This window comes from Papio anubis, chromosome 6, assembly GCF_008728515.1.
Source record: "Papio anubis isolate 15944 chromosome 6, Panubis1.0, whole genome shotgun sequence".
In the NCBI taxonomy this organism is placed as follows: domain Eukaryota; kingdom Metazoa; phylum Chordata; class Mammalia; order Primates; family Cercopithecidae; genus Papio; species Papio anubis.
The window spans coordinates 135,520,201-135,664,379 of NC_044981.1; the positions used below are offsets into that span (position 1 = coordinate 135,520,201).

General features: G+C 37.7%; 2 protein-coding genes and 3 pseudogenes across 22 annotated transcripts; 2 read left to right on the plus strand and 3 right to left on the minus strand.

The window, feature by feature from the left end:
- The first annotated feature begins 341 nt into the window (after positions 1-341).
- On the plus strand, positions 342-1,372 carry LOC101015808 (annotated as a pseudogene). The gene has a single exon (XR_646492.4). The product of XR_646492.4 is annotated as a charged multivesicular body protein 3 pseudogene (transcript).
- Positions 1,373-27,596: 26,224 nt separating this feature from the next.
- LOC103884044 lies at positions 27,597-29,313 on the minus strand (annotated as a pseudogene).
- Positions 29,314-31,651: 2,338 nt separating this feature from the next.
- On the minus strand, positions 31,652-32,928 carry LOC103884046 (annotated as a pseudogene).
- Positions 32,929-39,545: 6,617 nt separating this feature from the next.
- On the plus strand, positions 39,546-93,968 carry ECHDC1 (ethylmalonyl-CoA decarboxylase 1). Of its 10 annotated transcripts, none has more exons than XM_009206143.4 (7): positions 39,915-40,335; positions 41,245-41,320; positions 51,179-51,400; positions 55,050-55,192; positions 66,113-66,165; positions 67,718-67,798; positions 92,528-93,968. In XM_009206143.4, the coding sequence occupies exons 3-7, from the start codon at positions 51,181-51,183 to the stop codon at positions 92,934-92,936; spliced, it is 906 nt and encodes a 301-aa protein (XP_009204407.1). In that variant the 5' UTR covers positions 39,915-40,335; positions 41,245-41,320; positions 51,179-51,180; the 3' UTR covers positions 92,937-93,968. The 10 variants fall into 10 exon arrangements, with proteins under 10 accessions (XP_009204413.1, XP_003898260.1, XP_009204407.1 ...); XM_009206144.3 differs by lacking the exon at positions 39,915-40,335 and adding an exon at positions 40,410-40,522; XM_003898211.4 differs by lacking the exons at positions 39,915-40,335; positions 41,245-41,320 and adding an exon at positions 39,548-39,908.
- On the minus strand, positions 93,584-115,753 carry RNF146 (ring finger protein 146). 11 transcript variants are annotated; one of them, XM_009206142.4, is made up of 6 exons: positions 115,452-115,566; positions 102,312-102,421; positions 102,044-102,137; positions 100,263-100,375; positions 96,488-96,615; positions 93,584-96,058 (listed from the first exon to the last, which is right to left on the minus strand). In XM_009206142.4, the coding sequence occupies exon 6, from the start codon at positions 96,055-96,057 to the stop codon at positions 94,978-94,980; it is 1,080 nt and encodes a 359-aa protein (XP_009204406.1). In that variant the 5' UTR covers position 96,058; positions 96,488-96,615; positions 100,263-100,375; positions 102,044-102,137; positions 102,312-102,421; positions 115,452-115,566; the 3' UTR covers positions 93,584-94,977. The 11 variants fall into 11 exon arrangements, with proteins under 11 accessions (XP_009204406.1, XP_017813837.1, XP_003898266.1 ...); XM_017958348.3 differs by having other exon boundaries at positions 115,401-115,515; XM_003898217.4 differs by lacking the exon at positions 100,263-100,375 and having other exon boundaries at positions 115,401-115,753.
- Between the last annotated feature and the right edge of the window lie 28,426 nt (positions 115,754-144,179).

Genomic DNA, 144,179 nt, shown 5'->3' on the forward strand with positions numbered 1-144,179 from the left:
ACAGTGAAACCTCATCTCCACAAAAAATAAAAAATTAGCCAAGCATTTTGACACGCGCCTGTACTCCTTGCTACTCAGGAGGCTGAGGTGGGAGGGTCGTTTGAGCCTGGAAGGTCGAGGCTGCAGTGAGCTGTTCCATTCTGGTGACAGAGTGAGATCTTGTCACACACACACACACACACACACACAAATGTAATTCAACTTGATTTGTGTTTATAGAAGGGAATAAATGTTTTGTGCATTGGATTTGTTAATTAAGAAAAAGAGCACAAAGGTAGTATTGAGAGGTGACAACATGCTAGCAGTCCTCACCAGAAGGGGCAAGACGGGTTCAATTCGTCATGGGACTGTTTGGAAAAACCCGGGAGAAGCCTCCCAAAGAACCAGTCAATGAGTGGTCATTGAAGATAAGAAAGGAAATGAGAGTTGTGGACAGGCAAATAAGCGATATCCAAAGAGAAAAAGAAAAAGTGAAATGGTCTGTGAAAGATGCTGCCAAGAAGGGCCAGAAGGATATCTGTGTAGTTCTGGCCAAGGAGGTGATCAGGTCAAGGAAGGCTGTGAGCAAGCTGTATGCATTCAAAGCACACATGAACTCAGTGCTGATGGGGATGAAGAACCAGCTCGCCGTCTTGTGAGTGGCTGGTTCCCTGCAGAAGAGCACAGAAGTGATGAAGGCCATGCAACGTCTTGTGAAGATTCCAGAAATTCAGGCCACCATGAGGGAGTTGTCCAAAGAAATGATGAAGGCTGGGATCATAGAGGAGATGTTAGAGGACACTTTTGAAAGCATGGACGATCAGGAAGAAATGGAGGAAGAAGCAGAAATGGGAATTGACAGAATTCTGTTTGAAATTACAGAAGGGGCCTTGGGCAAAGCACCCAGTAAAGTGACCGATGCCCTTCCAGAGGCAGAACCTTCAGGAGTGATGGCTGCCTCAGAGGATGAGAAGGAGGAAGAGGCTCTGGAAGCCATGCAGTCCCAGCTGGCCACACTCCGCAGTTAGGGGCTGCCTAGCCCACTGGGTGTGCTCACACTCTGCTCAAGAACTGCCATTTTATGTATCTCTTGCACTACATCTCTGTTGTGAGGACTACCATTTTGGAGAAGGTTCTGTTTGTCTCTTTTCACTCCCTGCCCAGGTTTTGGGATCACAAAGGGATTGTTCTTGTAAAGGTGGCATAAATAAATGCATCACTTTTAGGAGTATAGACAGAAATATCTTATTGTGGGGAGGGGAAAGAAATCCATCTGCTCATGAAGCACTTCTGAAAATACAGGTGATTGCTTGAATGTCCAAAACTCTACTTTCGTCTATAAAACACTATATAAATGAATTTTAATAAATTTTTGCTTTAGCACTTGGCCCCACTGTAGATTGCCCTGTGCAGTAAACTTTCCAGGTGTTGGCTTCCCCAGATTACTTCATTTGTTGGGCGTGGAAAGAGTTGCTATGGCCAGGCATATGGGATTTGGAAGCTCAGCAGAAAGGACTTCTGCTCTGCAGATGCTGCTCCCCAGCTTTCACAGACATGGTGTGGCAGCCGTTCTTCTATCTATTTAACCAAGAGGATGCTTGGGAATTGTGCTGTTTTTCCCGTTGGCTGGTGGCTGTAGTATGTCCTAGGGTGTGTATGTGGGTCTATTTAGAGCTTCTGTCCCTTCCTTCCCATTGCAAGTTGCACCCAGATCAGAAGCTGTAAGACTAGGTCTCCTTCACCTCTCAGTGCCTGTCCCTGCTTTGAGCTGGTTGTCTTGTGCATGGGACATGGGCCTTCCTATCCTTGTTTTCTCAAAGTCAGGAGCTGACCAGGAGCACACGAAGATGTGATCATGCATCCTAACCAACATTCACTCATCCGGGACATTCTTGAGATACATTTATAAATCATTTCAGCAGTAGCACTTTGTATGTGTTGAGAGGTTACAGAGCTTTTCAACATATGCGATCTCATTTAGTCTTTACAAATAAGGAAAACAGCTCAGTTTGGGAAGTATCAGAGCTGGGATTCAAACCCAGATCCTCTGGTCCAAGTTGTATGTGCACTGAACTAATCAGGCAGGAAAAAAGCCCAGTCACTGTCTTACAGATTGGTTTTCATATATTATAGCAAAATCCTGAAACAATAGGGTCCTTCCAGTCTTATCATACAAAATGGCAATCTTGGCTGGGTGCAGTGGTTCATGCATATAATCCCAGCGCTTTACAAGAGTGACACAGGAGGCTCTCTTGAGAATAGGAGTTCAAGACCAGCCTGGGCAACATAGCAAGATCCTGTCTCTACCAAAAAAAAAAAAAAAAAAAAAAGAAGTCATTCTTGAGTCCAGAGGACCCTCCTATTACTCTTGATTTCATCTTTAGAGTATAGTTTTAAAAATTTTTTTTAAATCGTTTGTAGGTTCACAGCAAAATTGAACAAAAAGAAATTTCTCATATATCTCCTGCCCTCACACATGCATAGCCTCCCACTACTATCAATATCCCACATCAGACACATCATTATTGCCCAAAGTCCATAATTTACATGAGGATTCACTCTTGGTATTGTACATTGTATGGGCTTGCCAATGTATAATGATATCTACAATTATGGAATCATACAGAATAGTTTCACTGCCCTAAAACTTCTCTGTGCTTCACCTATTCATCCCTTTCTTTCCTAATCCCCTGGCAACCACTTTAAAAAAATTATTTTAGGTTCAGGGGGTACATGTGCAGGTAAACTCGTGACAAGGGGGTTTGTTATACAGATTATTTAGTGACCCAGGTACTAAGCCTAGTCCTCAATAGTAATTTTTCTGGTCCTGTCCCTTTTCCCACCTTCCACCTTCAGGTAGGCCCCAGTATGTTATTCCTTTGTGTCCATGTTATTTCACTCCCACTTATAAGTGAGAACATGCAATATTTGGTTTCCTGTTCCTGTGATAGTTGTTAAGGATAATGGCCTCCAGCTCCATCCTTGTTCCTGCAAAGGACATGATCTCATTCTTTGGCAACCACTTTTTACTGTCTCCCTAGTTTTCCCTTTTCTAGAATGTCTTATTGGAATCATACACTATGTAGCCTTTTCAGACTGTCTTCTTTCACTTAGTAATATGCAATTAAGGTTCCTCAGGGATAGTACGAGATGCCACCCGGCATTTACAGGAAAAGACTTCTAAAATCAGACGCCTTTCAAACTCTTATACCAACCTCTGGAATTGGCAGCGTGGCTTTTCCCCTTTCTAGGTCCCATGGCAGCCATTTTGCTGTTACTCACCTTTGGGCCCTATATCTTTAACCTTCTTGTCAAATTTGTTTCCTCTAGAATCGAGGCCATCAAGCTACAGATGGTCTTACAAATGAAACCCCAAATGAGCTCAACTAACAACTTCTACCAAGGACCCCTGGACCAACCCACTGGCATTTTCACTGGCCTAGAGAGCTCCCCTCTGGAGGACACTACAACTGCAGGGCCCCTTCATTGCCCCTATCCAGCAGGAAGCAGCTAGAGCGGTCATCGGCCAAGTTCCCAACAGCAGTTGGGGTGTCTTGTTTAGAGGGGGGATTGAGAGGTGACAACATGCTAGCAGCCCTCACTCTGGGTGCCTCCTCTGCCTTGGTGTCCACTCTGGTGGCGCTTGAGGAGCCCTTCAGCCCACCACGGTACTGTGGGAGCCCTCTCTGGGCTGGCCAAGGACAGAGCCGGCTCCCTCTGCTTGCGGGGATGTGTGGAGGGAGAGGTGCCGGCGAGAACCGAGGCGGCGCTCAGGGCTCACCGGCCAGCGCACTCGGAGCACCAGTGGGCGCCGCCAGCCCCAGACAGTGAGGGGCTTAGCTCCTGGGCCAGCAGCTGCAGAGGGTGCGCTGGGTCTGCCAGCAGTGCCAGCCTGCCAGGCACTCAAATTCTCGCTGGGCCTCAGCTGCCTCCCGGTGGGGCAGGGCTCAGGACCTGCAGCCCGCCATGCCCGAGACTCCCCCTGACACTCTGGGGTCCTGCACAGACGGAGCCTCCCCAACGAGTGCCACCCCCTGTGCCACAGTGCCCGGTCCCATGGACCGCCCAAGGGCTGAGGAGTGCGGGCTCACTGCACAGGACTGGTGGGCAGCTCCGTCTGCAACCCCAGTGTGGGATCCACTAGGTGAAGTCAGGTGGGCTCCTGGGTCTAGTGGGGACTGGGAGAACTTTTATGTCTAGCTAAGGGATCCTAACGGCACCAATCAGCACTCTGTGTCTAGCTCAGGGTTTGTAAATATACCAGTTGGTACTCTGTATCTAGCTAAGCTAGTGGGGACTTGGAGAACTTTTCTGTCTAGCACTCTGTGTCTAGCTCAGGGATTGTAAACACACCAATCATCACCCTGTCAAAACAGTCCAGTCAGCTCTCTGTAAAATGGACCAATCAGCTCTCTGTAAAATGGACCAATCAGCAGGATGTGGGTGGGGCCAGATAACGCAATAAAAGCAGGTTGCCGAAGCCAGCCAAGGGCAATCCACTTGGGTCTCCTTCCACACTGTGGGAGCTTTATTCTTTCACTCTTTACAATAAATCTTGCTGCTACTCACTTTTCGGGTCCACACTGCCTTTAAGATCTGTAACACTCACTGCGAAGGTCTGCAGCTTCACTCCTGAAGCCAGTGAGACCATGAACTCACCAGGAAGAACAAATAACTTCAGACCTGCTGCGGTTAAGAACTGTAATACTCACCAGGAGGGTCCACAGCTTCATTCTTGAAGTCAGCAAGACCAAGAACCCACCAATTCCGGACACAGTAGAATAGAACACAGTATATAGTACCATTAATTTAGAGTTGAATTAGAAAGATGGAGGAATAGGAAGAAAATTAAAAAGAAGATAAAAGGAAAAAATAATATATAAACAAAGACACAAAACAGACACAGGATAGGGTAGGGAAAGAATGAGAAGAATAATTTATGTTGAACACAGTCAATATCAGGCACTATATTCGTGCTTTGTTTATAGACTTAATTAAACCCATATAGAACTCTGAAAAGTAGGCATTACTTTGTTTAATAGATGGATATTATTAGCTAAGAGTGGAAAGAGGATATACGTATCTCCCCACTTCTCATAGCTTTGCCTTTGGGATCAGCTTATTAATACAGCCATTCTGCTCTCCTCCTGTTTCAAGGGAACAGGCTCAGCCCCTGTGTGACAAATCTGCTGCAAGTGACTCAAGAGAGCTGTGTGATTTCAGGGGTGAATATTACGAAACCAGTGAACAAATATACTTAAGTCTCATTCTCCAAAATACTGTTGCAAAAACACTGCATAACAAAGAAACACAAAATTTCAGTGGCATCTGGTAATAAGTATTTATTTCACTTCTAGATGTGTGGGTCAGATGGTGAGGCTCTCCTCCCTTGTGTGTTGTTTGTTCATTTGTTTGTTTTGAGACAGAGTCTCGCTCTGTCGCCCAGGCTGGAATGCAGTGGTGCCATCTTGGCTCACTGTTGCCTCCGTTTTACAGATTCGAGTGAGTCTTGTGCCTCAGCCTCCCTGCCAAGTGCCACCAGGCCAGCTAATGTTTGCTGTTTAGTAGCGATGGTTGCACCATGGTGGCCAGGCTGGTCTCACTCCTGACCTCAAGTGATCCACCCACCTTAGCCTTACAAAGTGCTGGGATTACAGGCAAAAGCCACAGTGTCCAGCCTGCATGTGTTCACTCGGAGGTCTCAGCAAAAGAAACAGCAGCTACCAAGGGAAGCTTTCTGCATAAGAAGAGCAGAAGAGCAGAGGTACAAGAGGGCAAGCTCTCCTCCTCGAATACATTTCAAGTATTTGAAATGCCTCAAATATGTTTACATCCCATTGACCAAAGTAAAGCCACTGGGATAGACACTTTGCTTTAGAGTGAGTGGCAAAGGGCAAAGCAGCAGATACAGGGAGAGAGAAAGAATGCGGTCAATAATTTAATTTACCACACTCTAAAATCCCCAACAATTATAATCAAGAAAAATAGAAACATGCAGGCAGCTTAGTAGGCATTTGAGGTGTTCGTGTTTTTCCCCCCACTTCCACTAGCCAGCTATACTTTCAGTTCTCTGAATGAACCATGCTGTTGCATACTTCTGTGTCTGAAATTGGTGGGTTCTTGGTCTCCCCGACTTCAAGAATGAAGCCACAGATCCTCGCAGTGAGTGTTACAGTTCTTAAAGATGGTAGTCCGGAGTTTGTTCCTTCAGATGTTCAGATGTGTCTGCAGTTTCTTCCTTCTGGTGGGTTCATGGTCTTGCTGTCAGGAGTGAAGCTGCAGACCTTCATGGTGAGTGTTACAGCTCTTAAAGGCAGTGTGTAGCCAAAGAGTGAGCAGCAGCAAGATTTACTGTAAAGAGTGTAAGAATAAAACTTCCATAGTGTGGAAGGGGACCCAAGCGGGTTGCCACTGGGTAGCTCAGGCAGCCTGCTTTTATTCCGTTATCTGGCCCCACCCACATCCTGCTGATTGGTCCATTCTACAAAGAGTTGATTGGTCCATTTTATAGAGAGCTGATTGGTCTGTTTTGACAGAGTGCTGATTGGTGCGTTTACAATCCCTGAGCTAGACACAGAGTGCTAGACAGAAAAGTTCTCCAAGTCCCCACTAGGTTAGCTACATACAGAGTACTGATTGGTGTATTTACAAACCTTGAGCTAGACACAGGGTGCTGATTGGTGTATTTACAATCCCTGTATTTACTATCCCTTAGCTAGACATAAAAGTTCTCCAAGTCCCCACTAGACTTTGGAGCCCAGTTGGCTTCACCTAGTGGATACTGCACCAGGGCTGAAGGTGGAACTGCACTCCTCAGCCCCTTGATGGTTGATGGGACCCGGCACCGAGGTGCAAGGGGCCACACTCATTGGGGAAGCTCCAGGCACATGGGGGCCCACCGCCGGGGCGGGGGCCAGGAGGGAGCGGTTCTGGCATTTAAGGGGTGGCCTGCCCCTTCACACCTGTGGGCGTTTCTCGTTAGGTGGAACTAGAGACTTGAGAAAAGAAATGAGACACAGAGACAAAGTATAGAGAAAGAAAAAGGGGGCCCAGGGGACCGGCACTCAGCATACAGAGGACCCACGCTGGCACCAGTCTCTGAGTTCCCTCAGTATTTATTGATCATTTTCTTTACCATCTTAGAAAAAGGGAAGTGGCAGGATAATAGGATCATCCTAGGGAGAAGGTCAGCAGTAAGACATATGAATAAAGATTTCTGTGACATGAATAAGTTTAAGGAAAAGTGCTGTGCCTTGATATGCATATGCAAACATCTCCGTAAACCTTTTTAGTGCATAAAGAGCAGTATTGCCACTAGCACGTCCCACCTTCAGCCCTAAGGCAGTTTTCTCCTTTCTCAGTAAACAGAACAATCGTGTTTTACACCAAGATGTTCCATTGCCCAGGGACGGGCAGGAGACAGATGCTTTTCTCTATCTCAACTGCCAAGAGACCTTCTTTCCTCTTATACTAGTCCTCCTCAGCACAGACCCTTCACGGGTGTCAGGCTGGGGGATGATCCGATCTTTCCCTTCCCAGGAGGCCATGTTTCAGACTATCACATGGGGAGAAACCTTGGACAATATCTAGCTTTCCTAGGCAGAGGTCCCTGCAAACTTTGGCAGTGTACGTGTCCCTGGGTACTTGAGATTAAGAGAATGGTGATGACTTTTCACAAGCATACTGCCTTCAGTCACTTGTTTAACAAAGCACACCCTGCACAGCACAAAATCTGTTAAACCTTGAGTCACCAGAGCACACGTCTCTTGCAAGGACAAGGTTGGGGGTAGGGTCACAGATTAACAGCATCTCAAATACAGAACAAAATAGAGTCTCTTATGTCTACTTCTTTCTATATAGACACAGTAACAGTCTGATCTCTCTTTTCCCCACAGGGCATGGTGATGGTGGGCTGCAGGTCCCGAGCCCTGCCCTGCAGGGAGGCAGCTGAGGCCCGGCAAGAACTCGAGCACAGTGCTGGTGGGTCGGCACTGCTGGGGGACCCAGCGCACCCTCTGCAGCTGCTGGCCCAGGTGCTAAGCCCCTCACTGCCCTGGGCTGGTGGTACCGCCCGGCCATTCCAAGTGCTGGCCCCCGAGCCCGTGCCTACCGGAACTCATGCTGGCCTGTGTTGCCATGTTGCCCAACTCCAGAGGTTGGTATAAGAATTTGAAAGGCGTTGTCTGATTTCAGAAGAAACCTTTTCCTGTAAACGCCAAGTGGCATCTTGTACTATCCCTGACTGGTTAGTGTAAAAACAACACTTCTCCTAAGAAGATGCAGAGTCCTCCTTTCTCAGCAGTGAGGAGATCTAGGCCTTGACGGTTTTGGAGAGTCACTGCTGCTAAAGAGTATATTTGGGATTGAAAAGTAAGGATAGATTTCATTATTTCTTGCAAACTGTCTGAGAAATCCTTTGAGAGCATGTGGTAGTAGGATAATGAAGTAGATAAACCAGCTATTCTGGTTCCTGTAGCAGTAGCCATTCCTAACCCTACAAATAGGGGTATTAGTTGTACGACTCTGCGCTGATGGACTTAAGCTGTGATGGGTACTGATAAGGTCTGATTTCCTGGGGCAATATTAATGTTGGGACTTAGAAAGACTAAGGTGCAGGTGCCTGTCCAGTTAGTGGGGAGGCAGATAGAGGTCGACATTCCACATAAGAATATGCCTTGACTGGGTAGACAGAACTTTACCCTGGCTTTTAAAGGAATAGGGTACACACTGTTTTTTCTTTACTGCTTCTTTCTTTACTCTTCTACTTCTTCTTTGTCTCTCTTTTTCTGAATCTCTTTCTGTCTTTCCTTCTTTGACTGTCTGTCTCTTCCTCTCTCTCTCTCTCTGACTTCCTGTCTCTCTCTCTCTCTCTCTCGTTCTCTCTTTTCTGCTGGTCTTTCCTTGCCTCTGCCAGCTGCTTAGGCTGCTGTTCTCCCTCTCTTTCCCATTTTGATGGCTTTGGCAGTGTAAGACTGCCACTTCCTTGTGTTTTTGCATGGCGTGCTGTAACTCCATGATTTCCTTGTGGTATCTAATGGGGGTTCCCGCAGAGGTTAGGAACTCTATTTCTTTCCATATTTCAGCATGGGCATGTAGTAGTAGATAAGCATACTTGCTATCTGTATACACATTTATTCTTTTTCCCTTTCCCAGTTCTAAGGCTTGGGTAAGTGCCACTAGTTCTGCTAACTGGGCACTGGTCTCTGGGAGAAGAGGCTCACTTTCAAGTACAGTTACATCACTAACTGTGGCGTAACCTGCCCTTTGTATCCCATTCTCCACAAATGAACTTCCATCAGTATATAGGTTAAGGTCAGGATTAGTTAAGGGGACTTCTAAGAGATCATCTCGGGTGGCATAAGTGTGGACTATAATTTGGTGGCAGTCATGCTCAACTGGTTACATTACTTTGAATCTGTTCATGTCTGTCTGGTTGAGTGATAACATGATAAATATGTAGTAAACACTTTTTTAAAAAATGGCAACTTAACAAAATATAGTGCTAAACAGTTTATTTTTTTATAACCTTTCAATCACCTCCTCCTTCATGGTATAAATGGAACCACTGTAGCTATACACCAAGGATATGCTATTCTCCGGGCTGTATGTAGCTCATCTATTTTAATTTCTTGTGAATATTTTAAATCAAGGCAACAACTGGAAGTTCTCTGTCCTTTATCCTAAATTGATCATAAGAACACCCCAGAGTGGCATTTCAGAATATGTTACTGACATAGAAGAATTTGGATTCCTGAGCACTATTTACTGTTGTGCAATTTCATCACACAAAGAGATTGTTTGTTCAGTTCATTATATTTGCTTGCTGACCACATGACCTTTGCCTACCTTGCATAATGCTTCATTTTCTTCCACTTCCTTTTTGTAGTAACTGAGTTACCTTCTTTTAATCATGGCAAAGGACTGACATTAACACATCCCTCCTTTACCCCACCAAGGGGCCTTCCTGCTGACCTCTTGAAGAAGGACAAAATGTCAGCGAGATTCATCGTGAGATCTGATGTGATGAAAACAGATGTGAAAAATCCAGACACTGCCCACATTGTGACTCCTGGAGAGAGCATGTGTGCCTTTGCACTCTTAAAATTAATATAAGCCAGGTACAATGGCATGTGTCTGTAATCCAGCTACCTGTGAGGCTGAGGCAGGATGATTGCTTGAGGCCAGGAGTTTGAGGCCACCCTGGTCAACATAGAGAGATCCAGTCTCTAAAACAATATTGAAAAAATTTTAAATTTAATACATCTTGAAGGATTTCTAAAATTTCAAAATAAATTCTTCCCTCTTTCCTACTGAAGTAGATAAATAATATTGAATTTCAAAATGTCTGAGTCACTGGTAAGAGTCATTCAAGTTCAAATTATTTGACACAGAAAAAAATACAGGAAACAATATGTTTCACATTGAAAGAGAACTAGTTCAGGGTTCACGTGGTTTTCTTCTGATTCTATACATCCACATCAGGCTTAGCATCCCCACTGTGGGCTTTTCAAGTTAGTTTCATAAAGTTCCTTTTTTTGCCTTTGGTGTATTCAAATATTCCACCTTTATTTTAATTATTTTAGCAGTTATTACTAGTTTTATGTGTGTGAATTGACTTTTCCTGGCACTTAGATGACATAAGTATGTGTCAATAAATGTAGAACCAAGACAGCTCTGCTCTCTCTGTTGCAATTTTACCTCATTACGTCCAGTAGCAATAAAAGTGAGGTGGTGACTGAGACGCCTGCAAGAGAGAAAGACTTTATCCATCCATTCATTTGTTCAACAAGTAATTACCAAGCTCCTACCATCTTCCAATCACTATGCCATAAAAAGGTGAAGAAGATAAATATGGTCTCTCCTCTCATGGAACTTAGAGTGCACCAAAGAAGACATTTATTTAATATATAAACATGAGTTTTATACTTACACATAAAGTATTATGCATCTGTGTCAAGATCTAATCACAAAACAAAAACCACTTGTGTAACTAGAACAGAGGGAATTGAGAACTGGCTACACAAGTGATAAACAATTAAGAAACCCAGTGGAGGATGGTGAGGCCAGGCAGAGGCTAGCAACAGTGGGAAACCACCATTTTCCTTTTCACAGCCCAAAGGGATATAAGGAAGAGGCAATGTTATCAGAGCACAAGGGTCACATCACCTGGCAGGAGCTGGAGCCACATTAGGAAACACAACTACTGTCAATTACCACACCAGTGAAAAGAAGATTGAGGAAAGCCTTGACTTCCATTTTTCTCCACCCTCCAGTTTCTCTTCAATAGTTGTCATTGGCTGTAAAGCAACTTGCATGGGAGTTCATTCTTTTTGCAAAATAGAGCAGAGCAGGACAGGGATTGGAGGGTAAATTGGCCCAGAATACACAACGTGACAATCTAACCTAATATTGGGAATATCAGGGACAAAACCACTATTTATTCCTGACCATCATGTCAGCCTGGCTATGTAGCTACATAGTTAGAAATAGTTGCTGACAGTCTTAAGATATTCTTTCTTCTTTTCATTCAGACATAAACCTGAGTAATGGGAGGAAAAGAGAGAGGAAGTTCTAAAAATGGTATAGGCAACCAAATGGAGGGTGGGCTTATTTTTTCTTTATAGCCAGGAGCTTAGTATAGACGCGAATCAGAAACACAACAAGTATTGAACTACTATTTTCAAAACCTCACAAGGTTTGTGTTCAAATTTTATCTTTTGCATTTATAAGCTTTGGGACCTTTGGCAAGTTCTTTAACCAAACTGAATTTAGTCTCCTCATCTGTAAAATGAGGTTAATAGTATCTACCTTGAGATGTATTATGAGGATTTCCATATAGCAGAGACATAGGGATGTCAAGCTGGATGGGATTAGGGGGTAGGGGCTTCAAGTCACATTTGCACAGAAAACCAAATGCCCACTTTGTACTGCCACCAACTAGAGTTAATATATGTTAATTACTTGGATACATAGTAGGTGCTCAATAGTTACTTGTGTTACATTTCTAAGTCTGCCTAGAATATGGTTTTCTAGGATGCAGAACTTCCTAAAATAGTTGTTAAAATGCAGGCTATACTTCATTAATCCTCTCTCTGTCGCCCAGGCTGGAGTGCAGTGGCACCATCTCGGCTCACTGCAAGCTCTGCCTCCTGGGTTCACGCCATTTTCCTGCATCAGCCTCCCAAACAGCTGGGACTACAGGCGCCCGCCACCATGCCCGGATAATTTTTTTGTATTTTTTTAGTAGAGATGGGGTTTCACCATGTTAGCCAGGATGGTCTCGATCTCCTGACCTCATGATCCACCCGCCTCGGCCTCTCAGAGTGCTGGGATTACAAGTGTGAGCCCCTGCACTCGGCCCATTAATTGATTGTTTAACTGGTAATTCTGAAATAATTAAGTTGCTGAGAGCTACAATTACAAAAGATTGCTTCCTTCCTAACACACCTTCTTAGACTGGATATTAAAACTACTGTTTCCACAGTGGAACAAATAATTCATGGAAATAGAATGAGTTGTGCAGTCAACTCAGCTGAATTCGTCAAGTGCCAGTTTAACTTTATAAATAGGAGCTTACTATAAGATTTTAAAAGTTATTCAGATAAGCAAATTTTAGAATAATGGTTGAAACAAAAGGACTGATTTAGTTAAGTTCTTCTCTGTGAGTCAGAAAGACTAAAGCTGTGAATAACACTAAATAAGACAGATGGACCAGGTGCGGTGGCTCATGCCTGTAATCCCAGCACTTTGAGAGGCTGAGGCGGGCAGATCACGAGGTCAAGAGATTGAGACTATCGTGGCCAGCATGGTGAAACCCCGTCTCTACCAAAAATACAAAAATTAGCTGGGAGTGGTGGCACACACCTGTAGTCCCAGCTACTTGGGAGAATGAACCAGGAGAATCGCTTGAACCTGGGAGGCAGAGGTTGCAGTGAGCTGAGATCACACCACTGCACTTTAGCTTGGGTGACAGAGTGAGACTACATCTCAAAAAAATAAAATAATAAAATAAAATAAAAAGCTGGGTCTGGTGGTGTGCACCTGTAATCTCAGCTATTTGGTAGGCTGAGGCAGCAGGATGCCACTGCAATGCAGCCTGGACAACAGAGTGAGACCCTGTCTCAAAAAAAAAAAAAAAAAAAAAAGAGAAAATCTACTAAAACTCAGTGAGAACACTAAGAATCTGGGAATCTAGACCATTTGAATCACAACCTGCTCCCTCTCTTCCTTCTTCCAACTCAGTATGAGAGAAATTTCACTTCAGACAAGCAGCCAAGGACAAGGGTTCCCTCCTGTCATAGCTGTCAGGCAAGGGGTAGATTTCCAGCATTTTTCAAATGCACCAGCTATGTTTTGCAGAGGCAAAATTTATCTGCTCATGAGAGGTCAGAGGCTCCCTTCTTCCATCCAGCCCCTACTTAGTGCAGAATCTCTACCATAGGTGGTGTGGCTGGCTGAGAAGACTGAGAGCCTAATTGCTTTCGCCAGAGTTCATTTATAGGGTGAAGGTTCCACTTTCGTGAGGAAAGCCGGGAGGACCAGAAGGTGCTGCCTCCATCTTGAATTCTCCTCTTAAAGGAAGGGTGTCATTCATAGCAAAGTCCCTACCTTAAGCCCCATGGCTCGGAGATTTTTCTCTCAGGAAAAGAAGTAGGCCTTCAGAAAAGAGTTTCCCATTTCTCCACAAAGAACTAGCTTTAATCTGAACCAAGTGTAAGAAGGTTCAAGCTTAAGGGTGTTCTTTAAAACTGAGGTGTTGAAAGATGGTGAATGCAACAAATTAAAAAGTTGGCCAGCAAGTTTGCTAAAGAGAATAAATGATGAAAACAATACAGAAACTACCTCTAAAATGAGGCCAATAGTTTAACTGTGTCAAACTACGGAAAATTTATGCCCAAGGGCGTCTTAAATATAAAAAGGCAATCAGCCACCAATTAAAGAAGGCTAACATCTGGGTGTGATGAAGGAAAGAAAGTCAAAGAGAGCACTGCTAAAGCTGCTCTCATCTCAGCTGAATGTTCCCATGCCCAAGGTTGTGCCCTCTAAGGAGCCACATCAAAGGCTTCCCACTAAAATAGTACCATCAGAAACTAAAGGAAAAAACAGGCAAATAATAACAAGCACCATGAAATGAGGGACAATTATATCCACAATTGCTACAATATATTATTTAAGTGTCTAGTTTTCAGAAAGAAAAAAAAAAAAAGACACATGAAAAGCAACAAAAATGTGTGACCCATACATACACACACACACTTTCACACTCACACTCACACACACACAGGGCTGGGTGTGGTGGCTCACGCCTGTAATCCCAGCACTTTGGAAGGCGAGGAGGGCAGATCACGAGGTCAGGAGATCCAGACCATCCTGGCTAACATGATGAAACCTCGTCTCTACTAAAAATACAAAAAAATTAGCTGGACATAGTGGCGGGAGCCTGTAGTCCCAGCTACTTGGGATGCCGAGGCAGGAGAATGGCCTGAACCCGGGAGGCGAAGCTTGCAGTGAGCCGAGATCTCACCACAGCACTCCAGCCTGGGCGACAGAGCAGGACTTTAAAAAAAAAAAAAAAAAAAAAGCAGGCAATAGAAACTTCCTTTGAGGAGGCCCAGACTTTGACCACTTCTGACAAAGACTTTAAAGTAGCTATTATAAATATGTTTGAAGAACTGAAAAATAAAAATCAAAAACAAAAAACAGACTTAAAGGCTTAAAGAATTGTATGATGGGTCTGGCATGGGGGCTTACGCCTCTAATCCCAGCACTTTGGGAGGCCGAGGCGGGCGGATCACAAAGTTAGGAGATTGAGACCATCCTGGCTAACACAGTATGAAACCCCATCTCTACTAAAAAATACAAACAAAAACAAAAACAAAAAAAACTAGCTGGGCGAGGTGGCGGGCGCCTGTAGTCCCAGCTACTCGGGAGGCTGAGGCAGGAGAATGGCATGAACCCGGGTGGCAGAGCTTGCAGTGAGCCGAGATCGCGCCACTGCCCTCCAGCCTGGGCGACAGAGTGAGACTCCATCTCAGAAAACAACAAACAAACAAACAAACAAAAATCAAAAACAAACAAAAAAAAGATTGTATGATGGTAATATCTCATTAAAGAGAGAATATATTAAAAAGAAATTATTTAAAAAAAAAAAAAAAAAAAGGACCAGGCCAGGCACAGTGGCTCACGCCTGTAATCTCAGCATTTTGGAAGGCGGAGGAGGGCAGATCACCTGAAGTCAAGAGTTGGAGACCAGCCTGACCAACCTAGAGAAATCCTGTCTCTACTGAAAATACAAAATTAGCTGGGCATGGTGATGCATGCCTATAATCCCAACTACTTGGGAGGCTGGGGCAGGGAATTGTTTGAACCTGGGAGGCAGAGGTTTCAGTGAGTTGAGATCACACCATTGCACTCCAGCCTGGGCAACAAGAGCAAAACTCCATCTCAAGAAAAAAAAAAAAAGACTAAATAGAAATCCTGAAGTTGAAAGTACTGGAATCAAACTTTAAAAATCACTATAGGGCTCAACCACAGATTTGAACTGGCAGAAGAAGAAATGAGCAAACATGAAGCATGAAGATAGGCTAATAGAGAATAATATCCAAAAAGCAGATAGAAAAAAAGAATAAATAAAAATAAAAAATGTCCCAGAGGAATGTGTGACACTAAGAAACTCACCAACACACATATAATAGGATTACCAGAAGAGTAGAACAAAAGTATTCAAAGAAATAACTAAAATTTTCCCAAATTTGAGGAAAAACAATATAGATATATCCAAGAGGGTTAACAATCTCCAAGTAGGAAAAACAGAGCGCTATACATAGAAACATCATAGTCAAAGTGTTGAAAGTCAAAGACAAAAATAACTTTTTTTTTTTTTTGAGATGGAGTCTTGCACTGTCACCTGGGCTGGAGTGCAATGGCACAATCTTGGTTCATTCTGACCACTACCTCCAGGGTTCAAGGGATTCTCCTGCCTCAGCCTCCCAAGTAGCTGGGATTACAGGTGCCTACCACCACGCCCAGCTAATTTTTTGTATTTTTAGTAGAAATGAGGTTTCACTATGCTGGCCAGGCTGGTATTGTACTTCTGACCTCGGGATCCACCCGCCTCATCCTCCCAAAGTGCTGGGATTACAGGCGTGAGCCACTACACCTGGCCCAAAAAGAACATCTTAAAAGCAGCACAATGGCCGGGCGCGGTGGCTCACGCCTGTAATCCCAGCACTTTGGGAGGCCGAGGCGGGCGGATCACAAGGTCAGGAGATAGAGACCACGGTGAAACCCCGTCTCTACTAAAAATACAAAAAATTAGCCGGGCGCGGTAGTGGGCGCCTGTAGTCCCAGCTACTCAGGAGGCTGAGGCAGGAGAATGGCGGGAACCCGGGAGGCGGAGCTTGCAGTGAGCCGAGGTCACGCCACTGCACTCCAGCCTGGGGGACACAGCGAGACTCCGTCTCCAAAAAAAAAAAAAAAAAAGCATCACAATGAAGCTGAAACAAGGACAATTGCAGACAAACAAAAACTGACAGAATTGTTAGCGAGCCTATCTCATAAGAAATACTAATATAACTGCCCAAGGGGTTCCTCCTGCCTCTTGCACAAAGACAGACCATGGCATTGCAGTAAAAGAGTTTAATTAGACATGAGGCCAGCCACACCACATGGAAGATGGAGTTAGTACTGCAATAATTCTCCTCTAAAGCTTCTAAATTACGGATTTTTCACAGGCAGTTTGGGGGAAGGGGTGGAGGTTGCTAGGCTTGGTGCTGATTGGTTGGGGTGGAGATGAAATCAAAGGGGGTCAAAGCTGTCTTCTTGCACTGAATCACTTCTGGGTAGGGCCACAGGAGCAGGGTTGGAGGGTCCAACTGGTGTCAGACGTGAAAAAAAACCTGAAAAGATATCTCAAAAGGCCAATCTGCAATAGTAGTATTATCTGCAGGAATGGTTGGCAATCTATGTCTACACCTCAGCAGAATCAGTCTTCTCTCTGCCCCCTAGCCTGATAGCCTCTCATTAACTTTATGAAAACAGATGAGTTTGGGGGAAGGTCTATTATTTAAACAATCATCTGGCCAGGCCTGGAGGCTCACACATGTAATCTTAGCAGTTTGGGAGGCCAAGGTGGGTGGATCATGAGGTCAGGAGTTCAAGACCACCAAGATAGTGAAACCCCGTCTCTACTGAAAATACAAAAATTAGCTGGGCATGGTCTCAAAAACAAAACAAAACAAAACAAAAAAACAAACAACCTTCCAGAGTTAGCTCAGCCTAAGCCCAGGAATAATTGAGGCAGCTTGAAGCTAAAGGCAAGAGGAGGGGTGGGCTAGATCAGATCTTTTTCACTGTCTAATTTTGCTGCTGATATAATTTTTATAAAGGAGGTTCACTAGGGGAACTTCCTCAGGATGAAAGCAAGTGGCCTCAAAACATATTTTAAAAGAAGCAAAATAGAGGACAGGCGCAGTAGCTTACACCTGTAATCTCAGGACTTGGGAGGCTGAGGCGGGCAAATCACGAGGTTGGTAGTTCAAGACCACCCTGGCCAATATGGTGAAACCCCGTCTCTACTAAAAATACAAAATTTAAGCAGGGATGATGGCACATGCCTGTAGTCCCAGCTACTCGGGAGGCTGAGGCAGGATAATCGCTTGAACCCAGGAGGCGGAGGTTGCAGTGAGCCAAGATCATACCACTAACTTCAGCCTGGGCGACAGAGCAAGACTCCGTCTCAAAAAAAAAAAAAAAAAAAAAGAGGCAAAATAGAAAAAGAGCATGCTTAAAGGTAATTATGTAGTTGTAAAGGTAGTATAAATGCATATTAATTCTTCTCCTAATTGATCTACAAAACAAATGAATAAAACATCATGCTTATAATTTCATTGTTAGGCGTATAACACATATAAAACCAATAATATTACAAAGAATATGGGTGTGAGCAAAGCAGTATTGGAGTAAGGATGTGATACCAGATGATAACCCAAATCTACAAGGTAAACAGAAGAAGAAATGCTAAATGAGATGGTTAATATGACAAAAACTATAAGCATTTGATCTCTTTTGTTCTCTCAGGTTCTTTAAAAGACATACAATTATATAAATTAATACTTATAACAATGTATTGCTGCATTTGGAACATGCTTAGATGTAATATATGTAACGATAACTGCAGCAAAAGGCAGAAAAAGAAAAACTATGCAGGGGTAAATTTCCATATCTTACTGGAATTGTCAGTAAAACTCTGTAGTAGGTTCTGACAAGTTAAGATGCATGTGACAACTCTTAGAGCAACCACTCAAAAAAAAAAATACTTAAAAAAATTGTTAAAGAAATAAAAACTACACAATATTTATTAATACAAAAGTAAGCAACAAAGGAACTAAAAGACATGAGGCATAGAAAAAAAAAAGTGGCAGAATTAAATCCATTTTACCAATAGTAACACTAAATATAAGTGAATTAAATAACTCAATAAGGCCGGGCACGGTGGCTCATGCCTATAATCCCAGCACTTTGAGAGGCCGAGGTGGGCGGATCACAAGGCCAAGAGATAGAGACCATCCTGGCCAACATGGTGAAACCCCATCTCTACTAAAAATACAAAAATTAGCCAGGTGTCGTGGCATGTGCCTGTAGTCCCACCTACTCAGGACACTGAGGCAGGAGAATCGCTTGAACCCAAAGGCAGAGATTGCAGTGAGCTGAGATAGCGCCACTGCACTCCAGCCTGGGTGACAAAGCGAGACTCCATTAAAAAAAAAAACAAAAAACAAAAAAAAACACCTCAGTAAAATGGCAGAGATGATCAAACTGGATGAAAAAACAAGAACCAACTATATGCTGTCTAGAGTTGACACACTTTAGATTTACAGATACAAATAGATTGAAAGTAAAAGGATGGAAACAATATATCATGCAAATGGCAACCATAAGTTTGCTGAAATGCCTATATTAATGTTAGACATATAGAACTTTTAAAAATGTTACAAGAGAGAAAGAGGGACATCTTTAATAATAAAAAGATCATCCTTAGGAAGATATAACATTTATAACCACATAACCACATATTCACCTAAAAACGGTGTATATTATGAAGAAAAGTTAACAAAATTGAAGGGAGAAACAGACATAAAGAAATAGATATTCAACAATAATATTCAGAGACTTCATGGTCCACTTTCGACCAATGGAGAAACTATGAGGAAGATCAACAAGGAAACAGAAGACTTGACCAACATTGTAAACCAGTTATACCTAATAGATACCCATAGAACACTCTATACCTAGATGAGACATATTATTCTCAAATGGAAATGAAACATTCTCCAAGATAGACTACATGGTAGGTAACAAGAAAAGCCTCAACACATTTAAAATAATTGAAGTCATACAAAGTTCATTATCTGGTCACATTGGAATGAAGAAATCAATAACAGAATGAGAAAATAAGAAATTTGGGGGATGCACAAATAGTGGACATTAAACCACACACTTCAAAATAATCAATTGATCAAAAAAATCATGAGGAAAATTCAAAAACACTTTGAAATGAATAAAAATGAAAACATAAAATATCAAAACTTATTACCTTAGAGCAGGTAAAACAGTGTTTGGAGGCAAATTTATGCCTATAAATATCTATATTTAAAAATTAAGAAAGATTTGAAATTTATAAAATCACCTTCAGATATTAAAAAGGAATAAATTTAAAGTAAGCAGAAAAAAGAAAAAAATGATTGAAGCAGAAACTAGTAAAACAAGAGACAATTAATGAAAATTAATGAAGCCCAAATGTAGCTTTTTGAAAAGATCAACAAAATTGACAAAGCTTTATTTAAACTGACAAAAAGAAAAAGAGAGAAAACTCAAGTTATCAAAATTCAGAATTGTCTTTGTTTGGGTTGCTCTAAAAAGCTACCATAGACTGCATATCTTAAAAACAACAGAAATGTATTCCTCACAGTTTTGGAGACAAGGAAACCTAATACCAAGACAGGCAGATTTGGTGTTTGGTGAGGACCTATTTTCTGGTTCATGGATAGTAGTTTCTTGCTGTGCCCTTATATGGTGAAAATGGGAAACCAGCTCTCTGGAACTTTTCTTATAAGGGCACTAAACCCAGCCTGACCTCATGATCTAATCATCTCCCTAAGTCCTTACATCCTAACACTATTATGTTTGTGATCAGGTTTTCAACATATGAATTTTGGAAAGACACAAGCATTCAGACCACAGCAAGAATAAAAGAGATAATATTGCTAGCAACATTACAGAACTAAAAAGGATTATAAGAAAATACTATTGCAACTGACTTCATGTTTATGTTCCCCATGATTTATATATTGAAATCCTATCTCCCAAAGTCATGGCATATACATTATTCTCAACTTTACATGGAACATTCTCCAGGGTAGGTCATATGGTAGGCCACAAAACATGTCTTAACAAATTTAGGAAGCTATAGATAATATGGAGTATCTTTTCTGGTAAAAATAGTGTAAAACTAGAAATCAATAATAGGAGGAACTGTGGAAACTTTACAAATACATGGATATCAAACAAAGTATCTTTGAATAACCAATGAGTCAATAAAGAAATTAAAAGTGAAATTAAAAAATTTTATGAGACAAACAAAAATAGAAACACAACATACATGCCAAAATCTATGGGGTACAGCAAAAGCAGTTCCAAGATAGAAGTTTACAGCAATAAACACCTACATCAAAAATGAAGAATTATCTCAAATAAATGACCTAACATTGCACAGGTGGAACAAGAAAAACTAAAACCAAAAAAAGCAGAAGAAAATGATAATAAAGATTAGAGTAGAAATAAATGGAGACTAAAGAAACAAACTTCAACATCCTTCATGATAAAAAAAAACCTTCTCAACAAATTATGTGTATAGAAGGTCCATAGCTCAATGCAATAAAGACCATATATGACAAACCCATAGCTAACATCATACTGAATAGAGAAAAGATGAAAACTTTTTCTCTAAGATCTGGAGAAAGACATGAATGCACACTTCCATCACTTCTATTCAACATAATATTGGAAGTCATAGCCACAGAAATTACACAAAAGAAAATAAAAGTCTTCCAAATAGGAAGGGAGGAAGTCAAATTGTCTGTTTGCAGACAATATGATCTTATGTAGAGGTAAACCAAAAGGCTCTACCAAAAAACTGTTAAAACTAATAAGTGAATTCACTAACGTTGCAGGGTAAAAGTAAATATGCAAAAATAAATAGCATTTTTATACCTTAATAGTGAACAATCTGAAAAAGAAATAAAAAACAATTCCATTTATAATAACTACAAAAATCTATAAGATACCTAGGAATAAAGTTAACCAGAGAGGTAAAAACTGTAGAATACTGATGAAAGAAATTGAAGAGGACACAAATAAACAGAAAGATATCCATGTTCATAGATTGGAAGAATTAATATTGTTAAAATGTCCATATTATACCAAAGTATGTAGAGATTCTCTGTAATCTCTGTCAAATTTCCAATGACATCCTTCACAGAAATAGAAATGCAGTCCTAAAATTCACATAGAATGACAAAAAACTCTGAATAAACAAACCAATCTTGAGCAAAAACATCCCCACAACAACAAAGCTGGAGGCATCATACCAGCGAACTTCAAAATATATCACAAGCCTACAGTAACCAAAACAGCATGTATTGGCAGAAAAACAGGCATAAAAAACAATGGAACAGAATACAGAGCCCAGAAATAAATCCACACATCTACAGCCAACTGATTTTGGACAAAGGAGCCAAGAACACACATTGGGGAAAGGACAATTTCTTTAATAAATGGTGCTGAGGAAATTGGATATCCATATGCAGAAGAATACTGGATCCCTATCTTTCACCATACAAAAATCAACTCAAAATGACTTAAAAAACTTAAATATAAGACCCAAGACTATGAAACTACAGAAGAAAACACAGAGAAAATGCTTCATAAAATTGGACTAGGCAAGGATTTTTTTTGACAAGACCTCAAAACACAGGCAACAAAACCAAACAGAAATTGAGATACACCAAACTAAAAAGTTTCTACACAGCAAAGAAAACAACAGAGTGAAGAGGCAACCTACAGGATGGGATAAAATATTCAAAACTATACATTGACAAGGCATTACTATTCAGAATATATAATGACCTTGAATCAACACACAAAAAATAAACAACCTCATTTTAAAAATGGTCAAAAGACTTTAACGGGCATTTTCCAAAAGAAGACATACAAATGGCCAACAGGCATATTAAAAAATACTAAATATCACTTATCATCAGGGATAATGACCCTGGTCACTAATAACCATGTAAATGCAAATCAAAACAATGAGACATGCCCTCACTCCAGTTAGAATAGCTGTTATTAAAAAAGACAACAGATAACAAGTGTTAGCAATTATGTAGAGAAAAGGGAAACCTTAATACACTGTTGGTGGGAATGTAAATTAGTACAGTCATTATGGGAAACAGTATGGAGGTTCCTGAAAAATTAAAAATAGAACTATCATATGATCCAACAATCCCACTATTGGCTATATATCTGAAGGAAATGAAATCAGTATATCGAAGAGACATCTGCACTCTCATGTTTATTGCATTACTATTCACAATAGCCAAGATATGGAATCAATCTAAGTGTCCAACAATGGGTGAATGGATAAAGAAAATGTGATATAATATAATGGAATATTATTCAGCCATAAAAAGGAAGGAAATCTTGCCATTTGTTACAACATGGATAAACTTGGAGACATTATATTTAGTGAAATAAGCCAGGCACAGAAAGACAAATACCACATGTTCTTACTCATATGCATAATCTAAACACATTAATCTCACAGAAGTAGTGAACAGAATAATGGTCACCAGAAACTGGGGAAAGTAGAAGTAAGGAGGAAAGGGGAGAGGATGGTCAACAAGTACAAAGTTACAATTAGAAAGGAAGAAAAGGTTCTGGTGTCCTATAGTACAGTAGGGTGACTATAATCAACAAAAAAGTATTGTATATCTCAAAAGAGCAGGAAGAGAGGATTTTGTATGTTCCTACCACAAATAAATGATAAATATTTGAGGTGATGAGTATGCTAGTTACCTTTATTTGATCACTGTACAATGTATACAGGTATCAAAACATCACATTTTACCATATAAATAGGTACTATCATTATGTGTCAATTAAAATAATTTTTTTAAAAGTGGTTCTGGGACGGTGAGATATCTACATGCAAAAGAGTAAATGTGGGCCCCTACATCATACCACTTACAAACATGTACTCAAAATGAATCGAAGTCCTAAATGTAAGAGCTAAAGGTATAAAACTGTTAGAAGAAAATATAAGGATAAATCTTCACAACCCTGTAGTAGGTAACAGTTTCTTAAATGTGACACTAAAAGCTCAAGCGACAAAAGAAAAATAGATAAATTGGATTTAATCATCATGTAAAACATTTGTGTTTCAAAAGACACCAGCAAGAAAGTAAAAAACAACCATGTAATGTGAAAAAAATATTTACCAGTCATATATCTGAGAAGAGATTCATATGTAGAATATAAAAATAACCTTCACAAGTCAATAATTAAAATATAAATTACATAATTTAAAAGATAGGTGAAAGATATAAAGGCAAAAGATATAAGTAAACATTTTTCCAAATAAGATATGCGAATGGCCAATAAATATATCAAGATATGCCAAAATCAATTAACTATAAGGAAAACACAAATGAAAACCACAATGAGATACCTCTTCACACTCCTAACATGGCTATAGTTAAAAACGCTGAAATATCAAGTGTTGGAGAAGTTGTGGACAAATTGAAACACTGTTGGCAGAAATGTAAAATGGTACAGCCACTTTGCAAAACTGTTTGGTAGTCCCTCGAAAGGTTAAATATAGAGTTACCATATGACTCAGCAATTCCACTCTTAGGTGTGTACCCAGAAGATATGAAAACTTACGTCGACACAAAAACTTACCCACAAATGCTGATAGGAGCATTTTATTTGGAATAGCTAAAAAGCATAAAAATGCAAATATCTATCAGTTGATAAATGGACAAATAAAATACGATTTAGCCACAAATGGGAATATTATTTGCCAATTAGAAGGAATGAAGTACTGACACATGCTATGGCATAGATGAACCTTAAAAATGAGATAGGAGGCAGGACTCAACACGGGGCTCAGACACTGGACCAAATTGAGTACTAGTTAAAACAGATCTGATGCAGAAGCACCTGCCCATAAGACATGCCCACTAATGTGCCATGTCAGTTTACCATCGCCATGGCAACAACATACCATCCCTTTCCATAGCAATGACCCAACAACCCAGAAGTTACCACTCTCATCGTATAAATTTTTGCACAAACCACCCCTTAATTTTCATATAATTAACAGTGGGAATAAATATGACTGCAAAACTGCCTCTGGGCTGTTATTCTGGGAGTATGGAGTAGCCTTGCTCTGCAAGGAGCAGTACTTCTGCTGCTGCTGTTGTATGCTGCCACTTCAATGAAAGTTGCTGTTTAATGACACTGACTCGCCCTTGAATTATTTCCTGGGCTAAGCCAAGAACCCGCCCGGGCTAGGACTCAATTTTGGGGCTTGCCTGTCTTGCATCATCTGGTGACCAGGGAAGGGAGGAAGACAGTGGAGACGGCAGTGATTGGTGGAGATGGCAGTTATTGATTGGTGGAGACGGTGAGACCTGGATGCTGAGACAGTACAGAGAGGTAGTGATTGGAGAGAGACAATGAAAGACGGCAGTCAGAGAGGCAGTGAGATAACAACAAGAGACAGAAGTTGGTGACAGTGAAAGATGCAATCTGCAATACCACAAGGAGAGAGACAGCAAAAACATCTGTGATCTTGAGGCTGCAAGAGCTGTAACACTGAGGCTGTAACAATAAATAGCTTCTAACACTACAGAGCTATAACAATAACCAAAGACTTTTTTAAGAGCCATCATCTTTCCCTGGCAGGCAGCAGAGCAAAGTGGAGGAGCAAGTAGCCATGGTGCTGCTGCCTCATGGGACCCACTGCTCCAACCAGCAGGTCAGTGGATTACAGGTCCCTGTGCTGCCCCTCTCACAATATGGCAGCTGAGCCCACCCAAGCTGGGGGAACCTGGAGAGACCTATACCCAAGTCATGCATGGGAGATCACTTGGTGCAATGGGTGAATGTCTCCTCTCTTCTCCACCCCAACCATAATATTAGGTAAGGTAGGAAATAAAGGCCTTTGGCTAAGTGGTCAGTTAAAAGTTACCTGCAGTAACTTTTACCTGAAGCACATCCTTGTCAGCACTTTTCCTTTTTTTTTTTTTTTTTTTTTCCCCTCTCACTTCATTTTATTGCTCCCCATTTGTTTTATTTTTAGTTCTAAAAATGTATGTTTTGATTGCAATCATTTGTTTGTGGTCATGTTTGCTTTCACTTTCTGTTAACTGTATTTGGCAATTGTTTAAGGTGGGATACTTGGTTGTGAGAGGTCCCCATTGTGTGGACTCGAGAACACCAGAGTCAAATTGTTCTGCGATCCCAACTTGGTCTGGGGTTCAGTCTTGGCCACCTCTGGGGTGCCTCAAGGTTTTTGGCATTTGGTGAGAGAACACTCATTGGCTGAACTTCGGACACTCTAGGTTTTCAGCATAGATATTTTTGGTCACTCCACTAAATGCTCTGGGGTTGCCGGCATTGACATTCCCTCTAGGACTCTGGGTTATAGTCCCTCCCTCTAGGGGACTATTGGTCTTGCCATTTTCTACCCTAAAGTTGGAAGTATTATTTTCCTAATAGTCAGCTGCAAGCCCCTTCCTATGTGCTGTCATATAACTGCCTTGCTCAAGCCCTTCTTGTTCAAAGAAACTGAGAGTTCCCAGACTCCTGGCCTGATGAACAGCACCTACAGTAATAGGCAAGTGGCCACCTGAATATTTTTTGGTGTCTCCACTTCTGGGTAGGTTCTCCAGCAAGTCAGGGCCTCTGAAGTCCCCCCTTGGGCAATGCAGTTTACCCTTCCTTTCCTCCTTTCTACAATCACTATTTGTTAGTCCCCCCTTGTATATCGCTCACTCTCTGTGGAATTTAGGTTCAACATCCAACTGCCATTTGTAGTTTGTAATCTACTTTTGTAACACCTTGCTATCTGTAGAAAGTGTGAATTTAAAAAGGGAAAAGTAACTAGGCATTTGCTAAACTTAGGCTAACTAAAACCCCCTGTAGAGATTCTTAGTGTACATGGGGACAACAGTGAGCATCCCAGAGGATTCACAATTAGGGTATCTTTTAGACAACTGAAGTAAGTTTAAATTAGTGCAAAGAAAACCGGCACGAGTAAAGTATGGGGAAAAATGTCCCCCATGATCCAATCACCTCCTACCAGGTCCCTCCCTCAACACATGGGGATTATAATTTGAGATGACATTTGGGTGGGGACACAGAGCCAAACCATATTATTCTGACCCTGGACCCTCCCAAATTTTGTGTCATTCTCATACTTCAAATCACAATCATGCCTTCCCAACAGTCCCCCAAAGTCTTAACTGATGATGGTATTAAACCAAAAGTCCAAATCCAAAGTCTCTTCTAAGACAAGTCAAGTCCCTTCCACCTATCAGCCTGTAAAATCAAAAGTAAGTTAGTTACTTCCAAGATACAATGGGGGTACTGGCATTGGGTAAATGTTCCTATTCCAAATGGGAGAAATTGGTCAAAACAATGGGGCCACAGGCCCCATGCAAGTCCAAAACCTGTCAGGGCACTCATTAAATCTTAAAACTCCAAAATGATTTCTTTTGACTCCATCTCTAACATCCCAAACATGCTGATGGAAGGGGTGACCTCCCACAGCCCTGGGTAGCTCTGCCCCTGTGACTCTGAGGGTACAGCCCCTGTGGCTGTTTTCACAGGCTGGTGTTGAGTGCCTGCAGCTTTTCCAGGTGTATGGTGCAAGCTGTCAGTGGATCTACTTTTCTGTAGCCTGGAGGACAGTGGTCTTCTTCTCACAGCTCCACTAGGCAGTGTCCCAGTGGAGACTCTGTGTGGGAGCTCCAACCCCACATTTCCCTTCTACGCTGCTCTAGCAGAAATTCTCCATGAGGGCTCTGACCCTGCAGCAGACTTCTGCCTGGACATCCAGATGTTTCCATACATCCTCTGAAATCTAGGTGGAGGCTTCCAAACCTCCGCTCTTGTCTTCTGTGCACCTGCAGGCCCAACACCACATAGAAGCCACCAAGGCTTGGGGCTAGCATCCTCTGAAGCAATGACCCCGAACTGTTCCTTCACTCCTTTTAGCCACAGCTGGAGTTGGAGTGGCTGAGACACAGTGTGCTGGATCCTGAGGCTGCGCAGAGCAGCAGGGCCCTGGGCCTAGCCCAGGAAACTATTTTTCCTTCCTAGGCCTCTGGGCCTGTGATGGAAGGGGCTGCTGTGAAGATCTCTGACATGCCCTGGAGACAATTCCTCATTGTCTTGGCTATTAACATTCAGCTCCTCATTACTTATACAAATTTCTGTAGCTGGCTAAAATTCCTCTCAGAAAATGGGTTTTTCTTTTCTACCATATAGTTAGGCTGCAAGTTTTCCAAACTTTTATGTTCTGTTTCCCCCTTTTTTTTTCTGTCCATAAGTTTATTGTCTTTATTTGAAAACCCTTACAGAAAATTGGTTTAGCTCTCAGCAGTCTGCTCCTGAGCTCTGAGGAAGCCTGTCTTCTTTTGAGCTACCTAATCTTTCTTCTGAGGAAGGGACATTTTGGAATGGTTCCACTTCTTTTTTCTAATTTCTTTTTTGGGCTTCTTTTTGTAGACTGGATTCTCTCATATAGCAGCACGAGCTTTCTTATACATTTCCATCATGTCTAGAGTTATACTCTTCTTTATGTATTGAGATAACTGTTTCTTGTAAGCATCTTCATCTTCTTCTATTAAGTAGCATATGTAATCTGCAACATTCTGGCCCATGATGTGCTTCTGGTGTACTGCTGAATTAAATTCTTTGCTTTCAGAATCATAACCAGGGAATCATTTGGTACTGTGAGGGATACAGAAGCCTCCATCCACAGCTCCCTTCAGGGCACCAAAAACTTTATTGCCAGTGGTAGTTCTGGCAAGGCCTGTATCCAAACAGCAGGTAAAGGTACTCGGATGACCATCAATGCTTTCCACATTGTATTCATTGCCAGTCATCTTCACTTGGCCTTCATAGATCTTGTCCACATCAAACCTTTTGAGAAGCCTGTGGGTCAGCAGCAGGCCAGTATAATATGCTGCAGCATAATTTGTCAGGTCAACCTTCACACCATATTTTGGCAGTTCAAGTGCATATGCTGCACAGACTATCATATCCCCCTCTATACAGGCATAAGCAATCTGAAAAAGATACCTCTTTTTGTTACATGAACAATCATCCTATATTTGGGTGTGTTGTATTTATTTTTATCCTGTATCACCAAGCATTTCTGAGCATAGTAATCATTTTTACCCTCTCATCATCTTCTAAATTTCACTTGGTATCTCTCAAAGTAGGCCTTATTCTTAACAACTTTAACAAACCCCATCCTGTGGAACAGAGACCTCTGCTTCCCTTTTAAACATAAGTTCCAATTTTGAACCATCTCTTTGTGAGTGCATATAGCTGAATGCTTTCAGAATCAGCCAGGCCACATCTTGAATGCTTGGCTGCTTAGAAATTTCTTCTGCCAGATACCCTCAAGTTCAAAGTTCCACAGATCTCTAGGGCAGAGACAAAATGCTGCCTGTATATTTGCTAAAGCATAGCATAAGTGACCTTTGCTCTATTTCCCAAAAAGTTCCTCATCTACATCTAAAACTGCCAGAGGCTTTCAAGCAAAGCGACTCCATTTTGAGTGAGGGCTAGGAAAATGAGGGTGAGACTTGCTGGGCTACATTTCCAAAAAATTAGGTAGCCTCTAGATGTTTTTGGTTAAGGGAACAAATTTATGATGTTTATTGAAACAGACCCAGACTTGGGATTGTCCAGATATCCTGATATCTGGAGAACAAGGACATTCCTAATTTTGCTTTAAAGATAATAATATTGATTCTTATAAAATATAGTAATTAAGAAAATTAACCGTTTATCACAAACCCTTGTAGCAGAGCACATCTCCCCAAGAGCTATTTTTATCCTATAAATATACAAGCATTGTACCTAGGGTGGAAGGGTTCCTCTTCTTACTTTCAGGAACATCCTACTCTGTCTATGGAGTAGCTGTCCTTTCACTGCTTTACTTTCTTAATAAACGTGCTTTTACTTTGCACTGTGGACTAACCCTGAATTATTTCTTGTGTGACATCCAAGAACCCTCTCTTGGGGTCTGGATCAGGACCCCTTTTCAGTTAACAAAACCACCTCAGCCTGGACTTCATTGTCTATGTCACTGTCAGCATTTTGGTCGAAACCATTTAACAAGTCTCTAAGAAGTTCCAAATTTTCCCGCATCTTTCTGTCTTCTTCTGAGTTCTCCAAACTATTCCAACCTCTGCCTGTTGCCCAGTTCTAAAGTCACTTCAACATTTTCAGGTTATCTTCATAGCATGACCACACTCCCAGTAACAATTCTCTGTATTAGTCAATTTTCACACTGCTATAAAGATACTTACCTGAGACTGGGTAATTTATAAGCAAAGAGGTTTAACTGACTCACAGTTCTGCATGACTTTGGAGGCCTCAGGAAGTTTATGATCATAGATAAAGGTGAAGGGGAAGCAGACACCTTCTTCACAAGGTGGCAGGAGAGACCTGGTGAGTGCAGAAAAAACTCCCACTTTTAAAACCATCAGATCTTGTGGGAACTTCCTAACTATCACAAGAACAGCATGGGAGAAACCACCTCCATGATCCAATCACCTCCCACCAGGTCCCTCTCTTGACATGTAGAGATTACAGTTTAAGGTGAGATTTGGGTGGGGACATGGACCCAAACCCATATCACATCCCAATCTTGCTTATTTCCTTCCTTCTGCTTGTTTTAGATTTAGTTTACTGTTTTGTTTTCAGTGTCTTAAAATTGGAGGTCCTATTATTGATTGGAGATTTTCTTGTATAGGTATTTACAGTTATAAATTCCCCCTTTAACCATTGTTTTAGCCATATCCCATACTTTTTTTGTTGTGCTGGGTTTTTGTTTTCATTCATTTCACAGATTGTCTTTTTTTTCCCCGCTGTCTTCTTAAGCTATAATTGACAAAAATTGTTTATATTTATGGTATACAATGTGATGTTTAAACATATGTATACATTGTGAAATGTTTAAGCCAAAGTAATCAACACATTTAGCACTGCATATATTTATCTTTTTTGTGTGTGTGGCGACAGCATTTAAAATATACTCTCTTAGCAATTTTCAAGTACACAATACATTATTAACTATGGTCACCATGCTGTACAATACATCTCCATAACTTATTCATCCTAATTGAAATATTATACCTTTAGACCAACATCTCTACATTTTCTTCCACCTCACCCCCACCCTAGCCCCTGGTAACTACTATTTTACTGTCTGCTTCTATGAGTTGAACTTCTTTGGATTCCACATGTAAGTAATATCATACAGTATTGTCTTTCTCTGCCAGGATTATTTCAGTTAGCATAATGTTGCCAAGTTCCCTCATGTTGTTGAAAATAACAGGAATTTTTTATTACTTAAGCCTAACTAGTATTCTATTGTACATATATACCACATCTTCTTTATCCATTCATCCCTCAATGGACACTTAGGTTGATTCCATATCTTAGTTATTGTGAATGATGCTACAATGCACATGAAGGTGCAGATATCTCTTTGACATACTGATTCTACTTCCTTTGAATAAAGAAAATATGGCCCAGCCTGGTGGCTCATGCCTGTAATCCCAGCACTTTGGGAGGCTGAGGCGGGTGGCTCGCTGGAGGTCAGGAGCTTGAGACCAGCTTGAAGAACATGGCAAAATCCCGTCTCTACTAAAAGTACAAAAATTAGCCAGGCATGGTGGTGGGCAGCTGTAGTCCCAGCTACTTGGGAGGCTGAGGCAAGAGAATCGCTTGAACCCGGGAGGCGGAGGTTGCAGTGAGCCGAGATCATGCCACTGCACTCCAGCCTGGATGACAAGAGTGAGACTCAGTAAAAAAAATAAAAAAAAAAAATACATTTTTTTTTTCTTTGTGTATATGCTATAGGTTTTTAAAACTCAGAAGTAAAAATGCTGGCTCATATGATCATTCTATTTTTTATTTTTTCATGAACTTCCGTATATTGTTTTTCATATGGCTGTTCTAATTTACATTCCCACCAACAGTGTGTTAGGGTTTCCTTTTCTCCACATCTTTGCCAACACTCATTATTTTTTGTGTTTTTGATGATAGCCGTTCTAACAGGTGTGGGGTGATAGGTTCTTGGGGTTTTGATTTTCATTTCACTGATGATTAGTGATGCTGAGCATTTTTTCATATACATATTGCCATTTGTATGTTTTCTTTAGAGAAAAGTCTTTTCAAGAGCTTAGCTCGTTTTAAAATCAGGTTACTTGCTTTCTTGCTATTATTTGATTTCCTTATATACTAGAATGTTTTTATGGGGGGGTATTTCAGTTTCTTACCCTTATCATCAAGACTCACTGCCTCCCATCATCAATATTTATTGAGCATTTACTGTGTACTAGGCACAACAGAACATACAGAAAACATTGTCCCTGCTCTTGAGAAGCTTACATTCTAAAAAGGTGTAGAAAAGAAGCTTACGTTTTAAAGAGGTGTAGAAAAAATCCACCTCTTTTAAAATGGCATTTTTGTTTGATGTTTTCTGCAAAGTACTGAGGAAATATTTTGAAAAGTGTCTTTAGGTATAACTTAGCCCCATCATTATTTAGAGAATAGAGGAAGAGAAAGAGGAAGGATTTGAAAGACAGACAATGACAGGTCATTTAGGATAGGTAGGGTTTTAAAGGGAGATAAACACAATCTCATCAATTAAGGAGAGATGAGCTGCAGTAAATAGGATGAGGGAAATAGTTCATGGGATGCAAGCAAAGGAAGCAGGGTGTCTTAGACATTGAGTGGAGCCAGAAAGATCATGCGGCCTTTTTCCAAGTACATGGCCAGCAAGTAGGAATTTTTTTTTAGTAGAGACGGGGTTTCACCATGTTGGCCAGGCTGGTCTCGAACTCCTGACCTCGTGATCCACCTGCCTCAGCTTCCCAAAGTGCTGGGATTACAGATGTTAGCACTGCACCTGGCCGAGATCAGGCTTTCTCTGGGGAGTTCAGAATCTCATAATAGAACACAGAGAAGTTAAGGGCCAGACCCAATCTGATAGGATGTGTTGGTTGCATTTCCTTTTTGCTGATTTCAAAAGCTTCTTGGTAGGATTGTTGTGCCTGATTCACAATCCCTTTCCTGTCATCACCAGCAGCAACCTCAGCCAAGTAACGGTAGTAATCTCCTTTCATTTTGAAATAGAAGACTTTGCTCTCTGCATGTGAAGCATTGGGGATCAAGACCTTTTCCAAAAGAGACAGTACATCATTGCAGATATCTATTAGCTCTGTCTCAATTTTCTTTGTATTGTCAGGCCATCTGCTGTTTTTTCTAAGCACCTTCCATCTTTTGTTCAATAACTGAAACGACCTTCAAGATGACCTATGGGCTCCTACAACATTTTTGCAAGCAACTGAGAGAAGGTTCCTCTCCTCACTGGATAATTGGGCTTCTCGCTCTGTTACAGATTTCATGCAGGCTACCATGTCATCATATCGCTCAGCCTACTCGGCCAGTTTGGCCTTCTGAACCAGCTCATTTTTATCCATGATTAGATGTTCTGTTTCTGGATTGGGTGGTGGCGGCAGACCAATGGGGGCTCAGCACTCTCTGGGGGGCAGCAGTGGTGGCAGTGGGAGGCTCGATTTCCTTATAAACTAGAATATTCACCCCTTTTAAGAAGTATGGTTTGCAAATATTGTCTCCCATTCCACAGCTGGTCTATTTACTCTACTGAGCCTTTTGTGTGCAGATAGATGCTTTTTATTTTGATGTAGTCCCATTTGTCTACTTCTGCTTTTGTTGTCTATGCTTTGGGGTCATATTTTTTAAAAACCACACCCAGATCCATATCAAGAAGCCTTTTTACCTTTTTCTGTTTTTCTCCTCTTAGTTTTACATTTTCATGTGTTACATTTAAGTATTTAATCCATTTTAATTTGATTTTTGGATATAGTATGAGATAAGGATCCAATTTTATTTTCTGTATGTGGTTATCTAGTTGTCCTAACACCATTTATTAATGACCTTTAAAGATACCAAGAAGACCTTTCCCATTGTGTCTTCTTGGTATCTTTGTCAAAGATGAATTGACCAAAAATGTGTAGATTCATTTCTGGCTCTCAATTCTGTTGTATTGGTTTACACATGCATTTTTATATCAGCACCATGCTGTTTTTTGTTAACTTTGTAGTACATTTTGAAATAAAGTAGTGTGATGCCTCTTGCTTTATTCCTTTTTGCTTATGATTGCTTTGGCTATTTGAGGCTTTTGTGGTTCCATACAAATTTTAGGATTGCTTTTCCTATTTCTGTGAAAAAATGTCATTGGAATTTTCATACGAATTGTATTGAAGCTCCACATTTCTCTGGGTAGTATGAACATTTTAACAATATTAATATCTTTAATCCATGAAAGTGAAATACGTTTCCATTTATCTGTGTCTTGTTCATCATCATCTATCAATGTTTTATAGTTTTCAGTGTGTAGGTATTTCATCTCTTTGGTCAAATTTATTCTTATTTTATTCTTTCTAATGCAATTGCAAATGAGATTGTGTTGTTAACTTCTTTTTATTGATAGCTCATTGTTAGTGTATAAAAATGCAACTGATTTTTACTTGTTGATTTTTATTCTGTAACTTTATTGAATTTGTGGGTTAGTTCTAAGAGTTATTTGGTGGAGTTTCTACATACAAGATTATGTTATCTGCAAACAGATAATTTCACTCCTTCCTTTCCAATCTGCTTGTCTTTTTTTTTTTTTTCCTGCAATTGCTGTGGCTAGGACTTCCTGCATTATATTGAATAGAAAGGGCAAGAGTGGGCACCCTTATCTTGTTCCTGATCTTAGAAGAAAAACTATCAGTTTTTCACTATCTAATATGACATATTAGCTGTGAACTTATCACATACGGTCTTTATTATGTTGAGATACACTCCTTCTGCTATGGTTTGAATATTTTTTCCCTCCAAAACTCATGGTGAAATTTAATCCTCACAGTGGCAGTACTGAGAGGTGGGGCTGAGCCCTCATGAATAGACTAATCCATTTATGAATTAATGGGTTAATAGATGATCATGGGAGTAGTACTGGTGGCTTCACAAAAAAGGAAGAGAGATCTGAGCTAGCATCTTCAGCTCCTCCCCATGTGATGACCTGAGTTGGTTAATGACTCTGTACAGAGTTCCTATCAGCAAGAAGGCACTCACCAGATACAACCCCTGCCCTTGGACTTCTCAGTCTCTATAACTGTGAAAAATAAATTTCTTTTCTTCACAAATTACCCAGTTTCAGTTTGTTATAAGCCAGAGAAAACAAACCAAGAAACCTTCCATACCTAATTTGTTGAGACAATATGAGGGATATTGGCTTGTACTTTTCTTCCCTCCCTGGCGTTTGTAACAAAGTAATGCTGGCTTCATAAAATTACTTTGGAAGTCTTGTCTTCTCTTTACTTTTTTGAAAGAGTAAGAGCAATTAGCGTTAATTCTTCTTGAGGTGTTTGGTAAAATTAACCAGTGAAGCCATCTTGTCCCGGGTTTTTTTTTTTTTTTTTTTTTTGCTGTTGTTGGTAGTTTTTTTATTATAAATTTAACCTCTCACTCATTACTGGTCTGTTCAAATGTTCTCTTTCTTCATTATTTAATCTTGGTAGATTGTATATTTCTAGAAATTTATCTATTTCTTCTAGGTTACCGAATATATTGTTGTGTAATTGTTTATAATAGGCTCTTAGGATCCTTTATATTTCTGTATCCGTTATGATGCTTTCTCTTTCATTTATAATTTTTAGTCTTCTCTTTTTTCACAGTTTAGCTAAAAGTTTGTCAATTTTTGTTTATGCTTTCAAAAAACCAACTGTTTCTTTGATTTCTGTTATTTTTATTATCTCCATTTCCTTTATTTCTGCTCTGATCTTTATTATTTCCTTTCTTCTGTAACTTTAGGATTAGCTTCTTCTTTTTCTAGTTCCCTGTGGCATCAAGAAAGGTTGTTCAAGATCTTCCTCTTCTCTTATAGGCATTCATTTGTCTCTATAAACTCCCCTCTTAGAGCTATGTTTGTTATATCCCATAAATTTTGATATTTTTTTCATTTTCCTTTGTCTCAACATTTTTTTTTTATTGTAAAATTTCTTTTGTAACACATTGGTTGTCAGTAGCGTGTTGTTTAAGTTTCATATATTTGCAAATTTTCCAATTTGCCTCGTTATTAATTTCTAGTTTTATATCACTGTGTTTGAAAAAGTTACTTGACATGGCTGGGCGTGGTGGCTTATACCTGTAATCCCAGCACTTTGGGAGGCCGAGGTGGGTGGATCACCTGAGGTCAGGAGTTCGAGACCAGCCTGGTCAACATGGCGAAACCCCGTATCTACTAAAAATACAAAAATTAGCTAGGTGTGGCGGTAGGCATCTGTAATCCCAAATATTTAGTTGAGGCAGGAGAATCAATGGTACCTGAGGGGCAAAGGTTGCAGTGAGCCAAGATCATGCCGCTTCACTCCAGCCTGGGTGAAAGGGTGAAACTCCATCTCAAAAGAGTTACATGACACGACTTCAGGCTTCTTAAATGTGCTAAAACTTGTTTTATGGCCTAACACAGGATCTATCCTGAATAATGTTATGTGCACATAAGAAGAATGTGTATTCCACTAGTGTTGGATGGAATAATCTGTATGGTTCTTAGTTCTATTTGGTCTACCATGTTATTCAACTCTGCTGTTTCTTTATTTTCTGTCTAGATGATCTATCCATTGTTGCAAATAAGATGTTGAAGTCCCCTACTATTATTATATTGCTGTCCATTTCTTCCTTCAGTTCTGGTAATATTTATCTATTTAAGTGCTTTGATATTGGGCACATATTAATCTATGATTAATACATCCTCTTGGTGAATTGACCCCTAGATCATTTTATAATGACCTTTTCTCTTGTGAAACTTTTTGACATAAAATATATTTTGTCTGATAGAAATTTAGCATCCCTGTTTTCTTTTGGCTACTGATTACACAGAATATTTTTTCCATCTCTTTATTTTCAGACTGTATGTGTCCTTAAAGCTAAAACGAGACTCTTAGAGAGAGTGTATAGTTGAATTTTATTTGTTTTTGCATCCATTCAACCACTCTATTTTTGATTGGAGGATTTAATTTACATTTAATGTAATTATTGATAGGTAAGGAATTACGATTGTCTTTTTGACTGTTTTGTAATTTCTTTATTCCATTCTTCCTCCTTTGATGTCTTCCTATGTGTTTTTTTTTTTTGTGGGGGGAGGGCGACAGAGTCTCACTCTGTTGCCCAGGCTGGAGTGCAGTGGTGCAATCTCAGCTCACTGCAATCTCCACCTCCCGGGTTCAAGTGATTCTCCTGCCCCAGCCTCCAGAGTAGCTAGGACTACCGGCACCCACCACTGCGCCCGGCTAATTTTTGTATTTTTAGTAGAGACGGGGTTTCGCCATGTTGGCCATGCTGGCCTTGAACTCCTGACCTCAGGTGGTCCACCTACCTCAGCCTCCCTAAGTGCTGGGATTACAGGCGTGAGCCACCGTGTCTGGCCAAGTCTTGTAGCTTTCTAATTCCACACTTCAGCTAAGGCATAGGAATTTTTCTGTAAATTTTCTGAGTGCCCATGGCCTAAATTCACAGCCATCAGAGATACTATAGCTCTTCTCAGTGGCTCTGCAATGAAGCACTAGAGTACATTAACTTCTAGTTTGCAGTTTAGCTCAATGTTTATTGCAGTGAAAGGTATTTTCATACTAAGTGGTATGTGCAGGTAAACCAAAATGCTATACATATAAATGAGCCCTGAGAATATTATTGGAGGAAAATTTTTTAAATGAGGAAGACTAAATCTTGGGTTAGAAAACTTTCCCTCTTTCTCCATGGTATGCAGAGTAAGTACCAGATATTTTGGTCTCAGCCCTCCTAGATCCCATCTGCCTGTCTTCTCAGGATGCTTAAATATCTTTTCTGTTTAGTCTCAAAGTCTATTCCAATTTATAAGAGTTAATTACTAATGCACATATGGGTATTGAGGGAAATTGCATGAAATACAAACCAATATTAACAGAAGTTATTATTTTGGTGTATTGCCTAACACCACTGAACATATACCTCCCTGCGGATCCCCATCTGCCTCCAATTATACTCCCACAGCTGTGGGTGAATAGGCATTACTTAAGTGGGAGTAAAAAAAATATGCTATTTTATCTGTTAGCCTATTAAATAGTTACACTACTGAAAATATGTCTTTTGTGCCACCCTCCTGGAATTTTCACCAGCTGCCAAGCTTTTTCCCACCTCCAAATTCTTATTGGGCTTTGGTCCTCTTTTAATAGCTTTCATGTAATTTTTTTTACACATTTTATCTCAACTTGTTGTCAGTACTTATTGAGGAGATATAATTGAGAACTGGCAAGTAACCAAATCCTTGGAAAAAAGACAAAGCACGAGATAGTATCAACAAACAAATTTCACCCTTTTTTTCTATTTACTTAAGCTACTACCAGGGAGGTTCCCAAACATGTCCAACAGTTAAGCCGTCGTATCTACAGCTTCCACCCTGGAAGGCTGTAGTATCACATAACCATATACATACTTACAGCATAAATCATATATCTAATCATCCCCACTCACTCTGCAAAATGATAAATTCTCCCAAATTATCATTTAATCAAGCGACTTTCCTGTTCAAGAGTGTAATGGCTTAAGGTGCTCATTATATAACAAACTGGAATTAAATATGGTACTTCTAATAATGACTTCTTCCAATCAGTCCAAACTGGGTTCCCACTTATTCCCTATGATATACATCTCCGTACCGTAAAACTTTATCCTTTCTGCTCGGCGTGTTGGCACATTCTGCTCCTCCCACTAGAATATTTCCTGCACTTATTCAAATCATACCTATGACCACTGCAGAACTCCAGGCACATGATCATTCCATCCAAACCCCTGTGCTCAGAGACTTGACCAAACTCTAGCACAGCTTTAGCAGCATAAGGTCCTGTGCCCAGGACGACTGCCTCAGTAAGCTGAACTACGTGATGTAACCAGCACAGAACTGATGATAGGTCTCTGACATCCCTTTCTTAGAACATTTACTAAAGGGCCTACAATTGTAAATACTTATTTCTTGCTACTCAGAAGTTCTCGCTCAAGGACCAGAGAGCCATTCCCTGGAAATGTAATCAAGAAGGATAAAATCCTCCGTAGGAGGATACAATCCTGCGGTAACTGTGGAAACACACACACACAGCTGGCCTAATCACATTTACACTAACAACTCTGTAGGTTCACTTTCTCTACTGAGCGCCCGCATATCCCCTTTCTCCTTTTAAAAGGCCCCTTTAAAAATGCCCAGGTCACCTCTGCACAAATCGAAATAGTGCTCAGCTCTTTCCTGTCAGTAGTTAACTGAACAAATGTCTTCACCGCTTTAACGTCCAGCTGCGCTTATCTTTGACATCGACTACCTAAGGTCTACCCTTAGTCCCACGACTCTGACAAAACGATCTCAATATTGGCGTAAAATGACCTCCCCTTTCAAGGATCTTCCAAAGCACTTCCTGTCTGAGGCATACAAAATGTATTGGCACGGAATTTTATACTTACTGAGCTTTATAAACACCTCGTCACATCCACACATTCAGGACACACACTAGGTATTCGGGTAAAAACAAAAAACAAACAAACAAAAACACAAAAAAACTGGCTAAATACCCATTCCCCTCAATAACTCGGATGAGATATCTAAAAAGGGTCGACCTTCGGTACCTTTCTGTCCTCTGCCCTCTCGCTGTTTGCCTACACTGGCTTCCTTGCCTCCCCTTTTTCCCACGTTTATCGCAGCCAAAACAAGCACGGTTCAGCAGCCTCCTTTCCCAGCCCTAACCCTGTGCTGCAAAAGCGAAAATTCCAAGCCAAGAACAATAGGAGACCGCCCACACGGGCTCACTCGCGACACTAGGGGGAGCAATACGGCTGCAGGAAAGGGGGAGCCTCGCGGCAGAGGCGGGATTTCCGGGGTCACGGGAACCGGCAGGGGAACAGGATAGAGTCCTCGGAGAAAGGAAAAGGAGCGTGGGATAGTAAAGGCGGCGACGCGAAGAGGAGGGGACATACAGGAACGGAGGACAGGCGCGGAGGAGGTTCCCGGGGGGAGCAGAAACAAAGGCACGCAAAGCGGAAGAGCGTGTGTAAGGTAGCGGAAAAGGAAGTCACCGCCGCGGCCTGCGGGGCTACGAGGTCGTAAGGGTTGGCTTTAGCGCTTCAGTTTAGTGTTGTTAGTGGGAGAATCCTAAAATGTCGCCGTGGAATGGACTGTAGCGCTCGCTTCTCCAAACGTGTCCCAGACGGCGAGCCTCGCCGGCTCTGCGGCTTGTCCCTTGTAAGCGCCGCGCAGGCCTGCCACCTGCTGGACGTGGAGACGCGGTGCTAAGCGCCACGGGCCGACTGTACACCGGGTGGGGAAGAAGGGCTCGGGGAAGAGATGAATCGGTCTTCGCAGAGCGCGCCGGGAGATCGCGAGATTACACTTTCAAAAGCATAAGGAGGCTTGCTTTCTACACACTTTAATTTCGGAGTACGTTCGAGGCCCTGTGCTAAGTTAGGTAATGTTCCCTGTGACTTCTGTAATTGTCTTTTATGTATTAAATTGTCTTGCTTAACTAAAACTTTTCCTGTATCGTGCCGCCAACTTTTCAAGAACGAAAGATGAGCAACTCCATTCTGGTAGAGGTTTTTTCATTGGAGAATTTTTGAGCTGCAGTAATCCTTTTAACGCTGCACACACATACAGGGGTTACACGTGTAGGGGATTAAAACCACAGTTAAGTTATAGGTTGAAGGGGCTGTTAAGGACTTCAGGCAACATCTAAATAAACACTCCGTTCTTTTCTCTGTTCCACATCTGGGAGCCTCCTGTATAGCACCTGTTGCTCTAGGTGCTAGAGGTACGCAGAGGAACTGGACAAAGGCAAGAAAAACAAAGGACCCCTTTCGAAGAACTAGCGTTCTCTTGGGAGAGACAAGCTTGTGGTGAGAAGTGTATTTGTGAAATCTACGAGGGCGGGGGAGGAGCGCAGTAATAAAACGGGTGATCCTTTCTTGATTTCTTATTGGGTTCTGGCCTGAAAGGCGACCGTATAATCAGTTGAGATTACTGCAGTGATTAACATTCCAGGAAGGGAAGCCGGCCTGTGAAGGAGCATGGCGTTGAGACAGGGTGAGTGGTGAGATTAAAAAACAGGATAGTTGGAGAGTTGATTTGTGGCCAAATTCTTAAGTCCCTGTATGGAATTTACGCTTAAGAAAATTATCCTTGGGCACTGCAAATACCCTCTTGCAGCTAAGACTAATGGGAAGAACTGGTTAAAAAACTAATTACAGCAGAGTGAGAGAGTGGTGATGAGAGATACAGATGTTGTGAGAGCAGACAATAAGGGGACTTTATGTAGTCCTGTGTTAGAGGAGATGATTTGAAGTTACTCTGAGGAAGACAAAAATGTAACGGGAAGAGAGATCGCATATGCAAAAGCTTGAAATGGCGAAAAAATCAGAAGGATTTCAGGAACTGAAAGTTGTGCATTTTGCCTGTGTGAGGGAGAGTGTTGTGGGTGGCATGTAATGAACCTTGAAAGGTAGTTTATATTATGACAGCCTACAACCGAATCAGAACTTTTAAAAACAGGCGATATACAGACAGTCTGAAATCAAATGCTTCTGATTTCTATTGCGTGCTCTAGGCTAATTGTTTTCTAAGTATGAGTTTGCGTTAATCTTCTGGATTTAGTGATTACAATATAAGGTGAAATAGGTAAGGGCTTTTAAGAGAAAATCTCACTTATTTCCTGTGCACTAAGGGGGAACAGATCACCTTTGCAGAACTTGAAAAAAAATGGAAAGTGCGACCTTTGATCTCAGATGGGCTTTCTTTCCTCTTTTCAGTGGCTTGGTAGTGAGCTGCTCAGCTGCATCGAATCTTCTTTGTGGTGGGGCTGCGGGCTGCAAGACATCCTGCTTGGCAAGTTTTAAACATAAGTTTTACCCCGAAGAAAGCTTATAAAATTGTAAATGCCTCAGAATCTTTTCATCTTCCTGTGATTCTGGAAGAAATCCAAAATACCAATCGTTTAACTACATGCTTCTACAGAACCTGAATCTTAAGCTCTGTTCACTTTGTACTATTAGATTCTATAGTAGATTAATAATGACTAACACCTTGTCATCTCATCGCTGAGCTTTTGTCTAAGATAGTCTCTGAATTTAGAACTGGGATGAAAGTATACATAATAGGCTATTATAAAATTTTTAGAATTGGATTTCTAAACTTGGGGTCAGTGAATCTAGCAGGCTCAAGCAGTGTTCTCAGGTTTTTTGGCACAGACAAGGAATGTAAGAGGAGGAGAGAAAAGGAGAGACGGTAGTGGGAGAGAATAGAATGAGAGAAGAGAGAAAATATGGAATTAATAGTGAAAGGAAACGTGAAGTATTATAAGATTTTCTTGGAAAAATTGGCATTTCAGTGATAGATCAAAGATGACTAATGAGACAAAATACTACTATTACATAAATATTTAATGTTTTAATGATTTGAGGATAGAAGGATATCTGATGGCATTCATACGAAATGCTGTAGTGTTGATGTTGGTGAGAGGGATAATGCATCAAGACAGAGCAGACAGACCCCTTTACAATGAGAGCAGAAGATATGTTGTTTACTGATTCTACTTTCCCACAAAATGCTAATGCTTTTGTAAGTCCCTACTCTTTATTTTTTAGATTAACTCCTTGTTTCTTCCCCTAAACAGGATTATGGAAGACAGGCAAAAAGAAAAAAAAAAAACGGGTTTTTTTTAAAGCAACCATCTATGTCCTTATCAGGTTTCTTTAGCACTTTCATTCTGAAGATATTATCAAGGTGGAAATCAGGGCCTCTGCCCCACGTGGATCTCCTTCATTGAATTGTGTTTTCATACCTGATTAATGGCATATTTTAGGCAAAAGCACCCAGGCATACTATATTTGACTCTGAATATGTAGGCCTTCCAGGTTTATTAACTGAACTGGTACGTGACTTTGACAGCTTCCCTAGACTAGAAGCATTCCTAAGGAACCCTGAGCTCTAGTCTATTTGGCCTTCTTAGAATGGGACACTTCCCAAATTGAAGTCAGCCGTAGGTTGCAGAGAGGAGAGAGGAGGGAGAAAGGGAGAGAAGGAGAAAGCAAGTTCCCTTTATTGCCTCAGTAAATAGAATGCAGAAGGGAGGGACACATTAAGTCAAGTCTTACCTCAATATGTACTGGGTAAATTGCCTCTCATTCTGAGAAAGTTGTAGAAAGTGTGTCAGGTTATCCTTAACTCATAATACCTAATAGCCTTGTGAGAAAAATCTGTTCAAATAGTTAAAGTAGGAAGAATACCACTAACCAGACCCTTATAAAATATGTATTATATATAGCTATGTAGAATGACTTTGTATTGTCTATTAACCTCTTTTTTTTTTTTTTTTTTTGAGACGGAGTCTCGCTCTGTCACCCAGGCTGGAGTGCAGTGGCGCGACCTCGGCTCACTGCAAGCTCTGCCTCCTGGGTTCACACCATTCTCCTGCCTCAGCCTCCTGAATAGCTGGGACTACAGGCGCCCGCCACCACGCCCAGCTAATTTTTTGTATTTTTAGTAGAGACGGGGTTTCACCGTGTTAGCCAGAATGGTCTCGATCTCCTGACCTCTTGATCCGCCCGCCCCGGCCTCCCAAAGTGCTGGGATTACAGGCGTGAGCCACCGTGCCCGGCTATTAACCTCATTTCTTAAAAAGTGTTAATATTTTTATTAGTGATGCAGTAGAGATTATGTTGCATACAAACCCGTTTTGTAAATATGAATAAAACCAGACAAGGAACTCTTGCCCTTCTTTACTGAAGAGGAGCAGAGATTCCTCAGCTAGGAGCGATGGAGAAGTTGCGGCTCTTTGGCAAGCTGACCAGAGGCCAGTGAAAGATTATTTGGCTATGATACCCTCACTTGTAGCTATACCCCTGGGTTTGCATTTTTAAAGAACCCAAGAGTAAAATAGTTCTTCTTTCTCTTTCTTTGAGACAAATCTCTCACTCTGTCACTGTGGGTGGAATGCAGCAATACGATCTCAGCTCACTGCAATTTCTATCTCTTGGGTTCAAGCTATTCTCCTGCCTTAGCCTCCTGAGTAGCTAGGATTACAGATGTGTGCCACTACACCTGGCTAATTTTTGTATTTTTAGTAGAGATAGGGTTTCGCCATGTTGGCCAGGCTGGTCTCGAACTCCTGACCTCAAGTGATCTGCCTACTTTGGTCTCCCAGAGTGCTGGCATTACAGGCGTGAGCCACCACACCTGGCCTGAAATAGTTCTCTTTTCTTATTTTGTAAATATAGATTTTATCTTTAGTTTAGAAAATGATGACTAGGTACCGTATTACCTATATAGTAATAACCACAATATGTGTCATTAAGTTCCACAAAAATTTAATGTAAAATTCTGTGTTAAGAGCTGTGAGTAAGATGCAGTCCCTGTCCTGACCACCCCTAAAATTCTACAGCTTATCTCATATGTACCTTTCTGTTATGTTTTCTGGTTGTGCATGATTTTTTAAGAAATATCATTACCTTTAATAAGGACCCTTGCTTAGCTGCCAGACTTGTCAACAAAGAAATTTCAGACATCTATAGGTTGTAATTATTGTCAGTGGCTACTGATGCAATATATAAAGCAGAGTTCTTAAGAAACTAGTTTTGCAACTGGCAGTTTAGGAGACTGGAAGGAATTCCTGGACAGGAAGAAAATATTTCCCGAGAAGTAAATGTAATGTAGCACACATATATAGAGAGTAAAATGTATCAGATGAGTTTAAAGAACAACAAAGTAAATAACTGTGGATGACATTATCTAGGTTAAGAAATAGAATATACCCGTCTTCTGAAACTTAACTTTTTCAGCACTGGTTAGGTGACTTAACTGATATTTTTCTTCATTCTTCACATCTGTGTTTCTTTTTTTCTGGTGAAATGCAATGTAACGTAAATTTCAACTCAGTGAACAAAAGTCATTTGTTATAGAAGTAATATATAGCTGTGAAACACTAGTATTGCACTGTTTCATAACCATAAAAATTCTGGTTACACATATGTAGGATAATTCTGGTTTTATATATGTGTATATGAGTATATACATTTGATATTTACTTTACTCCCTAGCAGAGCTGGTATGTTGCTTGATTTTGGTTGTACTTCTGCTTAGAATTTTAAAAATTAGAATGAAAGCCAATAAAGCATCATAATTCCATGCACTGATTTAATGTTATTGTATCCATTTGTACCTAAAGAAAATCCTTAGACTACATGATAAAAGTTTACTGGTGGAGAAAAAAAAGATATCCTTTTATGAAGTTAAGATTATACATTAAGTTTAATGGAACTCTCTAGTAGAGCTCAATAAAAGGAGAGACTTTGCTCTATTTTCAATTAGATATTTGAGTTATTTTTGCTTTATGTGTGAATATTTTGTTTCTCTGACAAAACTGCAAACTTTTAAAGATGTTTTGTTTCTCTCTGAAATAGCTAACAATGGGGTGATCACTAATAGGAATTCAGTAAATAGCTGTTGAATTGCTACAGAACTACCTCTCACCAAATGTTCTTAACATATGCATATGTGTCTATACACTTGGATCCCATTTCTTGACCAGAAAAGTCTACATATAAATGTAAATTTAATGGTCCGTATGCCAAGAAACTAATAACTGTTTTTATTTCTGAGAATGCAGCTAAATGTCTACTTATCTACTTTAAATAATCCAATAAAGAATACTATCCTGTTTTAAAATATTTGTCTTAAGTGCTAATCTAGTTACTATGTTTTTAAAATTTTGCCTTTAAAAAAGTAAAGGGAGCTTCAGAACTCATTTTGAATGACATATTTTGGTATATTTTCCTATTTTTCTCACAGACTTTGACCACTGAACTTCGGTCTAAGGGTAGTGAAAGGGGAGGTGAAACAGAAAGAATAGTGGTTGAGTATGGGAGAGTTATGGTTATGAATGGAGATTACAAACATAAACTTAATAATAAATACATCCTACCATGAGAATATAGGTGTTGCTGATGAAAAGAGTCAAACTCTGTAAAATATTTTAAGAGATTTATTCTGAGCCAAATATGAGTGACCATGGCCTGTAACACAGCCCTCAGGTGCTGAGAACATGTGCCCAAGGTGGCTGGGGTACAACTTGGTTTTACATATTTTAGGAAGGCATGAAACATCAATCAAATACATTTAAGAAATATATTGGTTTGGTTCAGAAAGGAGGGACAACTTAAAGTGGGGGTGCTTCCAGGCTATAGGTAAATTTAAACTTTCTGGTTGACAGTTGGTTGAATTTGTCTAAAGACAGGGATCCATAGAAAGGAATGTTCAGGTTAAAGATAAAGGGTTGTGGAGACCAAGTTTTTTTGGGGAGAGGAATCTCAGCAGACTTCAGAGAGAGAGAGCAAGTTGTAAAATGTTTCTTATCAGACCTAGAAGGGTGCTTGGCTCTTAGTTGATTATCTCCTGGATCTGGAAAGAAAGCAAGGAAAACAGGGGGAAGGAGATGCTCTATAGAATGTGGATTTTTCCCATAAGAAACTTTGCAGGGCAATTTCAAGGTATGGCAAGGAAATATATTTAGGAGTTAAATATCTTCTTGTTGTCTCATAATGCTACGCCAGAGTCAGATTGAAAAGTAAGTCACAATATATAGGGTCAAATAAAACCCATCTGATGAGAATTTATCGTTTGTAGGGCATGAGTCCCCAGACCCCCCTTAGGTGGGAATTTGGGCAAGATTAAAAAATCAGAGCTTAGTCCTCAGTGTGATTAACCAATTTGTTTCAAGCCACGTTGCTTGGCATTTCTCAATAATGTCTGAAATTTTTAGTTTAGGTTTCTTCCACTAGCTAAGAGATTTTGAGGTAACTTGATATTTACATTTGAGTGATAACTTAGTGTCTAAAATCCCTGGTGTTTTTTTCATAACCACTTCGTACTTTGTAATTGGTAACAACATTTTATTTATAAAACTTTTCCCTGCTTCTGTTTTCCATAGACCTGAATTTTCTGTGCTTATCACTTTATTTCTCCTTCAGGGTAAAATATTTAAAAATACAGTTCTGTGTGCCTTAGAGCAAGAAAACTCTCAACAAAAGAATTTGTCCTTGCCCAGGAAAGTTTTGCTTTCCAGTTAAAGAGAGAGAGTTTATTTGACCAGGATAGCTCATTTTCTAATAATGGTAGATAACTAATGGTAATAATTTCAGAAATACTTCCTTTCCATAGACAGAACTTTTATTTCCCTCTAGGAAAGCAGGGAAATAGGTCTTTGAACCAGACTGCAGTTTTGGGTAATGGAGCTATATAAAGGAAAGAGATAAGTTAAATATGGGGAATAATATTCAGTGAATTAAAATCATAGTTGCAGGAACATTATTCAAATGAATCATTTGTTTAAAATTAAATAATTTAGTATTTAAGTATATGGCAGTAATTTTTGGCATTTAAAAATTTTGTTTAGTTTCACAGTATCCTCTCATTCTTCTACATGCCCAGTAATTTTATATAGTACTGGTAAAGTACCTATTATTGCACTAAATTAGGTGGTGAGAACATCTGTGATGTAAGCTTTCATTCTGCCATTATTGTGTCAGTAAACATTTCCATGTTCTAATTAGATTCTTTTATTTTGAAGTTTATTTTAAAAATCTTGCAAGGTCCCTTGAGTTAACTGAAAATATCCTGGAATGTTGCAAAATCATGTTTGATCATTGTTCCCACTAGCTTTCTAGTTCTTCAGGAGGCCTTAGATACCTTAAAATCTGTTAATACCATAGAATCAGTTAATATCCTTTTCTAATTTGACAGGAAAGGTGATGGGATGGAAGGATGTCACATAAGTTACACTATATGAGTTTTGGAAAAGGAGTATGGAATTGCCATAGATGAAGACATTAAAGTATTGAAAATACTAAATATTTAGATATTTTGCAGCTTGTAACATTTGACTTTCCTTATTAGTTGCTTATTAGTTTTGTATATCACATTGACCCAAACCTTATTAATCACAATTCATTAAGTAGGTCACCCAGTGCTTTCATTATTCTTTATTCGGTAGCCATAGCTGTTGGCAACTGGTGACTTTCGGTGGGAGGGAGGATACAAAGAAAGATGATAAGAAATTTGAAATTAAGGGATAGAATAAAATTATGACAGTTAAAAGCAGGTCCCATCAAAGACATGATGGCAAGTTAGAACACCTTTCTTTTCTTGGAAAAACAACATCCAGTTTTTATTCTTACATATCATTTTTTAAGATGACAAGCATCTCGCTACTTTTTTTGGTCAACCTAAAATATAGTGTATTAGGTCACGATTTCTCTGAGTTACACTTCAGTCTCCTTGAGGAGATTTAAGAAATGTCTTGGTATCTTCAATATTGTAGTTACAAGCCACCTTAGTTGGTAAAGTTTTGAAATACTGTTCTCAAGTTTTTGAAATATATCTGTTTGAGGAGATTGCATCCCACTGTGTGTTCAGATAAGTATTCATTGGAAACACTTTGGTAAAAATGTCACTTGAAGGCCACGTGACTTAAAGTGGAAAGGGGATATTGTAACCTTTATGAGGCATGTTCTCTGACAGTTTTTGATACCATTTTATAACTCACATAGGAGTCTGGCGCTGTGTCACCCAGGCTGGAGTGCAGTGGCGCAATCTCGGCTCACTGCAAGCTCCGCCTCCCAGGTTCACGCCATTCTCCTGCCTCAGCCTCCCAAGTAGCTGGGACTACAGGCGCCCGCCACCACGCCCGGCTAGTTTTTTGTATTTTTAGTAGAAACAGGGTTTCACCATGTTAGCCAGGATGGTCTCGATCTCCTGACCTCGTGATCCACCCGCCTCGACCTCCCAAAGTGCTGGGATTACAGGCTTGAGCCACCGCGCCCGGCCTAGTAGATACATTTTTAAAGCTATAAAACAAGTTTGTGGCATTCCTTTTGACTGCCTGATGAGTTATTTTTTTTTGCTTGCCTACATTCTCCCTCATTATCTACTAAGTACCTTTTATGTATTCAGTACTGTAGCCACTAGTGACACAAAGTATGTACCTCAGAATAACTACTCTATAGTCATGCCAAAAGCTAGAAATAATTCAAATGTCTATTAAGATTAGAATAGATAAACAGTGGTATATTTATATACTATGTGAAAGGAAAATAGACCTCAGGACCCCAAAATCACTAAGCCAAGGGAAAAGTCAAGCTGGGAACTACATCAGGCAAACCTTACTCCTATATTATTCCTAAATAAGATGGCTGAAAAGATAACAGCTACATACCTCCTTCACAATTTGCCCACAAGGAAATTCCTTGTGATCCTCACAATCTTTACCCTAAAACTAACTTCTGTTAAATTTCACTCTGACATTTAAACAGATAGCTTATGTTCATAGGCGCTGGACAGAAAGCCATCCCTCTGGGCTGGGCGTGGTGGCTCACACCTGTAATTCCAGCACTTTGGGAGGCCAGGAACTGGAGATCAGCCTGTCCAACATGGCGAAACTCTGTCTCTACAAAAAATAGAAAAATTAGCTGGGCATATTGCCACATGCCTGTAGTCCAAGCTACTCGGGAGGCTGAGGCATGAGAATCGCTTCAACCTGGGAAGCTGAGGTTTCAGTAAGTGGAGATGCTGCCACTGCAATACAGCCTGGGCGACAAAGGAGAGACTGGCTCAAACACCCCTCCCCTGCCCGCAAAAAGGAAGTCATCCCTCTGCTAACCTCAGACAAATGCACATCTGATTACTTCCTCTGCCCTATTGTTTATGTGAAAATGCAGATTCACTGAGCCAGACTAAACTGTGTATTCAGTAGAAGGCTGATCAGGTACTCAAAAGAATGCAACCTTTTGTCTGTTATCTACCTATGACCTGGAAGACCTCGCCTACATCCACCTCCTTTCCCCTCCCCACCACCACCCTGCCCCCTAGAAGTTTAGAGTTGTCCTGTCTTACCTCCGTCAGAACCAGTGTACATCTTACACATATTGATTGATGTCCCGTGTCTCCTCAAAATGTATAAAAGTAAGTCATACCCCGACCACCTTGGGCATGTATGGTGAGAACCTCCTGAGTCTGTGTCATGGGCGCATTCTTAACCTCGGCAAAATAAACTTTCTGAATTGGTTGCGATGAGACCTGTCTCAGATATTTTGGGTTCACAAATAGAATACATCAATGAGAATAATGGGCTATTTAGATTCTGATTACACATAACACTAATGGATGTTAATAAAATTGAAACCAGACACACAATATATAATATTCAATTTATATAAAGTTCAAAAGTAATCTTGTGTATTAGAAGTCAAGAAGTTACTTTTACTTGAGGGTTTTTTTGTTTTTGTTTTTGTTTTTTTGAGAAGGAGTCTTGCTCTGTCGCCCAGGCTGTAGTGCAGTGGTGCGATCTCGGCTCACTGCAAGCTCCACCTCCCGGGTTCACGCCATTCTCCTGCCTCAGCCTCCAAGTAGCTGGGACTACAGGTGCCCGCCACCACGCCCAGCTATTTTTTTTGTATTTTTAGTAGAGACGGGGTTTCACCGTGTTAGTCAGGATGAGCTTGATCTCTTGACCTCGTGATCCACCAGCCTCGGACTCCCAAAGTGCTGGGATTACAGGCGTGAGCCACCGCGCCCGGCCTACTTGAGGGGTTTTGACTGAAAGGCGACAGAGAATCTTGTGAAGTTCAGGTTATGTTCTGTTTCTTGATTTGGGTGCTATTTACTAGAATGCATTCACCTTGTGAAAATTCATTGAACTGTAACTTATATTTTGTATCCTTTTCTGAATGTAGTCTTGTATCAACAATAATGTTTAAGTAGGGCAAGAAAAGCTTATGGGCAGAGAGAGATTACTCAGGAGGTGAAAGAATAAGAGGAGAAGAGTGACAGAACCTTGGGGAACAGAAAAACCACACAGACATTCGTATTTCCCTCCCCATTTTTCTTAGGACTCTTTCCAGCCTTTTGCCTGAAAGCTTTGCAGAAAGTAAGAATAATGTTAAGAATAAAATTTCTGTTAGAGAGTGGGATTGCTCTTGTAGCATTTCTGCATAGAGGCTGTTTCCAAAGGGACACTTGGACTATATTTATTCTTAGATTTTGAAAAAGTTAAGAGTTGGAGAATGAAGAAGCATGTGATGCAAAAGACTACCTGGAGGCAGGAGATGGTGCAAAATACAGAGCAGCATTTTTTCTAAGCTTTCCTATTGTATTAGAACACAGTAAATATACGGAAATTATGCCATTGTCTCTCAGTGATATATACTGAAATGATATGCTTTGTGAATTATTTGGTTTGAGAAGGTGGGAAAAATGAAAGGAATTCCATACTGATCATTTCCTGAAAGAGTGCTTTTAGAAATGGGAAAGTGGCCAGGCGGGGCGGCTGACGGGAGGCCAAGGTGGGTGGATCATTTGAGGTCAGGAGTTCGAGACTGGCCTGGCCAGCATGGTGAAATCCTGCCTCTACTAAAAATACAAACATTAGCCTGGCATGGTCGTGGGCACCTGTAGTCTCAGGTAATTAGGAGGCTGAGATATGATAATCATTTGAAGCCAGGGGGCAGTGGTTGCAGTGAGCTGACACTATACTCCAGCCTGGGCAACAGGGTGAAACTCTGTCTCAAAAAAAAAAAGAAAGAAAGAAATGGGGAAGTATTCCCAGTTCCACAGAAGGGTCCATTACTACAGCCTATTAACACATAATGAGTGCCTATTCATCTGTACTACTGCATACTTATTTCTCTTTTCCAGAAATGGCAAAAAGTCTTTTGAAGACATCCTCTCTGCCTGGAAGGACAAAATTGCTACATCAAACAGGATTGTCACTTTATAGTACATCCCATGGATTTTATGAGGAAGAAGTGAAAAAAAAACTTCAGCAGTTTCCTGGTGGATCCATTGACCTTCAGAAAGAAGACAGTGGCATTGGCATTCTTACTCTGAACAATCCAAGTAAAATGAATGCCTTCTCAGGTATTGGGGATCTTTTTATTCCTGAAGAATGACACTAAATCTAACCTGTTATCACATATTTTTTTATCCTTGCTCTGGTGACAGAATGTTTTAAAGTCCTGGTACTCTTGGTAGAACATGAAAAAAATAACAAAAACAACAACTCTGTAATATGAACCAGAAACACTTTAAGTAATTTTTAATAATTATGGATATTTGAATGCTTTCAGAAAATTCATTAATACAGATAATAATAAAAAGGAAACCTAAATTAATCTTGATTATATTTTCCATTGAAATTCATTAACTGTTTAATAACTTCTTTGTTTTCAGCTAATTCTTGTAGGAAACAAGGAGGAAGAAGTTTCAAAGAGTTCCTGAAACTAAAGAGAAAAGCCTGTTAATGAAAAGAATTATTTAGCTTAATTTTTTTCTATGAATTGAGATAAAATCAGTGTTAGTTTTTAACCTTTTAATTCAATGGTTACAGAAGAAAAACGGCACTTGTCTAGCTGTGGACTCTTCCCTAACTCTTAGATACTAGTGAATGCCTTCTATTTTCTAGTCAACACTCTTAGCATATAAGAATTTTATATTTAAGAGAACTGAAGATGCAGGACATGTGGTACTTTGTAATTTTTGCTGAAGCTCAAATTTGAATTATGCTACAACTATGTTATGCAAGAGCTAATGAGTAGCCTTGTTGAATATTCACCACTCCTATTTTCAAGTTGATTTTACTAATCTCCCCTTTTCAGTTATGCACTTCATGATTATAATCTTTAGTAGCATTTGAAATTTGGGGCTCAGAAAATCTCACAAAATTTTCATATATCTACTTTATATATAGTCGTACTATAGACATAATTCAGTACTATGTAAACTTTTTGTAAATTACCAGTGGTGAGTCTTTAAACCCAAGATGACTTTTCTCTCCACTTATCAGAATTCAGAGAGATTTCTCTGTACCATTGCTGACAATGGAAACATAAGAAACAAAGGTGAGCCACATGCACAATTTTAAATATTCTAGTTGCCATAGTTTAAAAAAATAAAAAAAGGTAAAATTAATTTTAACAATTCACTTATAACTCAGTATATCCAAAATATTTTTTTCAATATGTCACTAATCTAATAATTATGAGGTATTTTTCTTTTTATTTTCACACTAAGTCTCTGAAATCTGATATTTATTTTATACTTATGACACATCTCAATTTGGACTAGCCACATATCAAGTGCTCAATATATACAGGTGACTAGTGACTACCTTATGAGACTCTGTAGTTCTATATGTTCTGTTGGTTTAGGGAGTAAAAACCAATTTAATATTAGTCCAGGAAAAATAGAAATTGAAAGGTAAAATTTCTCTAGAAAGTTAAATTTGGATCAATAGTGATGATTTGTTTCTGAAAAGTTACAAATAATTTTTCATTCAATTAGAAACAAATATTATTTTGATGCATAATATATAAAACTAATAAAAGGAGTCGTGCTTTGATTTGGGTAATGATACTTGGTGAAGTTGGATTGAGACAGGATGAATGAGCACTCAGGGGCCTTGTTTAAAAATCATTCAGTTAGATATTCTTTAAGGTCTCTTCCATCTTTTGAGGTTTACTTTGCGAAGTTGAAAAGATTAGTTTAATAGTAAACTACTGGTATGGATTTTTCTTATTCTCATAGCCAGCGTTTCAGCATCGTAGGAAAGGGTTAAAAAAATCAGCACCATAGGAAAGGTTTTAAAACAAAGGCCAGCATTGTTTATTTATTTAACTATTTTTATTTTATTTATTTATTTATTTTTGAGACGGAGTCTGGCTCTGTCACCCAGCCTGGAGTGCAGTGGTGCGATCTCAGCTCACTGTTAGCTCTGCCTCCCAGGTTCATGCCATTCTTCTGCCTCAGCCTCCCAAGTAGCTGGGACTACAGGTGCCTGCCACCACGCCTGGCTAGTTTTTTAATATTTTTGGTAGAGATGGGGTTTCACCATGTTAGCCAGGATGGTCTCGATCTCCTGACCTCGTGATCCGCCTGCCTCCACCTCCAAAGTGCTGTGATTACAGGTGTGAGCCACCGCACCTGATCTGTTTTTAAGAAGCTTAAATATTATGAATGATTAAAGGCGCATATTAACCTATACAGATTTATTCTTATACTAAAAGTGTGGGTTTCTTCTTTCCCTTACTAGACTGTAAATCACTTGAAACAAAAGAATGATATTTCTGAAGCATCTAGGACATCCTTGGAAAGGGTTACAGTTTTAAATGCAGTCATTTGTTGCTTTGTGATGGGGATACATTCTAAGAAATACGTTAGGTGATTTTGTCATTGTGTGAACATTATAGGGTGTACTTACACCCATAACCTATTACATACCTATACCATATGAAATAGCTTGCTGCTCCTAGGCTACAAACCTATTCAGTGTGTTACTTCCTGAATACTATAGGCAGCTGTAATACAAACATGTGAATAATGCGTTGTACTACATTACAATGACTATGATGGTTACTAGGTGATAGGAATTTTTTAGCTCTGTTTTAATCTTGGAACCACCATAGTATATGTGATATATTGTTGATGCATGACTGTAGGTCATAATTAGCCATAAGAAAGAATAGCTACGTTAGTCATTTGTGAGTTAGTACCATTAATATAACATTTATTGTGGAACCACCTTACTCCTGGTTACTTCAGAAAATGGCAAAGAAAATAAGTTTTTGACATTGTGGGATTTATATTCCAAAGAAGTGTACATAATTTAATGGGGCCATGTTTTGGAACCTTGTGGTACTAATTTTTTGCCAGTTTTTAACCCTCTGTTATGATCTTTATACACTGGCTTCTAAAAGCATTGCCTAGGCAGAGGAAAATAAAACTAGTCATGTTGAAAACCGTGAACTGTATGAACTTGGAAGATCACCAGAGATAAGCATATCTAAAAGTTATTGATTAGATCTTAAAATGCCAGTCCCAGCTGTTTCTGTTTAAATTTGTCTATTATAAAGAAGCTCCAGTAGAACTTTGGAGTGATATCAAGGTAACAATCTATAAATCATAGAATTAATGGTTGGTAGGCCTGTGAAGAACTTCCATCGTATGACTCAAGCCCCTCAGAGGACAGTTTGTTAACCATAGAGAAAGATGGTATTTATTACTCATTTCTTCAACTAACATCCTATTCTGATGTCAGTAGTATAGGAATTGCACTTTGTTCTGTATACCGTGTGTCCAATGTATCATAAGTCTCACAGTCATGTTATACCCATAAAGCTTTATTGACTGAGACATGCATTGCTGAGAAGTCAGGTCTATGTCTTATCTCTACCCTAAGAAATAATTTTTTCTTATTACTGTATCATTTTCTTATTCTTAGGACAGCATGGTATATTCTTATTCTTCTACATCATCATATATTTGTGTGATTTCTTAAGATAGATGGAGAGATAGACACATAATAAATTTACACTTACAATGCAGGGCCTGCCATATGTATCTCTCCTGTATACTCCATAGTGCCAGTGCAGTAGGCATTCGATAGACATTCAGTAAATATTTATAAAATATAGGACCTAAGGGTATGCTTGACACCTTATGATTTATAAATTATTTCTATTTTTGCAGTCACCTTCATATATTTGTGATTTCCCCCTCCCATCTCTGGCAGGTGTTATGATGCTACAACTTCTGGAAAAAGTAATTGAATTGGAAAATTGGACAGAGGGGAAAGGCCTCATTGTCCGTGGGGCAAAAAATACTTTCTCTTCAGGATCTGATCTGAATGCTGTGAAATCACTAGGAACTCCAGAGGCAAGTGTTACATGAATTATGCATTAGATTCTACATGTTTATTAGACATGTATGACTGTGACATTTATATTTTACTAATGGTTATTATGATGACTTTAATAACTTCCAAAGGATTATAGGATATTTTGGTTTGTTTTCTTTTTTAGAATTATAGGAGGAACAATATAACAAGCAAATGATTCTGAGGTTTTATTAGTAGTATATCTGCAAAGGGCTCTTGTTAAAAGCTTTGAAATTACTATAATTTCTAGTTTAGCAGAACACTCTCAGTTGTGTTAGATATTTTGGAGGGATTCTCTCTCTCTCTTGCTGTTAATGTTGCTCCAGCCCCCTCAAATGCCCCACTTTGTCTCTTTATTTTTAAGGTGAATTGATTTCTTTTTTAAAAATATTTTTAAGTTTAGAATAATTTTAAATTTACAGAAAAGTTGCAGATGGAATACAGAGTTCCTATGCACCCTGCATCCGGTTTCCCCTTTTGTTAACGTCTCATATTCCTGTGGTACATAGATTTGTTGCTACTAATGAACCAATGTAGTAGTCTGTTCTCACACTGCTATGAAGATCTACCTAAGACTGGGTAATTTTTGAAGAAAAGACATTTCATTGACTTACAGTTCTGCACGCTATACAGGAAGCATGCCTGGTAGGCCTCAGGAAACTTACAGTTACGGTGCAAAGGAAAGGTGAAGCAAGCACATCTTACCATGGTGGAGCCGGAGGGCGGGGGGAGGTGCCACACATTTTTAAACAACAAGGTCTCATGAGAACTCATTCACTATCACAAGAACAGCAAGGGGGAAATCCACCCCCACAATCCAGTCACCTCCCACCAGGCCCCTCCTTCATCCTTCAACACTGGAAATTACAATTTGACATGAGATTTGGTTGGGGGACACAGAGCCAAACCATATCATCCAACATTGGTACTTTACTATTAATGAAACTCTGCTGTATGATTTCATTTATATATGGAATCTAAAATAGTGAAACTCTGCCTAGCATGGTGGCTCACACCTATAAAATGAGTGCTTTGGTAGGCTGAAATGGGAGGATTGCCTGAGACCAGGAGTTCAACACTAGCCTGGACAACATAGCCAGTCCTTGTCTCTACAAAAAAATAAAAAAATTAGCTGGGTTTGCTGGCACATACCTGTAGTCCCAGCTACTTGGGAGGCTGAGGTGGGAAGGCTGCTTGAGTCCAGGAGCTTAAGGCTTCATTGAGCCATGTTGGTGTCACTGCACTCCAGCCTGGGTGACAGAGTGAGACCCTGTCAAAAAAAAAAAAAAAAAAGCAAAATTCAGAGAAGCCAAGACTGGAATGGTGATTGTCAGGGGCTTGGTGGTGGGGATGGGCAGGGATTGATGTTGAGTGTTCTTGTTACACATACACACAAAATTAATATTAATAATAATAAAAGGGGTGGGAGGAAACTTTGGGAGGTAGTGTATATGTCTAGGGCCTTGATGGTGGTGATGGTTTAATGGGTGTATACTTGTCCACAGACTCATCAAGTTGTATACACTAAATACGTACAGCTTTTTACCTGATAATGATAATTCAACAAAGTAGTTAAAAAAAGAAAAAAGAAACTCCACACTTCATTCATATTTCAGTACTTTTTCTACTGGTGCCCCTTTTCTGCTTCAGGATCAAATCCGGGATACCACAGTACCTTTAGCTGTCATGTTTCAGATTCCTCTTATCTATGACAGTTTCTCAGGCTTACCTTGTTTTTCATGACCTTGGCAGTTTTGAAGAGTACTAGTTAGATATTCTGCAGAATATCCTTCAAATGGAATTTGGTGTTTTTCTCATATTAGACTGGGGTTGTGGGATTCTGAGAGAAAGACCAGAGGTAAGCTTCTGTTTTCATCACATCACATCAAGGGAATATGCTGTCAAGGTGACTTACCACTAATGATGTTAACCTTGGTCACCTGGCCAAGGTAGTGTTTGCCTGGTTACTCTATTTTAAATTTACTTTCCATACTCCACTCCTTGGAAGCAAGTCACTAAGTTTAGTCTACACTCAAGGGGGAAGGGAAAATAAATTCCATCTCCTGGAGGGGGGACATATATGTCCATTATTCTTATGTAAGGGGGATTTGGGTCTTCTCCCCCATTTATTCATATACTTATTTATTCAGTTATTTATATCAATATGCACTCATGGATATTTATTTTATATTCATTATTCATTTTGTTGCTCAAATTGTTCCAGCTTTGGCCATTGGGAGCCCAAAGACCAAAGGCCCAAAGTCCTGTCTTCCTTTGACACATCCTTTTGTTTTTTGAGTATTCCCTTACTTTCTAGTATTATAAGATACTCCACGTTAATCTTGAATTTTCCCTGCTCCAATTATGTAATGAGTGATTTCTTCAAGGAGTCCTGGTTATGGAAAATGGTAGAGGATGGTGTTAGAAACTAAGATCTAGGTGTTAGGTGTTTCTTTTTTTCAAGTACATTGATATAGTACATTCCTGGGTTAGTTGAGCCTACCTGTGACTATAATAGGATCAAGAAAAGCTCTTAATGCAGAGTGAGACGTCTTGGGTTTAGACATAGGTCTGCTACTCAGCGCCACTCAACTAAATGAGAAAGTTGCTCAGCTTCCTCTTAGCCTTAGCTCCATGGGATATATAAAATCTATCTCACTAAAATCTATTGAGGATTGAGTTAGCTATTCTAAAGTGCTTTGTAAGCTAGAGGGAGCTACTATAACATTTTAAATAGGTAATATAAATTAATAATATTAAGATGATAGATCAGCCAGGTGCCATGGCTCATGCCTGTAATCCCAGCACTTTGGGAGGCCGAGGTGGGCGAATCACGAGGTCAGGAGATCAAGACCATCCTGGCCTACACAGTGAAACCCCGTCTCTGCAAAAATACAAAAACAAAAAATTAGCTGGGCGTGGTATCAGGCGCCTGTAGTCCCAGCTACTCGGGAGGCTGAGGCAGGAGAATGATGTGAACCCAGGAGGCAGAGCTTGTAGTGAGCCGAGATTGCGCCACTGCACTCCAGCCTGGGCGACAGAGTAAGACTCCGTCTCAAAAAAAAAAAAAAAACCAAACAAAAAAAGATGATAGATCAAATTCAATATCATCACTTTTCCTTTAGCAGTCATATGAAGTCAGTACTTTTGTTATTGTTGTTTATTTGTTTCGCTTTTTAAAGATGAGGGTGCAGTAGTGTGAAGGGCTGAAAAAAATGAAGGACAGGAAGATTAGCACTGAACAAAGATGGTCATCATTAAAATCAGCAAGAATTTGAATGCTTTTAAGTGGAAGCTCTGTAGCATCTCATGATAAGAAGTTTTACATGAGGTATGTACATAAAGCACCTAGTTCTGGCACATAGTAAAGTTCAAGAAGTAGTAACAACTTTAAAAATATGCTTTTGAATTACTCTGATAGAGTAAAAATGCTGTCATCTTCCTTTATCAATCTTACAAGGAACCTGTTTTTCATGAATTCAGTGCTCCTTCCCCCTCTACCACATCTTCTAGGAGAAAAAAAGGAAGGAAATGAAATTAGAAAGGGAAAAAAGTAAGTAATATTTGTTTCCATTTAATTATAGATGTGGGCTGTAGGTGGGTAATAAAGTTTTCATGATATTATACAAGTCTCATACCACTGTATGTAGTATATGATTATTATTTGCATATGTGAGAAAGAATCTTTCAGATAATCAGAACACTGGCTTTGATAAACTTGGATTTGAAAGCTGGTTTCAATACTTTCTGGCTAAGTGATTAGGCAAGTCACTTAATCTTTCTAAATCTTATTTTCCTAATCTATAAATGAGGATTATTGTAGATATTTCGCTGAGCTATTGTGAGGATTCAAGATAATATATATAAAGTGCCTACTAGCGCTGTATCTGAAAAAGGTAGCTATTATTTTTATTTCAAAGATCTTGAGATTAATAAACATTTTCATTAATGAGATGATGCATAATTTGTAGCACTCCACTAGACTTAAATTTGTGATGTATCTGAATGGTTATAGCACTAATCTGGAAATTTGAAAAGACAGATTTTTTTCCCCCAAGATCTAATTATTAGCTATGTCACCTGCAAGTCATTCGATTATACAGGTTGAGTATCCCTTATCCAAAATGCTTGGAACTATAAGTATTTCAGATTTTACATTTTTTCAGATTTTGGAGTATTTGTATATGTGTATATATATATAATGAGATATCCTGGGAATGGAACCCAACTCTAAACAAAAAATTCACTTATATTTCATATACACCTTAAACACACAGCCTAAAGGTAATTTTATACAGTGTTTTCAATATTTTTTACATGAAACAAAGTTTGTGTACATGAGGTCAGCTGTGGAATTTTCCACTTATGGTATCATGTCAGCACTCAAAAAGTTAGATTTTGGAGCTTTTAGATTTCAGATTTTAGATTTTGGAGTGTTTAGATTTCAGATTTTCATAGCTCAACCTATATATATGTATTTTTCATCTCTCGAATGGTTGTATCACTGTTCACCTTAGTTCATGAAAGACACTGTTAAAGACAGAATAATATAATAGACTCTTGTGGGTTTGATAGAAGCTGGTTAGGAAAACATCTCTAGTAAGATGAAGGGTTATTTTACTTTCTTATTTTCTTCTAGTTAGAAGGTTGTTTCTGCCTCTTTAGATCATATGGCCACTATTCTTTTTCTCTATATTTAAAGATGGAAGTGGAAACATGCTCATTGCTTTATATATACATCATTATATATATGTAGTATATATACATCATTGGTCTGGCGTAAGTCATGCAGGAAAACATGGAGAGAGTTTTTATTCCAGCTTCAAATAAGGAATCACTTAGTAAAGTTTATTCTTTCTAGTACCTACATTCTCCAAGTAATCTGCTCTTTTCAACGCCTGAAGTAAATCTTGATTGACAGCTGAGGAGTAGTATTACTGCAAGTGTTTGTCACTTGTTGCTATATGCATCTGCCAGTCTCATCAAGGAAATGTGGAATTGTGAATCTGCTTTACAATGAGTGTGCTTAGAACTCAGATCAGATTCTTATTTTATTTAAAACATTGATCTCATTTTATTTTATTGAGACAGAGTCTTGCTCTGTCGCCCAGACTGGAGTACAGTGGCAGCGATCTCAGCTCACTGCAACCTCCGCCTCCCGGGTTCAAGTGATTCTCCTGCCTCAGCCTCCCAAGTAGCTGGGATTACAGGCATGGGCCACTATGCCCAGCTAATTTTTGTGTTTTTAGTAGAAACAGGTTTTCACCATGTTGGACAGGCTGGTCTCAAACTCCTGACCTCAAGTGATCTGCCCTCCTCCACCTAACAAAGTGCCAGGATTATAGGCATGAACCACCAGGCCTGGCTGGTTTTTTGTTTGTTTGTTTTGAGACGGAGTCTGGCTCTGTCACCCAGGCTGGAGTGCAGTGGTGTGATCTCGGCTCACTGCAGTCTCCACCTCCTGGGTTCAAGCAACTTTCCTGCCTCAGCCTCCCAAGTAGCTGGGATTACAGACATCCGCCACCACACCTGGCTAGTTTTTGTGTTTTCAGTAGAGACGAGGTTTCACCATTTTGGCCAGGCTGGTCTCAAACTCCTGACCTCAGGTGATCCACCCTCCTTAGCCTTCCAAAGTGCTAGGATTATAGGCGTGAGCTACTGCACCCAGCCCGACACCTGGCTATTTAAAGCATTTTATAGGGTAGATGAATTCTTTATTATCCTTTTATGAAATCTCTGAAGTCACAGTATAAGAAATATATAGCATAAAAATAGACACTTTGAATATTTATGGATAATTTTAAGAATTGTAACAATATGTGCAAGAATTGTATGTATGTAACAATACATACAAGAATTGCAATAATACATATGGGGTGTGTTTATCACATTATGATATTAAAATTAACAAGAACTAGAAGTAGTTTATGTAAAGTTCCTGATGTTTCCTATAAACTATATTCCTATATACTTGAGAAGGAACTATAAATCTGTGTAAAGCTGAAATTTAAAATGACCTCAGGACTTTTGAGGCTCATACATGTGTTATATATGAGTTACAGCTGCAATATATAATTGCATCTCCCGCTCATGGCTGAAACATTCTGAAACTTACCATGACTTTAAGTTGTAAACAGTTTGTCTGTCAGTGTCTTTGTTGTTACAGATGCATCACTAGCATCTACTTAATTTGGTGAATTTGCTTTCTGAGGATGATGAGATAACTGAAATATATGACAATTTTAGCAACTGGATTATAATTCCTTCTAATTGTAATAAAATGCTTGGAAGTGATTATTAAATGGCCTTTTTATCATAAAAATATAATTATTTTGATGTTTTTGCTATTTGTTCAGTTTTCAAAAGCTTTTTATTAATATAAATTACCAAATATGGGTAAAAGCAGAGACTAATACAGTGAAACCCTCATGTACTCATAAGAGCGTCAAGCCTATCAACATTTTATTATATTTGTTATCTATTATTCCACTTTTTTTTTTTAGTGTAACTGATCCCATAAGAAGTTGGTCGCATCTTGGTATGCTTTGTTTATTGTGCAGGAAAAGAGCTCCAACTGTCCCTATTAGGCAGGTAATTCTTGGTTCAGATGGTAGAGGCCAGGAGATCCAGTAGGATAACACAAAGATTAACCCTGCTGAAAAGTTATGTATGGGAAAGACAAAGGAATAAAATAGAAAAAAAATATATTTAAATATTAAGACTTGGATTTGATGCCACAGATGTCCTGTAGGCTACAAGAAGTTTCCTTTCAGAGGAAATATGTAATCAAAGTGCAGTTATAGGCTTTAGAACGTAGGGAAATAAAACCTGCTTAGTCTGCAATGGATGGGTATAATGCCTCAAGGAAAAGTGTGGCATTTAGAAACCTTTCTGTTCTTAATCTGTCTCCTCCTTTGTCCCTTAACTTTCCTTGTTACTTTTCTCCCAATCTATTGTTCCTTAGATCTCTGTTCCTTATATTTCTACAGTGACCTCAAAGTTCTTGTCTAACTTCCTTGTATTTGCTACTACTATTGTACAGTTCCATACCCTGATTAATTTATAGACAAGCGGCCAAGCACAGTAGCTCACACCTGTAATCTCAGCACTTTAGGAGGCCGAGGTGGACAGATCACCTGAGGTCAGGAGTTCGAGACCAGCCTGGCTAACATAGTGAAACCTGTTTCTACTACAAATACAAAAATTACTTGGCCATGATGGCAGGTGCCAGTAATACCAGCTACTCAGGAGGCTGAGGCAGGAGAACCACTTGAACCCAGGAGGAGGAGGTTGTAGTGAGTCAAGATCACGCCACTGCACTTCAGCCTGGGTGACAGAGCAATACACTAGCTAAAAAAAAAAAAAAAAAAAAAGGCAAGCTATTTTAATTTTCTCTAAACCCTTCTGTGTATTTTGAGGAAGTTAATAAATCCATATAATAAACACTTAAGAAAGAGGCTTATTTATGTTTCTAAATAAGATACTTCTACAGGCTGGGCATTTTTCCACTGTAAACATGGCTTAATATGATGTTAATCCTTCCTTTTGGCATTTTGGCTGAGCATTGTTCTTCTTATCCTTGTTTTATGAGAAGGATCTAGAAGAGTAGGGTTGGATCTCAGGTATCATCCAGATAGCATGAAAATACCACTGTCTGCAGCAACTTTCAAAACCTTGTTTTAGTACTTCTCAGCTTCCAGCTTTTATACATTAGAGCAGGTCTAGCTTTTTATTGGTTCCTCACCCACAGCTTACTCTATCACAGGTATCTCTTACTGGCTTGTTTGCTTTCTTCAACCCAGTGAGAGGACAGAGCATTTAACCATTGTGGGTTTAATAACTTTGGGAGACAAATTTAATGAAATCTTTCTTATCTCTAGAGCATGTTGGCCAATACTGCTTAAACTTCTGTTTTATGATACACTTAAAACCAAAACATACTCATTATCTATTGCCAGTATTGTTAGTAATATTAATAATAATGATAGATAACTTTTATTCTCTTACTATATGTCAGACACTGTTCTAACCTCATTTGGTGCCATAACTTGCTTAATCATTACTAGCTCCCTTAATAAAATAGGTACTACTACTAGCACAATTTGCAGATAAGAGACTGTAGGACAGAGAGGTTAAGCAGGTTGGGCAAAGTCAAACTAATTAGAAAGTGCTAGAGCCCAAATTCAAACCTAGGCAGATTGGCTTTAGAAACTGTTGTTCTAACCGTTTATTTCATACGACTTCTAATAGACATTTTTAGTGTGTGCCTTTTGTCTTTTGAATGAAAATTATAGTAGTACACAGGCTAATACTTGCTTTACCTTTATTTCTACCAATTCTATATACTTCATGGGAATTTTAAGTAATCTAAATCTAGCAAGAGCAGATATGCATATTAAAATTATTTGATGTAGGTAATAGAACAGGTTTTATTGGAAAGGTTTTTAGCAGAGGATAAACCGGTTCACTTTGAAAACTTTTTAGCTCTTTGTGCGTGTGTTAATTTTCTCATCACTTTGTGAGCTACACTGGTCTTCCTGATAACAGCTTTGTATTAGGAAATTCCTTCCACATTGGCTTTTACTTTTTCTTGACTGCATTTGTTTTATAAATCAACATAGTTCTCCATCTAAAATTCATCTAATTTTGTTAAGTTCAACAAACACTATGTGCAAAACATTTTACTAGCATCTGAGGAGGGAGAAGGCATAGTATCACCATCAAGGGACTTACTGTCTAGACCTAGCAAATGCCACGTTCCCTTCTCCTCTCTAAAGCCTCTCTAACTACCCCCATCCCAATTGAAATGAATAATTTCTTCTTTGACACTCTTCTCAGTTTGTTCAAGCACTTTTTATAATACTTATACTTTGATAGTTATTGTATTTCTGTATCTCTGGCAAAATTATTGAGAACTTATTATTATGTTCTCTAGTCCCGTCTTGTAAAGATGATGTGTCTGATAATGCATCTGAACACATATTCATACAACACAATTTATAAGTACTATAATTAAGGCATAAAAATAAAAATACTATGGAAACACAAAAGAGAAAATTTTTATTGTGAGATTTAGAAAATCTTGATGGAAAAATATATAATCTGGGCATTCCTTGAAATAGGTAAAGAGAAGGACAGCCTACTCCAACTAGTAGGAATGATGAAAGCAAAGACACAGGAGCCACAATAAGTGTAAGGTGTTAGACGGATGACAAGTAGTTTGTGTGGTGAAATTAGGATGCTTGGATGAGGGGTATGGTAGTCAAAGTTGATAAGATAGTTTGGAATCAGGTGGTCTTGCCAAGAAATTCAGGTTGTATTCTATAAGACATCATCATCCTACAGGAAGGATTATTAGGTAGCAGGATAAAAGATTATATTTAAGAGGAAAAAGAAATTAAATACAGAAATCAGTGAGGAAGCAAAGCTGTTATCTCCGGCCATACCACCCTGAATGCACCCAGTCTTGCCAATCTTGGAAGTTAATCGGTGTCGGGTCTGATTAGTCCTTGGGTGGGAGAAAGCAAAGCCATCTTATTGTACTTATCAAGGCTTGAGTAACACAGGTATGAACTAATGCAACAGCAGCGGAAATATAAAAGAAGGGATCGATATTTGAAATATTTCTAAGGAATATCCAAGGAGAAGTACTTGGTAAATAACTGAGTGTGAGAGAATTGTGAAATAGGAAAGCCAAACATAGTACCAAAATTCTGAGCCTTATTGACCACTAGCTCAGAACTCTTACACTAACTTTTTCCACTAACACAGATCTCTTATGCAATCTTTTACAGAGTTTCTAGGTATATTGTCATCTTTCTAAACATCCTTTAAGTCAAATAGTGCAAATTTTAAAAAAATTTCTCATTTCTTATGGATGAGGAAACTGAATTACATAGTCATGACTTGCTCAAATTCATGTTGTTATTAAGTGGCAGCACTAGGATTCAAACTCAGTTCTTTTACTTTCAGTTGGTTTTGCTGTGCTGAGTTTGAGGTGCTATCAGAATGTGAAAATGTCTAGTAGATTTTAGCACTTTATATGGAAGTAGATGAGACTTCCAAAAAAAAAAAGAAAAAGAAATTATAAATAAAGAAGAGAGTAAATCATGGATTGGATTTTTGAAACTGCATGGATTTAGGGGATTAGTTGGATAAGAAGAGCCAAGGAAGAAGACTGGAAAACAACAAACAAAGAAATAAGAGAATCTGGAGTGTAAAATGTTACTAGAATGTGAGAGCAAATATGAAAATGAAGAAACTGATTAAAGAAAAGTACTGTGTGTTATGAAGAGAGAAAAGATGAATAAGGAAAAGTCATTTAATTTGACAAGTAGGAGATTATTAAAAGCTTTTCAGGAGAGATTTTGGCATAAAGCAGAGGGCCAGATTACACTGGATTGAAGAAAGTATGTGAGCTAAAAAAAAGACAAGGCAATGAGTTTGGAGTACTCTTAGGAAATTTGTTTAAGAAAATTATAAGTTGTGGCAATACCAAGATAAAGCCTTAGAAATATTTTTTTAAAAAACCAAAACTTAACATAACTTTTCCCTTCTTTCCCTTCTTCTTTGATAAGTTTATCGTCTTAAGGATAACAGATGGGTATATCTTATGCCTTTCCCCCCATCATTACCCTGAGTAGAACTCCATAGTGATCTAGAGTATGTGATCTGTCACTTATCCCTACATCTTTGCTAATACCTCATGCAAAGCTGAGCTCAAGGAGCCCTAGGATGTCAACAAAGTCAAATACAGCATTATTTGCATTTCAGACAACATCAAAGAGTTTTAAATGGAAACATCATTGTTTAAAAAATACATATTTTTGGCTTCATTACTTTGTAAAAACTTAATTTAAAAAATTTAATGTAATATATTTGCATTATACCTTTGTGTTTCTGCTTATTTTTATTTAAAGGATGGAATGGCCGTATGCATGTTCATGCAAAACACCTTAACAAGATTTATGAGGTAATGCATCCTTCTTTTTAAAACACGATTTCTAAAAGACCAAAAATAGCTTTTTACTATTCCATTATTTGTACTAGTTAAGAAATAATAGCTAATTTTTAAATTACATCTATTCTAATGATGTCCTATTTTTTGTGCTATAGAGGATAATCATTTAATTACATATAAGGATAATCATTTAATGAGGTATATACATATATATTTTAAAAATAAAAGAAATGAAAGATAAGAAGAATTTAAGACATATCCCCTACTAGCTGTATTTAGGAGTAGATATTAGGAAAGTTAAATACTGGTGTTAGAGCAGAATAATAAAGACGCTGATCTATATGTGACACATAAAGGTTACCTAACATTCCAAATTAGTAGAATGTGTAGTGAAGTGGTCTGTATCCAGAGATGAGAGAAAGAACTATGGATTGGAAAGTTTTTACAGCTTTCTGAGGAAGGTGAATTGACTTTGTACCTTGGTAAAGAAGCAAAGAGGAAAAATTCTTCTTGGCCTGTCAAAGTATGTTTGAGGTTACAAACTGTGACATGTTTTGGCTGATTAGTTTCCTACTTTCACATTCCAAATGTAGACAAATTTAAAATTATGAAAACTAAGGAAATTCTTATTTAAGCAAGGTTATTAATTGTGCACTGCTGTATTTTTGGTACTCATTGTATCTGAGAGTCTAGAGGGAGTAATAGAATCATAACATTACTATTCTAAAATAGTATCTTCATTTTCTTAACCCCTGTTCACTTCCCTTTTCCTATTGCATTTGACTTTTTCTTACATAAATCTGAAAAGTTACTATTTTTTAAAAATAATTCTTTCTACATGGGAGTGGTGTATATTAGGAAATTTTCAATTAGTTTAGACCTGCACCTTTGCATCGTAGGTTAGAACCTACAAAAATTCCATACTTGCAAAACTTTTTAGATTTACCTTGTATTCACACACCCCTGCAAAGTGGGTCTTTGCAAACAGGAAAGGTAAAAGATTTATTTTTACCGCAAAATCATGCCTTTATATAGGATTAGTATGTGGATTATTTCAGGCAGCAATGAGTTGATTTTTGAAGGAACCTTCATAACACAGTTTTGGAGCTCTATCTTCTGTAACACATTTCGAACTTTTGGATATAGCTTTGATTTTCCAACTTTTAACTTGATACCAATAAAAATGGACAAAGATGATATCACATGGAATTATTCTGAAGAACCACTGCTGCTGAGAAGTTCCAGGAGCTATAAATTAGACAAAAGCATCCATTTATTTGGGAGTAAGTTACAATATGGCTATAGCCTAAAAATATGTAATGATTCAAGGAGGTATTTTGATGAACTTACATGGCATTTATTGTGAACTACTGTATCTTTAGTATTACACTGTTTTTCTTCTCATGATGTAAAGGTTCAAGCTTCTGCTATCCTTTGATGTGTTTGTTTTTATGAAGACTGCAATATTTTGTTTCCACTGCATTTTAATATTTTTTAAAAATAACATTTGTAAGTGAATATTGAAATTAAAAATTATAACATCAGTTTTTTCTTCAATATACAGACTTCCTTTAATAAGTGTTGCGCTGGTTCAAGGTTGGGCGTTGGGTGGAGGAGCAGAATTTACTACAGCATGTGATTTCAGGTAGGATGAAAATTGCATTAATTTCTTGCACAAATATAATTAACTTGCTCAAATTCATTTTTGTCTTAATATCAATATTTTATATATTCTTAAATAGGATAAACCTATTTTCTTTTTTGAATATTTTCTTTTTGTCAGTCATTAGATAATTTTTATCTAATATAATTTCATGATCACTTCATTATTATGCATTTTCAAAAAATTAACAAAACACAAGGTTTTAAGATTTTGAATAGAGCAAATCCATATTAGCAAAACTCCTGGAAGGAAAGCTAAGGAAATATATGAAACTTTAAAATCCAAAAGAATTATACAAACAAAGTAAGCAACGTTAAAAAAGAAAAATAGAATGCAGAAAGAGAGACTGCTGTAGCTGTTTTCTCACCAATAAAAAGAGATTTTTTGAGATCCCTTTGTCTTCTTTCTGCTGTGATTTATAGCAACTTTGTGGGACTTTTGGGAAGATTAGGGAGTAAAGATAGAGAAAGTTCTTTGGGACCAATAGCTCTTCAGTCCCTATAATTATTTTCAGTATTTGATAGCTATATTATATAGAAATGACATTTTGTAAAATCTAATGCTTTAGACATCTAAACTGCTTTCTCAGTACCATTCCCAAGGCCTAGTAACACAGCTAGCTATAAAGGGGCCAGTACAATGCTCCATAAGTTATCTGTACAGGCTCACACACTGGAGCCTCTTTATAATGCAAAAGGTAGTATATATAGCATAATTAGAGGTAAACTGGCAAAACAGTAAAGAGCCTGAGCACTGATGTCAGGTGGACCTAGGCTGAATCCCAGTTTGCCACTTTTACCTATTTGACTTTGAGCAAGTGTTTTACCTCTCTTCATCTCAGTTTCTTTATCTATAAAATAAAGTATCTCCCTTAAATATCTATAAATTTAAATAAGATAGTGAATATATAGGTTTTAGCATAATGTTTAACCTAAAGTGTATGTAAGTATTCACATAATATTCTGGCTTAGAGTTTTAAGATTACCTTATACAACTGTCTCTTACCAATGCCAATATGGTAACATTCTGGCATACTTTGAAACTCATTGTCTTTTCATTTGGAATGTTTTTCAGTCTTTGGGCTAACCCTGGCCTTGCCATTTTTTAAAAAAATCATTATACGCTTGACCCTAGCTAAGAAAAATATTGGAGTATACATTAAGAGAAGACTTCTAGTAAACTTTTTGTCTCACTTTCAGACACTGAAGAGAAAGTCGTTCTGCGCTGGCATGTAATGCTCTAGATATTTCAAAACATCATGTTGTACATTTAAAACATTTTTAGGCCTGGCATGGTGGCTCATGCCTGTAATCCCAGCATTTTGGGAGGCTGAAATGGGTGGATCACCTGAGGTCAGGAGTTCGAGACCAGCCTGGCCAACATGGTGAAACCCTCTCTCTACTAAAAATACAAAAGATTAGCCAGGTGTGGTGGCACATGCGTCTGTAGTCCCACAACCTGGGAGGCTGAGGCGGAAGGATTGCTTGAACCTGGGAGGTGGAGGTTGCAGTGAGCCAAGATCACACCATTGCACTCCAGCCTGGGCAACAGAGTGAGACTTTGTCTCAAAAAAAAAAAAAATTAAATAAAAAATTAAATTTGTTGAGCAACAAATTATATACAATAAAATGAATGCATTTTAATTGTATGGTGTAAATGGATTTTGATGCATATATACATCCATGTAACCACCTCCACAATCAAGATTGAGAACATTTTTATCACCCCTATCTATATGTCTTCGTATACCTCTTCCCAGTCAGTTCCCACCAAGGTAAACACTGATCACTTTCTCATTTTAAAATACATTTTTAAAAAAGAATTTTACATAAATACATTTCATAGAGTATGTACTTTTTATTTTTTTATTTTATTTATTTATTTATTTATTTTTTTTGAGACGGAGTCTCGCTCTGTCGCCCAGGCTGGAGTGCAGTGGCCGGATCTCAGCTCACTACAAGCTCCGCCTCCCGGATTCACGCCATTCTCCTGCCTCAGCCTCCCAAGTAGCTGGGACTACAGGCGCCCGCCACCTTGCCCGGCTAGTTTTTTGTACTTTTTAGTAGAGACGGGGTTTCACCGTGTTAGCCAGGATGGTCTCGATCTCCTGACCTCGTGATCCGCCCGTCTCGGCCTCCCAAAGTGCTGGGATTACAGGCTTGAGCCACCGCGCCCGGCCAAGTATGTACTTTTTAATGTCTGCCTTCTTTAATTCAGTATAATTACTTTGAGAGTCATCCATGTTGTACCATTTATGAATACTTTGTTCCTTTTTAATGTTGGAAAGTATTTTATTATGTGGATATTAAAGTTTGTTTCTGAGATTTATCTGTTTTTGCATTTTTCAGTGGTTTGTTCATCTTATTGCTTAGTAGTATTGCTTTCTATGCCTATGTAGCACAGTAAGTGTCATACATTAATGGGCACATGAGCTATTTCTGGTTTTGGCCTATTATAAATAAAACTGTTGTGAACATTCATGTATAAGTATTTGTGTGGGCATATGTTGTCATATCTTTCGGGTGAAAATGTAAGAGTGGAATTGCTGGGGTGATATGGTAAGTGTAAGTGTATGTTAACTTAAGCAGCAAATATATTGGTTTCTTATATTTTCTAGGTGGGTTGTATAATTTTTATTCTCATAAGCAGTGGAAGAAAGTTCCAGCTGCACCTGTCAAGCTGTTTAGATTTAGCCGTTTGATGGGTGGGAACCATTGTGAGAGCTCATTGTGATTTCAGATTTGAATTTCCACAGTGACTGGTGTTGAGGATCTTGTGTTTATTGGCCATTAGATATATCTTCTTCTTTGTTGCTTCAAATCCTTTGACTCTTTAAAAAAAATTGATTTGTCTTATTATTATTGAACTGTAGGAGTTTTTTATATATTCTGTACAAAATTCCTTGGGATAGCAATAATTATAGTAGCAGAGGTGAAGTATGCTCATGTGTCTATGTCTATCTCGACTGTAATACTAAATACTATCCACAGCCTTAGGAGCAAGAATACTTTCTCACAGCCTGTGAGTTGTTTTTTTATTAGTAGTATCTTTGGAAGAACAGAAATTTGAATTTTTAAAATACTTTCAACTTCTCATTTGCGCTAACTATACACTTATTACAAACTTGCAGAAATCATACATGTAACTCCCACATACCTTTCAATCAGTTTCCCCAAATGTTAGTATCATATGTAGCCACAGTGTAATTATGGGAAATTAACATTGATTCAATACTTGTAATTAATCTACAGACCTCATTCAGTTTTTTTCAGTTATCATACTAATTTTTTTTTTTTTTTTTCTGGCCCAGGATTCAGTCAAGGTCTGTTTTTTCGGATATGAATATAGCCATCCCAATTTTCTTTCTTTTTTTTTTTTCTTTTTTTTTTTTTTGAGACAGAGTGTCTGTTGCCCAGGCTGGAGTGCAATGGCATGATCTCAGCTCACTACAACCTCCACCTCCTGGGTTCAAGCAATTCTCCTGCCTGAGCCTCCTGAGTAGCTGCAATTACAGGTGCCCGCCACCACTCCTGGTTAATTTTTGTACTTTTAGTAGAGATGGGGTTTCACCATGTTGGCCAGGCTGGTCTCGAACTCCTGACCTCATGATCCAGTGCCCACCTCTGCCTCCCAAACTGCTGGGATTATAAGCGTGAGCCACCATGCCTGGCCCCCAGTTTTCTTATGGTTAAGATTTCTGTGGTGTATCTTCTTCTGTCCTTTCATCTTTAACTTGGCTGCCTTGTTCAAAGTAGATTCTAGTAGACAACATATACTACGGTTTTGCTTTTTTATTCAGAATGACAATTTCTGCCTTTTAATTGGAGTGTTTGTTCCATATATATAGCCAATGTTGTATTGATATAATTGGGTTTAAATCTGCCATCTTGGTACAGGCATAACTCTGAGATATTACAGATTTGGTTTCCTCCAGACCACCCCTATAAAGTTAATATCACAATAAAGTGAGTCACACGAATTTTTTTGTTTCCTAGTGTGTATAAAAGTTATGTGTACACTATACTATAGTCTGTTAAATATGCAATAGCATTATATTTGAAAAAAACAATGCATCTATCTTAATTAATAGGTAATTTATTGCTGAGAAATGCTACCAAGCATCTGAGCCTTCACCGAGATGTAATCTGGTGGGGAATCTTGCCTCAATTTTGATGGCTGCTAACTGATCAGAGTGGTGCTTCCTGATGATTGAGGTGGATGTGGCAATTTCTTAAACTAAGACAACAATGAAGTTTGTTGACCGATTGACTCTTCTTTCACAAAAGATTTCTGTGTAGCATGCAGTGCTGTTTGATAGCATTTTACCCACAGTAGAACTTCTTTCTGCCATTGATTTTTCAAATATAAATTTATGTAATATTCTAAATCCTTGTTGTCATTTCAACAATGTTCACAGCATCTGCACCAAAAAAAGATTCCATCTCAAGAAACCACATATTTTGTTCATCCATAAGAAGCCACTCCTCATCTATTCATGTTTTATCATGAGATTGCAGCAATTTGGTTACATCTTCAGGCTCTACTTCTAATTCTAGTTACCTTGCTACTTCCATCACATCTGCAGTTATTTCCTCCACTGAAGTCTTGAACTCCTTAAATCTTCATGAGGGTCGAAAGCCAACCATGAGGATTGAAAACAATTTTTTTTTTTTAATTTTTAACATAGTAGATGTATGTATTTATGGAGTACATGAGATGTTTTGCTACAGACATGCAATATGTAATAATCACATTATGGAAAATGGGGTTTCTATCCCCTCAAGCATTTATCCTTTGTGTTACAGATAATCCAGTTATACTCTTTTAGTGATTTTTAAATGTATAATTAAGTTATTATTATAGTATTGACTGTAGTCACCCTGTTCTGTCAAATAGGCCTTATTCATTCTTTCTATTTTTTTTGTACCCATTAACCATCCCCATCTCCCTGCCAACTCCACACTACCTTTCCCAGACTCTGGTGATTATGTTTTTATTCTCTGTCTTTATGAATTCAATTGTTGATATGGTTTGGTTCTGTGTCCCCACCCAAATCTCATGTTGAATTGTAATCCTCAGTTTTGGAGGAGGGGTCTGGTGGGAGGTGATTGAATCATGGGGACAGACTTCCCCCTTGCTGTTCTCATGATAAGTGAGTAAGTTCTCACAAGATCTGGTGGTTTAAAAGTGTGTAGCACTTCTTTCGCTCTTTCTCTCCTGCTCTGTCATGTGAAGATATGCCTGCTTCCGCTTCGTCTTCTGCTATGATTGTAAGTTTTCAGAGGCCTCCCCAGCCATGCTTCCCATACAGTCTATGGAACTATGAGTCAATTAAACCTCTTTTCTTCACAAATTGCCCAGTGTCAAGTAGTTCTTAATAACAATGTGAGAAAGGGTTTGTGGAATATTGCTCAAGAAATTTTTGCCAAGTACAGTGACCCTGAGATTTTCCCCAGTGTTTTCTGGTAGTAGTTCCAGAGTTTGAGGTCTTAAATATGTCTTTAATCTATTTTTTCCTTTGTGTGTGTGTGTGTGTATGTGTTTTGTTATTTGCTTTTTGGGTGTTTTTTTGTCTTTGATTTGATTTTTGTATGTGGTGATAGATAGGGGTCTAACTTCATTCTTCTGCATACAAATATCCAGTTTTCCCAGCATCATTTATTGAAGAGAATGTGTTTTCTCCAGTGTATGTTCTTGGTACCTTTGTTGCAAATGAGTTGCCTGTATATCTGTAGATTTGTTTCTGGGTTCTCTATTCTGTTTCATTGGTTGTCTGTTTTTATGCTATTTTGGTTTTTGTAGCTCTGTAGTATGATTTGAAGTCAGGTAATGTGATTCCTCCTGGGCTGTTCTTTGTGCTGAGGATTGTTTTAGCTATTCTGTGTTTTTTGTGGTTGCATATAAATTTTAGGATTTTTTTTTTTTGATTTATGTGAAGAATGTCGTTCGTATTTTGATGGGAATTACACTGAATATCTAGATTGCTTTGGGTAGAATGGACATTTTAACAATGTTGTTTCTTCCAATCCATGAACGTAGAATATCTTTTCATTTTTGATGTCCACTTCAATTTCTTTCGTTGGTGTTTTATAGTTTTCATTATAGACATGTTTCACTTCTTTGGTTAATTCATAGGTATTTAATTTTATGTGTGGCTGTTGTAAATAGGATTACTCTTTTAATTTCTTTTTCAAATTGTTCACTGTTTACATATAGAAAAGCTACTGATTTTTTGTATGTTGATTTTTTATTTCTCAACTTTAGGCTTTTTCCAGACATAGATTGTATAATCTACAAACAAGGATAATTAGATTTCTTCCTTTCCAATTTGGATGCCCTTTTATCTTCTTCTTGTCTGATTGCTCTAGCTAGGACTTCCAGTACTATGTTGAATAACAGTTGTGAAAGTAGGCATCCTTGTTGCGTTGTAGATCTTAGAGAGAAGGCTTTCACCTTTTCCCCACTCAGTATGATACTAACTGAAGGTCTGTCATATATGGCCTTTAGCATATTGATGCATGTTCCTTGTATACCTAGTTTCTTGGTGTTTTTTTTTTTTTTTTAATCATGAAGGGATATTGAATTTTATCAAATGCTTTTTCAGCATGAATCCAAATTATTATATAGCTTTTGTCCTTCATTCTGTTGGTATGATGTATCACATTGATTCATTTGTGTATGTTGAACCATCCTTGCATCCCAGAGATAAATTCCACTTGATCATGTTGAATGATCTTCTTAATGTATTGTTTAATTCAGTTTGCTAGTATTTTGTTGATGATTTTTGCATCAATATTCATTGGAGATATTGGCCTGTAGTTTTCTTTTTTCAAGGTGTCTTTATCTGGTTTGGTATCAGGGTAATACTTGCTTCAGAGAATGAGTTTGGAAGTATTCCCTCCTCTATTTTTCAGAATATTGGAATAGTTTGAGTGGGATTGCTATTAGTTCTTCTTTAAATGTTTGGCAGAATGTAACAATGAAGCCATTGCATCCTGGGTTTTTCTTTACTGGAAGACTTTTTATTACATCTTCAATCTCTTTACTAGTTATAGGTCTGTTCAGGTTTTAGATTTCTTTCTACTCAATCTTACTAGGTTGTATGTGTCTAGGAATTTGTCCATTTCTTCTAGATTTCCCAATTTATTGACATGTAGTTGCTCATAGTAGCCACTAATAATCCTTGAATTTCTGCAGTATTAGTTGTAATGTCTCCTTTTTCATGTCTGATTTTATTTATTTGGAATTCCTCTTTTTTTTTTTCTTTGTTAGTCTGGCTAAAGATTTGTCGGTTTTGTTTAACTTTTCAAAAAAAACCAACTTTTTGTTTCATTGCTCTTTTGTATTTCTTTTCTTTTCTTTCTTTTTTTTGACAGAGTCTCGCTCTGTTGCCCACGCTGGAGTGCAGCAGTGTGATCTCAGCTCACTGCAACCTCCACCTGCTAGATTCAAGTAATTCCTCTGCCTCAGCCTCCTGAATAGCTGGGATTACATGTGCGTGCCACCATGCCCAGCTAATTTTTGTATTTTTAGTAGAGATGGGCTTTCACCATGTCAGTTAGGCTGGTCTCAAACTCCTGACCTCGTGATCCACCCACCTTGGCCTCCCAAAGTGTTGGCATTACAGGTGTGAGCCTCCATTCCCAGTTGATATTTTTTTAAATTTTGATTTCATTTATTTCTGCCCTGATTTTTAGTATTTCCTTTCTTCTACTAATTTTTGGTTTGGCTTGCTCTTGCTTTTCTAGTTCTTTAGGATGCATTATTAGGTTATTTGAAATGTTTCTTGTTTTTTCATACAGGCACTTATAGCTATAAACTCCCTGTTAGTACTGCTTTTGCTGTATAGGCATTGGTATGTTGTGCTTCCATTATCATTTAAGAGAATTTTCAGTTTCTTTCTTAATTTTTTACTTGACCCATTGGCCATTCAGGAGCATATTGTCTAATTTCCATGTATTTGTGTAGTTTCCAAAATTCCTCTTGTTATTGATTTCTAGTCTCCATTGTGATCACAGAAGATGTTTGATGTTGTTTTAATTTTTTGAATGTTTTAAGATTTGTTTTTTGACCAAATATATATGGTCTACCTTTAAGAATGATCCATGTGCTGAGGAAAAGAATGTGTATTCTCCAGCTGTTGGATGAAATATTGCATAAATATCTATTAGGTACAATTGTTTCTATAGTGCAGATAAAGTCTGATGTTTCTTTGTTGATTTTTTTTGTCTGGAAGATCTGTCCAGTGCTGTATTAGTCCATTCTTGCATAGATATAAAGAACTACCTGAGACTTGGTAATTTATAAAGAAGAGAGGTTTAATTTGCTTACAGTCCTACAGGCTGTACAGGAAGCATGGCTGGGGAATCCTCAGGAAATGTACAGTCATGGCAGAAGGTGAAGGGGAGGCAGGCACATCCTACATGGCTGGAGCAGGAGAAAGAGAGAAAAAGGGGAGGGTACTACACACTTAAACAAGATCTCATGAGAAATCATTCACTATCACAAGAACACTAAGGGGGAAGGCTGCCCCCATAATCCTGTCACCTCCTCCTACAACATTAGGGATTACAATTCTACAAGAGATTTGGGTGAGGACACAAATCCAAACCATATCAAATGCTGAACGTGGGGTGTTGAAGTCTCCAGCTATTACTCTATTGGGGCCTATCTCTCTCTTTAGCTCTAATAATATTTCCTGTATATATCCAGGTGCTCCAGTGATGGGTGGCATGTACATTTAAAATTGTCATATCCTCTTGCTTAATTGGCCCGTTTATCATTATATAGTGACCTTCCTCATCTTCTTACAGTTTTTGTCTTGAAATCTATTTTGTCTGAAATAAATATAGATACTCCTGTTTTCTTTTTGTTTTCATTGGCATGGAATATCTTTTTCCATTCCTTTATTTTCAGTCTTTGTGTGTCTTCATAGGTGAAATGTGTTTCTGGTACGCAACAGATCATTTGGTCTTTTTTTTTTTTTTTTAATCCATCAACAGTCTATGTCTTTTGATTGCAGAGTTTAGTCCATGTACATTCAATATTATTATTGGTAGGTAAGGACTTACTCCTGCTATTTTATTTGTTTTTTGAGTTGTTTTGTGGTCTTTTCTTTCTTCCGGTCTTCCTTTTTGTGATGATGATGTTCTCAGTGATTTGTTTTAGCTTCTTGCTTTTAATTTTTTTGTGTATCTTTTACATTTTTTGGCTTGCAAATACTGTATCTTATTAGGCTTGCAAATACTGTCTTATAACCCATTATTTGAAGGTGATAACAACTGAACATTGTTTGGATAAACAAACATGCAAAAAGAAAATAATAAACACTTTATGCCTTAACTTTATCCTCCTGCTTTTTAATTTTTTGTTGTTTCTAGTTATATCTTATTGTACTGTCTATGTCATGTAAAGTTGTTTTAGTTATTATTTATGATTGGTTCATCATTTGGTCTTTCTACTTAAGACACAGTTACAGTGTTTTAATATTATGTGGTTTTTTGTATGCTTACTATTACTAGTGAGTTTTGTACCTTCAGATGATTTCTTATTGCTCATTGACATCGTTTTCTTTCCGATTAGAGTGCTCCCTTTAATATTTCTTGTAGGACAGGTCTGGTGTTGATGAAATCCCTCAGCTTTTGTTTGGAAATCTTTATTTCTCATGTTTGAAGGATATTTTTGCAGAATATACTATTCTAGCATGAAAGGATTTTTCCCTCAGCACTTGCAATATGTCATGCCATTCTCTCCTGGCCTATAAGGTTTTCACTGAAAAGTCTTCTGCCAGACATATTGGAGCTTAATTGTGTGTTGCTGGTTTCCTTTCTCTTGCTGCTTTTGGGATCCTTTCTTTATTACAGACCATGTTTTTATCCTTGACCTTTGGAAGTTTATTAAATGCTTTGAGGTACTTCTGTCTGGGTTCAGTCTGCTTTACTGCTCTATAACCTTCTTGTACTTGGATATTGATGTCTATCTCTAGGTTTTGGAAGCACTTTGTTATTATTCCTTTGAATAAACTTTCTAACCCTCTCTCTTGCTCTGCCTCTTCTTTAAGGCCAATAATGCTTAGATTTGCCCTTTTGAGACTATTTTCTATATCCTGTAGGAACGCTTTTTTATCTTTTTTCTTTTGTTTCCTCCAGCTGTATTTCAAATAGCCTGTCTTCAAGCTCACTAATTCTTTCTTCTGCTAGATCAATTCTGCCATAAAAAGACTCTGATGCATTCTTCAATAGCATGCCAGTTGCATTTTTCAGCTCTAGAATTTCTGCTTGGTTCTTTTCATTTCAATCTTGTTCTTAAATTTATCTGATAGGATTCTGAATTCCTTCTCTGTGTTATCTTGAATTTCTTTTGAGTTTTCTCAAAACAGCTACTTTGAATTCTCTGTCTGAAAAGTCACATATCTCTTTTTCCAGGATTCGTCTGTGATGCCTTATTTAGTTCATTTGGTGGGTACATGTTTTCCTAGGTGGCCTTGATACTCGTAGATGTTCTTTGGTATCTGGGCATTGAAGAATTAGGTATTTATTATAGTCTTCACAGTCTGAGCTTGTTTGTAGTGGTCCTTCTTGGGAAGACTTTCCAGATACTCAGAAAGACTTAGGTGTCATGGTCTAAGCTGTGTCTGCTTTAGAGGGCATCCGAAGCCCAGTAATGCTGTGGTTCTTGCAGACTTGTGGAGATACTGCCTTGATGGTCTTGGAGGAGATCCAGAAGAATTCTCTGGATAACCAGGCAGAGACTCTTGTTCTCTTCCATTACTTTTTCCCAAACAAATGAAATCTCTTTCCCTGTGCTGAGCCCCATGGAGCTGAGGATGGAGTGAACCAAGTAGCCCTTTGGCCACCACCACTAGGACTGTGCTGGGTCAAACCTGAAGCTAGCACAGCACTGGGTCTTGCCCAAGCCTTCCATAACCACCCCCTGGATACCTCCTATGTTCACTTGAGGCACTAGGACTCTATAATCAGCAAGTGGCAAAGCCAGCCAGTCCTGTGTTCTTCCTTGCAGGGTGGTGATTTCCACTAGACTCTGGACAAGTCCAGAGGTGCTGTCTGGGAGCCTGACACTACAGTCAAAAACTTTAGCAGTCTAGCTGGTATTCTGACTTGCCTGACCTGTAACTCAGACCACAAGACGTAGACCTTTCCAGTCTTCTCTCCCCTTTCCAAAGGTGGAGGAGTGTCGCCCCATGGCCATTGTCACCACTGGCTCACAGGGAATACTGCCAAATGATCATTGATATTACGGTGAAAATCTGTTATCTAGTGTAGCCACCTTCATCAATAACCCTAGCTAGATCTTCAGGATCACTTGCTGCAGCTTCTATGTTACCCCTTACTGCTTCACTTTGTACCTTTATATTATGGAGATGACTTCTTTCCTTAAACCTCATAAACCAACCTCTGTGGTCTCAAACTTTTCTTCTGCAGCTTCCTTACCTCTCTCAGCCTTTGTACTATTGAAGAGAGTTAGAATCTTGTTCTGGATTAGCCTTTGGCTTAAGGAAATGCTGTGGCTGGTTTGGTCTTCTATCCAGACCACTAAAACTTTCTTCATATTAGCAATAAGACTGTTTCACTTCCTTATTATTCATGTGTTCACTGGATTAGCACTTTGAATTTCCTTCAAGAACTTTCCTGTTGTATTCATAACTTGGCTTTTACCCTGAATTTTATGGTAATTACTTTCTTGCTTTCCTTTATAGTTTTATAAGCTAAATATTCCAAAATAAATATAATTTTTAATTTTTTGACTTTATATAAATGGCATCATATGGTAGTAGAAATAGAATGAGAAAAGATTCATATGCTAACTTATGAAAAACAGTAAATTTTATATTAATTTTTCTTTTTTATAATTTATGACTCAGGTTTCAATTCATCCGTTAAAATATGTCACTTCATGTTCACACATACAGAGATTTTCCATTTTTTTTGGTGTATAAGACAGTTTACAGAAATCCTAACCTCTTGAAAACTAGTGTTCAATAATGGGCAGAATTCTTATGCACAATTAAAAAAGGTTATTTTATATGACAGTGCCCTCTGCTGTCATCAGTGCAGATTGCATTAGAATGCTGCTATTACTACATTTTATTATGTGAGGAGAAAGCAGTCATTGGCTTTATGCTTGATATGTGACTAAACAGGAAATGTTCTATGTGTTAAAGTATTAAATGCATTCCTCACTTTACATTGAAATACAGGTAGTTATGAAATATATAATTTCAACACATAAATATAAAATGTACATCTCAATATATAATTTAAAAAATTTTAAGACTGGGCACAGTGGGTCAGGCCTGTAATCCCAGCACTTTGGGAGACTAAGGTGGGTGGATCACCTGAGGTCAGGAGTTCGAGACCAGCCTGGCCAACTTGGTGAAAACCCATCTCTACTAAAAATACAAAAATTAGCTGGGCATGGTGGCAGGCGCCTGTAATTCCAGCTACTCGGGAGGCTGAGGCAGGAGAATCGCTTGAACCCGGGAGGCAGAGGTTGCAGTGAGCTGAGATCGCGCCATTGCACTCCAACCTGGGCAACACGAAAAAGAAAAAAAAAAGAATCTTAAGCTATATGCAAGTGTGCGTTATTACACTGAAAAATCCTCTGTGTAAAAGAAAATGAAAATTCAAGAAAATTAAGACTTTCTAGATGTCATTTGGAATAAGTGAAAACCCTCTAACGTAGATTCTGGTGTTCATCTTTATTAGATTTTTGCACCATCCTTCATATTGATTTCTCATTGACGTTTAAGTGTAGTTAAGGTTTAGGACAGAAAAGCACAATAGCAGGAAAAATAATCCTTTAATACTGCTAAATTGCCTAGCTGTCATTCTCTAATTGAAGAAAATGTAATGAATCCTAGAGCTTCATAAAATATTTAATTTTATGTGTTACAAGATGTCTGAGGGTACTGCCTACTCTCAGTATCTGGAGATACCAGGTGCTTTTGTCAAAAAGCTTCTGATGAAATCTTATTCATTTTTGGACCAGCTTTTCTGAAAGTGGTGTTTGTTTATTAAACATATTTTAGCACCCACATGTGCTAGGCACAGCCATTCACAAAACTTATGCCTTGGTTTTCTGTTTCATTTTTCTAGTAATATGTTTTTGTTATATTTTACAAAATTATTGGTCTGCAATCGATTAGACAGGTTTTTTAAAAATGAAGAAATTGATCCTTGACCAGAGAAATTTGACAAGCACTGTCCTAGGCTATTCAGCCTTTTAAAAACCCACCTACCAAAAGCAACTATAGTTCTTAAATGTTAGAGGCTAATAGAGAGGATTGCATACTGAATGAACTACATTGGTAGCCCCAGTTTCCAGGAAGTGATAAATCAGTACAAGTTCCTCTAGCTGATTTTTTCCCCTTTATTTTATCAATACCTCACCAGTTATTTTCTATGACAGATTGTTTTAATTATTTCCTAAGAATGTCTGCTTGTTCTAAAACAACACGGAAAGCTTTGATATTATTTGCTAAAAAGATACGTTCCTTCTTTTATGTGTGTTGGCCCTTTTAGCTTGTTTAACTTTCTTACCTTGGAGAATTGCCTGGAATTCACTCAACTGACATTTTCATCCATGCCAATGGAAGTACTTCAGCAGACGGAGATACTTAATATGAATATATAAAAGAAATGAACTCATGTAGCATTCTAACACTGTCCCCTTCCCCCAGAACCCTGTGAGCACCAGCTGATAATAGATGTAATGAATACATATGTCAGAAACACTCAGTTCCACTTTGCATCAATAGACCCTCACTTGAGTCATACTTTTCATGTAAAATATTCCAAGAGAAAATGGCTTTTAAAAACCATTTTTTAAAAGCAAAAAACTAACATGAATTAAAAATTGGTATTTCTCAATGGTCAGAATCTAGTCAAGCATTATGTTTCCATTTTAGTGACAACATTGATGTGAGGAAATGAAAAGCTAGAAATGTGATAAAACAATATAGCCTCTCATTTTCAATCCACCTTGACAAATTAAAGATATTTAGAATGAAATAGAAATTAAGAAAACGTTAATACATGTAGTAGTTTTCTGTTGCTGCTATAACAAACCACCATAAATTTTGTGGCTTAAAACAACACAGTATTATCTCACAGATGTATAGGTCTGAAGTCCAGCTGGGCTCAGCTGGTTTTTCTAAACCTTGTCTCATGAGACCAAAATCTAAGTGGAGTGGGTTCTGAGGACTCTAGGGGAGGATTAACTCCCAGGCTCATCCAGGTTCCAACTGGTAGAATTTGGCACTTGAAGGACTGAAGTCCCTGTTTCCTTGCTGCCAGCTCGGGGATGAGTCTTTGCTCCTAGAGGCTTTCTGAATTCCTTCTCATGCTTTCCATGTGGCTCCTCCAGCAGTGGCGAGTCAAATTCCTCTCATACTTTGAATCTCTCTTATTTATCCTTATGCTTCATTTCTCTGACTACAGCTGGAAAATTTTCTCTGCTTTTAAGTGTTCTCATGATTAGATTGGGTCCACTCAGATAATCCAGGAAAATTTTCCTATTTTAAGCATGTGACTTTAGTTACATCTGCAGAGTCTCTTTTGCCATGTATGGTAACACATGCACAGTTGCCAGGGATTAGGTCATCTCTTCAGGGCCAATCTACCTACCACATATGGGCTTGGCATAGGGAATTTAATTGTCAGATTTGTTGCTAACTTTTATATTTCTATTTCATTGCCTGTGAAAAGTGATAACTTTGTTATTCTAATTTTGTAAACTGTATTTTTATTTTTTTTAATGTTTGCTTACTTTTTAGAAAACAGTAATAGTACCTACATACAGTCATGCATTGCTTAATGATAGGAACACTTTATGACCAGTGTGTCATTAGGTGATTTTGTTGTTGTGCAGACATCATAATATGTAGTTAAACCTAATTATACCATCTAGGGTGCAGCTTACTACATACTTCGGCTGTATGGTATAGCTTATTGCTCACAGGCTACAAACCTGTAAAGTCTGTTACTGTATTGAATGCTGTAGGCAGTTGTAACACAATGGTAAGTATTTGTGTATCTAAACAGAAAAGGTACAGTAAAAGTACCATATAAAAGATAAAAAACTGAAAGCTCATATAGGGTATTTATGGTGAATGGAGCTTGCAGGACTGAAAGTCGCTCTGGGTAAGTGAGTGAGTGAGTGAGTGGTGAGTGAATGTGAAGGCCTAGGACATTACTGTACACTTAGAATGTATTCCTTTTACTTTTATATATAAAAAATTAAATGTAAACAGCCTCAGGCAGGTCCTTCAGAAGAAATTCCAGAAGACAGAATTAACTGTTAACTTTTGTACTATATAAGCTTTTTAATTTAAAAAAACTTTTTTTATTCTTTTATAACAGCACTTCATGTAAAACACAAAATACATTGTACAGCTGTACAAAAGTATTTTCTTTTTTTATATTTTTATTCTATTCATCTTTTTTTTTTTTTAAAGCTAAGACACACACACATATTAGCCTAGGCCTACATAGAGTCAGGATCTTCAGGGGCAGTAACATGCATGCATGGAGCTGTCATCTACTATGATGATAATGCTGTCTTCTGGAATTCCTCCTAAAGGACCTGCCTGAGGCCATTTTACATTTAATTTCTACATATAAAAGTAAAAGGAGTACACTCTAAAATAAAAAGTACAGGTCGGGTGTGGTGGCTTATGCCTGTAATCCCAGCATTTTGGAAGGCCAAGACAGGAAGATTGCTTGAGCTCAGCAGTTGGAGACCAGCCTGGGCAACATAGTGAGACACAAAAAATACAAAAATTAGCTGGGCATGGTGGCACATGCCTGTAGTCCCACTACTGGGGGGGGATGAGGCAGGAGGATCGCTTGAGGCCAGGAGGTCAAGGCTGCATTGAGCCATTATGGCACCACTGCACTCCAGCCTGGGTGACAGAGTGAGAACCTTTCTCAGAAAAAATAAATAAATAAATAAAGCATAGTACAGTAAATACCTGAACCATTAACATGGTCATTTATTATTATCAAGTATTATGTAATGTACATAATTGTATGTGCTATACTTCTGTACAGGTAGCAGTGCAGTAAGTTTGTTTTTAACAGCATCACCACAAAAATGTGAGTAAAGCATTGTTCTATGACATTACAATGGCTATGATATCACCAGGCTATAGTAATTTTTCAGCCCCATTATAATCTTATGGGACCATTGTCATACAGTCCATTGTTGACTGAAATGTTGTTATTCAGTGCATGACTGTATACCTTATTTATAAAGGATTCTCTGATAGATATTATTTTAAACATACCTGTAGTATGAATGGTTAGCTTGGTTTCAAGATCAAGATTCTAGAATGTGCTTCAGGAAGTACTTAAAACACTCATTCCTTGATTCTACTTTCTAATTCTAGTTATTCTAAAAACATGGGAAAATAGAGAAAAATATTATTCTAAAAACATGGGAAAATAGAGAAAAATCTCTCAAAACTACCTTAGAAAATAGAAAATGACAGACTGCTTGGCTTTTAGCATCAACTTTTGGCAAAAAAAGCATGTACACATTTCTATATATCTAATATTTAATATTTTACTATTAAATTTGGTGTGAGAGAGAAACTGAAATTGTATTTTTTAATTTTTAATTTTGAAATAATTACAAACTTGCAGAAAAGGCATGAGAGTAACACAAATAATTTCCCTGTGCCATTCATTCAGATCCAACGATTTTTAACATTTTACTATTGTGTTTTATCTTTGTGTATCATATATTTTTTTCACCCAGACTAAGGGTAAAGTATTGTACTGTGTTCAAAAGTTACTTAGATTAGTTCACTGTTGTTTTTGTTGTTTTTTCTTCTTTGATGTTGAAATGGTCTTGGGTGAATGGTCTCGTTGTCTGAGGTGTTATCCAAGCTCCTTGTCTCACAATCAAGAAAATTAAGGAGCGTCGACACAAGGGGGGAGGTTGGAGTGAAAGTTTAATAAGTGAAAGAAGAAAGCTCTTCACAGTGGAGAGGGGGCCCGAGTGGGTTGCTGTTTTTACAGTTGAATCCAAAAGCTTTTATAAGAAACTCCCCTCATCTGTAGCTATTTGTGTAACTCTCCTTATCTGTGCAGCTGTGGGTATGTCTTGGGTAAGCACAAAGTGCAGCTTCTCTTGTTTGTGTAACTTGCAGGTCTGTTTCAGGTAAGCCCACCCCCGTTCCTGTGCAAGTTCCCACAGAGCCTACCATGTATATATGCCTGAAAAGGGGAGGAACCTTTTTCCTGGAAGCCCACTAATCACACAAAGGAAAAAAGGCTCTGTTGGGTCTTGCTTTCTTATTAGTGTAGTTGCAGTTTAGTTTTTCCCCAGGCTGTTCTGTTTGTGCCTGTAGCTGTGATTTTTCAGGCTATTTCTCCAAGGACTAGCCTTAGCTGTCTGCCTGATTTTTCCTTTTCTCCCTCAATGTGATTTCATTTGAAAATACCTTGCTTTAGTTTTTGCATTCAGTTTAAATTTTTTCCCTTGTTTCCAGCCTTATTTTATGTCTTGAATATGTTAGAATGTTGCACTGAATAACTTTATGTATACTTTTTAGTAATATTAGTGGCATATCTTAAGGATAAACACTAGAAATAGGATTGCTGAATCAAAAGTTAAATAAATATTAATGAGTTAATGAATATTTATTATTGCCGAATTTTCTTCCATAAGAGATAGACAAGTCTGCATTCCCTCTAGTCTGTTTCACTTAGCCTTGTCAACAGAGCCTACTATTAAACTTTTGAATTTGCAAATTTCATGGGTAAGGAACAACATTTCAGCATAGTTGTAATATGCATTTCTTTCTTCTTTTTTCTTTTTTTTCTTTTTGAGGCAAGGTCTTGCTCTATCTCACCCAGGCTGGGGTGTATAGTGGTACGATCACTGCTCACTGCAACTTCCGCCTCTAGGGCTCAAGTCATCCTCCCACCTCAGCCCCCGGAGTAACTGGGACTACAGGTATGCACCACCACACTTGGCTAATTTTTGTATTTTTTGTAGAGACGGGGTTTCGTCATGTTGCCCAGGCTGGTCTCAAACTTGTGAGCTCAAGTGATCCATGGCCTCCCGAAGTGCTGAGATTGCAGGCATGAGCCACTGCACACAGCCCATTTCAGTTAAAGTGAAGTTGATTATGGTTTAATATGTCTTAAGGACCATTTAAAAAAAATTTTGGTGAATTATTTATTCACATTTTGCTTATTTCTAAACAGGATATTTGTTTTTTTTCCCTCAATTTTTTTTAAAGTTCTTCAAGTATTAGGGATAGTGTCATTATCTGTGGTATGTTTTGCATATATTTGCTCAGCTTGTCTTTTGACTTTGCTTGTTTTTGGTTTTTATTCTTTTTTGTCATGCAAGCCTTTTTAAAAAAACACATCCACTTTGGGAGGCTGAGGCAGGCGGATCACGAGGTCAGGAGTTCGAGACCAGCCTGGCCAATATGATGAAACCCTGTCTCTACTAAAAATATAAAAAAATTTAGCCAGGTGTGGTGGTGCGCACCTGTAGTTGCAGCTACTCTGGAGGCTGAGGCAGGAGAATCGCTTGAACCTGGGAGAGGGAGGTTGCAGTGAGCCAAGATCGTGCCACTGCACTCCAGCCTGGGCAATGGAGTAAGACTCCATCTAAACACACACACACACACACACACACACACACACACACACACACATGCGCGAAAGTAGTCATATCTGTCAATCTTTTTAAAAGTTGCATCTGGATTTCGAGTGGTAATTTAAAAGCCTTTCCATATACCAAGGTTATAGAGAAGTTCATGTGTGTTTCTTCTAGTACTTGAATGGTTTTGTGTTTTACATTTATATATCTAATCCATTTTGAGCTTATTTTCATGTATGGTGTGAGTAATGGATCTTATTTCATCTTTTTTCCAAATGATTATTTGTCCCAACAGCATTTGTTTTAGAAAGCCTTCTGTGTTCCAGTGATTTGAGATAACACCTGATCATGTACTAGATTTCCACTTGCAGTTATGTCTGTTGATTTTCTGTTGGTCTGTTGTTTCCAATTTTTCTCTAAAATGATTAATGCTGTGATAATTACCTTATGCAAAAGGCTTTACCCACATTTCAGATTATTTCCTGAAAATAAATCATGTAAGTAGCACAAATACTTAATCAAAGGATATGCAGTGTTAACAAGGCTTTTGATAATTGCTACGTTATCTTCTAGGAAACATTCTACCAATTTATATTACCACCAGCAGAAAATGTCTGTTTGACAGCATCCTTTCTTACAATGAGTATAATCTTTTAAGGTATCCTTTATAATTTTGATAATCAAAAATTATATTTAAATTTTATTTGCCTTTTTAGAGATTTTTGGTGATGCATAAATTTTCATGTTGGCTTATTTATATGTGTATGACTTCTCTGCATTTTCTTTTCCCATTTCTCCTTTGGGGTATTGAGCTGTTTATACACCAAATGAAAAGCACATTTTTATTCTTTTATCTCCCTAGTGAAATAAAATTCTCAACTATCCAATTAGAGCCTGCCTATCTGATTTGTTTTCAATCTCTAATGCTGTTTTCATGAATATAAATAACCCTCAGCCAAGGTATTAGCATTTCCAGCTGCTACGCATTAGTTCAAACTATATTACAAAGAAAGGGAGCTATAAACATGCTTATCCCAAAGGAGCTTACAAGGTAGCCTTTTGCACTTTGGGAGGCCGAAGCAGGTGGATCACCTGAGGTAAGGAGTTCGAGACCAGCCTGGCCAACATGGTGAAACCTCGTCTATTCTAAAAATACAAAAATTAGCCGGGTGTGGTGGTGGGCACCTGTAATCCCAGCTACTTGGGAGGCTGAGGCAGGAGAATCACTTGAACCCAGGAGGCAGAGGTTGCAGTGAGCCGAGATCGCACCACTGTACTCCAGCCTGGGCAATGGAGTGAGACTCTGTCTCAAAAAAAAAAAAAAAAAAAAAAAAAATTGGCTTAATAAATAAAGTACAATATTACACACACTTGCACATACACAAATAAATGCATGCACACACAATCCCGCCCCCACCCCAATTTGAAAATAACAAATCCCATTTTTGATTTGGAAGTAACTTTACTCTGAATAGGAGATGTCCACCTCAGGAAGCAGTCACATTGCCCATGTTGCTTTGTTTTGTAGTTACCACATTACTTGGAAGTTCTTACTTCAGAGCTGTGACATCAAGAAAATCTACCTCTGATCATGCCAGGATTACTGAATGTTAAAATCAGACTTAAATATCACAAAACATTTTTATGTCTGCTCCCCCCTCTCAACCACACACACAAATAAAAATTTTCACACATTCAACTATATACCTTCTTATTCAAGCAGTCTCTTTGCATAAAATGAATGGAAACTCATGAAGCCAATCATCTGAGACTTGGAAATCAGAAAGCTGAGATTATAGGGAGAATTTTTGGGTTCTCTTTTCCATAGTTTGTTTTGTGATGTTATAGATGGTAGAAAACAAAAGGGAAAAGGTGCCAGGAAAATATATGTGTGAACAAGTAGATTTATGTTTGAGGCATAATTGTAAAAAGTATTATTTGTGGTCAGAGATGCTGTTGCTAATTCTATAATTTTCTATGCTATATTTCCCCATGTGAGCAATTTACGTTGTTGTCCTTGGCCCTTTATGCAATCAGTGTAAACGGACTAGCAGAGTTTCTGGCCCTAAACTAAAGCTTATTTATACTTAAATCAGTGATTCCAAACTTTAAATGTGTAACATGATGTTAATTTTGTAACATCAATGGTTTAAAATTTCAAGATATTTATCTTACTTGTATTGAACAGTTCTCTTTAAAGAAATCTTAGAGGGATAAGTGTCTTATCTGTTTTTTAAAAGATCAGCTTGCAATCTTCTGCTTCAACTGTATCTGTAGTAGAATACAGCATTATTTCTAATTTTATTTGGCAATATAAAAATTTAGTATGTCTTTTGGTCTCCATTTATATAACCAGCATCGAAGAACAAGAGTGTTTGCTGGTTATACAGTGTTGAGCATAGCTCTTTTACTTTGAATATTTAGAGGTTATGTGATTTTAATCCAGGGGACAACTTTATACTACTTCACTAGCAGAAACACTACTGTTATTTTTACTGGCCTATCAATACCACCAACTTAATAGTAATAAAAGCTAGTATACATAGAATTTATTATGTATCAGACAACAAAATATGTACAACTTTTATATTTCGAAATAAAAGTAGGTAATACTGTATTCTCTTGTAGACTTGTCTGAGGCAATTTCACACAGATTTTTTAAAACATAAAGACACTATAAAAGAATTGTGGAGTACATATGTTCAAAGTATCTATCAAGAGATGCAGAGATGTTAAGTACCTTCCTAAGATCTAGAGATGAATCTTCCTCTCCTCTTTGTACCACGTTTCTTTTGCCTTCACTATATTTTACAATGTGTGGTATGTAGCCAGTCTAGTGGCCATGCTAGGATTTCAAGCCCAGCAGTCTGGCCCCTGAGTATATGCACGTCACATCAAAGCTGTACATTCTTCCAATTCAATTATTTATATTTCCATCCTTCATCACACAATTTACTAGGAGTACCTTGCTTTAATAATCAACATTACAAAAAAGGCTGTTTTGTTTTTGTTTTTGTTTTGCAACTTTTCCACTAAAAAGTTCCTATTATAGTAACATTTGGTAACTTTTGTTTAGAATGTTCTTGAATACATTTGTTCAAAGACCTGAAACTTAAGTTACTACATCAAAAAGTAGTAACTCACTGAACAGTCTTTCCTGGTGCCATCAACACTTGACTTTGTATCACCTGTCAAAAGTGAAACTCTCCCCAGTTGTCAGTAGTTTTTCCTATAACATTGTTTCATCCAGACAGTGGTAACAAGAAGTATATCCACATTTGATTAATCTCATCTCATCTCCTTTGCCCCAGGATGTCAGAGGAAATTTTAAACATTGCCAATGATTATGCTATTAAACAGTCAGAAGACACCATTCTTTTACTTGTCAAAAAAAGCTAGTTTAATATGGCTTTATAAATTAAGTCTGTCATAAGTCTTCAAAATTATAAGAACTAAGTCTTCCATTACTCTGCATAGATTATCCCTTGCAATAATTATATTACCAGGCAACTGCATCTAAACTCTGGAAGGAATTAGTGTATAATTCTGTAGGATCTATCAGGAAACTGTTTTGGGATACATCTTGTTGATAATATAACAATGTCCTTCTTAAATTAGGTTTTTCAGCATTTTAAATTTTATATTTAAACTTTAAGTTTTAGGTTAAATTAGTCTTGTAAAGGTTACCATCTGAATGCTGTGTTTATTAGAGGAAACTACTTGTGTTCTTTTGTCACCAATGAATTTTTTGGTCATATTTATTTAATATATATTTAATGTATATCAGTACACAAGCACACCCAAGGTATACAGTTTGCAAAGAATGGATGTTAGATTTTGATCACAAAAGGTGTTTTACAAAGATAAAATTTGTTGAGTTGTAAAATATTTGTTGGAGTTGTAAAATATGATTCCAAAAGACATACTTTACCTTATAAAGTAAGGCAAATGGAAAAAATTCACCATCGAGATGATGATGATTTTTCTTTAGAAGCAAATTAATTCCAAATATGAATGTACTTACACAGGTAATAACTTTTGTTGTCATAAGCTCATCTACATTAATCCAACATCTAGGACTTTAACCAGTTTTTATATTCAGCTGATTCTAAATGAATTTATTCCTGGCATAGTCCTTTACTCCACACAGGCGCAGCTCTGAACCAATTCCAGGATTCAGTTCAGAACAGTTACATATTTAATGTATTATGTGAAAAGCCTATAGGATTGGGTTCAATATTGACAATATTCCTATTCTAAGAATATTAGACATTATTTCTATAATTTCTATTCCTTTTGACATTCTTTTCTGTTTAACAAAGCAGTATTCCTCTTACAATGTTGTGATAAATTCAGATTTTTATAAGACTTGTTCTTTCTTCCTCCCAATTTTAAAATTATTTCTTGAAAACTATTATTTTTCATAGCTATTTGCCTCTAGAAGCAATTGTTCATAATCAAGGCATATTTTCCTTTGTAAAAATTCACAACTGTGAAGACAAAGTTTCCCAGTGAGTTAATAAATGGGCATTTGTCAGAATTCTCTGGGGTCAAAGACTGAGTTTTTTGTTCTTAGTGCTAATAGAACCAAATCACCTGCATTTCAGTATTTAACACGTTGGAAAGCCAAACCAACTTAAGGTCTTCTTTTTTTGTACTGAGTAATTTGAAAGTGAAAGCTTTTTGAAGCATGCATTCAAAGTAAAACGCATCAGCAGCATTTCCTAAATCGTGTAACTTTACTCAGTCTGTTGAACTGGCAAATGTGAGGCCGTTTGCTTTGCCCACCAATTTATTTGTGTTAACTCCCCTTTATTGCTATTCTTTCCTTATTAATCATCCTATTCATAAAAATCCCATGATTGGGGAAAATGAACCCATTAGGGAAACTCACTGTTATCAGTCTAATCCAAGCCTCTATCAATAACTTTCTTACTGGTATACCTGATTCTACTTTGCCTAGCTAACTATTATGTGTACCATGAAGATACTGAAGCCAACCTGCCTAGGTTTAAATCCAACTCTGCAATAGTTGTATTGCCAGTTCCTTAAAAAAAATGGTATAAGAGCTTTGAAATGCTAAATAAGGTCGTCATGCACATGTCAACTAGAGCAGCCCTTGTAAAGTGTCAGACGCTAATTCTTTGGTTGACCTCCTCTAAATAACTGCACACTTAAAAAATACATAAAATCCAAACTCCTTACTAAGGCCTGTAAGTGTGCTTCTCATTTTATTCCCCATGTTTCAGTTATACTGTACTTGTCTCCAGAGATACTAAGCAGTTCTACTTCAAGACTTTTGCACTTGCAGTTCCTTCTTCCTGGAACATCTTTTCCCAGATTTTTGTATTGCTCACTTCCTCAGGTAGCTGCTCAAATGTTCAGTCCTTCTTCGTCCCAAATAGCACACCCCCAGCACACATATCCTCAAGTCAATAGTCTCCTGCCTCATTTTTTCTTTTTCTTTTTTTGCTATAAAGCACTCATTGCCACTGACTTTATAATAGTTTAGTGCCTCTCTCCAAACTGAAAACAAGCTCCTGAGCACAAGGATTTTATTTTGGTCATTCCTGTAGTCTCAGCACCTAAAACACCACTTGGCATTGGTAGTTCTTGGTAAATATTTGCTGAATAGATGCTGTATTTAAAACGGTTTTTTTCCCCCTAAGGACTTTTGAGAGTCTTAACTTAATATGCTTGTTTTTCATAGTATGCACCTAACATTTCCTACTCCCATACTTTCACTTGATCCAGATCCTCTCATTAGGTCACCACTCAAGAAATACCAACTTTGGGCTTTTAGAAACAAAGAGTAGGTTCTTGTTTGCAAAGGGTAAACAAGCACAACAAAAAATGTTGATACTGTTTTCAAAGGAAGTTTTAAATACTATTAGTGAATTAAATTCTAGACAAAACAACCATATTTTTCAAACATTGTTTTTAATATATGTACCTATAAAGATCTGTGGAGAGTTCACATCAGATCATGAATGGGTAGTACTTTATGATTAGGGCATATATACACACACTCAGAGAGTTACAATTAAGCTTTTCTTTTTTCTCTTACAGGTTAATGACTCCAGAGAGTAAGATCAGATTCGTCCACAAAGAGATGGGCATAATACCAAGCTGGGGTGGCACCACCCGGCTAGTTGACATAATCGGAAGTAGACAAGCTCTCAAAGTGCTGAGTGGGGCCCTTAAACTGGATTCAAAATACGCTCTACACATAGGAATGGTTGAAGAGGTCTTGCAGTCTTCAGATGAAACTAAATCTCTAGAAGAGGCACAAGAATGGCTAAAGCAATTCATCCAAGGGCCACCAGAAGTAATCAGAGCTTTGAAAAAATCTGTTTGTTCAGGCAGAGAGCTATATTTGGAGGAAGCATTACAGAATGAAAGAGATCTTTTAGGAACAGTTTGGGGTGGGCCTGCAAATTTAGAGGCTATTGCTAAGAAAGGAAAATTTAATAAATAATTGGTTTTTCGTGTGGATGGACTCCAAGTAAAGCTCCAGTGACTAATATGTATAAATGTTAAATGATGTTAAATATGAACATCAGAATTACTTTGAAGGCTACTATTAATATGCAGACTTGTTTTTAATCATCTTTTGAATATCTGAACTCATTTACCTCATTTCTTGCCAGTTATTCACTTGGGTATTTACTGCATAATCTGGAACATTTAGCTAAAATATACACTTTTGGCTTAAAAATTATTGCTCTCAATTCCAATAATAATTCTTAGCTTATAAGCAAAGAGCAGTGTTTAAAAGGAGAGCTTCTATACAAAACCTATTCCTGGTGTTACTTTTCGTAAAATTTTGTCTTACCTGTCTTACCTGGAAATAATTTACCAAAATAATGAGTATTGCTATTAAAGAGCAAAAGTGGGGAGGGATCAGGGAACAAGAAAACAAGAAAGGATATGATCAGTTTTCTTCTGCTCCAAATAGCCGGAGTAAAATTCATGGGAAATGGCCCTTAATTTAAAAAAAGATGTACCTCACTACCCACTACAAATTTGGAACTTTATTTGATCTTTTCAATAATTAGTTTTCTATTATAAATTATCTACTAAACAGTGGTAGCCATGACATGGAAAGTCAACTGATTTTACAAATTTTTTCCTGAAAAACAACTAACCTTTTATAACTGTCTTTCAAAAGTAAACGTAAAAATGCACAACATAAAATGTTTATGATCATCCCAGAAATACACTTTTTAAAAAATGTGAAAGTCCAAGAATTAAGTTCTAGTTCTGACTCATCACAAGAGGTCAAAAGTATTTGCTACTGTAACATTCAATTTACATTTGAGAATCATGGTAAAAATAACTTGCATTTGCCTTATACATGATCCTACTGTTGAGTTCGGAAAATATGGTTAGACAGACTCACGTTACTTTTTTTCAGAGGTAAATTCTAGATTACTGTGTCAACCTAATATTTTCTATTTGGCCATAGATGTAAAATCTACCAAATAAAAGTGGATTTTGTGGTCTACAACATTTTGTTTAAAGTGAATTCATGTCTGCTAACACTGTAAGTCTGCCATTTAATCCAGAGTGTTAGACTACTAATGAATATGGTAAGGAAAATATAAAATATTAATGGTATCTGCTTTAATTTTATTTCCATATATATTTATTATATACACACTGCCTATAGGTTCTGTTTAAATAATAATCTGTTAAATAATCTCTTAAGAAAAAAAATCAGACTTTTCTGGGCAGGTGATTTAAAGCTGAAAACAACCAATTAAAACTACCACTTTTTAAGTGACCTTTGGTCACAAATGTCAAAATGTTTCCACACCCTTTCCACACTCAAACAAGAGACAAATTGTTTTTGATAAACTCTAGTATTTATTAAATTATAAATTTTTGTAATCAAAAAGAAAAATGCTGACCAGAAAAACCTCAAACTATAAGACTAGACAGCAAAGCCTATGGGAACGCCATGAAGTGTGTTACAAACATTCTGAAACATAAGTTACTGGCTGTTTTCATTTCCATATCAATAACTTTACTATAAAATAGTAGTTATTCATCTATTTTGAAATCCCAAATTCACATCTATTCTTACATTAAATTATGCTTCCTGCTCATAATATCAAACATCTCACAGGTGCCAAATTTTAGTAATGGTCTTATGCCAATCCATGCAGAAAAATAAGACACAATGCAGGAGTCAGATGAGGACCATTAATGCACAGATAATACAAACACACTGGCCAAAAGAACTACAGAAGTTTTTAAAAACTATAAAGTAAACAGACCTCGAGAAAACTGGGTTATTACTAAACAGCTCTCAACTATTAACACCCAAGTTCCTTACATTAAATAAATTTCTCAACAGAGACATGTTAGACATTTTGATTACGGGTCTATCCTTCCCATACCCCTTCCCACCCCAACTCCCAAAATGCACTACTAGGGATGAGTATAATGTTATGCGGGCAGAAATTTACAGGTAACCTTTTCAACCTTGAGCATGGAGCTGAAGACATTTTTATTTAAACTTCAGTTACTGTGCACTGTCCATCAGGCCTTCTAGATCTGACACTGACACTCACTGTTCCACCCCCTGCTACTGATCGATCAGTTCCCGATTGATCTGATCGATCGGATACTGTCTGGTTTGCATTAGAAACCAAAAGTCTCTGTTGGGTCAAGGAGTGCTGTGCAACAACTGCAGATGATACATTCTCACTATCACTACTGGCATCTGATTCAGTTTCTTCAATGGAGGTGTCTGGTGCTGGTACCCTGCCTGAAGATGGTGATTCATGATCTTCTTCTCCTTCTCCCCTATGACTCCTTTCAGCTATGCTGTCTCCACTGAGTTGTAAATGAGCAAAAGAGTCTTCCAGAGAAGTGCTTGCATCAGGGGATGGTGTTGCAGGGCTTGTTAACTGACCATCTACTGACGTTAGGGGCCTTACAGAAGACACTAGGGGCTGAACAGAAGCTCCACTCTGTGCTGATACACTGTCCGCTCCGTCAGCAGAGCTCTCTCTTGCTAGGTTTACGGTATTAGCATCACAGTCTAGCCTAAGTCCAGCTACTCCCTTCTTTGGTATATCTATTATATCTCGCTTAATCTTCCTGCGACGTCCATGTTCATTTCTCCTATATTGAACCATGTTTTCAAGATCAGCGACATACAGAAAGCCAGCAATTAACATTTCAGTGTTCTTTTTACCTTTGGAAAAAGCATCTTCCAGCTCTCTACTAGTGCGCTCATCGTACTGCCACCACCCATTTCTTCCTTCATAATACCATGCATATTCACCATTTCCTCTACTTGCTGCCTTGAGTTCTTCTGGTGACAACAAGGTTGGCTTGTCAAGGAAATCCTCGGGAATTTCTTGTCGACAAAGAGCACACCGCTTTCCAAGCCATGAAGCTCCTTTTACACATAGATAGCAGAAAACGTGCTTACAGGGCAGACTGACTGGATGAACACATGTTTGCAGACAAATGGCACATTCAGGGACGGTTAAAGAAGGTGCAGTATTAGAACAGGACTCGTTCGCTTTCCTGTTTGTAGGAAGCATGTTTATTGAATGATCAATTTCACCACAGCCAGCCATCCTAAGAAAAAATACATAAAATATTAAAGTCATGTTTTAATTCTTGCAATATCTTAATTCAACAATTATGAAAATACTAACCACCTATGATGTGCATTATATGCAAGCCACATTCTAGACAATGGGGATATGAAGATGAAAGTAGAAGAAAAACTCTCCAACCAATGAAAACGTTTTATAAGCATTTACTTGTACATACTTTGGGAATGTATAAAAATTCCATCAGTGCACTTACAGATGGGCCCTGGAGAAACACACTGAAGAACTATATAATGAAAAGCTGCATCCAGTGGAGGGAAAAAGGATCATGGCAGCTATTATACAGTGAAATGAACGCTAGACAAGAAATCTAAAAATCTGAGTTTTAGAGTTCTTTATTAACTATGTGCTCTTAGGCATGCAGTTAAACCCTTAGTCTAAATTTCCTTACCTGCAAATCAGAGTTTACAAAGCTCAGGTAAAAATGGACAAAAAAAGTGCTTTGTAATCACTAAAGCTTCATAAAGGTAACAATCACATAAGACCAAGGGAGAAAATAACATGAATATTGAAGATGCCCTGAAGAGGAGGAAGAAAAAAGATTTGTCAAATTGGATGTATCCAGCTTAAACACTGACATAAAATTTATAATTTCTGCCTTGCTGATTCAGATAAACGTTTACCAAACAGCTACCATGGTCTAGATACTAAGTACTGATGGGTCTAATGATAAATAAGACACACAAGTACTCTGTTAAATAAGGAAACAAATATGCAGATAATTACAATATGGCCTGATTCCTGCATAATCAGAACGTGTTAACATACTTACAAAAATAACAATGAGAGAGAGAGAGATGAGAGGATGGACATAGGTTAGAAAGTTTAGTGTTCATTCAGAGGGGCCTGGGCAGTGGAGCAGATTCCAGGCAGAGGCATGTGCAAGACACTGAGTCAAATAGTCATACAAGCAACGGAAGAGCAGGAGATGAAGGTGTAAAGATAATCAAAAGCCAAGTCATGAAAGCCTTATTGTGCCCTGCTAAGGAAACATTTAATTTTTTTTTCCCCATAGATAAAAAAAAAAAAAAAAATTAAAAGGGGAGAAAATAATAGAGGGAGGAAACCACTGATAAGTAAAAAAGACTGAGAAATGAAGATGAAGATGTCAGAGATTAAAGCTTAAAATGAATGACAATCTTTGTGCCAGCTAATTCTGCCATTCTAAATGGGTCCAGTAGTTACAAAAGATATAGTCACTAAGAATGCTTACGCTCATCAAAAATTGAAAAACAATAATCCTAGGCTATCATCACAGCACATCCAATCTTAAAACAATCCTTTTTTTTTTTCTTTTTACTGCCTTTTCTGTGTTCTTGGTTCCTCAATAGACAAGGCTCAAAAAGATGGCAATTTTCTAGTAAAGGAAGCAACATATTAAGTTTTTAAAAAGATGGCACATATTTAGTAAAGGAAGCAACACAGTTTCAGTGGAAGAACTGATCACTAAAATGCTTAATTTCCAAATTATTTTCAACTTTTAATAACATTTCCAATCAATTCCTTTACCAAAAATTCTAGGTTATAGACATCAAGAAAGTACAACTTTTTCCTAACCTGTGGAAAGTTCTAAGTCAGGGGTGTCTAATCTTTTGGTTTCCCTGGGCCACACTGGAAGAAAACGAATTGTCTTGGGCCACACATAAAATGCATTAACACTAATGATAGCTCATAAGCTAAAAAAAAAAAAAAATCACATGATGTTTTAAGAAAGCTTATGAATTTGTGTTGGGCTGCATTCAAAGCCACCCTGGGCCGCCTGTCGCCCACAGGTTGGATAAGCTTGTTCTAAATAAACCCTAATAGGACGTCTTAGTATGTTAAGCACTATAAAAGCTTTCACATATTTTGAGATAAACACTTGCCTTCAAAGATCTTGTAACTTGAAACAACAATAAGTTACAAACTAAGGCATAGATTTTTTAAATAGCCAATTAACATTCCCTGCCTATTTCCTCCCCTAAAAGAATTGGCTGTGCACACATTTTGTTAGGTTTTCAGAAACTTTCATCCCTTTCAATTTAGGTCAAAAAAGTAAGTTTCCATAAAATTCCTGAAATTCTTTTTGTTCCAAGTTCCATATTTATTTAAAGCTCCAGTTAAGAAAAAGAACAGGAAAGCAATCCATTTACAAGTAATAGTTTAATAGAGTCTACTCATAATTCTATTCATAAGACTAAATAGAAAAATGGGCTGATGATCGTCATTACTTTGCAAAAACAACAGCAACATCTTTATATAAGAAGTCTATATCTTAAACCATCTAAGTACCTTATGAGCAAAGGACAGGCTCATAAATTTAAAACATAAATAAAAATAAAGTCTGGTAAAATGTAAACAAGATACCCAACATGTCACATGGACCAATGCCATGCTTTTAAATACATAATTCCAAACCTATTGTATTTGTTTTAAGTAAAACTGGTCCAAGAAGTCAGTTTTCCATCACATACAGCTCGTTTATCTACAGAAAAAAAAGTTTTCAACCTAAAAACATTATCCTCCACCCTACTTAATATGATCAATATTTTGCATGACTCTTACTCTTGCATGTATGAATAAACCAAAACACGTAATTTCAAAACTAAGCAATTACAATCATCCCAGGAGAAGGCATGAATTGTAACAACAACACAATTGGAAAGGCAAAACAATTCGGTTTGTGCAGGTATTTTGGTTCTGTCATTAGAATGAAGTAAAGTTGGACAAAGTTAATCTGAAAACAATGGACACCAGACAGCTAAGTGGTCATTATTTCATCTGAAGCACTCTTAACTATCAATTTGCCATAGCAGTTTATAAATTCTGATTCTGTTTAGCCCATCAAGTATCCTGTTAGTCTATCACCAACAAATGGGCAGAAAAACTTAGTAATATTTCTTCTTTAATTCTGAATGAGGCACATGTAATAAGCAAGATACACATAAAATGTGTAACACGATAGACACAAAGTAACCCCAAACTGCTAGTCTACCTGTAAGACATACTTCAAGGCTTTTTAAAAAACCATTTTAATCTACCCTACACAGGCTCTATTTTGCATACTTTCAATGATCTTAAAATAGGCAGGAGACTAAATATATGCAGATGATCATACCAATATGTAAATAAGAAATGCTTTTCCCCTCCCTTTGTGTAAAGCAAGTATTAATGCTAATCAAAAGAGGTATTCCCTATCTCATAAATGTCTCATAAAATTCTAATTTTGAATCATTTTGAAAAAGGGAATTTATTTCCAGTTTACTAAACTAAAAATTTAACACATAGAAATTTGGAGTGTAGTCCAATTCTATTAATAAGTATAATACATCACTTATTTTCAAAGATGTTTTCACTGAATTCTTCATGTGATATTCCAACTTTTAAGTATAAATCCCCTTCTTCCAATAGATAAACCATGTGAAATATTTCTGTAAGACTATTAAGAGTTTATTAATACTAAGTCGTCTTCTTAAGAAGACAAAATATAGAGGGGTATGGGCAGAGTTAGTGGAAATCTCCAAGAACTCAGATTTCCTTGAAACTTCTTGGATAATTAGTCAAATGGAAGGCAAAATTATTATAAGCAAAAAAGGTCTTTAGTATATGTAGTATTCAGGAAATTTTTAGCCAGCAATAAAAACTCCAAATATTAAAAATCAGATTTTTAAAGTCTGAATTCAGAATCCAATTACAGACACAAAAACGGGAACAATCCTACACATAATTTCAAGGGGCTCAAGGATTTCTATGAAGCTGGTCCACATATGAACCACTAATGAGACAAGAGGAGTTCACTGAAAGGTTTTACATCAGGTACTAACAGCCAGTTTAGTAGCTTCCAGACCATTTGAACAGCAGGTTGGAGGAAAGTATGGTAATGCAGGAGGAGGTAGGTGAAAGGGAAACTAGAATATCCAGGTAGTAATGCAAGTATAAGATAATTAGAGGCAGGGTGCTGATGTAAGGTTCCAATAATATAGAGAATGCTAAGGAAAAAGAAATGAAAGCATTTGGTTACTGATGGGTGGTGACACATTCACCAAAATTCAGAATTTGAGGAGAGTTCTGTCTCAGACATAATGACTTTATTAAGGTCTCCAGGTGGAAATAGATAGATGACAGCTGAATTTACTCATTTGGTACTCCAAGAATAAATCTAAGCTGAAAAAAGTCTGGTGACTCACCAACACATACATGGTCCTTGGAGCCATGAAAATGAGTAAATGCCCAAATTAAACCTGTAGAGAGAGCAGTCAAAAGGGCCAGCCACAGAATCTTGAATTACTCCAATATTTGTCTGGTAAAATAGCCAGGAAGGGGTGTAAGGAACGATCAGAGAAGAACAGGGAATAAAGATAGACCACCACCACAAAAGCCAACAAGGGAGACATTCGCAATAAAGAATAATCAAGCAAGTTACTCTAAGTGACAAAAATTTCACCATACAATTCACTTTTGTGTGGTGCAAAAGTTGTGAACCCCACACACTTAGTAGCTATTTTGATTTCCTAAACACCATCAATCCCAGTAACCTTTTACTCGGCCAAGACATCTTTCTTTCCCTATTGCCCAAAGACTATCATAAAACTTCTCCCTCCTAGTTTATCAATATACTAACACCTCTATCACTGAGAAATTAGGTAAGTCAAAAATAAATCCTGAAAATCTATCTTTACCTTTACTCTGTCTTATTATTCCTCCTGGCTCAATATGGGGTACTGCTACTTGTTTACAAAGCTAACCACTCAACATCTAGTTAGTACTGTCACCTAACTCCTCCAAGACTGATCAATATACTCTGTCCTAAGTATAAAAATCAATTAACATTGATTTTATGTTAAATAAATGTAAAATCTGGTAATATAGTAAGTACTAAATAAATGTTCATTCCCGGCACTTATTTTGAATTCTCTTTCTCCTACCCTGCCTTCCCACATATTACTGTTACCTGACTCCTCTAAAATGTGTTGATGATTAGGCAGTTGTTTCCCTCCTCATTCCCTTGGCTTGAAAAATGTTTCTTAATTTTCTTTGACTGTTAAAATTCTACTCATTCTTTAGAGGCAAAGTGAAACTTACTCTGTTCACTCTGAACCGTTCAGATAAAATTAATCTCTCCCTCTGTTCAGTTTCAATAGCATCTTATTGTTACCTTAATATGGCATCTATTCCACTGTTTAATTACATACATGTCTCATTTACTAGATCATAGTAAGCTCCTTGATGACTAGCACCTAGACTATCTGACCTATTAAGATATTTAAAAATGTATATAGATAGATAAATGGACAGGATTAAATAAAAGATGTATTTTTAAAGACAAATGTTTATTAGTATCATTTTTCAATTATCAAATTTTCAATACTGAATAAAAATATGGTCATACTTTTAAGTAATAAATTAATTATTGTTAATAGATATCATTACATGTAACCAGTATCATACTGGAAGAGCAGATAGCAAGTTTTATGTCAAACTGGGAAAATGTGAAATAGGATCTACTAAGGTCACTCTTGGTCTAATAAGAAAAATGCTATAATTAAAAGTCAATAAAATATTCACTACATTTTTCATGAGTGACATCAAGTTGCATATGGTTTATATTACTTTAGAAAACAAATATATTCATAGTGCAAAAATGTTTCATCAGTAATAGGGTGAAGTTAAATATGGACAAATCCAAGGTAGTATGTAACACTTTAAAGCATTTCATGCAAAGATAAATGATGAAAGCACAGCTAGTAAAACTGGGGATCAGAGTGAAGTGATATGAATAAAAAGCAATGAGGTACTACATTAAAAAAATCAATTATGTAGAAATTCCTTTAATTTAGTGAAACAAGTTTTTAGTAACTAGAGTTTTTATAACCCAGTAGTTTGTCTTATTTATAAAAGCTAGTACTACTTGCCTAGCTTAGTTATTTAAGAAAATTATTATGTAAAAAGAAGGTAGAACCCAGAGGACCTGGAGATCTCTTCAGTATTTTAGCCTTCTATGAGCAAACTCCTGTGTCTTCAGTTTTTCTTAGAGATTTTTCCCTCTGAGGAGACTTGGAAATCTACATTAACGATAATTTAATGTAAATAAATTGTTAATAAAGCACCTATAAGTCAACAGAAAATGCTCATTTTATATAATTAAAACTAAATATGACAGATACTGAATTTACTGTGCTTTAAACCAATCCACTTAATTTACTGCAGCACTGAAAAAAAAATGATGCTACACTTACATTACTATTACAGATCCCACAGATGCCTGCCATAAAAATAAAGCATTTTCTTCATCAGCAGTCAGCCAGCTTGCAGTATTTTCTCTTCCACTGCTGGTTCATTCTTTATGCTGCAAAAGAAAAAAGAGTAATTAAAATCAAGAGAATCAATTAATTATTTATAATCCTTTCACAAAATTCAGTGGAAAACTTTATCTTAAAAGTGGAAAAAATTAAAGACAAGATGCATGCTTTTACCACTGCTATTCAACATGACTGTAAGTTCTAGCAGAGCAAATTAGGGAAAAGAGATAAAGGTATACAGACGGATAAGGAGGAAGTAAAAGTATATTTATTCTCTCTATATAGAAGATCGCATAGAATCCCCAAGAAAGCTAATAAACAAATTCAGCAAAGTTGCAGGTTACAAGTTTGACACACATAAAAATCAGTTGCATTTTGATACACCAGCAGACAACAATCCAAAAAAGAAATCAAGAAAGCAATTCATTCATAATAGCATCTAAGGGAATAAAACAGCCAGGAATCAACTCAGGAAGTGAAAGACTTGTACACAGAAAACTATAAAGCATTACTGAAAGAAATTAAAGAAGAGCTAAGTAAATAGACAAGTGATGTATGGATTGGAAGACTTAACATATTAAAATGACAATACTACCCGAAGTGATTTACAGACTCAACACAATTCCTATGACAATTCCACTGACCTTTTTTTGCAGAAATAGAAAAGCAATCCTCAAATTCATATGGAATTGCAAAGGACCCTAAGTAACCCAAACAATCTTGAAAAATCCAATGTCAAAACTTACTACAAAGCTAAGGCAACAAGACAGTTTGGTGCTGGCATAGGATAGATATAAATATACCAATGACATAGAATTGAGAGCACAGAAATAAACTCATATATCAATAGTCAACTGATTTTTCCAAAAGGGTATCAAGTCTACTCAATGGGGGAAAGAGGGGCCTCTAACTAATGTTGGGACAACTGGATTTCCACATGCAAAATAATTAAGCTGGACCTCTACCTTACACTACATATAAAAGTTAACTCAAAATGAACCAATAACCTAAATATGAGAAATAAAACCATAAAACTCTTAGAAGAAAACACAGGGGCAAATCTTCATGGCCTTAGATTTGCAATGGATTCCTAGTTATGACATCAAAAGCATGAGAAACATAGGAAATAAATTGGGCTTTACGTAAGTTTAAAATTTTTGTGCATCAAAAGACACTGTTAAAAAAATTAAAAAACTGCAGAATGGGAAAATATTTTGGCAAATCATGTATCTGATAAACATTCAGTATCCAGAACATGTAAAGAACTACAGCTCAACAACAAAGACAAACCAATTAAAAAGTGAGCAAAAAATGAGCAAAGAACTTAAAGAAGATATACAAACGAGCAATAAACACACAAAAAGATCCTTAACATTATTAGCAATTAGGGAAATGTAAATCAAAATCACAATGATACATCTATAAGGATGCTACAACTTTTTTAAGGGGAAAATAATAGTGTTGGTAAGGATGTAGAAAAATAGGACATTTGAACACTGCTGGTAGGAAGGTAAAAGGGTGTAGCTGCTGTGAATAATAATTTGTTGCTTCCTCAAAAAGCTAAACGTAATTACCAATATAACCCAGCAATTCCACTCCCAGGGATATAGCAACAGAATTGAAAACAGGTTCTCAGATACTTGTATGCCAATGTTCACTGCAGAAATATTAGGCAAAAGGTGGACACAATTCAAGTATCTTGTCAACAGATGAATGGATAAACAAAATGTGGTCTACAAATACAACAGTACATTATTCAGTAATAAAAAGAAATATGTGCTACAACATAGATGAACCTTGAAAACATACTAATAAGCCAGATACAGGAAAGATGTATGATTCTACTTATATGAAATATCAAGAATAGGCAAATTCATAGAAGCAGAAGGTATCAGAGGTTACCAGAGACTGAGGGAAGGAAAGTGAGGAGTTATTTGCCTAATGGGTACAGAGTTTCTGTTTGTAATGCTAAAAAAAAAAAAAAAAAAAAAAAGTTGTGGAAAATCTATAATGGTGATGGTTGCACAACATTGTAAGTGAAATTAACTACATGGAATTGTACTCTTAAAAAATTGTACCATCTCAGTCATTAACCTTCTTTCTTCTCATTTAGTATTTCCTTCTTCATTTCACCATGTCCACTACAGGACACACATCACATTACACAGAATAATCAAGAACACATGATAACGAAAGAAATGACAGATCTCACAGTAAACACAAAATAGAAGAGACTTGAATATTCTTTTAGTTCCATGTGGCTCTCATACTATGGGCATCTATCTCCCTAAGGTATCTCAAAATTCTAGTGTTTAAAGAAACATATTCTTAAGGCCGTATGTAACCTCTAAATACAAGCTGACTTATCCTACCAAATGTTTAACAGAACAATTTGTTTTAAAATCAGAGAACTTTCAAAAGTAACTGACTGTGATGGTTAACACTGAGTGTTAACTTGATTGGATTGATGGATACAAAGTATTGATCCTGGGTGTGTCTGTGAGGGTGTTGCCAAAAGAGATGAACATTTGAGTCAGTGGGCTGGGAAAGGCAGACTCACCCTTAATCTGGTGGGCACAATCTAATCAGCTGCCAGTGAATATAAAGCAGGCAGAAAAACGTGAAAAAGAGAGATGGGCCTAGCCTCCCAGCCTACATCTTTCTCCCATACGGGATGCTTCCTGCTTCGAACATCTGACTCCAAGTTCTTCAGTTTTGGGACTCGGACTGGCTCTCCTTGCTCTTTGCAGACAGCCTGTTGTGGGACTTTGTGATCGTGTAAGTTAATACTTAATAAACTCATATATCTATATTCTATTAGTTCTGTCCCTCTAGAGAACCCTGCCTAATATACTGACTCAACAGGGGTTCTAAGAAACCTGGCTTTTTGTTTTACTCTGACTTTAGATGATATGGACTCCACTGTTTTGACTTTCCTCTCAACCCTTTCACCACCTTCAAGGAGCCTACAACTTCAATGGCATCAAAGAAGGCTATGTTCATTTCCTTGCTGCAGCCTACTCCAAACAGAAACTGCACATTTTCATACACTCCCTATATATAGGACAGGAGGAGACAATTTACTGCTCCAACATCATTATTTCTTTCAAGTCTCTATCACACTGACTTTAACATACCCTATAATCCCCTAAAACTGCTCTCTCACCACCTGTAAGGGATTAATGTCATCTTTTCACTACTGATCATCCTCTTCATCCTAACTGCTGACATAACTATGAGCCTATCTAAATAGCCTTGAAAATGAACCATCCAACACCTATTGCACAGGTTCTGAAACTTGTCCCAACTTCAGTGATCAGAATCACTGAAACTGCTTATTAGAAATACAGATTCTCAGCCCCTTTCCTTAGGAATTCTAGGCCAGTAGACATAGGTTTAAACCTAGGAATCTCACCCCAGGTGGTACTCATGCATTAGTCCTTCAAATGCAATCTGAGAAACACTGTCCTCAATTTTCAGTTCCTTAAATCCTAAATTCGAAGAAATTAATCTCCTCTCCGGCAACCAAATGTTATGATCACATTTGAAACTAGTTGTCACCTAAACTGCTGCCTCTCTGAAATCTTAATCCGACTCTCAGATCACAAGCTCTGGTTCTTCCAGCCTACTCATTCCCACACCTGCTCTTCAATTTCATGGGGACCTACAATCTCTTGACCATCTCATTTCCTTTCCTGCCCATTCTGGAACCCAATCTTTTTTACTTCTTACTTAACAGAACCCTTGGCTCCCTCCTATCTTTATCTCTCATATACACACATTTTACAAACCCCCATTTCTGCATAATTCTTACAATATGACATCTCAGGTTTCATGCCTTAACTACTTTTGTGTTCATGGAGAAAAAGACAAAGTCCTTTCTCTCACCACACAGCCTCCTGCTCCCCCACCCCAACCAACCACAACATAAATTCTGTCAACTTTTATTCCTAATCCCTTTGGAATCTATCCTCTCTACCCATTGCTAATGCTCTAGTTTAAACCTACATCATCTCTCACCTGAACTATTGTACAGCCTGATTATCTTGTGTCACTATCACCCTCAAATTCATTTACTAAGCCTTTGAGATTCTCTCTCTCTCTCACACACACACACACACTCACTCACTCTACAGTCTGTTTCCCAAGCTGGAATGCTGTGGCATGATCATAGCTCACTACAACCTCAAACTGCTTGGCTCAAGTGATCCTCCCATCTCAGCCTCCCAAGTAGCTAGGACTGAATGATATACTTAAAAGGCAAAATGAACCAGGTTTCTTCCATATGTGAAGCACAATATTGGCTCCTCAGCCTACACAATAAAGACAAAGCTCCTTAGGACATTAAAAGGTTTTAAAGATATAAACTGTAAATAACTAGTCTCTAGTCTTTTTTATCTTCAACAACCGCCCATAGATTAATAATCTAGTTGTATCAAATTACTCATAGTCCTGCAAACCTCCCTTTGTAGCTCTGTATTTCCTCCTGCCTGGTACAATCTATTCCCTTTTACAGCTTATGAATGCCTATTTGTTCTTTAATATATTACACAGAAATGGTTATCCCTACCATTTTCTCTGACTACCTCCAGAAAGTTAATTGTTCTCTCTATATATTTTGTATGTTTTTTTATTACTGAATTTATCACATGCACTAATTTCATTCATTTGTGAAGTCTGACTCTTCTGTGAAATCATGAACCCCCTGAATATAGGGACCTTTTTATATCTCTAAGTAGCTAGTAAAGTGTCAATCAATTTTTGTTGAACTGATATTTTTTGGATGAATAAAAAATCAACTCCTAAAAGTAACTATTGTGAGGAATAGAATATCAAAGGATTCGATTTATTCAAATAACACTTGAGTTCTAATTGTGAACAAGGCACCCAGCTGGAATCTGTAAGATACATAAAAATATCTAAGTTTTAATCCTTTCTTTATATAACTTAAAATCTAAAGGAGTTCCTACATTTACAAATATAAAATTCAACCCATCTTTGTATCTTCTGGCAAGCAAATCATTTACCCAGCTATTGTTCATTGGCAATGAATTCTCCAAAATGGAGATAAAAATCTAAGCATAAACCAAGATGGGTTTCTGAACAGCCAAAACAGCTTCACAAAGCTCTTTCCCCAATAAAGGTTATGATTCTTCACTAGGATGACCACATACGTTAGCTCAGCATCTGTCCAGTTTGCCCTTCGTCTCCTAACAAAAGTGTTCCAGTTCAGAAAAATTATACAGACACTCTACCCTTTACCCATCACAAAGGTTTTCGGACCATCACTCAAAAGTCAATTTGCTCTTACTTTACCCTTTTGTTTTAAGAGACAGGGTCTGTTAACCAGGAAGGAGTCCTGTGATGCTCCTACTGCAGCCTCCCAAAGTGCTGGGATTACAGGTGAGGGCCACCATGCCCAGCCTTTACCCACAATTCGAACATGAAGTTTTTTGCTCAAGAAAGTCCTGCTGGGTGTTGCTGTTGGTCATTAGCACTGTCTATCCTTCGCTATCTTACAAGTCTTTTAAGATGTACCAATCCATCATTCTCAGAACCTAATTGATTGAATGTTAAAACTTCTAGTGTGGGAGATTCAATTAAAACATTTCTTCTAAAAATTTTGTTTAATCACTATTTGTACTTTAATAATTCAGACGTGTAGAAGGTACCATTTTATTCCTATGAAATACACAAAAAATATGTTCTTGTTTCTAATTCTCCTTATCTCTTGAATTCATTTACACATTATCTCTAACCAATCTAATTTATTCCTCTAGGTCTTACCCATAAATATCTTATCTCCGAAACAAAAGTTGATTCTTAAAGGAATCTAAGTTAACTGAAGCAAAGCAGCTTCAAAACAAGTACAAAAAAATCCTCTAAAGACCCCATATTTGAACACCTAAATAAGCTGTGATCTTTTCTATAAAACTATTTCACATCGTTGAAATAAAGCTACAGCCACAAATATTGAAATAAAAGCTTTGCTACATATCCACTAGAACAAAGGTACTAAAAAAAAAAAAAATCTGATTAATTCAAGGAGATGCAGTTCTCTCATTCTGCTTCCCTTATTTAAAGACTAATGATTAAATTCAAGTAACTTATCAATAGCAAAATTATTTGAAAAAGCCCCTTACAAAGAACACACACACACAAACCCAGGAACAGAGAACTATTTACTTAATTGTACTAAAATAACAGCAAAGTATCTATGAATAATGACTTTCCATCAACATGAACTTTCTCCTTCAAAAGAACATCCTTGCTCTCATCACACTCCTCTAGTCTAGTTACGTTTAGGAGTAAACAAAAGAATGTATCAGTGACCATAACTCATATTCCAGTTTCATTATATTAATGCCATTTTCAAAAAAAAAACACCGCCAAAGACATATTTATTTTAGCCGATTTCTTCAATTTTTTTTTTTCTAATTCTTGCCAGAAGTAATTTCTAGGATTCTCTTAGAAATGGCTTTCTCTAATTTTCAAAATATTGATGATTTCATTTCTTCCTTCAAAGATCTTTGACGATAACTTCATACAGCTGACCTTTCTACAACACAGGTTGGAAATAAACAAAATGACTTATATACGTACAGTTTTTTCAATAAATATATTGGAAATTTTTTTTGAGATTTGTGACAATTTGAAAAAACTTGCAGATGAATCATGTAGTCTTGAAATATCAAAAAAAGGAAAAGAAAAAATTAGGTATATTATGAATGCATAAAACATATAGTCTATTTTATCATTTAATACTATAAAATGTAGAGAAATTATAAGTTAAAGTGTATCAAAACTTAGCAAACACAGACACATATGGTGCCATTTGAGGTGGTACAAGAAATTTAAACAAATGTAAAGATGCAGTATGAATCATAGCCATATAAAATTATAGTACATATTGTAATAATTTCCTGTTGCTATTATGAATTTCCACTTAATATGCTGTGTGACACTAATCATCTCTGCGTGTATTGGAGTAAAACGCAATTTCTTGTTCCTGCGCATTTTTCATCATTAGTGCAATACCATAAACCTTGAGTAACACCATGGGACCCATGTGAAGTGCCACTAGTGATGCTAGAAGTGATCCCAAGAAGCCAAGAAAAGTCATGCCATTACAAGAAGTTAAATTAACTTGGTATGTGCCCTAGATGGGTCTGCAGCGGCAGTTACCCATCATTTCAGACAGACACCTTGTAAACAGGTAACATAAACACAGTATCGGTAAATGTAGTACTCTAAATGTAATTTTTCTTCTATTTTAAGAATATAGTATATAATGCATATAACATACATAACGTGTTAACTGACTTTACAGTAGGCTATTAGTAGTTAAATTTTGGGGAAGTCAAAACTTTACTCAGATTTTCGATTGTGCAAGGAGTTGGCACCCTTAAGCCCGTGTTGCTCAAGGGTCAATTGTACTGCCCTCTGATTGTCTTTGAGCATTCTTTTATTTCACCTCTAATTATGCATTATCTTTCAAAAATACATTTGCGTAAAACAACATAACTAGGTCTTCTTGGCTGAGATTTAGCAGTATTACCCAACCAACAAAAGTGACTCCAGCTAAAAGCAGACCAAAAACTTAACAGATGTAAACAGGAATCCTACAGTAACCCTGAGTGCACAGTTCAAATAATTTTAGTCAATCTTGCACGCTTTGGTGACTTTTTCAATTTCTATATCCTCATGAATAATTTTTTCAAAGTGCAGACTAACTGGATAAACGCCAGGGAAAGAAAATGAATTAAAACTAATATAATGCTCTAGATCCTAGCTATACAAACTGGGATTCCCAACTAGCACTATCAGCCCTACCTGGGAGCTGTTCACAAACGAAAATCCTAAGTGCCACCCTAGACCTACAGAACCAGATCTCCAAGTGATTCGCATATTACAGTTAGAGAAACACTACCAAATCCATGTCACTGAATCCTCAAAACAACTGTGAAATATGACTGTACCTATTTTACAAATGAGGAAGCCTAAGCTCAGGAAGTTAAATGACTTACCCAAAGTCACAAAGCCATCAATATTGGGAGATGCGATTCAAACTCAAATATACCTTTAAACAAGTCTTTCTACAACGTATTGTCTCTCACAGAAAAGGTCAGGTATTATCTAACAGAAATATGATGCAAGCCACATATGCAGTTTCGAATTTTCTATTAGCCACATTAATAATAATAAAAAGAGGCCGAGCATGGTATCTCACATCTGTAATCCCAGCACTTTGGGGGTAGTGAGGCAGGGGGATGGCTTGAGCCTAGGAGTTACAGACCAGCCTGGGCAAGATGGTGAGACCCCCATTTCTACAAAAATAATAATAGAAAGAAACAGGTAAAATTAATTTCAATAATATATTTTATTTAATCCAACGTTTCTACATTACCACTTCAATATGTTTCAATATAAATTGTTAATGTAATATTTTATGTTCTTGGGTAAGTGTATGCATAGTCTTTGAAATCCAGTGTGTATTTTACACTTACAGCACAACTTAATTCAGACTGGATACATGTCAAGTGCTCAATAGCTCCATGTGGCTAGTGGCTACTTTACTGGGCAATGCTGGTCTAGAATGTCTTGCATATTAACCTCATTACAAAACTGACAAGTCATTACAGGAATCATTTAATAGAGACAATGAATTCAATGTTAATTTACCTAGACTTTTGCCAAAGACAGATAAAAAAGAAAACTGCATATTCTGTTACAATCAAAGTTAACAGGTTTAGGTAGTCCCAATTCTGCCAAACTGACTCATCACCTACTAACTCTGAGAATTTATACAGTTGACCCTTGAACAATGTGAGGAATTAAGAGTGTCTACCCACTGCACAGTCAAAATTCCAGGAAAACTTTTGACTTTCCAAAAACTTAACTGCTAATAGCCTACTACTGGCTGGAAGCTTATAAACAGTGGATCAATATATATTTTCTATGTTGTATTATATATTGTTTTCTTGCAATAAACTAAAAAAACGAAAATGTTATTAAAAAAAATCATAAGGAGGCCGGGTGCAATGGCTCACGACTGTAATCTCACCACTTCGGGAGGCTGAGGTGGGCAGATCATGAGGTCAAGAGATCGAGACCATCCTGGCCAACATGGTGAAACCCCATCTCTACTAAAAATACAAAAATTAGCTGGGTGTGGTAGCGCACACCTATAGTCCCAGTTACTTGGGAGGCTGAGGCAGGAGAATCTCTTGAATCCGGGAGGCGGAGGTTGCAGTGAGCCGAGATCGCACCACTGCACTCCAGCCTAGTGACAGAGTGAGACTCCGTCTCAAAAAAAAAAAAAAAAAAACCATAAGGAAGAAAAATATATTTACGTTCATTACGTAGAAATGGATCATCATAAAGGTCTTCATCCTTTTCAGGATAAGGAGAAAGAGGAGGCATTGGTTTTGCTCTCTCAGGGGTGGCAGGGGCAGAAAAAAAAATTCTTGTATAAGTGGAACTGCACAGTTCAAAGCCTTGTTCAATGGTCAACTATAATTTCAACTGGGCACAAAATAGGGCATACATGTAATACTTAGAACAGCCATGTGAAGAAGTCCTCAGAAAACACCCATATTATTTGAAAACAAAGATTTTTTTAAAGTTGGAGGAGAAGGGATGCTTTTATTTTAACCAATAGGGGGATGTAAAACAACAGCATAATTTTAACTGCAGGCCAGAATTAATTTGCCAAACATAAATAACTCAAACATACATAATTCCTACTGGAATGAATGACTTGTAAATTTTACACCAAACTTAATATGATGATCTATTAAGAAGGTAACATAAAAAAAAGAAAAAGTCTAAAACCAAATTAGATACTTTGCCCCTAACAATTCTGAAGGAAAAAAAAAAAGTGACAAGTAAAACTTAAAAATATACAAAGCGGTTTAGGGATTATCAATGAATTTAAATCTTGACCCATTCAAATAAATGAAAAATAAATACAACTAAAAATGAAGTAATATTGTACCATTTATAATTTGTAACAACTCCAAATATTCATACTCCCACTTTTCAAGTCAGTCACAAGATCAGAGTCGAGTTTTTTCAGGTAATAGATTCAAGCAAGCGATTATCTTTAATCAAAGAAAAAAAAAGAGCATGTAACATCAATATAAGTACATATAAAAACAAAGACAAATATCAATTATAAATATTTGAAGACTTACTGTATTTTTCCAATTATTAACAGCTAATGTAAGATTTTTACCATTTATTCAAAATACACAAAACAGGAAATGTTCTACATGAAAGCACTTAGTGACAGAAAAAATACTTGAAATGTTCCCACTTTTAGTATACAACTCAAAAAAAAATTATATATACATAAAAGGAGTAGATAAATCTAAATGTGAGTTAGCAGACACATCTTAGTATTTTTTATGAACCAGTCCCAAATTGAGATATGTAACTAAATGCCCTAATCATCGCCTGCTAAAAATTAGCTGAGAAAAAGAATAGGTCATACTTGGAAACTTCAGACAAAACTCATTTCAACTAAATGGGGTCTGATACTTTATTTTAAAGAATCACTTCCCTTTAAGACGTTACTATGTGGCAATCTACTTACTGCCTTCACAATCTTTATACTAGTGCATTAAATCCTTTAATTTTTCTCAAAACAACAAAAAAGTGGGCTTTGCATTTTATTTCAAAACATGAGATGTAAAAGTGAACAAATACTATCTTTTAATCATATCACACACAGATGTTTCTTAGCCAGCAACTATTTCATAAATAAGGAAGCTCTTTGGCAAATTATCTGTGTGACCTTGGTCAAGTCAAAAGACCCCCAGTCTTTTGTTATCTCATCCTACTGTATAATTCTGTAATTCTAAGTTCTAAATGCTTTAATTAGCAGTCAGTTAACAACACTTTGGATGTGAATTAACCCAAAAGGTAATACGCCACAAAAACTAAACACAGTCCATAAGTAAGCACAGGTGGTTGTAGCCAAGTGTTACATAAATTGGTTTCTATATCCACAAAGATGTTGTTCCACAAATTCAGATTCCTCAGGCACAAGGCAACCAGATAAGAGAATGGAAAAGGCTCAGTACCTTCTATTACTAACACGGGAGAAAAATACGCATTCGAATTCCCAACTGTCAGAGCTGTTAGATGTTTCCTGGTAGTATATGGTTAACATATAAAATAATACTCTTTAAACAGATCGATATTGTGAAAACAACATATTTAATATCCTTTTCTTCTTTTAACTCAAAATATCGTTTTGGATCCTTTTTTAAAAAAGTCTGTTCCTTTCCTCTGACAATTTAAGTTGGTGGAGACTGAAACAAAACACTTTGTAAGTTGACATCTCCTTTTAAAAAAAGTTAATTTTTTCTTTCTCTTGTCTAAAAGACTAGCTATTTGGAGAAAGTTTTCCTGATGATTATAATTCTACCAAGTTTTGAACAACCAGCAAAGAAAAAAAATATTTAAATGTATTTCCATTCTGCCCACACGACACACTGGCCCATTTGAGACATAAATTCTAAATGAAAGATTGGACTGAACAACATCCTCCACTTTAAGATACACAAGGCACCAAAACAAACACATCCAAAATCTATTTTTAGAGTGGTGTTTCACTCTTCCGGTTTTCTCTTTAAAACGAGATTTACTTGACCTATTTTCATGTGTTTTTAGGGCACCCAGGCACTCTATACAAACAATATTTGCTAGTCATAAAACAGCAAAGCAAAAATCACAAATCCTGGTATTAGTGTGGGACATTTTCTCCATGTGTCCTTACGTGCCATGTCTTTTAAAAGTCTAAATACAGATTCACTGACTAAAATGTCCTAAGTCTTCCAAATTCTATAATTATATACTGGATTGAATGCCATTATACGTTCACATCCCATTTGAAAAGTACACACATGGGGTGGGGGTGATGCGCCCAGTACCTGAAACGTCAATCATACAAAGAACAAAGCGTTCCCTATCTTTGGGCTTTCTTCTCACCTCAGTTCTACACTGTTTCAATATTACAAAAATATTAAACAAAATGTTCAAAACTTGAGATATAAGTGCTCGCTATGGCACTTGTAGAAAAGAAATTAAAACGTATACCAAAATGATTAACGATAAAAAATTCTAGTTGCCAGGATGTGTGTGTAAACTTACAGTCCTGTAGGTTTTACCTGTGGAGAGGACGGTTCCTTCTCCACACTGTTAAAAACAATTTTACATTCTTTAGAAGCCTTCGCAAAATAAATAGCGACAACAATGGAAGACCCACACTCCTCTCATGGGATGGAGGGTAGGAAGAGAACTCCCCACCCAACAAACAGAACAAAGCAACAGTCTCAGCTTTCAAGATGCACAGAGGGTTTGGAGGCTCAAGGGATACTGTGAGATCTCTTAATTGTTCCGATGCTTCAACAGCCGTCAAAACAACTAAGAATATGCAGCGCTGGGCTTCACTAGAACAAGGTGCAGGGATTGCTCTCTTCGTATTAGCCAAGACCAAGACACCGAGGAGGAGGAAAAAAAGGAGGAAGAGAGAGAAGAGAAAGCAGCAGCCAGAGACACTCCGGGAAAAGACAAAAATGCAGACTGTATGCCCTGGCTTCGATCTGACCCAAGGCCTAAACTGTCTGACCCCACACGGGAAACAGGGAGCAGGCTACTGTCGAAAAACCATCGCCGCCCCTACACCTCGAGGCCAGGAGGTCCCCGGGTAAAGGCCTGAAACCACGGCCCAAGGGGAGGAGAGGGACCCGCCTGCCACCCGAGGCAGCGACGCGGGCTCAGGCGGAAGAGGCTGCGCAGTAATGGCCGCTGCTCCGCCCCTCGCACCCGGACCGAGACCAGCTCCGGCCGTCACCTAGGGCAGCGGCTGCGGCGCCCTCGGGCAGCGCATGGGCTGTCACGGTCGTCTTGCCTGCCCCAGCAGCCAAGGCGGGGGTGGTGGAAAGGGCTGAGCTGTCCCATCCCGCCTCTGCGCGGACAGCCGGGGCCGCGCCAGCCCAAGGGCGTCCATCTACGTACCGGCCCCTGACCCCGCCGCCGCCCCTCTCAGGCCCCGAGCGCAAGGCCGACCCGGAGTACGTTGCGGCTGGAGGTGACACCGCGAGGTATGCCTCCTCTCCCCGAGTGAGGATCCTGGAGTGGCCGGCGTTCACCCTGCTCCCCCGAGAGGGCCTCGCTCCGACTCCCACCTCTCCGGCCACAGCTGCGGCCACCTCGCAGTCTTTTCTCTCTGGCCTTGGAGCCCGCAGCGGCCGGGAACGCGCGCGGCCGTCACGTGACCACTCGGCGCGTCACGAAGGCGGGGCCGCGCGGGGCGGAAGCCGTGCCGCGCACCCGCGAGCTGGCTCCGGCGTCTCCTTTTTCTGTCCCTGCATCGCTTCGCTGCCTGCCCGCACTCTCTTGCTTGTGGGGACCGGCGACTTCGCTGCTTGGATTCTTCTGGCTGCTTTAGAGTGTGCTTTGGTTGTATTAGGGCCCAGAGGCGCTGAAAGAATGCAGTTCCAGCAGAGAGAGATTTGGGGTGGAGGAAGTAAAACGTGTGTAGGCCCGGCAGGTGGTGCTGCTCAAAAATCCAGCTTTGCTATCCCGAGGAAGCCCTGGGGCGCCTAGCTGAGTTTCGGCTTGAAGATCCCTTAGCAAAAGTACTGCTTGTTCCACTTCAAGAAAAAAAAAAAAAAAAGGAGGGTCGTGGGCGGGGATGGAGGGGAGAGAGTACTTTAGGACTTTCCAATTTATTCACCTTTTTAATGGTTGAGCAATTTAATACGGGAAAAAATTGGTATTTTATTTTGAGCCCTCCCCTTTTTAAAAAACCAGAATAGTGCCTGAGAAACTGAAGAAAGAAATTAATCTGCGTGAGAATCTAAAATTAAATAGGTTATTTTGGTCGCAAGCCTGTGGTTTTAAACATCAGACCTCTAGCAGTAATTCACCATTTTAGCATGTACGTTTCCTTTTTCAGAACTGATAAAATTTTCCTAATGTGTAGGAAAATGAAGAGGGTGGAAGAGCAGACCTTTTATCTTTAAAAGAGTATGTATTTCAACATTCTGTGACAGTGTCTTCTCGCATTTTGGGATTTCATTAACTGATTCAGGATTGGAAGTTTTCAGTGCCCTTATAGGTATAGAAATGTTATGTTTTCTGTTATTCTCCTGAAATCAGTTTATTTCAGGGTTTTTATTCACATATATTAATATGTCAACCAATCTCTTGAAGGGTGCATCTAGTTCAGTGATACTTGTGCATGTATGCAATACTGTTTTTCTCCTAAGTTCTATACATGTAGAAATATTGAAGTGTATATCCTTTAAGCTTAGTTTTCTATCTTTATCTTCTTATTAGCCACTCAGTTTTGTCCCTGTATCCTACACAGCCCAAGAACAGAGAACAGCTAAAATTTGATATGTACTCGAAGATTCCAGCTTGAAGAGGTAATGCTAGTATTAACTAACGATGTACCGGGTGTTTCTCTAAGTGCTTTATTCATATATACCCATTTAATTCTCCTAATAAACTATGAGGTAGACACTATTATTATTCCCATTTTATAGAGAGAGACACACAGCTAAGATTTGAATCCAGGCACAGACTGTAGTCAACTAGTTCCACCTCTTCTCACTCATACCCAGGGTCTTTGTATTTCAAATGGCTGCATTTTTCTTTGTTCAAACCCATCTTTAATTCATCTCTTTTATGTCTTATATACATTGGCATATAATCTGTTGGCTGTTCCTTCAGAGTATATCCAGAATCCAACTGCTTACCACCTCCACTACAATCTACATTATCACTTGTTTGGATTATAGTATTATGGTAGACCAAGAACTAGTCTTTTCTTTGACTCTGTTCTCAATACAGAATCCAAAATTACTTAAAAAGAAGTGAGATCATACCGTAACTCCCTTGCTCAGAGTCTCCTATGGCTTCCCAACACAAGTACAAACCAAAGTCCTAACAATGACTTTAAAATCCTCCCCTCATTACATCTTTGACCCCACAGACTGTTTACCCAGCTTTGTATTCCCAGAAAGCTCTCCACAGGCTCCCAACCTCATAGTCTTTGCAGTTGCGGTTTCCTCTGCTTAGAACACTCTTCCCCGTCATGCTCCCTCCATATGTGCTCAGATGTCCAACTCTTCAGTCAGTCCTTCTACTTGTCACCACATTTTAAATCATGACATTTCCCATTCCCGATATTTCATATTTCCTCCTTTACTTTTTAATACTTATCACAATGTAATGGATAATTTATTTTACTTACTAATCTTCATCATATGTCTCTTCACATGAGGACGCAAGACTTGGGAGGCCAGGAATGTGTGTTCTATTTTGTATCTCAACTGCCAGGAATAGTGCCTGACCCATTTAAAGAGGTTCTCTGTAAATATGTGTTACATGAGTGAATGAATGAATGAATGAATGAATGAATACACACATGGCCGGGCACGGTGGCTCACGTCTGTAATCCCAGCACTTTGGGAGGCCGAGGTGGGCGGATCACGAGGTCAGGAGATCCAAGACCATTGTGGCTAACACAGTGAAACCTCGTCTCTACTAAAAATACAAAAAAATTAGCCAGGCATCGTGGCACACGCCTGTAATCCCAGCTACTCGGGAGGCTGAGGCAGGCGAATCGCTTGAACCTAGGAGGCGGAAGTTGCCTGAGATCGTGCCACTGTACTCCAGCCTTCACTGCAACAGAGCGAGACTCTGTCTCAAAAAAAACAACCACATTCATGTATGTGACTGTGTATATATATACACATATATATACACATGATACTTATGTATATGTACATATATGTATATACGTATATACTTATATGTACATATATACGTGTATACATATATACTTACGTGTGTATATATACATATACACACTTTTTATATATATGAATAAAAGTGAACTTCTCATTATTTTTCAGTAGTTGCATATGAAGAGCAGAATTGAATGCATGGCATACTATACACCCTACCTCCATCAGCCACTTGAAAGAAAGATAGTGAGAAGTTTATATCTTTGAATAATACAGGACAGCACCTCTCAACATTGTCAGAGCGCTGGTTTCCAGTAATTAAGAGTAACTGGTTTCCAGTAATTTTAAGTACCAAAACTTCAGATTATTTGCTTAAAGAAATAAATCCGAGCCTAAGAGTTTCAATATATTTCTGTAACAATGTTACTATAACTGGGATTCCATTTCGCTTCATTGAATCAAAGGTAAAGAAGTTGCAGCTGACTGCTAGGAATTACCCAGTGGCCTGTTTGATTATAGCTCATTGTCTATTTCCCACAACTTACAAAATGCTTTCCTGAATACTACACGTCTCCAAGCGCCTACTCTTCTCCACATATCCTTCCAACACTCAAAATTGTCCAATGTTGTTTGTTTTACTTAAGGATCAAAGCATTTTTTTTTTGTTTACTTAATATTCTAAGACATCCATGAAAATGCATTTCTTGAGAAAATGATGTGTTACAATAGAATGTATGTTGAAACCACTGATGTGGCTAATTTAGGGTGGCGGTGTTCAGTGTTATCTAGTGACCCGTATGGGTCTTGTGACTCTTGTGGAGTGTCTTATAGTAAATTGTTCTTCTAATACTACTAAGATACTAGTTACTTTGTTTACTTGCACTCTCTCAAATGTACAGTGGAGTTTTCCAGAAGCTACATGATATGTGATATAACAATAGATTGATTACAGAAGCAGATATGAGAATTTGACTGTATCTATTAAACCAGTCATTAAAACGATGTAGAAAAAAATGTAAAACTCATTCAGTTAGCTTTGTTTTGGAAAATGTAGGGGTTTTTTTTTATATAAAGTATGTTAATACTTAATGGGTCTTATTTTTAAATGAACTAGTACATATTGTAAACCATTCTCAGTTTCAACTTTTTAATTTGGTAAATATTGGTTAACTCATAAACAAAAGTTCTTTGGGGGTCTTCTATAACTTAACACTGTCAAAGCGTCCTGAGACCAAATGAGAATGCTTGTCTGGGTCTATTTTGCTTACCAAGTCCAAGTTAAATTTCTTCCCTTTTCACATGCTGGCAATCATCTGATAGCTATGGACACAGCTTTCTCGTATGCCTGGAAACAGAACAAACCAGATTCAGGAACGTACCAGTCATTAGAGCTAGCAGATGAATGGAAATCAAACCAAGAGGAAGCTCTGGAGAGCGAATTTTTTTTATTTTAATTAAAAACTTTGTTCCCAGAGCTGATAGATAGGTTGGTTTCTGTCCTATCATTTGATGTTCTTCTTACAGTAATCAAACAGTATATTATTTTCTAGTAGAATTCCTTTGTAAATAATAATATACTAGCCAGTTTAGCTTGTATTTTTCTTTTACCTAATGTGATTATCAGTGCTTTCTCTTCTAATGGTTCTTAATGTTCCTACATCAACCACAGACATTACAACTGAATTAGGATAATGTATGGCTAGAAAATAGCCCAAGAGTCACTGAGTCAAACTTTATGGTTTGACTATAAAGTCAACATGCATTTACTTCCTAACCTGTTTGTACATATATATAATATGTATTTATTACTTTTTAGATGTCTTCTGTTGACAGTAGTAGCTTTGATATCTCCAAAGTCTATGCTTGTTTCATTAGATGACATAACCTTTCCTTGAGCATAGTATTGAAAGATAAGAATAAATGCTGTATTTTAACAGTGGAGGTTTTTTAAGCTAGCTTATTATTTTAACAAAATAGTCACTTAATGTACTCCATCACGTAAAGGAAATTGCTTATGGTCATCAAAGCAGCAACTATGTTTTGTGATGTCACATTTTCCTCAAAATGGTTAGGATTTGGGAAATCAAAATTACATGGTTTATAAGCATCCATATTTAGGATTTATTTATGAAGCCCTATGCATACTGTATGAGTTTAATATAATTATAACCTAAAAGTTTGAAGTATTTTCACAGAAGTTTGTCAAGCAAGATTCTGTTTGGAAAACAAAAGCCACCTTAAGTATTTCAGACAGAGGCTCTAATGTAGTGAAATGGTAGCAAAAGTGTTGGAAAACTGAAGGAACTAAAAAAGAAAGATGAGGATACCTTGAAATCAGTAACTGCAGAAAGTCACCAGCTCATCTAAGTTTGGAGGAGCAAAGGGTGTTCTGGGAGCTCCTGGAAGCTTCTGGAGCACTTTTTATGAATTGCTGTAATAGGAAGTCAGGGTCCCAAATGCTCATTGAGCCTGCAGAAGTCCAGCAACTCAGCCATAAGCAGTCACCTACCACTCCAATGTCAGAACCAGAAATGAATAGGAAAGAAATCACCTTCTCCTTTCCACCTTTTTTCATGTGAATGCCTTCGATTGACAAAACCAAACAAGAAACCATCTATGAAAGAATTCTCAAAAACAACTTTTTCCAGCTCCCTTAGATATAAAGAAGAAGATGGGAGTGCCATTATAAGGTTGGGCATCCAGTATCTGGTTCAAAAAGTTTAAAAAATGATTTATTATATTGCTCAGGGTGATAGATATTCTGAAATATGGAAAGAACTAGAATAGTTGATTGCCTGTTTTTTTCTAAGATCTTAAACCATTTTTTTCACCACAACGATCCAGGTCCACGAATATCTTTTCATCATTGTACTATCAGACAACTGCAACTCATTGAGGTTACCAATGTTCACAGGTAGCCCAGAGTAGAATCATGGTGAACAGAGAAAGACTGGCTGAGGGGAATATGAACATGCATCAGTAAAGGTTCAGTAAAGACATGATGAGTCCTAGGATCAGGAGAGCCATAAACTAATTCAGGCATGCTACTTACTGTATCCAAATATCATTTTTTTATATGTAGCCACAAAACGGGTAAATTATCATCTCTATTCAGAGATTTGACAATGAAATTTAAGACAAGTGGCCAAGCTTGGCCAAACTTGAAAAAGTTGGCCAAGGTTGAAAAACCTTAGCTATTACGATTACATTATTTGACCTATCTCAAATTCTGAGCTAGTTCCTCCAGTCTCTCCTTCAGTCTACTAGAAAGCATAAGAATAAATACCTATAATTTCATAACTTATATTGTCTTTGGCAAAAACTAATAAATTTTTTTCTTTTTTTCTGTTTTATATATATAGTCAGTATATATATTTTTTATTTTTATTATACTTTAAGTTCTAGGGGACACGTGCACAATGTGTAGGTTTGTTACACAGGTATACATATGCCACGTTGGTTTCCTGCACCCATTAACTCATCATTTACATTAGGTATTTCTCCTAATGCTATCGCTTCCCCCATCCCACAGCAGGCCCTGATGTGTGATGTTCCCTGTCCTGTGTCCAAGTGTTCTCATTGTTCATTCCCACCAATGAGTGAGAATATGTGGTGTTTGGTTTTCTGTCCTTGTGATAGTTTGCACAGAATAATGGTTTCCAGCTTCATCCATGTCCCTACAAAGGACATGAACTCATCCTTTTTTAAGACTGCATAGTATCCCATGGTGTATATGTGCCACATTTTCTTAATCCAGACTGTCATTGATGGACATTTGGGTTAGTTCCAAGTCTTTGCTATTGTGAATAGTGCCACAATAAAAATACGTGTGCGTGCGTCTTTATAGTAACATGATTTATAATCCTTTGGGTATATAGCCAGTAATGGGATTGCTGGGTCAATGGTATTTCTAGTTCTAGATCTTTGAGGAATCACCACACTCTCTTCCACAATGGCTGAACTAGTTTACACCAGACTGACAGTATAAAAGCATTCCTGTTTCTCCACATCTTCTCCAGCATCTGTTGTTTCCTAAATTTTTAATGATCACCATTCTTACTGGTGTGAGATGGTATCTCATTGTGGTTTGGACTTGCATTTCTCTGATGACCAGCGATGATGAGCATTTTCTCATGTGTCTGTTGGCTGCATAAATGCCTTCTTTTGAGAAGTATCTAGTCATATCTTTTGCCCACTTTTTGATGAGGTTGTTTGTTTTTTTCTTGTAAATTTGTTTTAAGTTCCTTATAGATTCTGGATATTAGCCCTTTGTCAGATGGGTAGATTGCAAACATTTTCTCCCATTGTGTAGATTGCCTGTTCACTCTGATGGTAGTTTCTTTTTCTGTGCAGAAGCTCTTTAGTTTAATTAGATCCCACTTATCAATTTTGGCTTTTATTGCCATTGCTTTTGGTGTGTTAGTCACGAAGTCCTTGCCAATGCCTATGTCCTGGATGGTATTGCCTAAGTTTTCTTCTAAGGTTTTATGGTTTTAGGTTTAACAGTTAAGTCTTTAATCTATCTTGAATTAATTTTTGTATAAGGTGTAAGGAAGGAATTCAGTTTCAACTTTCTACGTGTGTCTAGCCAGTTTTCCCAACACCATTTATTGAATAGGAATCTTTTCCCCATTTCTTGTTTTTTGTCAGGTTTGTCAAAGATCAGATGGTTGTAGATGTGTGGTGTTATTTCTGAGGCCTCTGTTCTGTTCCATTGGTTTATATCTCTGTTTTGGTACCAGTACCATGCAGTTTTGATTACTGTAGCCTTGTAGTATAGTTTGAAGTCAGGTACGTGATGCCTCCAGCTTTGTTCTTTTGGCTTAGGATTTTCTTGGCAATGCGGGCTCTTTTTTGGTTTCATATGAACTTTAAAGTAATTTTTTCCAATTCTGTGAAGAAAGTCATTGGTATTGAATGGCATTGATCTATAAATTACCTTGGGCAGTATGGCCATTTTCACGATATTGATGTTACCTATCAATGAGCATGGAATGTTCTTCCATTTGTTTGTGTCCTCTTTTATTTCGTTGAGCAGTGGTCTGTAGTTCTCCTTGAAGAGGTCCTTCACATGCCTTGTAAGTTGTATTCCTAGGTATTTTACTCTCTTTGTAGCAATTGTGAATGGGACTTCACTCATGATTTGGCTCTCTGTTTGTCTCTTATTGGTATATAGGAATGCTTGTGATTTTTGCACATTGATTTTGTATTCTGAGATTTTGCTGAAGTTGCTTATCCGCTTAAGGATATTTTGGTTTGAGATAATGGGGTTTTCTAAATATACAATCATGTCCTCTGCAAACAGGGACAATATGACTTTCTCTTTTCCTGATTCAGTACCCTTTATTTCTTTCTCTTGCCTGACTGCCCTGGCCAGAACTTCCAACACTGTGTTGAATAAGAATGGTGAGAGAGGGCATCCCTGTCTTGTGCCAGTTTTCCAAGGGAATGCTTCCAGTTTTTGCCCATTCAGGATGATATTGGCTGTGGGTTTGTCATAAATAGCTCTTATTATTTTGAGATACATTCTATCAATACCTAGTTTATTGAGAAATTTAGCATGAAAGGCTGTTGAATTTTGTCAAAGGTCTTTTCTGCATCTATTGAGATAATCATGTGGTTTTTGTCATTGGTTCTGTTTATGTGATGGATTACATTTATTGATTTGCATATGTTGAACCAGCCTTGCATCCCAGGGATGAAACCAACTTGATTGTGGTGGATAAGCTTTTTGATGTGCTGCTAGATTCGGTTTGCCAGTATTTTATTGGGGATTTTGCATCGATGTTCATCAGGGATATTGGTCTAAAATGCTCTTTTGTGTGTGTGTGTGTGTCTCTGCCAGGCTTTGGTATCAGGATGATGCTGGCTTCATAAAATGAGTTAGGGAGGAGTCCCACTTTTTCTGTTTATTGGAATAGTTTCAGAAGGAATGGTACCAGCTCCTCTTTGTACCTCTGGTAGAATTCGGCTGTGAATCCGTCTGGTCATGGACTTTTTTTAGTTGGTAGGCTATTAATTATTGTCTCAACTTCAGAGCCTATTATTGGTCTATTCAGAGATTCATCTTCTTCCTGGTTTATTCTTAGGAGCATGTATGTGTCCAGGAATTTATCCATTTCTTCTAGATTTTCTAGTTTATTTGTGTAGAGGTGTTTATAGTATTCTTTGATAGTAGTTTGTATTTCTGTGGGATTGGTGGTGTGATATCCCCTTTATCATTTTTTATTGCACCTATTTGATTCTTCTGTCTTCTCTTCTTTATTAGTCTTGCTAGCGGTATATCAATTTTGTTGATCTTTTCAAAAAACCACCTCCTAGATTCATTGTTTTTTTTTTTTTTTTTTTTTTTGAAGGGTTTTTTGTGTCTCTATCTCCTTCAGTTCTGCTCTGATCTTAGTTATTTCTTGCCTTCTGCTAGCTTTTGAATGTGTTTGCTCTTGCTTCTCTAGTTCTTTTAATTGTGATGTTAGGGTATCAATTTTAAATCTTTCCTGCTTTCTCTTGTGGGCATTTAGTGCTCTAAATTTCCCTCTACACACTGCTTTAAATGTGTCCCAGAGATTCTGGTATGCTGTGTCTTTGTTCTCATTTGTTTCAAAGAACATCTTTATTTCTGCCTTCATTTCATTATTTACCCAGTAGTCACTCAGGAGCAGATTGTTTAGTTTCCGTGTACTTGTGTGGTTTCAAGTGAGTTTCTTAATCTTGAGTTCTAATTTGATTACACTGTGGTCTGACAGACAGTTTGTTATGATTTCTGTTCTTTTACATTTGCTGAGGAGTGCTTTACTTCCAACCATGTGGTCAATTTTGAAATAAGTGTGATATGGTGCTGAGAAGAATGTATATTCTGTTGATTTGGAGTGGAGAGTTCTGTATATGTCTATTAGGTCTGCTTCATGCAGAGCTCAGTTCAAGTCCTGGATATCCTTGTTAACCTTCTTTCTCGTTGATCTGTCTGATATTGACAGTGGGTTGTTAAAGTCTCCAATTATTTTTGTTTGAGAGTCTCAGCCTCTTTGTAGGTCTCTAAGGACTTGCTTTATGAATCTGGGTCCTCCTGTATTGGGTGCATATATATTTAAGATAGTTAGCTCTTCTCGTTGAATTGATCCCTTTACCATTACATAATGGCCTTCTTTGTCTCTTTTGAACTTTGTTCATTTAAAGTCTGTTTTATCAGAGACTAGGATTGCAACCCCTGCATTTTTTTTTCTTTCCATTTGCTTGGTAGATCTTCCTCCATCCCTTTATTTCGAGCCTATGTGTGTCTTTGCACATGAGGTGGGTCTCCTGAATACAGCATACTGATGGGTCTTGACTCTTTATCCAACTCGCCCATCTGTGTCTTTTAATTGGGGCATTTAGTCCATTTACATTTAAGTTTAATATTGTTATATGCGAATTTGATCCTGTCATTATGATGTTAGCTGATTATTTTGCCTGTTAGTTGATGCAGTTTCTTCCTAGCATCAATGGTCTTTATAATTTGGCATGTTTTTGCAGTGGCTGGTACCAGTTGTTGCTTTGCATGTTTAGTGCTTCCTTCAGGAGCTCTTGTAAGATAGGCCTGGTGGTGACAGAATCTCTCAGCATTTGCTTGTCTGTAAAGGATTTTATTTCTCCTTCACTTATGAAGCTTAGTTTGGCTGGATATGAAATTCTGGGTTGTAAATTCTTTTCTTTAAGAATGTTGAATATTGGCCCCCACTCTCTTCTGACTTGTAGAGTTTCTGCCGAGAGATCTGCTGTTAGTCTGCTGGGCTTTCCTTTGTGGTTAACCCGACCTTTCTCTCTGGCTGCCCTTAAGATTTTTTCCTTTATTTCCAACCTTGGTGAATTTAACAATTACGTGTCTTGGGGTTGCTCTTCTCAAGGAATATCTTTGTGATATTCTCTGTATTTCCTGAATTTGAATGTTGACCTGCCTTGCTAGGTTGGGGAAGTTCTCCTGGATAATATTCTGAAGAGTGTTTTCCAACTTGGTTCCACTCTCCCTATCACTTTCAGGTACACCAATCAAATGTAGATTCTTTTCACATAGTCCTATATTTCTTGGAGGCTTTGTTCATTTTTTTTTCCTCTTTTTTCTCTAAACTTCTCTTCTCACTTTATTTCATTAAGTTGATCTTCAGTCACTGATACCCTTTCTTCCACTTGATCAAATCAGCTATTGAAGCTTGTGCATGCATCACATAGTTCTCATGCCATGGTTTTCTGCTCCATCAGGTCATTTAAGGTCTTCTCTACACTGTTTATTCTAGTTAGCCATTCGTCTAATCTTTTATCAAGGTTTTTAGCTTCCTTGCTATGGCTTGTAACATCATCCTTTAGCTTGGAGAAGTTTGTTATTACTAACCTTCTGAAGCCTCCTTCTGTCAACTCGTCAAAGTCATTCTCCATCCAGCTTTGTTCCATTGCTGCCTAGGAGCTGCAATCCTTTGGAGAAGAAGAGGCACTCTGGTTTTTAGAATTTTCAACTTTTCTGCTCTAGTTTCTCCCCATCTTTGTGATTTTATCTATTTTTGGTCTTTGATGATGGTGACCTACAGGTAGGGTTTTGGTGTGGATGTTCTTTTTGTTGATGTTAATGCTATTCCTTTCTGTTTGTTAATTTTCCTTCTGTCAGTCACGTCTCTCAGCTGCAGGTCTGCTGGAGTTTGCTGGAAGTCCACTTCAGACCCTGTTTGCCTGAGTATCACCAGTGGAGGCTGCAGAACAGCAAATATTGCAGAACAGCCAATATTGCTGCCTCATCCTTCCTCTGGAAGCTTCATCCCAGAGGGGCACCCACTTGTATGAGTTGTCAGTCGGCCCCTACTGGGAGGTGTCTCCCATTTAGCCTACACGGGTGTCAAGGACCCACTTGAGGAGGCAGTGTGTCCATTCTCGGAGCTCAAACACTGTACTGGGATAACCACTGCTCTCTTCAGAGCTGTCGGACAGGGATGTTTAAGTCTGCAGAAGTTTCTGCTGCCTTTTGTTCAGCTATTCCCTGCTGCCAGAGTTGGAATCTGCAGAGGCAGCAGGCCTTGCTGAGCTGCGGTGGGTTCTGCCCAGTTTGAGCTTCCCTGGCCACTTTGTTTACCTACTCAAGCCTCAACAATGGTGGATGCTCCTCCTCCTGCCAGGCTGCTGCCTTGCAGGTCAAGCTCAGACTGCTGCACTGGCAGTGAGCAAGGCTCTGTGGGTGTGGGACCTGCTGAGCCAGGCATGGTATATAATCTCCTGGTGTGCCGTTTCTAAGACTATTGGAAAAGTGCAGTATTTGGGCAGGAATGTCCATTATTCCACGTACAGTCTGTCACAGCTTCCCTTGGCTAGGAAAGAGAAATCCCCCAACTCCTTGTGCTTCCCGGGTGAGGCGATGCTCCGCCCTGCTTTGGCTCACCCTCTGTGGGCTGCACCCACTGTCCAACCCGTCCCAGTGAGATGAACCAGGTACATCAGTTGAAAATGCAGAAATCAAGAATGACTTTGTCGAGATGAGAGAAGAAGGCTTCAGTCCATCAAATTTCTCAGGCTAAAGAGGAGGAATTACATTTACCAAGCAAAGAAACTAAAATCTTGAAAAAAGTGGAAGAATTGGCGGCTAGAGTAATTAATGCAGAGAAGGTCATAAGCGAAATGAAAGAGATGAAAACCATGACCACGAGAAATCGTGACAAATGCACAAGCTTCAGTAAACGACTCAATCAACTGGAAAGAGAAAAGTATCAGCGATTGAGGATCAAATAAGATGAAATGAAGCGAGAAGAAACCAAAAAGAAAAGAAAGAAAAAGGAAATAAACAAAGCCTGCAAGAGGTATGGGATTATGTAAAAGACCCAAATCGTCTGATTGGGGTGCCTGAAAGTGAGGGGAAAATGGAACCAAGTTGAAACACTCTTCAGGATATCATCCAGGAGAACTACAACCTAGTAGGGCAGGCCAACATTCAAATCCAGGAAATACAGAAGGCATACACAAGATACTCCTCGAGGAAGAGCAACTCCAAGACACCCATAGTGCCAGATTCACAAAGAGAGTTGAAATGAAGGAAAAATCTTAGGGCAGCCAGAGAAGGTCGGGTTACCCACAAGGGAAGCCATCAGACTCACAACAGATCTCGGCAGAAACTCTCCAAGCCAGAAGAGGTGGGGCCAATATTCAACATTCTTAGAAAAGAATTTTAAACCCAGAATTTCATATCCAGCCAAACTAAGGTTTCATAAGAGTGAAGGAGAAATAAAATCCTTTACAGATAAGCAAATGCTTAGAGATTTTTGTGCCACTAGGCCCTGCCTTACAAGAGACCCACAAGAGGAAGCACTCAGCATGAAGGAACAACGGTACCAGCCATTTGCAAAACATGCCAAATGTAAAGACCATGAGGCTAGGAAAACTGCATCAACTAGCGAGCAAAATAGCAGTTAATATCATAATGGCAGGATCAAGTTCACACATAACAATCTTAACCTTAAATGTCAATGGATAAATGCTCCAATGAAAAGACACAGACTGGCAAACTGGATAAAGAGTCAAGACCCATCAGTCTCTGCTGTATTCCAGAGACCCATCTCTGCATAGAGAGACATACATAGGCTCAAAATAAAAGGGATGGAGGAGAAGATTTACCAAGCAAATGGAGAACAAAAAGCGGGGTTGCAATCCTAGTCTCTGATAAAACAGACTTTAAACATCAAGATCAAAGAGAGACAAAGAAGGCCATTACATAATGGTCAAGGGGGATCAATTCAACAGGAAGAGCTAACTATCCTAAATGTAATATGCACCCAATACAGAATTTTAGATTCATAAAGCAAGTCCTTAGAGACTTACAAAGAGACTTAGACTCCCATACAATATGTGGGAGACTTCCAGCACTCCACTGTCAACATTAGACGGATCAACAAGACAAGTTAACAAGGATATCCAGGGTGAACTCATCTCTGCAGCTTAAACCCAGACCTAATGAACATCTATAGAACTCTCCACCCCAAATCAACAGAATATACATTCTTCTCAGCCACCACATCATACTTACTCCAAAATTGACCATATATAATTGGAGTAAAGCACTCCTCAACAAATGTACAAGAGCAAGAAATTATAACAAACTGTCTGTCAGACCACTGTGCAATCAAACTAGAACTCAGGACTAAAACTCAATCAAAACCGCTCAACTACATGGAAACTGAACAACCTGCTCTGAATGACTACTGGGTACATAATGAAATGAAGGCAGAAATAAAGATGCTAAAACCAGTAGGAACAAAAGATACAACATACCAGAATCTCTGGGACACATTTAAAGCAGTGTGTGGGAAATTTATAGCACTAAATGCCCACAAGGAAAGCAGGAAAGATCAAAATTGACACTCTAACATAGCAATTAAAAAGAACTAGAGAAGCAAAAGAGCAAACACATTCAAAGCAGCAGAAGGCAAGAAATCACTAAGATCAGAGCAAACTGGGAGATAGAGACACAAAAACCCTCAAAAATCCAATGAATCAGGAGTTGGTTTTGAAAAGATCAACAAAATTGACAGACCACTAGCAAGACTAATAAAGAAGAAAAGAAGAATCAAATCGGCCTTAATTAAAATGATAAAGGGATATCACCACCGACCCACAGAAATACAAACTACCAACAGAGCCACCCAAGCTTACCTCTACATGAAATAAACTGGAAAACCTAGAAGAAATGGATAATTTCACGGACACTTACACTCTTCAAGACTAAACCAGGAAGAAGTTGATCCCTGAATAGACAATAGTAGGCTCTGAAATTGAGGCAATAATTAATAGCCTACCAACCAAAAAGTCAGGACCAGATGGATTCACAGCTGAATTCTACCAGAGGGGTATAAGGAGTTGGTACCCTTCCGTACAAGAACTGTTCCCAATCAATAGAAAAGAGGGAATCCTCCTAACTCATTTTATGAGGCCAACATCACATCCTGATACAAAGCCTGGCAGAGACACAACAAAAAGAATTTACTAGACCAATATCCCTGATGAACATCGATGCAAAAATCCTCAATGAAATACTGGCAAACCCGGATTCAACAACACATCAAAAGCTTATCCACCATGATCGAAGTGGAGAAACTGTCCTGGGATGCAAGGAAGGCTGGTTCAACACATTAGCAAATCAATCCAACATAATCCAGCATATAAACGGAACCAAAGACAGAACCACATGATTATCTCAATAAGATGCAGAAAAGGCTTTTTGACAAATTCAACAGCCCTTCATGCTAAAAAGCGGCTCTCAATAAATTCGGTTATTGATGGAGCGTACCTCAAAATAATAAGAACTATTTATAATGACAAACCCACAGCCAATATCATACTGAATGGGCAAAACTGGAAAAATTCCTTTGAAAACTGGCACAAGACAGGGATGCCCTCTCTCACCACTCCTATTCAACACTAGTGTTGGAAGTTCTGGCTAGGGCAATTAGGCAAGAGAAAATCAGGGGGTATTCAGTTGAGGAAAAGAAGAAGTCAAATTGTCCCTGTTTGCAGATGACATGGTGTATATTGAGAAAACCCCATTGTCTCAGCCAAAATCTCCTTAAGCTGATAAGCAACTTCAGCAAAGAATCTCAGGATACAAAATTAATGTGCAAAAATCACAAGCATTCTTATACACCAATAACGAACAAACACAGAGCCAAATCATGAATGAACTTCCATTCACAATTGCTTCAAAGAGAATCAAATACCGGAATCCAACACAAAGGGATGTAAAGGACCTGCTTCAAGGAGAACTACAAACCACTGCTCAGTGAAATAAAGAGGACACAAACAAATGGAAGAACATGCAATGCTCATGGATAGGAAGAATCAATATGGTGAAAGTGGCCATACTGCCCAAGGTAATTTATAGATTCAATGCCATCCCCATCAAGCTACCAATGAGTTTCCTTCACGAATTAGGAAAAAAGCTGCTAAAGTTCATATGGAACCAAAAAAACCCGCATCTCCAAGACAATCCTAAGTCAAAGAACAAAGCTGGAGCATCAAGCATACCTGACTTCAAACTATACTACAAGGCTACAGTAACCAAAACAGCATGGTACTGGTACCAGAAACAGAATAGACCAATGGAACAGAACAGAGTCCTCAAATAATACACACATCTACAGCCATCGATCTTTTGACAAACCTGAGAAAAAACAAGAAATGGGGAAAGGATTCCTATTTAATAAATGGTGCTGGGAAAATTGGCTAGCCATAAGTAGAAAGCTGAAACTGGATCCTTTCCTTACTCCCTTATCACGAAAATTAATTCAAGATGGATTAGAGACTTAAATGTTAGACCTAGCACCATAAAAAATCCTAGAAAACCTAGGTAGTACCATTCAGGACATAGAGGCATGGGCAAGACTTCATGTCTAAAACACCAAAAAGCAACGACAGCAAAAAGCTAAAATTGACAAATGGGATCCTAATTAAACTAAAGGCTTCTGCACAGCAAAGAAACTACCATCAGAGTGAACAGGCAGCCTACAGAATGGGAGAACATTTTTACCCAATCTACTCATCTGACAAAGGGCTAATATCCAGAACCTACAAGAACTCAAACACATTTTACAAGAAAAAAACAAACAACCCCATCAAAAGTGGGCAAAGGGATGTAGACAGACATTTCTCAAAAGAAACATTCATACAGCCAACAGACATATGAAAAAATGCTCATCATCACTTTGGCCATCAGAGAAATGCAAATCAAAACCCTGTGAGATACCATCTCACACCAGTTAGAATAAGCGATCATTCCAAAGTCAGGAAGCAACAGGTGCTGGAAGGATGTGGAGAAATAGGAACACTTTTCCACTGTTGGTGGGATTGTAAAACTAGTTACAACCATTATGGAAAACAGTATGGCGATTCCTCAAGGATCTAGAACTAGATGTACCATATGACCCAGCCATCCCATTACTGGGGATATACCCAAGGATTATAAATTATGCTGCTATAAAGACACATACACCGCATTATGTTTATTGCAGCACTATTCTAATAGCAAGACTTGGGAATCAGCAAATGTCCATCAGTGACAGATTGGATTAAAATATGCTTTATATACACCATGGAATACTATGCAGCATAAAAAAGGATGAGTTTGCATCCTTTGTAGGACATGGATGCAGCTGAAACCATCATTCTTAGCAAACTATCCACAAGAACAGAAAACCAAACACCGCATGTTCTCTCATAGGTGGGAACTGAACAATGAGATCACTTGGACTCAGGAAGGGAACATCACACACGGGGCCTATCCTTAGGGGAGGTGGAGGAGGATTGCATTGGGAGTTATACCTGATATAAATAGCGAGTTGATGGGTGCAGCAGACCAACATGGCACAAGTATACATATGTAACAAACCTGCATGTTATGCATGTACCCTACAACTTAAAATTATAATAATAATAATAAAAAAAGAAAATGCAGAAATCACCCATCTTCTGCGTTGACCACGGTGGGAGCTGCAGACTGGAGCTGTTTCTATTCAGCCATCTTGGAATGGACAGGTAAATTATTTTCTAAACTGAAACATAATTTCCCAAGATATATAAATTTAAAATCCGTATCTTTTTTTTTTTTTGAGACAGAGCCTCACTGTGTTGTCTAGACGGGAATGCAATGGCACAATCTTGTTTCACTGCAACCTCTGCCTCCCGAGTTCAAGCGATTCTCCTTCCCCAGCCTCCCAAGTAGCTGGGATTACAAGTACCCTCCACCACACCTGGCTAATTTTTGTATTTTTACTAGAGACGGGTTTTGTCATGTCAGCCAGGCTAGTCTAGATCTCCTGGCCTCAAGTGATCCGCCTGACTCGGCCTCCCAAAGTGCTGGGATTACAAGCATGAGCCACCGAGCCTGGCCTTTTTCTTTTCTTTCAGTTCTCTCCTCCTCCTTTTTTTTTTTTTTTTTTTTATTAAAATCCATATCTAATTTCTTGACATTTTCAGTAATATAGGTTATACATTTTAGTTTCATAAATAAGATTTCCTAAATGAGATTTAAGCCTTAGTAATTATATTGTTTATGATGCATTTTCAATATAGAAAGTTTTAATTTTAATTCTGTTAATTCCAGTTTGGGGAAGATTCTTTAAGAGTAACTATTGTCTCTCTGCAGTCAGGGAAAACTAAAGGCGTAAAATAAACTTTATTTTGCATAATATGGAATGCTCATAAACAGAATTGTCATGGTAATCCACCCTTAAACTTTGTCATTATTATTTTTAGACAACATTAGCTAGTGTGACAGAATTAAGGAAATAGTCACCTTTGATGTAATCTTGGCTCATGCTAGAGATTTTCAGATTTAACTTGTGCTATTGCTATTCTAGGGCAATATTTCCTTCCCCCACCCCTGGGAAAGTATCTTTTTGAAATGCATGACTCAAGTAAATGTTGGACCTGATGCAATTATAGGACTGCACACATCCTTGTAGCAGGGAAGGTAATAGTGTATCATTAAATAACAAATATGTGTAACCTGCAGCTTTTGCTGTCTTCTTATTTTTTAAGACGCTCAAATTTTTGGATGAGTCAAGCTTTATTCCAAATTACTGCAGACTGAATATTATCAGTTTTCTTGAAGTAATAGGAAGGTTTTTGTTGTTGTTGTTTTCATTTTTTTGAGTCAGAGTCTCACTCTGTCACCCAGGCTGGAGTGCAACAGTGTGATCTCGGCTCACTGCAACCTCCGCCTCCTGGGTTCAAGCAATTCTGCTGCCTCAGCCTCCCGAGTAGCTGGGATTACAGACATCTGCCACCACGCCTGGCTAATTTTTGTATTTTTACAAATACAAAATGGGGTTTTACCATGTTGGCCAGGCTGGTCTTGATCTCCTGACCTCAGGTGATCCACCCCACTCAGCCTCCCAAAGTTCTGGGATTACAGGCGTGAGCCACCACGCCTGGCCAGTAATAGGTAGATTTAATTTTGCTCAACAGAGTAGGATCCTTAACAAGAAAAAAAAAAAAAAAAGCTTTTAAGTAGTATTGGTACTCTCTAGTTTCTGTCCTGGTCTGTTTCAGTTATGATCACCCTGCAATTTTTAACATCTATAGTATTCTAAATATGAATTTCCTTAAAATTCATGACTTTGTTGACTTTCTTCTCTATTTAACTTCAGAGGCCCATGCCCAGGGATCTAGGAATTTTTTTTTTTTTTTTTTTTAAGACGGAGTCTTACTCTGTTGCCAGGCTCAGGCTGGAGTGCAGTGGCATGACCTTGTCTCACTGCAACCTCCACCTCCTCAGTTCAAGCAATTCTCCTCGCTTTGCCTCCATAGTAACTGGGACTACAGGCGTGCACTACCACATCCAGCTAATTTTTGTATCTTTATTAGAGACAGGGTTTCACCATGTTGGCCAAGATGGTCTCGATCTCCTGACCTCATAGTCCACCTGCCTTGGCCTCCCAAAGTACTTGGATTACAGGCATGAGCCGCCACACCCTGCCAGACCTAGGAATTTTCTATTCCTCTGACTAAAATTTGGTTTTCCCCTCTTCTCTTCCCTATTGTGAAAGTTAATTGAATATGTCAACTCTCCTGGCTAATGAATGACCACATAGCTGGTATAACATTATTTCTGAGTGTGTCTGTGAGGGTATTTCCAGAAGAGATTAGCATTTGGATCAGTAGATTGAATAAAGAAGATCACCCTCACCAATGCAGATGGGCATCATATAATCTGTTGTGGGCCCGAACAAAAAGGTGGAAGAAGGGCAAATCCACTCTCTCCTCTTGAGTGAGGACATTAATTTTCTCCTGCCTGATGGCATTGGTGCTTATGGTTCTTGGGCCTTCAGACATGACTGGGACTTACATCATTGGCTTTCCTGGTTCTCGGACTTTTGGGGTTAGATTGAAACTACACTGCTGGCTTCCAGGGCTTCCAGCTTGCAGATGGCAGATGGTGGGACTCATAATTGTATGAGCCACTCCCTCATAATAAATCTTTTTCTATATATGTATTTATAGCCATTTTGTTCTGTTTTCTGAAGAACCCTGACTAACGCACCAGTTGTCCCTGACTTCCATTGAGGGGCCATGACATTCTGGGAAACAGTACTTCATTCTTGTAAGTGGAGCATGTAAAATAGATGAAGCCAGTGAGTGCATACCAACCCCTGGGCTAGTGACTATAAAGATGTGACCATTTGACCTCTGTTACCATATGAAATTCCCAAACTTTTGTAAATAATTTGGGATACAGACTCTCTTCTCCTCTGGTTAGCAGCAAGTGCAGGTGTCACACCTGGAGCTGGCTCATTCATATTGCTACTGTGAAGAAAGCCACTTGAAGTTGAAACTGATACATTAAGAACAGCGGGACTAAGAGAATGGGGAGGCCTCAGTAAAGCACAATTAAAAGCTGTCTTTTCTCTGAACTTCTCAATTATGTGAGCTTATACAGCCTCAATATTGTTTAAGTCAGTTTGAGTTAGCTTTTCATGTAGTAGTCACAACACAAAACATCCTTATACATGTTACAGGTCCTATGTCTGGCTACAAATAGTTTCATACTCTAGCTACAAACTTTCACATTTTTGGCTTTCCTACTTTCTCAGTCCTAGTAGACTGTTAAAAATATAAAAAACATTTGAAGAAAAAAAATTTGGGGCAACTGATGCAGCTCTCAACCTTTGTTAGATTAAATAATTGATAAAAAAGATAATGACAAGAAGAAATTGCATGATTATATAAGGCTAAATCAATAGATACATGAGAAGCTTTAAAGCTTTATATCCACAAGAGAAGACTATAACTTATTTAGGTCCCCATGAAATACCAAAAAGAGACAGAAAAAATAAACTCATGTACTTAGACTGAAAGGAATACTTCAATACATTTCTCAAATCAAAAATTCATATTTTCTGACCATGATAGAATTAACTGGATATTAATTTAAAAGTATTAGATGGGAATAAAATATCATTTAAACGTTCAAAGCAAAATCTCCTATCTTAGACAATGATAAAAATAATATAATCTGAGACAATTTTGAAACAAGAATAGAAAGAATACAAAGAATACAAGGCATTAGCCTTTTTTTTTTTTTTTGAGTGTGGACTAAACTTACCTCAGGGAATATTGGTAGTAAAAAAAAAAGTTTATTACTAAAAATAAAAATAGTTTTAAATAGGAAGCAAAAATAGAGGAAAAAAATTCTAAATATAAAAATGAAAGTAGAATTGATAATCCAAAACTTTTAATTTAAAAATAAATGCATAATGTAGCAGCTATATCATGGGCACATTTTATTAAGAATGATGTCAAAGACAAGCATTATTAAGGATGGAAAAAAGAAAAGACATGGAGGAAGTTAACAGTATTAAATTATGTTGTACTAATAAGTCTGAAAATTCTGGTCACATGGGTAACTTGGAGCATGCCAATCTTTGTGTACAAATAAATTTTTCCCGCACTCTGGACTAACTGTGCTTTCTACATGGAATCTCTTTCCTTGGATTTTTGATGGTTCCTTCTTGTCAGTGATGTCTCAGCTTAAAAGTCACTTTCTCAGAGAGGTTTTTGTTTTGTCTACCCATAGCTTCTCAAAATCCCTCAGCCTGCCACTCAGCATAATATCACACTCTCTTAATTTCAACTGGGCATTTATCATTAGCTGATATTTTACAATTTTATGTGTTGGTTTATTATCTGTCTTCTGAGAATATGTTTCTTTCATATATAAGGACATACAGAGGATTCTGTGTGTCTTTATTACCCAATGCACATAGAACAATGACACATAGTTGGTATCAATAAAGGTCTTAAGTAAATAGTTTTTTAGGAAAATAAACATGAGAAGAATCAAAAAAAATATATCCAATAACCATGGTATTACCTCAAAAAAATAGTTCCAGGCATGACAGTTTGCTGTCAAACACTTTCAAGCTTTCTATAACTCAAAACTCTTCATGTTATGTAAAATGTTCCATAGCCCAGAAAATGGGCTATCAATTGATCAGATAATTATATGCTTAGAAAACCTAAAATAATACATTTTAAAATTCTTAAAACCAGAAGAAATGTAAGTCAAACATTCAGATACAAAATAAATAAAAAGAAATTTATATATTAGCAATAACCATTTAGGAGATAAAATTTCAATTAACATATCAAAGGATGTTGTTGAAGATGCACAAAGTTATTCTTAAATTTACTTAAGTGTACAGGAAAGAAAAATTTGTAAAACAATACCAGTGGAGAGCTGCTGGTTTTTAAATGGATGAGGATTTTTTCATAGTTTTGAAAATGCTTCCAAAAATAGTAATAGTTAAAATTGTGGAATTTGTTATGAAAATAATATGGAAGTGGTGGAAGAATATACTTATTAGTAGGACAGTTGCTAGTATACAAGTATACAGTGTTTGGTGGCGGAAGGATGAGATCTTAACGAGAAAGACTGTTTCCAACAATTTTGGGGAAATATTGCCTACTTGGAGATAAAAATATATATGTTACATTCACCTCTTATACTGTAAACCAAAGATTGCAAACTGGTGACCACCCTTGTACTATAACTGGGCCACAAATGTATATGGTTTGTTGCATCGTATTATAACACTTAAAAAAATTTAACACAAACTACAATTTTTTTTTTTTCTGTTTTTTAATGTGGGAGGAAAAAGTAAAACAGAAGATACAACAACACTGGACTCACATTCCCAGATGGCAGCATTTGGCAAGAATGGAGGAGTGACAGCTCCCCTGGTGCTCTGCAATTTGGCACAATTCTTCCCACCTCCTGTTTTATGCCGGTTTGCCTCACACATTTATGTGAATGGCTCCATTCCCATAGCCATTTGAGATTCAAAACTTCAGGTGGGTCAAGAGTTGGCTACAAAAGATAAAACTCAGAAATAAGTGAGAAGAAGATACAGGTGAATATTTAACTCATTCTCATGAAATGGTGTAAGCCAATTCAATCTTGTATAACTCTTAGGTTATTTTTAAAAATTAGTAGTAGCCTCCAATGTTCAGAGGTGGATGAAGTTCAACTACTTCCCCACAACCTATCAGGTTATAAAGAAAGCAATTGCAGATCAAATTCTGCCACCCATACATCCATTGGAAAGCATGCAAAAAAATCTTACTAGGGATCACGGCTTGGTGCCATCCTTACGTGAGTAGGATATGACACTCTGAATGCTTGTGGAAGTGTCTCTGAAATCTTTTATTCAATGTATGTATCTCCCATACCATTAATTTCATCAATAAGCACCAATTTCATCAAAGATAAATTAGATGCAGTACGTATAGTCTTTGAAATGTGGCCTTTCTGATTAAATGCTAAATAATTACCTTTTGTATGAGCATTCCTGATTAGGGCAAATGATCTCATATAAAGCATAAGTTAAATCAATTGTCCCTTAAATAATAGCACATTGCCTATGCCAAAGTTTAAAAAATAAATTATAGAGACCACAACATTGGTGTTTTGAACAGAAGTACTTTCTGAACATAGAAGAAATGGAAGAAATTACAAAAGAAAAGGATAACGTTTTTGACGTCACAAAATTGGCAAGCTTTTGCACATCAAAAATACCTTAAACAAATAAAAAGGGAATAAAAAATTGTTTGAAAATATTAGTAGCAAATATTTCCTAAGCGAAATTTCTCTCTTGTTCTATTATATACAATAAAACACGATTCAAAACTTTATATATGTGTGTACATATATGTGTGTATATATGTATATATATAAACAAAAGATTGCAAACTGGCCACCACCCTTGTACTATTGTTTATATATATATATATATATACACACACACACACACACACACACGCATATATGTATCTGTTTTCCTCTTAGTGTTTTTGTATGTTACCTTATTATACAAGAATGGTTAAATGGAGTTTCACTGAATATGTAGAGTTTAGAAGTTGCTCTGGAAGAAGTGCTTTCTTTCACTCTGGCACTCTCATCTTGCATCTATGCTGTGTTACTGTGGCTGCCGATTCTCTTGAAGGTTACTCTGCTGACCAGATTGTCCCCTGATCACCAGTAGTGAAAACTCATCTTGATCTTGGGCAACAGAAACTTTCCCCTGCAGTGCAAGTGACTATTTTTCTGTTTTGTTTTTTGATGGGAAGGGCAGTGTTTTTTGTTTTTCGTTTTTTCTTTTTTGGAGTGTGGGGAGCAGCATGCATCAGTTATCCACCACTCACTGAGAGGCACCTTTTCTTGACATAGGAGGATGCCACAAACACTGTCATGAATACTGGAAGCTCCTAAAAGTAGCTTATCTTTCTTCATGGTTGGTGTTGTTGCTACTTGCACAGTGAACAGAGGTGCTCAGCAGCCACCATGGTCAGGGGTAGCTTTACAATAACATCTTGGTTTCAGCACAATGCCTCCAGCCCCAGAGAGTGAAGGAAGACCCTTCCTCCCCCAGAGAAAGACCCACCTCATTTCTTAATCTACTACTAACCACTTCCCAGAATGATTCGTCTTGAGAGAATTCTTTCTTTTATCAAAAAAGAGGGATTCTGCACCAAGGTTCAACTGGTAATCATAAGATTGCTCTACATGGATGCATTTCCCAAAATCTGTGTTATTCAGTCATGCAGTGGACATCTGTTGTTTATGCCTGCCAAAAATTCATTTCCCTTTCTTTTGAAATGATGCCCTGAACTTGTACTGGAAAAGCTACTTCTTCACTATTGGCAGCCATAGAACTGCCAATCAAGATGTCCCCATTTCTCCTAGCCAAGGGATAGACATGTGACCCAAGTGATACCATCAGATGCTTTTCTCTCCTTGAAATTTGGAGCTCATGTGAAATGCAGAAAAAGATGGAAAAAGCAGTTTGTGATGATTAATCCCAGCTGGCCGTGACTGTCCATTAGTTTCTCCTCTCCCCAGAGATACTTTGGCTCATGACTTCTTCAAGACTGACGCTAAGACTGTGTAAAGGTGTCCTATATTCTCCACTCCTCTTATGCATTCCTATGTGCTTGTTAGGCCGAGGTGATTTCTGTTTCTTGCACCTAAGGAATCCTAACTGATACAAGTTCTACCCATGATTGCACTTTTATGTAAGTATATTATTTTCCCAAATTTCCTGTTACTAGTTTTCACCTATCTACCAGGATAGAACTGTAAAATAATTCTACCATCTTACCAATATCATCTGTCTACCTGGTTTACTTTTCTCATGAGATTTTGGATGTAATACCAGCATAGGGAATAGCACAGGATCACACCTGAAATGTGGTTATTGAGGTCAAATGACTGCCATGATTCATTTTCAATCAAAATGAGTAGTTTTATTTTTGTATTTTATTGCATCAACTTGAAAGCACTCTGATTCCTTGACAGAAAGAGAAGAGACTATGAATTAAAGAAAGAACCAGTGACATGGGGGTTCTCCTTTCCCCTCTTGTTGCAACCTGGAAGGAATCAATAGGCCAATGCAGTTATAAACAGAGCTAAGGTTTCTGAGTTCTGGGGTAAAACATTGAATTTATCTTTGAGAAAGATACTCCTCTGTTTGGGGTTAGACTTCTTAGAAGTGTCTCTTTAAACATACAGGTCTAAGCCAAAAAACTACCCATTATTCTTGGAAAAGTAATTTTCATATTTTTACGTTACATGCCTTACTCTTCCATGTGAATTTTAGAATTATTTTTAAATTCTACAAAAAATTATGTTGGGATTGTACTGAATTGATAGATTAATTTAGCATAGAGTTGCCCAATAAAATACAGGATGCCCAGTTAAATTGAAGTACAGGTAAACACATTTTATATACACTCCTGTGCCACATAATGACATTTCAGTCAATGACATATTGCGTACACAAGAACAGTCCCATAAGATTATAATACCGTATTTTACTGTATCTTTTCTATGCTTAGACACACAAATACATACCACTGTGTTACAATTGCTGGCAATATTTAATACAGTGACATGCTGTGCAGACGTGTAGCCTAGAAGCAAAAGGTTATGTTGCATGGCTTATGTATGTAGTAGGCTATACCATCTAGGTTCATGTAAGTACATTGTATGATGTCCACAAGATGATGTAATCACCTAATGATGCATTTCTCAGGATGTATCCCTGTTGTTATGTGACACGTGACTGTATATCTGTATATTTATATCTAACTATTTCCATCTCTATTATCTATCTATCTATTTATCTATCTATCTATCTGCCTGTTTATCCTATGTCATAATTTTTTATTCAACAGTATGCAGTAATGTTTGGGACACACTTATATTGAAAAATTATTATTCATGTATTTGAACTTAAGAATTAACTGGCTTTTCTATATTTTTATTTGCCAAATATGGCAATTCTAGCTTAGGAAGAAATAACAGCTTTCAAATATTGAGTCATCCTTTTCACAAACATGATGTACTCTCTATTTATTTAGGGTTTATATCACTAAATAATTTGAATTATATATCTTGCTTATTTTGTTAGATTTATTCCCAAGTGACTTAACATTTCTAAAATTATTGTGAATGAGATCTATTGCTATTGCAAAGGAACCCTATTCATTTTTATAGTGATCTCATAGCAACCTTATTGTACTTAATTTGTTCATCAGGTCTTAAAATTTTTGTATTCACAACAATATAACAAAAATAATAAGTTTATATTTCTTCCTTTCTATTCCATATTCATTTTGTTTGTTTTTATTATTTTACTATACAGATTACAACCTTTAGTACAATGCTGAATACAAGTGGTAATGGCAGATATCTTGTCTTATTCTTAATTTAAAAGGAACACATTTATAATTTCCTTAAAGATATTATGTTTATTGAAAGTTTTAATATATAGTTTTCTAATACTTTTCTATTTCTAATACTTCTATTTCTAATATTTCTAATATTTCTAATACTTCTATTTCTAATATTTCTATTTCTAAGACTAATACTTTTCTATTTCTAGTTTGCTAAGAGTTTACAATTGCTATTAGCATCATGAATGATTATTAAAACTTATCAAAAATACTTTCTGTACCTATAGACATTATCATATCATTTTTCTCTTTTAATTTGTTAATGTGGAAATTACAGTAATAGATTTACTGATACAAAAAAAATCTTTTGATGTAGATGTTTCCAACTTAGTTATGGTATACTCAGATGGAGGCATACAGACAAACATTGAAGGCTTCCATTTGCTGGTTTTATTTAGAAGCCTTTGTGACATCAACTTAAAATTTTCCTTTCTTATAGTATTTACGTCTGATTCTGGGGTAAAGGCTATCTTGGCCTGACAAAATGAGATCACTACAGAGAAATTTCTTCTTTTCATATCCTCTAAATCGTTTGTATAATTTGGGGTTGATCTTTTCTTTCAAATAGTAATTCCAGTACAAAAAAAGAACAATAAATTAGCTGGGTGTGGTGGTGCATGGCTGTAGTTACAGCTACTTGGGAGGCTGAGGCAGGAGATTCGCTTGAACCCAGGAGGCGGAGGTTACAGTGAGCTGAGAGTGCACCATTGCACTCTAGCCTGGGTGACAGACCAAGACTCCTTCTCAAAAAAAAATAAATAAATAAATAAATAAAATAAAATAAAATAAAATAAAAATTAGGTTACACTCATTTTAAAAATCTGGTGGGCCCATTTGTTTTGCTTGTTTTGTTATGTTAAGTAATTGGTGTATTGTAAACTGTTAATTCACTATCTTTACTATTTAAGCTATTAATTCACTATCTTAATGATCTGGTTTTTTAAAACAGTTTTTTAAATTGGCACATATTTATGTGCCAATAGGTAATAATTGTACATATTTATAGGTACATAGCAATGTTGTGATACATATAATAAATAGTGACCAGATCAAGGTAATTAGCTTATCCATCATCTTAAACATTTATCATTTCTTTGTGTTGAGAACATTCAATATCCTCCTCCTAGCTATTTGAAACTATATAATATATTATTCTTAATTATAGCCATTCTACAGTGCTACAGGACACTAAAACTTATTCTTCCTATCTAGCTGTAATTTTGTTTTTGTCAGGTTTCCTTTGGGGTCTATTTTGGTAAGTTACATTTCTCTAAGAAATTGTCCATTTTGTCCAAGTTTTCATTTATATTGACAGAGTTATTCAGAATATTCTTATAATATTTTAAATTTTTATTCCACTGGCTCCTGTTTTTCCGTTCTAATATTTTTTCTTTGTGATCTTTCCAGTGGTGTGCTGGAGCTGACTTGTTCCAGCTGCCAAGAGCCAAGTGTCTATGAATCTCTTCCCCATTTGCATTCAGTGGCATCATGTTGGTAGATTAAAATCAGCATTGGTGGCAGGATCTACACCATGGAAATCAGAGACCCCTATGAATAGGAACCAATTCCCACCCTAGAGAGAGCTGGTTTACCAGCACAACTCTACTGCTCTCTATTTCTGTCCTTCCCTTCTTCTTGCATTGTCTTCCTCTCTTTCTCTTTCTCATCAAACGTGTTATAGATTTTTCTATTATATTAGTTTGTTCAAAAACAATTTTTGGTTTATTTTATTCTCTGTTTTGTATCTTTGTTTTTAATATTAATTGATAATTGATTTTAGTTTTATTATTCTCTTTGTTCTATTTTTAGGATTTACTCTATTATTATTTTTAGTTATTGGGTGAATTATTCATTAATTCTTAGTTTTTCTTATTTTGCAATATGTGCATTTTAAGACTATACATTTTTCTTTAAAAACTGTCTTAATTACATTGCACAAGTTTTGCTATTTGAGAGTTTAATTGTAATTCATGACTTAATGTTTAATAATAATCACTGTCCATATGATTTCTTCTTTGACTCATGGCCTGTCCAGAACTTTGCTCTTTTAAATGCCCACATGTTTTCCACTAAGATGTTGGTTTACTTGTTTTTTAAGGCTATCTGTTCATTAGTACTTTTATTTTAGAGCCAAGTAGTTATAAAATGTGGTATATACCTTGATAGCTTTTCGGCATACACTGAGACTACTTTGTGGCTTAGAACCTGGTCAACTTTAAAAAATGTCTCATTTGAGCTCGAAAAGAAT

Coding starts and splice junctions, on each gene's coding strand:
- ECHDC1 (XM_003898212.4), top strand. Junction 51,401..55,049: donor TAAAATGAATGCCTTCTCAG/GTATTGGGGATC, acceptor CATCTCTGGCAG/GTGTTATGATGCTACAACTT. Junction 66,166..67,717: donor ACCTTAACAAGATTTATGAG/GTAATGCATCCT, acceptor TTCAATATACAG/ACTTCCTTTAATAAGTGTTG.